Source organism: Notamacropus eugenii, chromosome 1 (genome assembly GCF_028372415.1).
Source record: "Notamacropus eugenii isolate mMacEug1 chromosome 1, mMacEug1.pri_v2, whole genome shotgun sequence".
NCBI classification, from domain to species: Eukaryota; Metazoa; Chordata; class Mammalia; order Diprotodontia; family Macropodidae; genus Notamacropus; species Notamacropus eugenii.
In genome coordinates, this window is record NC_092872.1 from 329,382,151 (window position 1) to 329,526,329 (window position 144,179).

The 144,179-nt window shown below is 36.1% G+C and overlaps 1 protein-coding gene across 2 annotated transcripts; it reads right to left on the bottom strand.

Moving 5' to 3' along the window:
• Window positions 1–35,334: 35,334 nt before the first annotated feature.
• On the bottom strand, window positions 35,335–101,479 carry NKX2-1 (NK2 homeobox 1). 2 transcript variants are annotated; one of them, XM_072629743.1, is made up of 5 exons: window positions 101,314–101,479; window positions 100,835–101,214; window positions 94,125–99,626; window positions 88,160–88,221; window positions 35,335–37,689 (listed from the first exon to the last, which is right to left on the bottom strand). In XM_072629743.1, the coding sequence occupies exons 2-3, from the start codon at window positions 101,199–101,201 to the stop codon at window positions 98,944–98,946; spliced, it is 1,050 nt and encodes a 349-aa protein (XP_072485844.1). In that variant the 5' UTR covers window positions 101,202–101,214; window positions 101,314–101,479; the 3' UTR covers window positions 35,335–37,689; window positions 88,160–88,221; window positions 94,125–98,943. The 2 variants fall into 2 exon arrangements, with proteins under 2 accessions (XP_072485844.1, XP_072485843.1); XM_072629742.1 differs by lacking the exon at window positions 88,160–88,221 and having other exon boundaries at window positions 100,835–101,403.
• Window positions 101,480–144,179: the final 42,700 nt, after the last annotated feature.

A 144,179-nucleotide genomic window follows, 5' to 3' on the forward strand; every position in this document is an offset into this window, starting at 1 on the left:
TTCCTTTGACTTCTGGAATATCCTATTCCATGCCCTTCGATCCCTTAATGTAGAAGCTACTAGATCTTGTGTTATCCTGATTGTATTTCCACAATACTTGAATTGTTTCTTTCTAGCTGCTTGCAATATTTTCTCTTTCACCTGGGAGTTCTGGAATTTGGCCACAATGTTCCTAGGAGTTTCTCTTTTTGGATCTCTTTCATGCGGTGTTCTGTGGATTCCTTGAATATTTATTTTGCCCTCTGGTTCTAGAATCTCAGGGCAGTTTTCACTGATAATTTCATGAAAGATGATGTCTAGGCTCTTCTTTTGATCATGGCTTTCAGGTAGTCCCATAATTTTTAAATTGTCTCTCCTGGATCTATTTTCCAGGTCAGTTGTTTTTCCAATGAGATATTTCACATTATCTTCCGTTTTTCTATTCTTCTCTCTTTGTTCTGTGATTTCTTGGTTTTGCATAAAGTCATTAGCCTCCATCTGTGCCATTCTAATTTTGAAAGAACTATTTTCTTCAGTGAGCTTTTGAACCTCCTTTTCCATTTGGCTAATTCTGCTTTTGAAAGCATTCTTCTCCTCATTGGCTTTTTGAACCTCTTTTGCCAATTGAGTTAGGCTAGTTTTCAAGGTGTTATTTTCTTCAACATTTTTTTGGGTCTCCTTTAGCAGGGAGCTGATTTGCTGTTCATGCTTTGACTTCATGTCTCTCATTTCTCTTCTCAGCTTTTCCTCCACCTCTCTAACTTGATTTTCAAAATTCTTTTTGAGCTCTTCCATGTCCTGAGCCCATTGAGTGGGCTGAGACACAGAAGCCTTGATTTCTGTGTCTTTGCCTGATGGTAAGCATTGTTCTTCCTCATCAGAAAGAAAGGTAGGAAATGCCTGTTCACCAAGAAAGTAACCTTCTATAGTCTTATTTCTTTTCCCTTTTCTGGGCATTTTCCCAGCCAGTGACTTGACCTCTGAATATTTTCCTCACACCCACCTCACCTCCTGATCCTCCCAGCCAGTGTTTGGGGTCTGAGATTCAAATGCTGCTTCCAGCCTCAGGGCTTTGGGCGGGGGCAGGGCTGCTATTCAGTGTGAGATTAAATTCAGATGCTCAGGTGAGGGCAGGGCTGCCTCTCAGGCTCAGTTCCCTCAGGGAGTTTATGCACAGACCTTCAACAATGGATCCAGGCTCCTGCCTGCTTGGGGAGCCCTGGTCTGCCGCTGCCCCTCAGCTTCTGTCTCCCGAGGGGGCCCAAGCCATGGGGGCACCCCACTCCCTCCTCGACCCGCCAAAGGGACTCTCTCACCGACCCCCGTCACCTGTGGGTGGAGGTACTTGTGTGGCCGCTGGAGATCCCATCCCTGAAGCCCGCTCTGATCTGTTCCTCTCGGTGCCGCGGCCACGGCAGGGCTGTACTCAGCTCCCAGTCCCGGCGCCCAGTCCGCAGCCCGAAGGACCTTTTATGAGAGGTTTGCAGGTCTCTCTGGAACAGAAATCTCCCTCGCTCCAATGTTCTGTGGCCTCTGGGTGCAGAATTCGCCGTGAGTTACTTCTTTGTAGTTGTTCTATGGGTTGTGGGTTCGGAGCTATGTGTATGTGCGTCTTTCTACTACGCCATCTTGGCTCCCCCCTCCTCCCTTTGAAACTGTGTCCAGAGGACTGCTATAGTTGTGCTTCTCTTATTTGAGGTATTCACAAATCATATTCTACATTCACCTCTAGTTTCTTTATCAGGAATTATTCAAATGTGTCTCTTTTGTTAAAGGTCCTTTTGTTTTAATGTTATTGCCTCTTGCCTCTCTCCCTCCAGATTGTCATCTATTTCTATATATTTGCCTTATTAATCTGTTTATTGTTCTTTCTTTAGTTTATTTGGCAAGTTTTGACACTGTGAACTCATGTTGTCTATAACACTGATTTGTTCAATTGGTTAGGCCATAAATATTGCTTTCACAATTTTTATTTCTTTCTTAAACCTTTCAAGAACATCCTGCTATGGTTCCATACTCTCTTGAAGAATGCATAAGGTTTGTCTCTGCTTCCTCAGATCTTAGTTCATTTTCCTTTGAAATGGAGGTTTGGACTCCTTTGGCTGAACTAGAGACTATCTTCTTTTCTGTTAATAATATCTTTTCTGTTGGTTTATCTGCTCAAGGTTTTTACCTGAGTTTCTTTCCTCCCAAGATTTTTGATGATTTCAGTCTTTTTGCCTTATATTCCCATATTGTTCATTTACTGTCTTCTTCCCCCTTAAAAGCACTTTCCCTGAGGGCATTGACTTCAAAACTATCTTAGCCTCCTCCTACATTGGACAAATCATTTTTCACCAGCTTCAATCTCAACTCCGAGTGACTTTTGTGGAGGGGTGGAGGGGTGGGAAAGAGCTACACCTAGCTGGATAATGGTCCCCTTTGCTTTAAGCCTTGGGGAATTCATGTATATCCATCCTACATCAGTTCCCTCCATTCCTTAGCTGTCTAGTTGAGTAGTGTTGCAGCACAGAGGATTGCCTTGCTGTAATCCCAGTCAGAGAAAATTTGTCTTCTAGTTTTCTGAGACATGGAAAGAGGGGTGGGGATAGATTTAAGTTCTATTGCAAGCCTAGGGAGAAGGGTGCTAAGTGAGAAAATTAAAAATTAAGAATTAGCTTTCTCTGTGATTAGATCATTAGGTTTCTTAATGTATCATAATGGGGAGACAGCTAAAATAACTTTATGCCATCTGGGTAATAAGAATTATATTTTGCAAAGGTTTGAGAGGTATGAGGATGACAGAAAGAGTCTATTCCTCCATCATGTTGGTCATTTAAACAAGTTGAAGGTCCATATGTTTTCAATGATTATGAGATATTAGTATGCAGAATGGATTACTTCCTGATTTCTTGATTGTTTTTAGAATATCGCACTTCAATCACCACTCTCACGATTCAGAGAAATCCTGGACTGATTAAATTGACTTTCTTTCATTTCTATGGCATTCCTTCTGAATGCAACAAAATTTTTTGGTTGGCAGAAATGCTGAAATTTAACCACTGCATGTTTTGAAAGTTTATGATTGGGACTTTTTTATAACACTAATCTGTATAAATCAATATATTTTGCCATCTATTTTCAAAACTTCTTGAAAACTTCTTGTTATTTCCTTCCACATGATAGCCTGTTAAATTTATGAAGTTTTTCATAGAAGCCTATGATTATGGCATTTCTGTATATATCCAGGATTCAAGGTAAATGTGATTCATATTGAATTAATGTCACTTAATTTAATTTTGCTTCTCAGGTGTCTAATTTTTTCTATTTCTATTTCTTTAGCTGTAAATCGATTTTGTTTCAGAGACTTCACTACTTCAGAGAGCTGCCTAATTTGTTATCTGACTTCTTACCTAATTTCCATGAAAATAGCTTATTTAAAATGTTTCATTTTTCTTTTGATTCATTCTTGATATTTTTTCTCATTTTATGATCTCTTGGGAATCCCTGGACTTTATTGTCATGCTACATCTTTCACTGGGATTTTTTTAGTTTGCTTTACTTAGAGGTATAATATTTATCCATTGTGTTGTGACCTTTTTTGGAATTCTTATTCATTTCTCCTTTGATCTTTATGAATCTTTTTTATCTGTTTGGTAACTAGGGCTGTAACCAGTCTATTGGTTATTGTCTTTTCATAATTTTTGTTTTATTTCCACTGGTTTAAATCAAGCTTTTCTCCCTACTTTTTGCCATGCCTCTCCACTCCCCTGCAAATTTTTCTGCTACGGTGAATATATATATATGTATGTATGTATGTATGTAGGTATGTATTTTCTTTATAGATCCTTACAACTCTCTTCTTATCCCTTCTTATGTTGATTGGGTTCCCAACCTATATATGACTGAAAGCTACCTTTCTAGGTCCCTTTCTCTCAGTCATGGAAGTAGTTTTCCCTGTATATAGTTGTTTATTGTGACATCTTCACAATTCTTTCTTGTAGTTCCACCCCCTTTCTGTCATGTGACTGGAAAAGAACAGTATTTTCTGCCTTTTATGGAATACAGGGGTGAGACTGAACTTGAACTATATCATTGCAATGAGGGGACTGAGTAGAGATCACCTTAGGCAGAATTTGAAATATAAATCTTTTAGGTTACTAGTGAAGGCTGGACATAGTACAAGGAGAGTATTATGAAGTGTTAGGGTAAATGGGAGTTTGGGGTAGTTTGGTTTTCTGCTCTTATTTCAGGAAGGAAATCAAGTGAACGTGTTTGATTTCTCTTCTTATTGATACATACAGTAGATACAGTAAATTTCTTCTTCTATCTATTCCTCTATTTAGAGAGGAAAGGAGCAATACTGAAAACAAATTTAATTGTCTTATGAATCCCATGATCTGACATTTATCTCTGCTTTCTGAACTTGGGCAAATCGCGTCTTTTTACATCATTTTTCTCATCTGTAAAATGTGGAGTTCAAACAATAAATTCAAATGAAAATTGTTTTCAACAATAATGTTTTATGGATCTATAAAACTGAATGATCATTTCATGTTTATGACTTACTACTCCTTTTATGAAGAACTACTCCTGGTATATTAAATATTGGGTATTGATTTTTACTTTTTTTGACCTGAAGCAGTTTGTAAATGTAACTTTTCAGTAAGTTCAGGGATTTTAAAAAATAATTTCTTATACTATAGCATGTTCTTGTCAAGATTTATGATTATTTAGTTACTTATTAGTGAATTAATGAGTTATAAAGATTAGTTAGTTAATTATCCACAAATGACATTACAACTTGTAAGGATTACTCATGGGATCTCAGAATGGGAAAGGACCTCAAAGTTCATTTAATGTTACTTGCACCTGAACATGAATCCCCTTCATGACATCCCTGTCAAGTAGTCATCCAGCCTTTGCTTGAAGAACTCTTGTGAGAGGAGATCACTCTACTCACAGTGCAATCTCTTTAACTTTCCCACTATTTGTAGGATGGGATGGGGCGTGGAGTTGTTCAGCTTGAACTAAAACATTGCTAGAGCTTGAAAAACAATTCTCTTGACCTATTAGTAATGACTGGGTCTACTCCAGGAGTGGATTGCTGCTTTAAGGAGTTAGTTTAGCTCTAATTATTTTTTAAACACATCTAGTTTTATTTTCATTATGTTTTGTTAATGCTGTTTTTCCTTTTCATCATAGTTATTTCCCATCATCCCCACATTGTGATCTCCATTGTTACAAAGAATAAAAATTAAGCAAAGATAGCTGATACAAATTCTCTATCTGAATATGCATACAATATTCATTCCTAGTATACCCTCAAACATATTTCTTCATCTCTTTTCCAGAATCTTCACTGGCTTTTTTTCCCCATTGTACAGAATTCATCTTCCTCCTTCTGATATTTTCTTTTTTTGTAAATTTAACTAATTTGTTTTCACTTTTCTACAATCACTTCCAAAAGTTTTAAGTTTTCTCCCTCTCCCTCTCCCTTCCTTCTCCAAGATGGCATGCAGTCTTATGAGTTCTACACTTACATGCTTATTAAACTCATTTTCATATTAGTCATGTTTCATAGAAGAATTAAAAAGAATGGGAGAAACCATGAGAAAAAACAAAACAAAAGAAATCATAACACAACAGAAAACAGTCTGCTTCATTCTGTGATCTGCTTCCATAGTTCCTTCTCTGGATGTGGATGGCATTTTGCCTCTAGTCCTTTGGGAATGTTTTAGATTCTTGCATTGCCATGAAAAGTTAAGTCTATAAAAGACAGTTCTCACACACTGTGCATGTTACTGTGTATAATGTTATCCTGATTCTGCTCATTTCACTCTGCATCAGTTCATGTAAGTTTTTACAGGTTTTCTGAAGTCCAACTATTCATAATTTCATATACCACAATATTATTCCATTACATTCATATACAAAAACTTGTTCAACCATTCCCAAATTGACATTTCCTCAATTTCCAATTCTTGGCCACCACAAAAAAAATCTGCTATAAATATTTTTGTACATATGGAACATTTTCCCATTTTTACAACCTCTTTGGATACAGCCATAGAAGCAATATTGCTGGGTCAATGGGTATACATATTTTTGTAGCCCTTTTAGCATAATTCACAATTGCTCTCCAGAATAGTGGGATGAGCACACAGCTCCACCAACAATGAATTAGTGTTCCAACTCCTCCACATCTTCTCCAACATTTATCATCTTCCTGTTTTGTCATGTTGGCCAATCTCATAGGTGTTACGTGGTACCTGAGGGTTGTTTTGACTTGCATCTCTCTAATCAATAGCAATTTAGAGCATTTTTACACATTTCTATGGATAGCTTTAATTTCTTCCTCTGAAAACTGCCTATTCATATCCTTTGACCAATTATCATTTGGAGAATGACTCGTATTCTTGTAAATTTGATTCAGTCCTTTATATAATTTAGAAATGAGGCCTTTATCATGGACAGTAGTTGCCAAAATTCTTCTTCAGTTTTCTGCTTCCCTCCTAATGTTGGTTGCATTGGGATTGTTTCCGCAAAAATTTTTCAGTTTAATGTAAACAAAATTATCCATTTTGCACTTTGTAATGTTCTCTCTCTCTCTTGTTTGATCAGAAATTTCTCCATTCTCCATAAATCTGACAAATACACTATTCCTTGCTCCCCAAATTTGTTTATAGTATCAGTCTTTTTACCTAGATTATGTACCCATTTGGACTTTATCCTTGTGTACAGTGTCAGGCATTGGTCTATGCCCTGTTTCTATCACACTGTTAATCAGCAGTTTTTGTCAGACAGTTAGTTCTTATCCCAGAAGCTGAGGTCCTTGGGTTTATCAAACAGTAGACTGCTATATTCATCAACTACTTTGTCTTGAGTACCTAACATACTCCACTAGTCTACCTCTCTATTTTTTAACCAGTATCAAGTGGTTTTGATGATTGCTGCTTTATAACTATTTGAGATCTGGTAGGGCTAGGCCATATTCCCTAGCATTTTTTCATTAATTCCCTTGATATTCTGGACCTTTTGTTCTTCCAGATGAATTTTAATATTATTTTTTCCAGCTCTAGAAAATAATTTTCTGGTAGTTTGATGGCATGGCCCTGAATAAGTAAATTAATTTACATAGAATTTTCATTTTTATTATATTAGTTTAGCTTATCCCCCAAGCAAATGATGTTTTTTTCCAGTTACTTAGATCTAACCTTATTTGTGCAAAAAGTACTTTGTTATTGTGCTCATTTGGTCCCTGGGTTTGTTTTCGCAGGTAGACTCCCACATAATTTGTATTGTCTACCATAACTTTAAATGGGATTTCTCTTTCTATCTCTTGCTGTTGGGCTTTGTTAGTAATATACAGGAATTTTGATGATTTATGTGGGTTTATTCTGTAACCTGCAATTTTGTCAGTTGTTTATTATTTCAAGTAACTTTTTCCTTGATTTTCTAGGACTCTCTAAGTATATCATAATATCAGCTGTAAACAGGGACAACTTGGTTTCTTCTTTGCCTATTTTAATTGCTTCAATTTCCTTTTCTTCTATTGCTAAAGCTAATATTTCTAGTGCCATATTGAATAAGAGTGATGATAATGGACCCCTGATCTTCCTTGAAATGCATTTAGCTTGTCCCCATTACATAAAATGCTTGCTAAAGGTTTTAGGCAGATGCTACTTATATTTTATTTATTCCTGTAGTCTCCAGTATTTTCAGTAAGAATGGGTGTTGTGTTTTGTCAAAAGCTTTTTCTGCATCTATTGAGATAATCATATGGCTGCTGTTAGTTTTGTTGTTGATAGGATCAATTACATTTATAGTTTTCCTAATATTGAACCAGCCCTGCATTCATGGTATAAATTCTACCTGATCATAATGTATTATTCCTGTGAACAATTGCTGTAATATTTTTGCTGGTATCTTATTTAAAGTTTTTGCATCAATACTCATAAGGGAAATTGGTCTATTATTTTCCTTCTCTGTTTTGGCTCTTCCTGGTTTAGTTATCAGAACCGTATTTGTATCATAAAAAGAATTTATTAGGATTCCACCGATTTCCCAAATAATCTGTACAGTATCTGAATTATTTTTTAAAAAAATATTTGATAGAACTCATCTGTAAATCCATCTGACCCTGGAGATTTTTTCCTAGGGAGTTCGTTGATGGCTTATTCAATTTCTTTTCCTGAGACAGGGTTATTTAAGTATTTTACTTCCTCTTTTCTTAATCTGGGCTATTTATATTATTTTAAATATTCCTCCATCTCACTTAGCTTGCCAAATTTATGGGCATACAGTTGGGCAAAGTAATTTCTAATATTGTTTGATTTCCTCCTTCTTGGAAGTGAGTTCACCCATTTCATTTTTGATATTAGTAATTTGGTTTTCTTCTTTCATTTTTTTAAACGAGTTGACCAAAGGTTTATCAATTTTGTTGTGTTTTTTTTTTTTACATAAAACCAACTCTGGGTATTATTTATTAGTTCAATAGTTTTCTTAATTTAAATTTTATTAACCTCTGCTTTGGTTTTCAGTATTTCTAATTTGGTATTTACTTAGGGATTTTCAATTTGATCTATTTCTAGCTTTTCAGCTGCATGTCCAATACATTGATCTTCTCTTTCTCTATTTCATTCATGCAGGCATTCAATGATATATAACTTCCCCTAAGAACATTGCAGCATCCCGTGTGTTTTGGTGGGTTGTCTCATTATTGTCATTCTCTTGAATGAAGTCATTATTTGTTTCTATGATTTGTTGCTTAACCCACTCATTCTTTAGGATTAGATTATTTAGTTTTCAGTTCATTTTTTGTCTATCTTTCCATGGCCTTCTATTACATATAATATTTATTGCATTATGACTTGAGAAGGATAGTTTGACTATCTCTGTCTTTCTGCACTAGATTGTGAGGTTTTTATGTCTTTGTACATGGTCAATTTTTGTATATGTGCCATGTACTGTTGAGAAAAAAAAAATGTATTCCTTTCTATTCCTATGCAGTTTTCTCCAAAGATCTATCGTGTCTACCTTATCCAGAGTTCTGTTCACCTCCTTAACTTCTCTCTTGTTTATTTTCAGGTTAGATTTATCAAGTTCAGACAGGGAGAGTTTGATGTTCCCCACTAGTATAGTTTTACTGTCTATTTCTTCCTGTAACTCCTTTAACTTCTCTTCCAAGAATTTAGATGCTATACCACTTGGTGCATGTATGATTAGTAGTGATATTCCTTCATTGTCTATGGTGCCTTTTAGCATTATCTCTTTTTGTTAGATCTATTGCTCCTTTTCTTTGAGATTAGGATTGCTACCTCTGCTTTTTTTTTTTTTAATATATCATCTGAAGCATAATGCATTCTACTCCAACCTTTTTAACTTTATCTTGTGTGTATCCCCCTGTTTCAAATGTGTTTCTTGTAAACAACATATTGTTGAATTATGATTTTTAATCCATTCTGCTACCCACCTCCATGTTATGGGAGAGTTCATCCCATTCATATTCACAGTTATGATTACTATCTGCGTCTTTTCTTCCATCCTGTTTCTCCCCATTTATGCTTTGACTTCTTCCTTCTCCCTTCCCCTTCACAACAGAGTATTGATTTTTGACCACTGCTTCCCTCAGTCTTCCCTCCTTTCTAACAGCCCCCCTCCCTTTATTTCCCTTTCGACTTCTTCCCTCCTTTTTAGCCTCTCCTTCCTTTTCTCAACCCTTTCTCCTCCTACTGCCTATAGGGCAAGTTAGATTTCTATACTTAAATGAGTTTGTTGTTCCATCCTTGAATCAAATCAGAAGAGAGAAAATCTCAGATAGTGCTCATTTCCTTCCTCTTTTCCTCTACTGTAATATGTTTTTGTGCCTCTTCCTGTGATGTAATTGACCTTTTTCTAACTCCTCCTTTTCACATCCCCTAATACAATCCCTTCACACCCTTAAATCACATTTTTTATCATCACATCAGTTAATTTATACCCACTCCTTCTATCCATCCATCTATCTATCTATTTGCCTATCTATTTATCTCTCTCTATCCCTCTATCTACGCATCCTTTTTAAATAGCATAACAAATACACAATTCTCAAGATTAACAAGCATCATCTTCCCTTATAGGGATGTAAATAGTTTGCCCATATTGAATAACAAGTTGTTTTTTCTCCTCTTTACCTTTTTATGCCTCTCTTGAGTCTTGAATTTGAAGGTCAAATTTTCTACTGAGCTCTGGCCTTTTCATCAGGAAGGTCTGGAAATCCTTTATTTCACTGAATGCTTGTCTCCTTGCCTGAAATTTTATGCTCAATTTTGCTGGGTAATTTGATCCTTGATTGTAGTCCAAGTTCCTTTGACTTACAGAATATCATATTCTAATTCTTATACTCCTTTAATGTAGAAGCTGCAAGGTCCTGTGTGATCATGACTGTAGCTCCTCGATACTTGAATTGTTTCTTTCTGGCTTTTGCAGTATTTTCTCCATAACTTGATAGTTCTGGAATTTGGCAACAATATTCCTTGGGGTTTTCAATTTGAGATCTACAACCTCAGGGCAGTTTTCTTTGATGATTTCTTGGAAATTATTGTCCAGGCTCTTTTTTTCGTTACGGCTTTCAGACAGACCAATAATTCTTAGATTTTCTGTCCTGGATCTATTTTCCAAGTCAGTTGTTTTTCCAACAAAATATTTTGCATTTTCTTCTATTATTTAATTCTTTATATCTTGTTTGACTGATTCTTGACTCTCATATAGTCATTAACTTCTACTTGCCCAATTCCAATTTTTAATAAATTGTTTTCCTCACCTAACATTTGTACCTCCTTTTCCATTTGTCCAATTGTTCGCTTTAAGGAGTTGTTCCCTTCAGTGAATTCTTTATTTTATTTTGTTAATTGTGTTTTTAAATCATTGCTCAATTTTTCTTCTACATCTCTAATTTGGCTTTAAAAATTCTTCTTGAGCTCTTCCAAAAATGCTTTTTGGGCTTGAGACCAATTCATCTTCTCTTTTGAGGTTTCAGATGTGAGTACAGTGTCAATGTTGACCTCTTCCGTATTAGTATTTTGGTCTTCTTTGTCTCCACAGTAAAATTCTATGGTCTTTGCTTTTGTGTTTTGCTTTTTGCTCGTAGCAATTGCCTTTTCCCCTGTGTTTTTAAGTAGATCTCTCCTTTTGGGACACAGGGGACTCTCTCCCATGGTTCTTGTGCTGCGAACTTGAGGCTTTGTGTGTTGTGGCCTCTGGTTCTTTCAGCTGGAAGCTATATAATGCTGCATCTTACCTGGTGCTGAATTGGGCTGGTATGAGCCAAGGTGGAGACCATGTGAAGTCTTCATGAGTTTCCCCAGGGTTACACTGAAGCTCCTGGAGTGAGGTATGGAAGAGGAGTGGTCTCTCTGCAGGAGGTCTCCTCCTCCCCTGAGCTAGATTACATTCAGGCTCAGTGGCTGGTGAACCCCTGTCTGTTCTGGCATCTGCCCAGTTCCCCTGGCTGTGCTAAGGTATGCCTGGGGTCTTGGTGTTGGCACTTACAGGCTTCACACCTCTGTGGCTCAGATTCTCTTCCTGGTTCAAAGAGGTGGGGCTATCTGGGCCAGCTCCAGTCCTGCTTTGGTCCCCTTCAACCACAGCAAGAAAGACTCTTCTTCCCAATCTCCCTAGCCTCCCAAACTAAGAGACTGTTTACAACCCCTTTGGCTAATACCACTGTTCCAGAATTTTTCCTGGGGCAGTGTTCTCTGGGTTTTTCAAGATCAACAAGGGGATAGTGAGAGCACTTACAGTTTACCCCACCATCTTGGCTCCCTGGAAGTTCAAGTAGGTGACTTTCAAACATTCAGTCTGTGAGCTGATAATCTCAGGAGTGACTGTTGCTATTACCAGGGGTCATGCACTTCTCTCTCCCAGTTCTGCTAGACTTTCTTCCTGTGCTGATATGTTTGAAAATCCACACTGCTGCTTCTGATTCAGTCTGCCCAGTGGTTCCTGCTCTGCTCTGCTACTGGGCAGTCTGTGATAGTGCAGCCTGTACACTCTGCATTCTACCAGCCCCATGTAAGAGATTCTTCCTATCCACTTTCTGGGCTGTCCTGGGCTAGAGATCTGCCACACTCTGCCTCCTAGTGGATTCTGCCACTATAAAATTTGTTCAGTTTCTCTTTTTAGAGGTATCTGAAAGAATTTGTGGTAGGGCTAAGTTGAGTCCATGCTCTCACTCGGCCATCTTGGCTCCGCCCCTTGTTTGGCTCTAATTATTAAGAAGCTGCTTCCTACATTGAAGCTAATGAACTCTTACTCTATGAAATCCATTTCTCTTGATTCTGTGTTCTGTGGCAAAGTAATCTCCTCCCGTCCACTGCACAGGAAGGTTTTGTCTTAGCATAGAAATAATGACTTCATGTGTTTCTTGAAAATATGTAAACGTTGCATGCATTTGCCTGAACATGCTTCATATCCTTCCATTGTCAAATGTCTTTTGAATTATCCACACTTGCTCCTCCTCATTAACATGAATTTAGATATATGTATGTATTATTCATACTCACTCATATGCGTGTGAACGTATATGTATTTATGTGTGTATACAAATGCACATGCATACCAATTTTCTCTCCCTCATTCTCTTTTTATACACATAAGTGCATATATGTACATACGCATGTGTATATATTCTACATAAACAAAAATATATTCACAACACTCAGAATATTGTTTTCACTCCCTTAGCTAATTAATCTTCATTCAGCTATCCTCCAAATATTTTCCTAAACTCATATGTATTATTAGAATGTATCCTTTACTGAGCTTTGGTATCTGTATTTTAGTTTGTAGCAACCACCAAAGGATAGAATTGGTTTCATTTTACCTCCAGAATTCTCAAAACGTGCACATGCATACACACACACACACACACACACACACATACACACACAGAAAACCAATAACAAAAAAAGGATGATGACTAAAGCTGGTAATGACTATTTTCAATTCCCCCCCCCCCCAACCCAGTAATTGACCATTAATTATAATATCAATAGACTGTGGGTAGAGGAGGCAGACACATGTTAGGACTATATTTCATTTGTCGCTGTTTGGATATATCATAAATCTCTAATATTGGGCAATTGTCACCCATGATGAATTATTGTGAGCGTGTCAGCACATAGTGGAAGTCAAGTACATTCAAATACTACTCAGTCAGAATTGAATTTGGCATGATAGTCTCATAAAAAGGGGCTCAATTGAGAGTTTCCACTTGCCTGCTCTAAACTTGTCACTTGTAGGTGCTAAAGAGCTTGTTGTGTTGGTTTAATTAGTCAACAAATCGGTCCTTACTTGATTGCGTGGTCGTATCACATATGTTAACACTTCAGTGTTTGATGGAGATATTAACAAGTGACAAGAGTCTCTTGGTCTATGGACTTTAAAGAAGGGAAGCTCTTCTATATTATTTCATTTGGCCCTGCCAATATTTGTTAGATCATGCAGGCTGCCAGTTTAAACACACACACACACACACACACACACACACACACATACACACATACACACGCAACACAAACATTTTTCAGGGTTATGCTCATCTGTATCCCAAAGAAGGGCCACTAAACAATCGATAGTAGGAGAACATAAGTAAGATAAGTGCTTTCTTCCACCGCTTACAAATTCATTATTTGATACAGTTTGCCGCAGACCTCCTTTGAGCTTTTTTCACTTAAAGATAATTTATGACAAGAACAGAGAGGTTCTTGAAAATGCTATAGCAACTGGAGCTGAATGATACCACTCTGGGGCTAGACGCATAGTCACCAGAGGCCAGTAAATAGGAAGTTTGCATTTGTATGAAGAACTGTATTAGTTAAGCATTCATCAGTGGTAGATAAAAATACTCATATTAATTGTCAATACAAGATTAAAGGGGGAAAAATCCTTTATTAATCAAAATGTCTTATTCCCAGGAGTGGGGGTAGGGGGAAAAGTTGGTCCTCTGAAAGTTTGCAAAAGGACTTGTCTATTCACTTTTTGTATAGAAGAACAAACAAAAGAGTAGTGCTTTCTCTGTGGGCCCCATTTGTTCCTCCACTATTCTGTTATGGCTTTTATCTGTGCATTACCAGTAATCAAGTCTCTGAGCCATGAGCAATAATGAGGTGAAGTAGATAGCACAGAGCAATCAGACTCTGTCATTTTTATTTGTGAGACATTCCCATGTCAAACATTTAAATATCTATAAATTATCCATGATTATGACCATAATAGCTCATTTACATGGTGCATTATAGTTACATATAAAGCAACATATTCTAATATAGAGAGAATGTATTGTCTAATTTAATCTTCAGTGCAATATTTCCAGGTAAGTACAGCAAATACTATTATTCCCATTTTACAGATGAGGAAAGGAAGATTCAGCAGTTTGCCCAAGGTTTATGTGTGGCAGAACTAAAATTCAACTCCAGTCTTCTGACTAGTATCTAGTACTCTCTCACTCATTATTTTAATCAAACCTGTAATTAATTGGCATAACCAAATATTGACAAATTCCAAACCAGCATTTGTTCTTCTTTTATACTCTTAGGAGTGTTATCTGAGAGGATAGAAAGTTTAAGTCATTTACACATCCAGTATGTGTCAGAGGCAAGACTTGAACTCAGGTTTTACAGGTTTCAAAGTCAATGTCTTTATCTGACACACTTGCATGTTGACTCTCTGTCTCTCCTATTAATCTGTATTACAGAGTTACCATGACAGGATTGGACTTTATAGTTTCATTTAATGCTGTCCCACAACAGGAGCTATTTAAACAGATTATTTTTCTGGTCCTTATCCAAATAACTGCCTAAAAATTAAGAGGCTAATAATATCTTTTCCAACCTACTGTGAAGGACTAAACTTGATATTTCTCACTTGAGAAAATATCCTACTGATTTATTTAATACTTGCTTATATATTGCCTCATATTGTTGACTGTTGATATGTGCGTTCAACTTTTTTCTTTAACCAGATAGTAAATTCTTTCAGGGCTGAAACCCTTTACCACATTTATGCCTCCTATATCCCAACAACATGGAACACATTACTTAGCAAATGATAGATACATTGGGTAAATGATTAAGACAGTGTGGTGGAGAGTGCCCTGTACTTGCAACCAGATGACCTGGATTGAAATTATGATTCTGCTACTTAATTACTTTTTGACCTTGGGCAAGTCACTTAATCTTATTTTTTTCCAGTTTTTCCACTTACAGAGAAATCATTCATTAATGTACCATGCTTTCTTACCTTAATTTGAAGACCCGAAAGAATCTTTCAAGAAATCTAGTCTGATGTCTTCATTTTACAAATGGAAAAATTGAGGATCATCATATCTATAGATTTGCCTGAAGTCACACATGTTATAAGTAGCAGAATCAAAATCTGGATGCACACTCTCTGACTTTAAATCTAGTGCTCTCCCACTTACACCAGGGCTGCCTCTCTGTATTGATTTGTTGTGAAGACGAAATGAGATAATGTATGTAAAGTATTCTGCAACTGTAGATCACTATATAAATGTGAGTTATTATTATCATCATAATTATGGATCCCCACAGGGTTGTCATGAGGACCAAATGAGATAATGCATTTGAAAGTACTTTGTAAAATACAAAGGCCTATTTCAGCACAAGCTATTATTATTTTACTATTATTGTTGATAGAGAACAGTAGTGATAAAGGTAATCTGTTAGCCTTGTGCAAAAATCTCAAAGCACCTGCAAGAAAACTCAGAATTGAGAAAATCTGAAAAAGCACATTTGCGAGGAGAAAAAATTTTTCATGCCAACCTTGTTTGTGGGCAAAACTATACAGCCACATGTTTGGAAAGGAACAAATAGACTTAGTTCAGAAAAAGACTAACACCCAAGGTTAACAGTGAAATAATTTCTCCAGATGGATGTTCTGAAGTCATCATTTCTTTTCCTAACCAAAGGTCAGTCTAAGTCTACTAATCACAGTAGATTTAAGTAGTACTGGGGCTAGGACTAATGATTTTATCTAGACTACAACCAGGGAAGGGTGGAAGGTGAAAATACGCCCAGAGATGACCCAAGAGGCCACATATAAATAGTGCCCTTGCCCTAAACCTAGCTCAGGTGTGTCCGAGTTCTTCAAAAAACCTCAGGCAATATGTATCCAAGCATTCAGCAAGATGTATTCTCTTCCATCACTTAAATTTTTGCCTGAGCTTCAAACTAAATCAAGTTTTGGAATATTGTGACACCTTCCTCAAAGTGTCACCTCTTCACCTTTTCATTCCCCCACAGTTCCTACATACATATATCCCACACACCTAACAATTAAATGGATCTTTAAAGCTGGAAAATATGTCCTACTTTGACTTTTTCATTTTTACAGATGGAGAAGCTGAAGCCTCAAGAGATGAGGTGACTTGCTCAAGATCACAGAAACACTAATTAGAGGAGTTTGGACTGTAACTCAGGTCTTTTAATTTTGTGTTTGGTAGCCTTTCTAGCCTTTCTTTTCCTCAGCCTTGATGACTGGGATTCATTACCATTCATTCACAGAACCAACCAATCAGACTTTACAAAAGAGTAGGAACTCAGTAGGTATTTATTATTAATTGATTAAATAAAGAGAAATTATAAATGAGTTAGGACAATCAGAATTGACTACAGGCATCATAGGATAACAGATCTAGGGACAGAAGGGACCTTAGAAGTCGTCTAGTTCAACTCTCTCAATTTGTAGTTGAAGATACTGAAATCCAGAGAGATCTAGTGACTTTTCAATGTCATATAGCTGGTAAGTGCCAATATGGGGATTGAAATTCTGTTTCCCTGACTTCAAATTCAGCACTCTTTCCACAAAATCATACAAGTTTAGTGACTCTTAATTGTGAAAAGTTTAAAAGGATGTGATGATGTTTATTTTTGTCTGGGCATGTTAAAAATAAGGAAGTTATAAATTTTTAGAGAGAAGTATGTATTGAGGTGAGATGAGTGGTGAGTAAAGTAGACTTGAAAAAATCAGGAACATCCTCACTGCAGGGCAAGAAGGGGTTTTGCTAAATTAAAGCTAAGAGGAAAGGCAAGAGACTCACAGGGAATGAGATGCCATTGATGTGAGGCAGAGAAAGAAGGATTGGGGGAGGGGAAGAGGAGAGAGAATTGTCTGCTATGGGGGAAGTAAAGAGAGAAAGAAAGAAAGTGTGACTAGACCGAAGACAATTTCTCAAAGCTATGAATATACCTATAAGAGAGGAAATGGACTGAAGTCAAACAACATTGGTGGGGATCCATTAGCAACTTGTACCCTTTAAGATTTGACTTAAATTTCTGATATTTTCTTCAGCTTCCAGAAAACAACCTCCTTCTGCATTGTAATCTATAGGAAATAGTTATTTACCTATCTCACCAAGGATACTAACAACTTCTCCCAAGCTAATATTTCATCCATGTTATTTCATCCACGCTATTTCTATTAGGCAGGCAGTCTGGATTAAATAACACAAAAGGGAAAAAAAAAAAAAACCCTGACTAGTAAACTGTTCTTTTGTTATTGTTATTTACAAGGATATATTCTTTGAGGTGAACTTTGCACACCTAAAGTATTATTAAATGAACTATGTGAGTTATCCTGTAATAACTCAGGTATTTTCAATAATTATAAAAAGCACTCTACTGGATTTTCTTAAGGGGTTAAAAGGATTGCTAACCTTAAATTATACTCTCAACATTTTGCTTATGATTATTGAGAACTAGGAGTCTTCTTTTGTTTTAATCATAGTACTTTTATTGAATAATTCACATTGTAATTCTTGTCTGTTTTAATCTCCCCAAATGCCTTTATTCCTTTATTGATACTTTGTGTAAAGGAAATTTTGCTCCCATTCATTAAAAGTTTTTTCTCCTATAAAGGAATTCAGTTTTGGTGGGTTTTTAAAAAAGTGCTAGACTCATAGACAGACAGAAATAAGCTGCCATTCTTCCATTTGATAGCCAGACGCTGCCAGTTGTTGCTAGGGCAGTCATGCTGTTAAATTAGGTCTAATGAAGGAGTAATTGCTTTAGATATAGTGAACCATTTCAAAGAAAACAAGGATTCTAATTGATTTGCAATTTGTTTGGCACATTGCATTGTCTGGGGCTATTGATTAGTCTTCTGGATTTCACACTGCATGTGTTTCTCTTTATTAAGGGAATAACAGGTTACTGATTACTTTCCTTCTGGGTTTAATGTAGCGGTTAATGTCTACTTTGTTCTTATGTCATGTCACAGGCAAGGAAGGAATAATAGGCAAGTGGGTGGCCCTTTGCTAAGAAACTTCCCTGCTGCTTTAAGCTGTGTAGTCTTAAGAATCCCTGAAAAGCAGATCAAGAGAAAGGGTTAGAATAGCAGGACTCACAAGTTATGGCCTGAGTCAGGCTAGACCTGGGCTCAAAACTTGGCTTTCCCCGCACAGTCAAAGCATAGCATGGGATGAAGCAGTTGGTGGTAGATTTGTTCTTGTATCATTTGATTATTTGTAGTCACAATATGAATTTATGTCTATTGTTTTGTTTAATAGGTATACATAATAAACGGATGAAGAAGAAAGAATATTGGATGTTGAGGTCTTCTGGCTCATTTAACCCTTTAGAAAGAGATATTTTGTTGGAGTCTAGGAAACACTTGCCACAGTATCGATATGATCATCAGAATGGCTCTTATGTTTATACCAGCTGCAGGGGAGGGAAAAAAAGTTCTCAGGATTGCATTCGTTTCATTGCCCTTAAAGCACAGCAGGAATTATTAGCTTATCCTCTTGTGCCCTTTTGTTCTCCTAGGACTTTGCTCCCCCAGCAGATACTCATTTAAGATACATGCCCTGCTTTCTGTAATGTGGTTTGCAGTGGTGCACAGAACAGGTACTCTTTGAGCAGATCTAATCCTTTCACAGCTCTGCTTGTTAATGTATCAAACTGCTACAAATGGAATATGGATTCTTTAACGAGCCATTCCCTTTACAACTTGTAAATGACTGCATCATTGTTTTCTTCTTCCAGTAAAACCTCCAGGTGTTCTTTCAGATCTTCCTTGAGACCTGGAACTTGCACACAGGCAGCAGGTGTCAGTACATAGTACACACACGTGTGCCCATGCACTCTCAACCTAGTAAGTGATCACTTTTCCACCCTTCGTTTTTTTTTTTTTTTCCCATGAAGCCATACTAGAAACTCTCAATGATGACTACTTGGATATTATAATCTTCCATGTCTTTATGTTAGTGAATTCTTCCTCACTGGAAGCCAGGACTCTAATGATACTGGGGTATTACAATGGACCATTATCCCATTTAGGAATGTCTAGGGTCATATTCTAGAAATTCTCTCCCACAGTTAGATTTGCATCTCCCTAACTCTTTTTATCATGGACTTCCTGATTCTAGCTCTAGTGAAAGCTTCCATGTCTCTAGTCTCAAAGTCATGCATCATGGAGTAAGAAGTTTTAAGATATTTTATGCACATTCTTGGGTTACAGTATTCACATTAACAGATGATAAGATATTGCCTCTATTCTATTCTGAAAAATTTTTGTTGAACTTTTGACATAGCAAATAATTGATATACTATGTCATACTATATTTAACAATGATAAATACTTGAATTATTATATCCAGTATATTCTAAGTTATTGGTAGTGATAGCATTGGAAATGTGAAGATGTAGCTATATTCAGAAGGGAAATTAAGGATCAACTGGGAGCGCAATTGAGATCTGTAGAACCCCAAAGACAAAACTTTTTCAGTGTATTTGACTCCACTAAGACATATATACACAAATAGATGACTTATACTGTGTGTAGTTTCCACATATTTGCTCCCTTAAAATATATCTATCCCATCTTCAAGTTGCATAGTTTCATACCTCTTAGATGAATATGGAGGTACAAACAGAAAAGTTACCTTTTTAGAGTAAATACTTTGTACTTTTTTTTTCATTTTGAAGTGATAAGCAGCAAAGAGATATGCCTAAATATTTTAAAAAATCACAAGTGGAGACATTATCAACAAAAGGGGCCTGGCCTAATGACAACTAAGGAGAATTTAAAATACATGTAATGCGTATGCAAATACATACACACACATATAAATAACGTGTGTATAAGGAAGAAAATCCAGAAAAGGCCTATAGCTGAATTATAAATATAAATATTTATAAACAGAATAAATTAAATAATTTGTCTTACTGCTCAAATCATACAAACTAGAGCTAGAGGATATCTAGCAGCAACCAATTTAAATCAGTGCCTTTAAAATCAAGTCATATTTAAGGAGAGTACTAAAAAACAAAGAGTAATAGAATAAAGTAACAGGAAAGGCAGAGAGTGACAAAAACTCCAAATTTAGTGTCCAAAGATCTGGATTTGAATCCTAGTTTGTGCAAGTCATTTAGCTCATGACTACAAAAGTTTGCCTGAAGTTCCTAAACAACCTAGCTTCATGTTTTTGTGATGTTTTCTACAATGTCTTCATCTCTCTCTCCAGACTTTGAGCCTGGGTGCACTTGAATTCTCAACCTGTCTCCAAAGCTTTCTGGTAGTGTGGCTGTGGGAGACGTTAGTTAGCCCTAACCAGTCTGTTTCTTCATCAGCAAAATGGGGATGTGATACCTACCTCCTGGGATTCACAAGTACACAAAGTACAAGGGAAATATTGTCATCATCACTATTACCAGTATCATCACTGAGTCTGACATTTTTCTAACTTATTTCAGTCACTGCTCTGAAATATCCCTCTCTTTGTTCCCTTTTTTTGCCTCCCTCAGTTTTCCTTTATAGAGATTTGAAAATATCTTTGGTGTCAGTTGGCAGGTCTTGGTTACATGTCAAAAACTACAGGAATTCTTCTCTCAGCAGTCTAGAGGAGAGCAATCAAATAAATCAGCTAGAAACCTTCCTTCCCTGGGAATGAATAGACAAATTCAGTCTATTCCCTGAAATGTCTTGATAGGGCAAGCTGGCTCTGTTGTTAAGAAAGCAAACATCCAAGCCAGCCATTTGCAGACAGTAGTCTCTTCCTCCCTGCATTACAGCTTTGCTTTTGTGTAGATGCTGGCTGGCACTTGAACTTGGATCCAGGAGTTTGGAGACTGCAGTATTGTAGGTTCTGATCCCATAGCTTCCTATGTGACCTTAGGCCAGTTATGTAATCTATCTATGCTGAGATCTCTGATCTATATAATGTTTGCTCTGTACCTCATAGGGATGTCTGGAGTACTACATTCTAAAGGCCCCTTAGATGAAGAGCCCTTTATATAAAATGAAAGTGTTGCTATTTTATTAGTTCTCTCCATGCCACAGATCAACAACAAATTCAAACTTCCACGTTCTCTTTAGTAGCCCAGGCTTCCCATATGGAATTCGAAATGATGATACCAAGTCAGCCCAGCCACAGTTTACCTCAAGCAATGTTCTCATTAAACTCAGCTCCTTAGCAGAAGTTTTATCCAAGTGAAGTCTGAATTATCGAGTCTCCTGCAAATCCTCCTAAGCACAGCTGATAACTCAGAATTATTTCCTCCGTAAAGGTATTTTCACTTGGTTTATAGCAAGTGGCATCAGTAGGTTATTTATGTTTTGAACTCTACTGAAAAGAGGATTACAGCAAGGTATTTAATTTCAGTTAAGAAAATAGAGAAATTACTCTTACATATGAAAAGCTTTGCTTTTAACTGATAGAAGCTGGATCACTGCTCATATCACAGCAGTAGCACTGACAAGTACTTCTAAATTGCTCTACTTTGCTATTGTCTGAGATCTTTTATAAGCATTCCATATTTTATGCTTTAGCTATTTCTCCTCATTAAGATCATTAGTCAGCATATATACATTTCAATAATGGTTCGTAAATTCAGATTATAACTTTATGTGTCACAAATGATTCTCTCTCAGCTAATGTAGGAGTGGAGAAGCATTCACAAGATTTTAAATTAGATGCATATGATACTGTTATAACATCTTAATAAAACACTCCATTTGCCTAATGTTTTAAAGAAGTCATGTAAGAAAAAGGAATTTGATGTAAATCTGATTCTCCTCAGCTTGAAAAATGACATGTTCAGGACCATAAGTAGAAATTCTTGTGTGAGGTAAACTCAATTGAGTGGAAGGAGAAGGATGGACTTGGAGCAGGAGCAAGGAACAATAGAGTATAATCCATCCATGGTGTAGTAGCACCAATTGAAAGGGCAACTTTTCCTGTAGGGGGTTCAGTTTCATACCCTTAAGACATGGACAATGTCCACAAGCTCTGAAATACCAGAAAAAGGTAAAAGGGATACCACTAGAAGAAGAAGAAGATGAAGACGAAGATGAAGAAAGAAGAAGAAGAAGAAGAAGAAGAAGAAGAAGGAGGAGGAGGAGGAGGAGGAGGAGGAGGAGGAGGAGGAGGAGGAGGAGGAGGAGGAGGAGGAGGAGGAGGAGGAGAAGGAGAAGGAGAAGGAGGAGAAGGAGAAGGAGGAGAAGGAGAAGGAGAAGGAGGAGAAGAAGAAGAAGAAGAAGAAGAAGAAGAAGAAGAAGAAGAAGAAGAAGAAGAAGAAGAAGAAAAGGAGAAGGAAGAAGGGGAGGAAGAGGAGGAGGAAGAGGAGGAGGAGGAGGAGGATGGCAAGGACAAGGAGAATGAGGACAAGGAAGAAAAATGCTATAGAGGTGGTAGAAGTTACTTCTGAGACCCTAGAGTGGTGGTGCAGGGTCACATAATGGAGTGGGGACAGTCTTGTTAAAGTAGCCCAGTAGACAATTATAATTTACAAGGACAGTGGGCTAGATGACCAATGAGAAGAAATAGTGTGTTCTCCTCTACTCCCATGTTATCACTCTAGGAAGAACTGACAGTTGCTTTACCATAAATACAGTTCTGCTCAGGGCTTGAATACTTTTCACTGAGCACCACTTGAGAAAGACAGTAGAGGTTCCATGACATAAAGATTAACACTTGGAATCACAAAGATATGAGTGTACATACACATACACAAACACATACACGCTTGAAAAATCAACAAGTACTTGTGTATTTTTTTAAATGAGAGACATCATGGTAGTGGATAAAAGGTTGAACTTAGATTCAGGAAAACCTAGGTTTGAATTCTAGATATGTGATCCTGAGCAAATCACTTAACCTCTCTGAGCCTCAGTTTCTTCATCTTAACTTCACTGGTCCTCAGTTTCCCTATATAAAAATGATTAGATTGACTAACTTCCATAACTTCAAAGGTTCTTTTCTACTCTAAATCTATGATCCTATAAGTGCCTTCTATGTGCCAAGTATTATGTTAGATCCTGGGGATTCAAAGGCAAAAATAAATAGTCCCTGCCTTCAAGTAACTTATATTCTATTGGGAGAAAACAAAATGTTCACAAAAAAAAACAAAAACCAAAAAATCTAAACACAAATACACTAAAGAAAAACAAGTCCATTTTGGATGAGGGGGAGGCACTGATAGCTAGGGAGATCAATAAAAGCTTTGTGACACTGGATTTGAATACTGGAGAAAAGAAGAAATTCTAAAAGTGAAAACTGAATGAGTACATCTTAGACATGGTAGACAATCTATGTAAAACATGATGAGGAGGAAAATATCCTATGTAAGGGTGGTCAGACCATATAATGTTCAAAGGAGAGGAATTTATAATAAATCTGAAAAGATCATCTGGAGTTAGAATATGAAGGGGAAGGGAGGAGAAAAATATTTATTATTCCCCTTCTATTAAGTACATTCATGCCAGGTACAATTCTAAGTGCTTTGCAATTATTATTTCATTAGATTCTCATAACAACCTTGTGAGATAGGTACTATCATTCTCCCCTTTTTACAGTTGAGTAAATTGAGGCAAATAGAAGTTAAGAAGTGATTTGCCCAGCATCACACATCTAGTAAGTGTCTAAGGCTGAATTTGAATTCAGAGCTCTATCCTCTGTGCCACTTAGAAGTCACCTGAAGGATTTTAAATGTCAATTACATGAATATGTCTTCTATTCTAGGGACAGCAGAGTGTCATTGAAACTTTTTGACATGGTCAGACTTGTGCTTTAGGAATATCACTTAAGCAATCGTGTAGTAGATATATTAGAGTGGGAAGAATTTTGAAAAAGTTTAGTCTGAGTGAGGTGGTGGTGGTTACGTGAGTAAATAGAAACTAAGGATATATTGAGTTTTTGCCTTCAAAAATAAGTTTCTAAAGTTCAAATCTTGTTCACGCTACCTAGTGTAAGTAATATATCCTATTTACACTGGAAACAAGTTATGCACTTCTGACCTCCTCAGAGTCCTCATTTGTATAGCCAATGTGATCCTGGTATACTTTGTGACCAATATTATTTATAAATTTGTGTCACAGAATAAGTCAATCATTTTTTACTGAAAAGATAGGGACTCGATGACTCTAAATGTCATATCCAGGATGGTATTAGGGACACAAAGGCTCTCATGGACTATTGGTTGGAACCAAAGGTCTTGTTGCAGTAGATGCTATCTTTATAGTAAGCATAGAATGAAGGAATATTAAATCTATTTCAGGCCCTGGAGATGTCAACAAAAATTTCTGAGTGAGTTAAACTATCTTCTTTGCTTCCCCTCTTGTGGATTCCAGTTTTCTGAAAAGGCAACTGCCATGGAAATGGGGATAATGTAGCAAGAATAAATGGTCACTTAGCTGATGCAGAAACTGAAAAGAATCTTCTGAATAGGGACCTGACCCAGCCTTAGATGAAAGGTCAACAGGTTCCTGAAATGTTCTGTGATAATGACCTCAAATAAAAGGGAATTTCTGGAGAACCTAGAGGCTTTAGAGACATCTTATCATATGAGAAACAACATGATACAATCAATGGGAAGAGTCCTAGATTTGAATCCAGAAGACTTAGATTATAGTTTTTAAGTTGGTGGCCATAGGCAAGTGTCTTAACCTCTACAAATTTCACTTCTTTCATTCGCAAGTTAATTAATTAATTAGAATTTTAAAAGGAAATGATAATAATTGTACTAATTCCCTGAGTTGTTATAAGGAATGAACTTTATAAATGTGAGTTATTATTATTAGGGTATAGGTTAGAGTACGAGGTTAATGCTGCAGAGAAAATGTCAGGTTGATTTCCATTTTCTTTGTAGAAGTGCTTTTAATATTTCCCCTCACCCTGTGACTCTGCACCTCTTCTTCATAACTGCTTCCTGATTGACCACGTAAACTGTTCTAATTACTGTTCATCTGGAGTTAGATCCATCTATGGTGCTGTCTTTCAGAAATCTTAAACATATGCATGTCATACCTTCTGAATATATTTAGAGTAGAAATCCTACTAAGTGCATAAGGTTAATAATTACAACTTAGAACATGGGATAATGTGACTCTAGAGTTGAGAATAGGGGCAGAACAAGAATTGGTTTTCTGGCTTGGGTGTTCACCAGCATATTATTTTAAGTTCTCTACAAAACTCTTTCAGCTTATGGACTTAAAATGAAACATCTACTTCACACTTAGTTTCATGTTCAAGCTAGGCATGTTGAGTGCTTCTACTGGAATAAGCATATTTCTATTTCAATATACCTGTCTTCAAAAATAGGGGTCTACCTTACGTCTATCTTCCCTTGGTTAGCCCCTTTACTACCACACATTTTCTTTTCTAACTCACTTTTTGTTGTTCACCTTTCCTCAACTCACACCATCTCAACAAAGTAGCATTCTGTTGGTGCTTTATGAACCTTTGAGTCTGAGAGCCCACATTCTAGAATCTTCCATCATGTGTCTGTGCCCTGAGTTCTCAAATATCACAGGAACCGGTGTGGTGTTCTGCTACGTAGAATCCCAAATACTAGTCCTTGTTACTCCAGGGTAAGGAATGAGATGACTCAGAGTGCCAAGCATCAGGGTTAAGGATTTAAATGCCAGTTTTACCAGAGCTGAATCTATGGCCCCAAAGCAAAGAACTGTTTGTTCACTCAGTCAATTTTTTAGATTCTTTATCTATAAAACAGGGACAATAATGATTAGTGACCTGGCACATTGGGTAGGAGCACTTTTTTTTTTTTATTCCACAATGCTTGAAGAATGAAGATTGTTTATGTAAATGTTAAAATAATGACAGAGAAAAAATGAAAAACCTGTTTTGTTTTTTCCGAAAGATTGAAATCCTATGGAGAATTTTCTCCAAAGTGGGACATGTTCCTTCAGATTTTTTTTAACTTGCTATACCCAAATCTGTGCCGTTATCTGTTGCCCAAATTAAAACCATTACCTTAAATTTCTTAGAGACTATGGCCATCTGTGTGAAATTAGGTGACCCCTTTGGGGTCCCAAACTGCTCCTTTCCTCTGTGCATCTATCCAACTTCCTGAGCTTTAAAGTCCAAATTTTTCGGTTTTAAATTCCCCAAAGTTCTCTCAGTCTAACTTTTTTCAAATGGACTAAAACTTTGCTGTGTGTCTCCTACAGAAAATATGTTCTTGAAAAACTATATTTAAATAAAGTTTTGGTAAATTTAATCATATTTTAAATGTATTTGTTAGTCCACCACTTAAGGCACTATCTTTTGTCCAACAAATTATTCTTTCAATATAATGTTACCTCAGCATTGAACTTTTTTACTTTGAATTTTGTAAATAATAATAAGAAACACAATTGTCTGATTCTACTTTCACCTGCTAGTAAATAATTTATTCTCAGCCCCTTGTCTTCATGATCACCCACCAAATAATACTTCAATTCAAAGTCTGCATGACCCCAAATTCTGGAATTTTAGTTTTTTAAATGTTTTTTCTTGTCTATCTAGCATACTCTACTTTATTCTTTCTTGGCTTCTAGATAAAAGAACTAGAGTATGCCATGATCGTCTGTTACCTCTCCTGTGTGAACCCCAACCTTACCTGATTCTCCTTAAGAAGTAGGCCCTGTATAGTTTTAAACGGCTATCACCAATTTCCAGAGCCCAGGTTTTCCAGGATCTTCTTACCAGTTTCAGTGGTGTTTCTGTGAAGCCAGTCTTAACCTTGTGAGCACACACAATGTCATAGCCACACCAAAAGAAATGGAAAGAAACTATGCCTCTCTTCAGGAATGCAGAGCTTTTCACTTTAGTGCTTGCTGCATTTAAGAATTAAAAGCTTTAATGGTTAATGTTTCTTGGAGGTGGTTTGAGGTTTTAGTGGACAGCAATCCCCATGACTCATTCAAACGTTAAACACAGTATGATATAACCCAACATTATAATAAACCAGGTACACCTGATAATAGCTTTTATGGAGGACAAACCCAGCACTCTCATAGGTACCACAGAGAAAAAAATTGCCTCTCAAACCAGGAGACTAAGAAAGACAAAGCCTAGTCCACGCAGGTTCTATGTCAGTTAAAGTCCCTAGCACTGGAAGGCCATAGCAATCTATTTTACATAGAAACCAGGAAATTTACCTTCCTGCCTCTTAATGATCCATTTTCCTGAATCTAAATGTAATAATTTCCCAACTAGGGAAAGGCATAATTCCCTCAGTCTAATGAAATATGTATTTTTGTTGGTTTTGTCATAGTGCTTTGGTAATTTTATTGTCATAATTTGCTTCAATTGGCTTCTTGGAGTGTTTTCTGTACATTCACTTTTTACCAAGAAACAAATTGTTTCTTGTTTTCTTCTCCCTACCTCCCTACCTTCAGAAGAAACACAATAGTCATAACCAAAAACCAAAACAAAACAGTATTACCCATGTGTAAACGCACACACATACACAAACAGATGCATGTACAAACATTACACACATAGACACACATACACACTGGTCCATGAAAAATATAATCCATACAGGAGGCTAAATTCTTTTAATTAGTACTGGGGGGAGAAAATGTAAATGTTTTCAAGTGAAAAGGAACTATCCAAGCATTGTTGAAAGTAGCATATGCTCTTAAGGGTAGAAAATATGGAAGAAAAAACGGGTGCTTTCCTCAAATAGACTGTGATTCTTCATGGAGATAACATGGAGAATATCCACCAGGATGGTTCTCAGAACATTCAGGGCCTCAGTTGTTGCTAGGTTGGCAGGAAATGTTTCAGAATGCTTTCATGTGCACTTACAGACATGGAGAAAAGATGCTGACTTAGAAGACAATGACAGTTCTCAGGCTATGAAGGAATCATATCATCCTGAACAATGAAAAGTTGAGAAATCAAACTAAATGTGCAGCTCAGAAAAATGCCTAGTCAAGCAGTTGTTTTACTCATGCCTGTTGAACATTTGGGTAGCCCAATTCAAATGTTAAAGCTGTGTTCAAACCAGAAAAAATAAAAATAATAAGCTGTCAGAATAATTACTAAGAACATGTAAGGATTATACAAAGTAAACTGCAGCCTGCAAAAAGAGAATTGCATGTTAGCTAATTGTTAATTTTAGCAATCGCAATGGCTAATTACCATGGCACACATTGACTATTAGCACGATGCCCCAGCACCTGCTTTCTCCAATGAACAGATTTCTTCATTGCTAGCACAGGAGCAAAATGTATAATTATTGGCCATCATTGGGGCGATTTTTCAGTGATTCTTTTGTGCCATGTGAATAAAGCATAATGACATATTTTATTAGAGGGCAAATAGCTGTTTGTTAATGGAAACGATTTGAAATCTAAGAAACTAGGAGCTAGTAGCATGTTTTCAGTATCAGCATGAATTCAAATGTATTTTCTTTTAACTTTTCATAAAAGGAGTAAAGAAATCAAATCTAAACTGAGTATAATATATTTAATGATATGTACAAACACAGTATTGATTAATTATCTCAAATGTTTTCAATGGTACACCATTTAGTTTATTTCAATCATGTGTTAAATTTTGGTGTTTCATATTTAAATTTTTATTCCTTGGTCCGAGAGTCTTGGTAAGATTAGCTTGTATCATGCCTTGATTCCTAGAGAAATTTTACAGTCATTATTATTATTTAAGTGACACTTGCTGGGAACATTGTGAAGCCCACACTCAGTTTCGTTTCAGTGCTACACCTCACGTTAACATTAGCCCAAAGAGATAAGCATCAATACTTCAGTGTCCGTCACTGGATAGATTGTGGATAGTTTATGTAAATGTGAAATACTCTGAGAATAAGAATGTTGAAGGCTCATTCTTTTTTACCATGCATGACAAAATGGATGACCTGTTGTGAATTTATCAGGGAATGAAAAGGTGTTCTGATTCATTGAAGAGACATATATATGAACATTTAACCCAATTAATAGTATTTGGGGGATATGTTTCTATCAATTAATTTTAAATAAAAAGCCCTATTTACTAGGATTTATCAATTCCATTGGCAGAGACATCCCTAGAGGGTAAGCTCTTTTCTTTCAACTGATCTACTATAACCTTCAACAAGCTCACTTAAACATGAGATCCTCAGAGATTTTCAGAATAATTTAAAAGGAACACATTCCTCTGTTATTGTCAAGCAATAACTCAAACAAAAAGCTAATTTGGAAACTGATTAATTCAACTACCTATTGATAGATAGTTTTATTTCCAGGACTCAACACTCTACAACACACTATCCCTTCCCATCCCCCTGCCCCCCAAACCTGACATAAGAAAAGAGATTCATTCTCAACAGGAAAGATGAAATAAATGACTTGCCTGAATTCTGTTTGCTAAGATTTCATCAGTTGTATCCAGTTATGAAAAGTTTGCAGATCACTTCTATTTCCTAACTGTGTAAAACTTTCTCCTTATTGCCTATGTATTATTATTTTTGCCCTTATTTACAAACATCGAGAAACTCTCTTGAATGGGCACTTCCCTTTATTACCACAGGCCTTCTCACTTCCCTACTATTTCAAGATGTAGATAAGTTCAGTATTCAGGTTCACTGTTTGACCCATTAAACTGGTATTGAGGTATAATTTGTGTGTTTTCCCAGTACGGTTGTACATAGAATGGGGTTCATTTCCACAAGTTTGAATAAATTTATCCAGTTCAGTGAACCTGTTGTTAAGCTTAGCAAAACTCAGTAGGTGGCTTTAAAGTCCTGTAATTAGCCCATTACATAAAATCTGTACTTTAGATTTTTGCACATTGGTTAATAAGCATAACATGCTTCATATATAAATAACATTACATTAAATGATGCAATATAAAGGAATTAAAGGCCAAAGTAGTCAAATAAAATACTTGAAAAAGACCTCAAATTAGCATGTTTAATTCCAAATCACTGAACAGGAAAAGCCTCTTACTTGTACTGTACCCTTTCCATAGGAACTTGCATTAAGATGTGGTATGTAAGAGGTATGGAAGCTTTTTGCCTCATTCACTGTACTTTGCTGTTTATTGGCTCTTTGAGGATGGATTTTGTCATTATTTCACTTTATTATGATAATTAGGGCAGGATGGGGGAAGTTGGGGAGTAAGTGTAGCTATGATTCCCTAGAATGATACCAGACTGCATATTTTCTTCATAATGTATAGAGGAAAAAATGAATTTAGGAATGGTTTTCAATAGCAGCTTTTTCCAGTCTTATCTGTTTTCACAGCAACTTTCAGAGATGTCACATCCTGTTATACTCATTCTATATGCAATTACATACTTCTAAATTTTAATATTAAAAAATAATAATTCACACTTGTATGTTGCCTTGTCATTAACAAAGTATTGTACCAATCATACAAAGTAGGAACTGCAAGTATTATCACCCCCATTTTATAGTGATAAAATTGAGTCTCAGAGAGGTTGTGACTTGCTCAAGTTTACATGGCCAGTAAGTGATAGAACCAGGGCTCACTTTCTGCTCTTCTGACCCTGTGGAGGATCTATATTCAAATCCCAACTCCTATACTTACTGTGTTCAAAACAATGTGTTGGGTGGCAAATCAATTTACCTTCCTGTATCTTACTTTCCTCTTCTGTAAAATGACTGATCTAGATCATATCTAAGGTCATTTGCAGTTCTAAATTCTATTATTTCATAATTGCAAACCTTATGTTTCTACTTCAGTAGGCTATCTCTCTATAAAGAATTCCTTTTTAAAAAGTCCAACATTTGAATAATATTGCTTCTAGAAAGAGCCCAAAACCATGTTAGTACACCTACTTCACTTTTCTGTTAAGTAGAAACATTTCCATTAAAATGCTTCCCAAATTTTACTGATGCACTTTCCTATCCTACAAGGCATGAATCAGGAAATGTATGTACAGCTTTATATGTAAGCAAATAGAAGAAAAAAATTCAAGTCAATGATAAGTTCATATTACTGGGGAATTTTTGAAGACTATATGAGACTGCAATAAACCTCCTTCTACAGTTGACATAGAATAAGAAGGTCTTCTATATTCTCTATATGCTCTGTGCTTAGCCACAGATCAAGTTATAAACTTCTTTCTGGATAGTTTGGGAAGTTGTAGGCTTAGCAATAGGTACTCCTGACTCAACAGTTTCTTATAAGTAGGTATAAAAATTATAGAAACAAATTGAGTAGAGGTGAAATAATAGGAGGATGTTAGCAACATATATTTGTAGCAGTTCACACATTTATTTTTTTCAAAAATCAGATTATTTCATTTTATACAGGACCTGATCAAGGCTTTCCTAATAAAATTTTTATTTGAAAGAGATAATCATAAAGGAATATGAACGGTCTTTTAGTCTAGTTTCCCTAAGTTTTGATCCCATATTAAGTTAGAGCATGCAAAAGTACCTGGATACTGTGGTATGAGATGCTTTTGTAGGGATTTTATTCAAAAATTTTCCTTTTAAGCATCATTGTTATCTTTCAGAATTGTAGTCTTATAGATTGTCGACTAGGTTACCCAAGATACCTATAGGATAAATTATTCCTTATATTTAGTTTCAGGAAAAAGTTGACTTTTGAAAGCAAATGTATATGCTGTGGGGGTTAGAGGGGATGAGGAAAGGAGGGAAGGAAGAGTAAGATAAAGGCAGGAGAGCAAATAGGAAAGAAGGGAGGGAGGGAGGGGAGGGAATAGAAGAAAGGAAATTAAAGTTATGATTACTTCATTTTCATCGCTTATTACCCGGTGCATTGTTTTACACACAGTAAACACTCAATAAAAGTTTCTTAAATTGACTTGAACTTTATATAGACCCAAATGTGTTTATGAATGATGATGAAGAAGAACTTTGTACCCTGACCACTAGTGGTGGAAATACTTGCTAGATATCTATGACAAGACTATTAGTTAAGGACCAAGAAGCAGTATTCTAAAGTGTTGCCTAGGGTATTTCTACCCAGAGACATTTCTGCCTATGGTATCATCATAACTGTTTGTACTTTTATAGCACTTTGAGGTTTACAAAATGCTTTCTCTATGTTATCCTATTTGATCCTCACAACAATCCTGTGAGACATGTGCTATTATTATTCACATTTTACTGATGAGGAAACTGAAGTTGAGTGTGGTTAAGGGGCTTACCCAGAGTCACAACAGCTAGCAAGGGTCTAAGTAGTACTTCCTGACCACAAGTTCAGCATCCTACCCTCTGTGCCACCTACCTGCCTATCCTAACACATGAGATATGTTAAACATATGTTTTATCTATATAATCAACAATGCCAATTTTCTGTTATATTTTTTTTTTTCAAAAATAGGGTGGGCTTGAGGGGAGTGTACAGTAGAAAAGAGAAGGATTTGGGTAGGTGAGAATAGCTCTTACCATGAGTTAGCTTGGTCATAGTAGGGTTTTGCTGATTTAAAAGCAGCAAGAGTTATTTGATGGAAAAGACATTCTGCTTGTCAATGGGACCTCTTTATTCACAATAAGCATAACAAATAATGAATCATGTAATAATGGTAAAAATTGACTTGGGGAAAGATTATTTATTTTTAAGTACTTTCAGATGTCAAGGAAAATTAGGAATAGTATGGATCACATTGCTCAGTTACTAAAATAAAAGAAAATCACCCATCATTTCAAAGATGAGTTTTTCTTGAACCAAGCAATTTCCTAAAGAAAGGAAAAAGGAAAACAAAAAAAATTCTGAAAAATTTCTAATAAGAATTAATAAACACAAATAGTTTGATTTAAAAAAAAAAAAAAGATGACCTAGAAATGTTTGGCCAAATTAAGAGAAGCATTTGTTCTGTGGAGATTGTTTTATTTTTGTCACATGATGCAGAAAGAAAAATCTTAAGTTTCTCCAAACCAGAGCAATATTTCTCTTAATGCATGTATAGGTATTTTTCTCCCTGTACTGTGACTTACAAAAATAAAATAAGCATTTCACAGCAAATACTTCCCTTTCTTTGACCAAAATGTTATCTTCTTTCTTAATAAAAAATGTTTGTGTTTCTTAATTCACTCTGCTAGGTTTTATTTCCAACACTGAATTGCTCCCTAAATTCTCAGTGACTAAGCATGTCCATTGCATGTTCTAAACCTGAAACTCACTCCATAGATTTCATAATTTCAGTTTCACCCAACTCATTCACTTTATAATTATTTGCAAAGATACTGATGTTGTCAAATGAAATATTTGAGGAGAACTAATCTACTTCAGACTAATAATATAAACTAGGAAAAAATGAAGGTGCATTCTGAAATGACTTAAAAACTTTAGATAAAAACCTAGTTTTCCAGTTGTATTTGCCTAAAAAAGAATATTGATAACCCCATGAAGATTGTGAAATTGTAATGATTTTGAAGCCCAAACTCTAAACACTGTAGTAGTCTCCAGAGGAAACCTGATTACATGGCACATTCATAAAAAACAGAGTGCCCTAATTGGAAGTCTCCCATCATCTGCACACTTGCTTCCCGGCATACATGAAATGATCAATGGAAAAGCAGGGTCAATCTAGGCAGACTGTGAGTGAAATTAAAATAATAAAATGTCTAAACATTTAACTGCAAATAGGAAATCTTTATACCCACCCACACCCTATTCTGTATGATAAAGTGAAGGCACAATTATTCATATACCTCAAGTAATTTGCAGGCTCCATACAAAATCTCATTTAAAATAAGAAATTGCTATTTCTGCACATTTATTCTACCAAATGCCAGCTAATTGCTGCAATGGCCATTATAAAGAATAATTTTCGCTTAGTAGAAAAAAAAGGAATGAAGAGAACATTTTCTGGTTTTGTTCCACTGCGAAGGCTCTATTCAGTCAATACTGAATGCACAGCATTTCCCTGCTACATTTATTATGCTGAGAGGTCAAGTATTACACAGCATCTTGTATTACGCTTTGCATGCTAAGTATTTCACTTCACAAATTGACCCTTCGGTGTACTTACTACATAATGCTTTAAAAACCCAGCTAAAATGCAGGACAATTAGCAATACTTTCACTACCAGTTAACAATGGGAACACCAATGTAGGTGATTGCATTTACAGTGTTGCTTTCTTCACAAAACATTTTTGACACATTAAGGTACTTTGGAATTGTGCAATACCAGTCCTCTCTTATGAATGGCTTTCCAGCATTTGCAGAGAGAAACAGTTACTGTATTTTAGAGCTTAATTGAAAAGAATTCAGCCACGGCCTATGAAGCACCAATTAGGATGATATTATATCATAAAATGCTGTAATATCCATTTTCAGACTTGTGCATCCGCCAATACAAAGTAGGGCACAATTAAAAAGGTATACAGTTTAAACTCTTGAAGCTGTTAAATTTAATTAGAAGTTCCGTATGAGAAAAAAAAAAGTAGAGAAGGGAAAAAAGCAGAGAAAGAGGAAGTTCTCTGTGAGGCTGGAAGACACACAGGCACTAGCTGCCTATTATGACCACATAAGCTGGTCCATCCACTTTAAAGCACCTTTTCGTTAGTTGTAACTGGGGATTGTTTGCTTTGTCCCCAGTGACAAGTTTCTAGGGTCAGATGAATATTCATGTAAAGCATGAAGTGCTGCTTTTCAGTAACTCTGATGTCTGCTGACATCTGTGAGGGATAGATTGAAAAACCTTGCATTTGGTGAGGAAAGAGAGAGTGTGGTATTGATGTTCTATAGCTCACACAGTTCAAACACAATTAAAAGGGAGTTAACTGCTTTGCTTCTCACTGAGGTAAGAAATAGATAATTGTGAAATAAAACAGACATAGCTAGATTGCTAGCAAGAATCCTTGTAGGTGTGGCTTCTATCATAATATTTAAATAATGGAACCTGCATGAACTTTTATACCAAGGTTCCTGTTTATAGGTAATTATTGGTGGTAATACAGTAGCAAGAACTAAGGCTTAGTGCAGAGCAGGTTGGACTGGTGGAGTGTTTCTTTTTATAAATCCTGCTGATATTGGTTTCAATTCACTTTAATATGTTCATAAGGTAGGACTTATTTTGAAGTCCACTGGGTAAATGAGGATAGCACACATTTAATTTGCATAGTACGTAGATTGTTCATATGTGTGGATATTTTTTTTTTTGTGGGGAGAAGGTACAGAACAAAAGACTAGCAACATCTTGGACCTAGAAACTTCTTTGACCAACTAAAAAGAGTAGAAAGATCTCTGATTAAAATAAGGATGGTATGTGTAGAAATGATCTCTGGCAAGTCAAGTTCCAATTCTAAAAGGATGAAATGAGAAAGTAAATGAAAATAGACATGAAAACCTTCCCTGTTTCTGGTTTGAAATGTAGCTGCCCTGAAGTCTCATGGCCAGACTTGTCTGGTTTCATTGTCCCATAGATTGATCTGAGGAAGAACTGGATGGCTACATGAGTCATCAGATATATGCAATATTTCAGTAATCCTGAACAAAGTATCATCTTTCTCTCTCTTCCAATCCAATGAGGGTACATTTCTCAAGTCTCTCTTCATGCCTCTAAAAGAGGAAATACATTGTATAAGATTCCAGAAAGTTCTCCAAACAACTTCTACATCCAGTTCAAGTCCTAAATAATTCAGAATAAATGTTAGCTGGGCTTAGTAATTGATGTACTAGCTTTGATTGGATCACAGATCATAGAACCATGGGCTCATAGATCCAAAGCTTAGAGGTATTCTAATCCAGCCTTATCTTATTCACCCCTCTTCTAATAGAAAAGACATTAGAGATGTTCTAATTCAACCCCTCCATTTTATGCAGAAAGATTCATCTTTGTGAGTCAAAATCTGGCCTCAGGCATGTACTAGCTGTGTGAATCTGGGCAAATCATTTAACCCTGTTTGCTTTCATTTCTTCATCTGTAAAATGAGTTGGAAGAAACAGCAAAACCACTCCAATATCTATGACAAATGGGATCACAAAAAGTCAAACAACACTGAAACGACTCAACGAGGACAACACCATATACATGAAGAAATTAGGGCTAAGAGTGCCACTATTATTAAGATGCACATCTGGGATTCAAAGTTTTCTATTCTACGTTCAGCATTCTATGATTTAATTTGTGAGTATTCTGTTTCCTCATCTGCAAAATGGGAATAATAGTAACACCTACCTCAAAGTATTGAGAGGGTCAAATGAGAAAATACATGAAAAATAATCTGCAAACTTTCAAGTGCTATAACAGTATTAGCAGTGCTGTTGAGGTTGTCTCTCACCACAACAATACATATCTCAACCTCCTCTATGCTTTGGTCTTTATGAGTTGTCATAACCAAAAAATAAACATGTTGTAGATTATACAGGATACCAGCATTATTTCATTGATTCAATTTATGGCATAAAACATATTTGCAACTACAAAACTTTGAATAGGTATATTGGTCATGATACCATCCCAGATAATGAGGACCCAAAAACATTTTCTCTTTTAGGAAATATGGAGCTGAATGATATCCCAACATTAGATAGTCTTTCCAGCTACTAGTTCCTCTCCCCAAATTTGTTTTTAATTTTTCTGTATATAGTGTATGAACATGTTATTTGCCACAACTGAAGGTAAAGTCTTTGAGAGGAGTTGTTTCATTTTTGTCTTCATATCTCTAGCATTCAGAACAGTGCCTGACGATGTTTATTGATTGATTTGATTGATCAATAAAAAGAATGGGTTTATAAAAATGTCAGTATTGCCCAAGGAAGAGTATGGAGGCTACACACTAAAATGTCTAGCCATTTCTCTCAATTTCTGTTTTTGATTTAGTTCTTCCTTTATAATTAAATAATGTAGCATCGGCTCATTCTCTTAAACTGCATTAGACTAGCAGATTATTTCCAGAGGAACAGTTGTCTCCCCTCAAAATTCTAGTGATAACAATGAATTTGGCATTTCTAATACTATTACAAGCCCCTGTCTGGTATGTCAATCCTCCAATTAACTTCAATTCACTTTTACAAGGGAATATTTACTGAGAAAATATAACAGGGGTCAAAGTTATGAAAATATTACCCCAAAATTGTCAGGTGGGGGAGCTCTCTATTTACTCCTTAGGGGAGCGGGTTCAAATCTATAGGACAAAGGTTATCAGGCATATTAAGAACACATTGGGCTTGAAGTATACATATAATGACTCTTGACTCTAGGGGTCCTTTTCTCTCTTTAAGCGGTCTCTTCCCAAGTCCAATCCAGGAGACTACATTGAAGAATGAAAAGTTGTTCGTTTGCTCAGTGGGGCTGGATTCTTTCTAGGAGAGGTATCTTGGCAGGCAGGTCAGTCCACTGCAAGGATGGGTCAAGCAAATCACTAAGCCGTTGTGCTGGCTCCTCATCAGACTTGGATACTGCTACCACCAAATCTAGTTGCAAGCTGGACCTTTGACGACTTTGCCGGATCTCCTCCTCTCACCTGTGGCCTGGGCACTCCCCTCTCAAAATATTCTAAGATCAAGAAAAATAAACACAAAAGAAACAAAATCTTATGAGTTCATAGTCGCATGGAAGGTGGGGAAGTGGGTAGGATTACTACTTTCCCTCCTCCTATCTGGTGACTTAGCAGCAGTTCTTTTCTCTCTTACTGCTAGAAAAGAAAAGATAAAAGGGCCAAAAGAGTGAAATTCAACCCTTTTGAATTCAAACTTAGTTCTGTCTCTGGGCCTCCTGAATCATCAGTCCTAGTCCCATTAGCCATCTAGAAGACTTTGTTATTATGTGGCATTAACCTCTTAATCAGTCATGACCAGAATTAGACTCATCAAGCCTTTATGGATTGTATTAGGAGTCAGAAAATATTGTGCATACTCATTATCTGGAAGGCCAAATTTGAGCATACTCCAAGGACTGGGCCTTCACTGGCCAGTGTCCCAATTATAATAGAAAAAAACAAGCTATTGTGAGGAAGGAGTCTAAAGAGAGAGAAGATTATTGTTCATTGTTCCTGTTTAAAATAACAATTCAGGAGTCTAATGGGTTAATTTTAAAAAGAGGTGTAATATAATTAATTAATAAGTTTGGTCTTGGAGGAAGGTAGGTGGTGGATATCTATCAGTGGATAGAGCTTGAAATCAGGAAGATTCGTCTTCATGAATTCAAATCCTGTCTCAGACACTGAGTGATGGTGGGACCCTGGGCAAGTCACTTAATTCTGCTTCCCTCAGTTCCTTGTCTATAAAATGATCTGGAGAGGGAAATGGCAAACCACTATGGTATATTTAGCAAGAAAATATACCAAAATGTGGTTACAAAGAGTTAGATGCAAGTGAAACAACTAAACAATGGCAACAAAAATTGTTCTTAAATTGCTTTGCTAATGATAAGTACTAAAATAAAGGAGTGACTCTTCCTCACTTGATGAGAATGCTTATTTTCAAGAGCATACAAACTAGCTCAAGAAAGCATGGAAATTTCAAAATAGAAAAAGTTTGTATGTGTATGTCTCATCTTTCCAAACTAGAACCTTTTATATCTGTGGTAATACTCTCCCTTTACTAGCCGCTATCCTTAGGTTCCCAGTAGTTTCTTATTCTGGTAACATGGACCAATAGAATTTTGCATTTAGAATAGACCTAAAAAAGGGAGCTTGATATTTTAAAGTACAAGAAACAATCCCACAAAAGGCAAGAAGTTTGTTCAATATCATACAATTAGTGATAAAGCCCAACTAGAATCCAGGTGGAATCCTGGGTTCCCAGATTCCATGAACCTTACACTCTTGATCTTCTTTCTACTAAATGATACAAATGGATTTTTTTAAATTAAAAAATGTATTCCCAATAAAAACATAAATCATCATCTTTAAACCTTTATTGAACTATGTAATATAGGATATGGGTTTAAATATTTCCTACATGCTATGCTCCACTTTCCACACACACACACACTGTTGCTTTGGATTTAATATCATAGCAGACTTTCGAGTGTGGTGGTGGGGGAATCTTCTCCACCCCAATTAATAACAGAAGATCTAGACATCTTGATGTCAATTAAATTAAATAAAAAAGAAATCGATCAAAAATAAACGAAGTCTAAAACATAAATTTTAGGGGCAGCTGGGTAGCACAGTGGATAGAGCACCAGCCCTGCAGTCAGGAGGACCTGAATTCATATCTGACCTGACACTTACCAGCTGTACAGCCCTGGGCAAGTCAAAACTCCTATTACATCAAAAAAAAGAAACCTGGTATATAAAATTAAAGGAAAAACAGGTAACTATAAAAATATTTATAGAAAATTTCTCTGAGAAAGGTCTCATATCCAAGATATACAAGGAACTGTTTCAGATATATAAGAATGACAGCCATTTTTGATAGAGGCAATTTTCAAAGGAAGAAATCCTTGGATTTCTAATACCTTGGTATTAGAAGCAATGTGAAAAAATGTTCTAAGTCAGTAATAGAGAAACGTAAATTAAAGGAACTCTGAGGTTCGACTTCATACTCATTACCTTGGCAGATGTCAAAAAAGGAAAATAACAGTTGTTGGAGAAGTTGTAGGAAAACACGCACATTCATACACTTGGTAAAAATTGTTCCATCCATTCCGGAAAGCAATTTAAAACTATGTCTAAAAGATCATTAAACTAGGCTTACCCCTTGACCCAATTAGGCCTTCACCCAAAGAGATCCAATAAAGAGTAAAAGATACATATGTAAAATACATATTTTCGGTAGCTTTTTTGTAGAAGCAAAGAACTGGAAACTAGTGGGGTATCCATCAATTGAAGAATGGCCAAACAAATCATTGTATATGAATATAACAAAATTGTACTATATGAAATGACAAAAGAAATGGTTTCAGAGAAACCTTGGAAGACTTGTGTGAACTGATTCAGAGTGAAATTGAGCAGAATCATATGAAAATTTATAGAATAACAGTAAAATTGTAAAGGCAAATAACTTTTGAATACCTAAGAATTTTGATCAACACAATGATCAACCACAATTCCAGGGATGATGCAAGCTACCCCTGCTGACAGTGGTGATAGACTAAAGATGCCTTCTGAGAAATACATTTTGGGCAAGGTCAATATGGGATTTTTTTTTTTTACTTAACTAAGCATATTTGTTTATTTTTATTTTTTCAAGGTGTTGTTGTTGCTTTTTTCACCATTGGAGAAAAGGCAAATGAGAGAAAATGTGTTGTTGCTTAGCCTTTTCAGACATGTCCAACTCTTTGTGACCCCCTTGGGTTTTTCCTGATAAAGATACTGCAATGATTTGCCATTTCCTTCTCCAGTTCATTTTACAAGAGAGGAAACGGAGGCAAAAATGGTTAAAGGACTTGCCCAGGGTTCCACAGCTACTAAGTATCTGAGGCCAGATTTGAACTCAGGTCTTCCTGACTCCGAGCCTGACATTGTTAGTTGAAAAAATCTGCAATAAAATAAAAATTACATGCTTTTAAAAAAATGCACAGAAGTGGGGAAAGGAACACACATTTATTAAGTGCCTACAAAATACCAGGCACTGTGTTAAGCATTTTACAATTATCTCACTTGATAGGAAGGAGAACAGAAGAAAGGTACAAAAATAATCACAGTGGAGAAGAATAACTTTGAAAATTAGATGTTGAATTTATTACATATTTTAAAAGAAAAGAAAGCTATATATATAATAGAGAATTGTAGTTTAATGGAAACAGTTGCTTTATTTGGTGTTTAAGTTCAAAGTAAAAAAAAAGAAGAAAAAAATTAAAGACAACTATCTTTCCTTACCATCTGCCTTCATACTAAGAGATTTGAACACACATATTGATATTTCCTCAAATATCCTAACCTCCTCAAACTACTCATACCACCTGACCTATTCCTTTCTCCCCCCTCCTTGATCACACACAAAGGTAACCATGTTCTTGATCTTCCCATCACCCACAAATGCACCACTTCTATGTATATGAACTTCTATGTATATGAATTCCCTTATCTGTTCTTAATCTATTCCCATATCAGATCTCCCTTAGATTTGCAACTTCAGATTCAGTTCTTCATCCTCACTGTAACCTCCAGTCCTGAAATTCTTTCCCAGGTCATTACACCTGTATTAGCTATACTTTCTTCCTTTCTCCATCTTGACTCTTTAGTAAGTCGGCTTAATTCTACATTGTCCTCTTTTCTTGAATTTCTTGGCCCCTTCTTATATCACTTATCTTGCCCTACCCAAACCTCAGCCTTGGATTATTCCCACTATCCATTAACTTTACTCCTACACAAATGAAGCTGAATAAAACTCAGAAAAATCATAAAATCTGATAATACTACAAATTTATGCAACATAACATCAACTGGACTCTCACTATGACAAGGGAATCTTTCCAAACCTCCTTAATTAATTCACTATACTTAGCATAAAGATTCTTCCAAATCTTTGCACACATTTTCAAATACCCTGTTTCCCCTGACCCTTCTCTGCTGAGAAACCTAACTCTATTCATTTCAAAAATTGAGGCCTCTCCTTACTTCTTCCTCATTTCATATCATCCATATTCCTTCTGTCACTATATCCTCCTTCACCCCAGTCTCATGTGAAGAGATGACCCTTCCCTTACTAAGCAAACTTCTCTACATATGTGCGTAACTTGCTCCATTCTTCTCCAACAGACTGCCCATTCCATAATCCCTGACTTCTCCCTTATCTCCGGTCTCTCCCTGTCTTTTGGCCACTTCCCTACTGCCTAAAAACATGCACATCTCTTTTCTATGTACACACACACACACACATACACATACACACACACACAAATTCACTTAATCCATTTGCGCTAGCTAACATCTTTCAACTCAGTAAAAATGTTGTGCTTTGTCAACAAGCTTCAAGTGACATCTTTGGCTCCATATAAAATTAGCAAGCTAGTTTAAAGTTGGTAGGAAAAGAAGCCAGAGGTTAAAAGACCTTGAGGAATTATAGACTTCACCAGAGCAGCAGATAAAATTTGAACAAAGATTCAGAATTCTATAAGGCCATTGAGCCTCAGTGCTCCATAGGGACCAACGCTTGTAGGGAACTGCTTGAGGATTCCATGACGGGAGAATATTTCCAGTAACCAGGAGTTGGGAGTTACCCCGTATCACACACAATCTCTACATATGTGCTGTATTTTAGTATAATTTCAAATCCACTCTCCCCTTGTGTGTAGAAGGGGAGAGTAGTCTTTGGTTTGGGAAAACTGGTTGTGTAACAATTATCTGTTATACCTGCTTAGTAAATAATCTTCCCAAGTGTTAATTTAGTCTGGATGTCAAATCCAGTTAAACATTTTAACTGTGGACTTCTAGAAAGGATAGCTGCCTGTACTGGAGGCAGAACACTCACTGCCAAATACCTACTCCACCAAAACTCAGAAGTTTGCACCAGGTCAAACAGTGATCAATAAATCTAATGAGAAATTGGAGTTAGTGAATTCTTCTACTCCAAAAGTTCACAGGAGATTCCCCCAGAAACCTGAGTGCAATAGGAAAGGAAACAAACCAGCAAAGCCAGAGATAGTATAAGTCTCCTTAAGGGCCCAGAGACAGCCCAGAGACCATATGAATCCTGTAAGCTTTCATGTCTGAAAGGCAGAAAGAGTGGAGGGATTCCTTGAGAAAGACACAAGATAGTCAGTTGATCAGGAAACACACTGAAGCACCAGAAAGCTACAGCTGCAATAGGCAACAGTCAGTGTGGTACCACAACACTGACAGTTGGGTGGCACAGGCCTAGGGGCTCAGAAGCCCCTGAGGCCCTGCCTTGAGATAGCAGAGAGGGCCTGAAGATTCCTCAGAGTTCTATGGGATTCTAGCCCTGGTAGGTAGAGGATAGTATAGAAACTTAGGAGACCCCCAGGAAAGTGCAGAAAGGGTAACAACTCCACCCAAAAAGAAGGCATGGATCCTGACCCTGGCACAAGTACCACAACAACTGTAAGCTGAGATGCAAAGAAAAAATATTGCTTTTCTGTAAAGACTACATGAATACCTAGAAGAAAGGAAACAAAAGATTTTAGAAAAAGAAATAAAATTTATGAAGGAAGGAATGGCTAAGAGAATAAGTAGCTTAGAAAAGAAAATGGTAAGCATCACTCAAGAAGTGAACTAGAAATGAAAACTATAATTGCCTAAATAGAAATCAAGGACTCTACAAGAGAAAAAGAAATATTAGAACAAAATCAAAAGATCCAAAAAATAGAAGAAAATTTAAGATCTCTAAATCAAAAACAACTGACCTGGAAAACATCAAGGAGGAATAACTTAATAATTATTTGGTCCCTCGAAAACCATGATAAAAAAAAAGCCTAGACACTAAATTTCAATAAATCATAAATGACAAGTGCCTAGATGCATTAGAAGCAGTCAAAGCAAAGATAGAAATAATCTACCCATCACCCCCAAAAGGAGCCCCATAAGCAAAAATACTAGGAATATCAAAGCCAAATTACAGAGCACCTAGATCAAAGGAAAAATAAAATACTACAAACTGCCAAAAAGTAGTTTAAGTACCAAGGAATGACCTACCAGTAAAATGGGATGAGATAAAGTAGATATTGGGGCAGCAAGGTGGCGGATTGGATAAAGTTCCAGGCTGAGAATGAACAAGACTCATGTTCTTGAGTTTAAATCTCGCCTCAGACTTATTAGCTATGCGACCCTGGGCAAGTCACTCTTGTTTGCCTCGATTTTCTCATTTGTAAAAAGAAAGTGAAGAAAGAAATGGCAAACCATTTCAGTATCTTTACCAAAAAAATTCCAAATAGAGTTATGTAGACATGACTGAAAAATGACTTAACAACAAATACAAAGGAAATATTGGAATGCAATATTCCAAAAAGCTAACATCCTGAAAAGCTGAGTATAATTTCACAGAAGAAAAAATGTAGCTTGAACAGAGTAGAAGACTGTCACACATTTCTGATGAAAATAATCTATGTAGTAACTTTTAAGTATCAACACAAGAGTCCATAAAAACCCAGGGAGATAAATTTTTTGGAAGATTTGGAAAGAACTGTATGATAATACAGTACTAGTAATTTAATGGGGGAGAAGAAAAACATTTTGAACCTGTCAGAACCTTAATATTTTCAAAGGGTATTCAAAGAGTTAAAAAAAAGAAACAAGTGATACATTGATACTGTTCTAAGAATTTAAAAAGAGGAAAGAGAAGGAAAATCTATTTAGGGATCAGGCTTTTGAGTGATCTTTGCACTTCAAGCCTGAGTAAAATAGGGTGACTTAGTCTTTTAAAACAAGATAGATAGATAGATAGATAGATAGATAGATAGATAGATAGATAGATAGATAGATAGATAGACAGATAGATAGATAGACAGATAGATAAAAGATTACACTCAAAGAATGGGTTGGAAGGGGTGGGAATCAGATGAACAAAATTCTTATCTGAAATGGACATGTGATTTTCTTCTCTCCACTTAAGCATTTCATTTATTTCATTATTTTTCAAAAATAGTTGATTTTCATATTCAACTTAATTTTATTAAAAAACACTGCAATTTTCAGGATTTCTATTTTTCTGTTTAGTTGGATTCTTTTGGAGTTTTCTAGATTTTTCAGTTTCATTCATAATTTACTTATCTGCTCTTTTCTCAGTAGAATGTTTATCGACATAAATTTTCTTCTTATGACAATTTTGTCTTTATCCCAAAAGTTTGTCACATTATTGTCATTGCTTTTATGAAATTACTTTTTCCTATAGCTAGTCCATTAATCCAATTCTTTAGGATTAAATTATTTAATTTCTAAAGAAGTTTAAATCCTTTTTCAAAAAAAAGTCTTTTACTACAATTTTTATCACTATGATCAATAAAGATTGTGTCTAATATTTCCACTTTTATACATTTGTTTACAAAGTTTTTTTCTACACAAGCACATAATCCATTCTTAATAAGTGCTTCTTTGTTTTCCCATTGTAGCACCAATGAGATATTCACGGCACCTATGGCAGCCATGAATATGCCAGTGCAATTATGAATTGCGAAATACAACAGACTCTTTGCATGGAAGACTGAACCAAAACATTTATTCAGGAACCAGAAAGCTGAATCCCAACACCACAGCAACAAAGAAATCCATATGCAATAACAACGCAGAAGTCATTACCATCCCCAAGCCTTCCCTCTTTTAGGCTTCCCACAAACCAGCTCCCTTAAACAAAATCACAGACAAACTCTCTCACTTACACTAGCTTCTGCCTTTTCCAGCTCAGATTGCTCTCTGACTGATTCCCTCTCAGCTCCAGCTCTGCCTCTTCCTGTCCCATGCAAATTGACTCGTGACTCAGGCTTCCATGTGACTTAAGCAGGTCACATGGGCCTATTAATAGATAGGAAAGATCTTCCCTTTAAGAAGCAAAATTACATTAACAATAAGCACAAATGCATTAACAATGCATTCAGCCCCAAGACCTTTCTTCTCCATTACATAGGTCAATGGGACAATTGGTGTCAACAGAACTTTAACAGGAATAACAGAAAATAAGCATTTAAAACAATATCTTAGGCAACTAGTGTCAACAGAACTTTAGAACAATATAACAGTGATCACACAAAATAAGCACATAAAACAATATCTTAGGGTGGGACTTGAGCACAAGAATCTCATGATTCCTGCCTTGAATGAATGGGGGCAAAAATCTTGGGGTAATGGTCAAAGGTCTCCTCTTCCACAGCTACTTTTCCTGCTGAGATTGGATGTAGAGCTGTCCCTGCCTCAAGAGGTCCTATTGAGGGGTCAGTTCTTTATTTGACATCCAGAGCTTGGTTGATGCCAGGTCCAGGGATGACACATCACAGTTGTAGACAGGAAGTGACATCAGGCTTAAGCCATCAGGCATCTATACAGGTAGAGCGTACTAAGCCTGCAAAAAACAAATCTGACCAACAAAGTGAATAGAGAAAAAGCCAAAAAAGAAACAAGGAGACAATAACCAGAAGCAGGGTAGATACATAGTCATCCATGCTTCTGCCTGAGAAGCCTCCAAAGCATCCTTCCTTCTGTTACTTTTTTCCTTCTTTTTATAAGCTAAACTAACAAGTTTTTTTCTTCTACCACATGAGATTTTCTAGCTTGCTTTTCTAAAGGAGAGTTTGAACACTGCATAAAAAGCTTCTCATGCAAACCAGTCAACTCCCTTTCCATCTGAGTTTTCTCTTCCAGCAGTTTGTCTCTGTTTTTACACATAAGGCAATAATTTGTTAGCAAGACCCAGCCTCTCCTATATACCCCTGCCAGTTCTTTCCCTAGTTCCATTGGTATTCCTTTCAAATATCTTTCTAGATCTCTGGGTCCTCCCTTCTGTAGCCTCAGTTCCCAGATTTCACAGGGCCCTGTGCTTTTAGCTCGATCTCTTGCTAAAAAATAAGACAAATTCTCCCATTCTGTGATATCTGTTCCTTCCTCTAAATCCTTTCTGCCTCCAAGTAGAAGGTTGATAGTTCATGATCCAATCCCCATTGCCATTTGAAGCATCAATAAGATATTCACAGCACTTAAGGCAGTCATGAATATACCAGTGCAATTCTGAGTTGCAAAATTCAACAGACTCTCCAAGAGGAAGACGGAACCAAAACGTTTATTCAGAAACCAGAAAGCTAAATCCCAACACCAGAAAGCCAAATCAATCACAGCAACAAAGAAATCCAATTCAGAGAGTACTACCATCCCCAAGCCATCCTTCTGTTAGGATTCCCACAAACCAACTCCCTTAAACAAAATTACAAATAAGGTCCCTTAAACCAAATCACAAACAAGCTCTCCCACTCACACTAGTTGCAGCTTTTCCCAGCTCTGATTGCTCTCTGACTAACTTCCTCTCAACTCTCCTCTAGCTCCACCACTTCCTGTTCCACCCTTCCTGTTCCATGTGATTTGATTCATATGACTCAGACTTCCATGTGACTTAAGCAGGTTACAAAGGCCTATTAATGGATGGAAAAGACCTTCCCTTTAAGAAGCATAATTACGTTAACAATAAGCAAAAATGCGTTATCAATACACCAAAGAATTTTCTGCTTTTATTTATATTTTTAGCACTTAGTAGAGTGACTGGATCATAGTAAGTGCTTAATAAATACTGTCAAATGACTAACTGAATCATATATAATTTCTCTAATGTTCTGTTCTGGAGTTTAACTTGTTTTTTGTTTATCCTTTTTTAAGATTCATGAATGGAACACATGGTAGTCCTCAGCAATTTTAGCTTTACTATATGTTTCTCCCTGATGAATTTTTACTTTAAATAAGCTTAGATGATATGCCTTTCAGTTCACTTATGAAAATATTGATTTTGCTTCTTTCTCTATAGCACTCTAAGCATAATGTAATTTTCCTCTATCAATTTCAACTGTCTATTTTCATTGTCAGCTTCACTGAGGCCCTGCTTTTATTTTTAGTTTACTTGAAGCACAATAAATGCTGCTCCAGAACCCTCATTTTAACTTCTTATAACTCCTGCTGTTTCAAATATGTTTCTTATAAAACATAGGACTTATTTCATTAGGTATTATTTTCTAATCTCATTTGCTACCTTCTTCTGCTTCATGGGTGAGTTAATCCCATTCATGTTCATAGGGATTATGTTTTAATTAATTGTATTTTTCCCTATATCATAGCTTTTTATTTTAATGTTAAATTTTATGTTAAATTTATGTTTAAATTATGTTATGTTAAATTTAATGTTAAATTTTAATGTTTTAATTAATTGTATTTTTCCCTATATCATAGCTTCTTTTTAGCCCCATCTCACCTTTCCACAAAGAAGAAGATAGGACAATGGACAAAGTGTGATCAAAACAGATAATCTATAATTAAAGAAAACTGCTTCCCTCTCCCTCTTTGCCTTACCTAGATCTCAGTCTACACTTCCTTTTTTCTCCTTTCAACTTACCTTTATGATATGCTCCCCAGTTTAGGTTTGTTTTGCTTAAGAATATGCCTTCCCTGATTCTGCCCTCCTTTTTAAATCTTATTTTTCTTGTTCTTTGTCTTTGCTGAACTTAATATATTACTACACCAAACACTGTGTGACTACATTCTATACATTTCTTTATCCAGTTTAGATGAGAATGGCATTTATGAAAGGTCTCTATTTTTGCATTCTTCTCAAGCCCCCTATTTATTTTTCTATTTAATATATTTTCCCCAATTAAAGTAATATTTTAATTGTTAAAACAATTTTTAACATTTGTTTTCTTTTAGTTTTGAGTTCCAAATTCTATCACTCCTTCCTTCTTTCTCCTCTCCCCTCCCTGAGAAGGTAGGAAATCAGATATAGGCTAAACATATGCAATCATGCAATACATTTTCATATTAGTCATTTTGTATGAAAAGACTCAAATAAAAGAAAAAGAGTGAAAGATAGAAAAGTGAACAATAGCATGTCTTAGTCTGTATTAAAGCAGTATCAGTTCTTTCTTTGGAGATGGCTATAATGCTTCATCATTAGTCATTCAGGATTGCCTTGTATCATCATATTACTGAGAATAGCTAAGTCTTTCACAGTTCTTCATCAAACAATTTTTCTGTTACCATGTACAGCATTCTCCTCATTCTGCACCAATTCATGTAAGTCTTTCCATGTTTTTCTGAAATCATCCAGCGTGTCGTTTCTTGTAGCAAGATAATATCCCATCACAATTATATGCCACAACTTGTTCAGTTATCTCTCAGTTGATGGGTGTTCCTTCAATTTCCAATTCTTAACCAACATAAAAAGTGCTTCTATAAACATTTTTGTACAAATGAGTACTTTTCCCTTTTTTATGTCTTGGGGATGTAGATTTTGCTAGATCAAAGAATGTGCACAATTGTATAATCCTTTGGGCATAGTTCCATATTAATCTCTAGAATGGTTAGGTCAATCCACCACTCCACCCACAAGGCATTAGTGTGCCAGTGTCCCACATCCCCTCCAACGTTGATCATTTTCCTTTTTTGTCATATTATAACATTGAATAAATGTTAGGTGGTACCTCAGAGTTGTTTTAATGTGCTTATCTCTAATCAAAAGTGATTTAGAGAATTTTTTTCAAATGACCATAGATATCTTGATTTATTTGTCTGAATGCTGCCTGTTTGTATTCTTTGGCCATATATGTTCATTGGGGAATGATGTGTATTCTGATCAATTTGACTCAATTCTCTATGTATTTGAGAAATGAGGCCCTTAACAGAGACACTTGCTGTAAAAATTGCTTCCCAGTTTTCTATTTTCCTTCTAATCTTGATTACATTGATTTTATTTGTGCAAAACTTGTTTTAAATTTTATATAATCAAATTTATCTATTTTACATTTTGTAATGCTCTTTGTATTTTCTTTGATCCTAAAGTCTTTCCTTCTCCATACATCTGACAAATAAACTATACCATGCTCTCCTAATTTTCTTATGGTATCTCTCTTTACGTGCAAATAGTGTACCAATTTTGAACTTATCTTGGTATACGGTGTGAGATGTTTGTCTAAAGCTAGTTTCTGCCATACTTTTTCACCCCAGTTTTCCTGGCAGTTTTTTTCATCAAATAATGAGTTTTTGTTCCAAAAGCTTAGATCCTTGGGCTTATTATATATTAGATAACTATGGTCATTTTTACATAATATGTGACTAATCCATTCCACTGATGCACCAGGCTATTTCTTAGTCACTGCCAGATTATTTTGATAACTACCATCAAATATCCTAATTGTAAGAAATAGGGTTTCCCGCATTTCCTACTTTCTTCTCTAGTAGACTCTTTTTCTTTCTTTATTCTTTCCTTCTTAAAACCATCAAAATGTAACAAAGCCCATTCCAAATCACACTATCTATCTCATTTAATTCCCTACCTGACCTTTGAAGTCATTAAGATTCTGAAGGCACAATTATTTCCTCCCTGCTTATTAAAATGTAGGTCCTTCATTATCATTTATCCCCTTCAGATTTCTCTGACGCATTTACCTTTCTATATTTCTCTTAATTCCTGCATTTGCATTAAAAGTTTCTATTCTGCTTTTGTCTTTTCATTAGGAATGTTTGAAAGTTCTCTATTTCACCCAAGAACGTTCTTTTTCCCTGTAGGATTATAGCCAGCCTTTCAGGACAAGTTGAGTGTAAATTTTTCCATTTTACATTTTTTGTAATTTGATATTCCATAATTTTCTCTCCTTTATGGAAGTAGCTTCCATTGTGTGGTGCTTAGTACAGTACTTGAACTTTTTCCATATTCTTACAGTACTTTTTTTTTAAGTTCTGAATTTTTGTTGTGACACTTTTTGTACTTTTCATTTTTGGGGTTAAGAAGGTGACTCTCATATTCCATCTGTTTTCATTTTGCACCTTGATTCTAATATGGGCTGCTTTAATTCATGGTTTCATGAAATACGATATCTAGGTGTTTTTTTGGCCATGGATTTTAGAGAGTCCAATGATTCTTAAATTATCTCTCCTTAAACAATTTTCTAAGTTAGTTATTTTTGATACCTGACATTGTCTTCTATTTTTTCAGTCTTCTCATATTGTTCTCATATTTTGCTGTGCTGCTGTTGTTGTTATCTGATGGAATCACTGAGTTTTATTTGATCTAATCTCATTTTCAGACATTGATTCCTGGGTAAAGTTTTCTACCTTTTATTCTAATCTATTTCTTTTCATTCCATTTTTTTTCCTTTCAAGCTCTTTATTTGATTTTTATGTTTTGCTTACTCTCTTCCAGGTACTCTTATGGACAAGGTCCCATTTTTGTCTCTCTGAGGTTCTGCTTAGAATCTCATCTAGGTTTTTCTCTTGGATGATTCTTAATGCATACTATTTCTTCATGCTTTATGCATATCTTGCCTCAGTTCCTGATTCTAGACCATGTGTCAGTGTCCTACATCTTGGACAGAGGTGATTTGGCTGTTTGATATTGACTTTTCTTTATGTTTTTCCAACCAATAGCTTCTATTTCCCTTGATTTGTCTAGATTTAGAATTCTGGAAATCTTCAATGATCCGGATCAAAAGTTTGCAACTGGCTATCCTTGATCAGGGCATTGCCATGAACATCCACTCCTTCATCAGGCTTATTTGATCAAGGTATTTGGTGGTCTTCAGTCTCACTGAAGTTTTCTTGGTCAGGCCACAGCAACTTCTGTTCCATCTAAGGTTTCCATTATTGGGCTTTTGTCATTTCTTTCCTTTCTGGAGCTTACCTAGAAAACATTCTGAATGATATTCTGTCCTCTTCTCTAACTCCCAAGAATTTTGAAAATGAAGACACTGGTTGGTCTCCTGTATATATTTGGGTTTCCTTTATTAAAGCAATATCCTTATTTGACCTTGAACATCCCTCCCTCACTCAAATCAGTTTCCTCTCCTATTCTGCCCTTTGGTATTCTGCCCAGGGGAAAGTGAACTCCATGGCCAAAAGCTGCCTTTTTTCCACTGGGTTTACTGGCTACAATTCTTCTTCAAGGATCAAGCTTTTAACCCAATTCACTCTGGAGCTTATAGACTGGACAAAAAGTCTCCACCCACCTAGCATAGAGTGGATGTAATAACTAAATAGCAGTTGTTTCATTTTTACCCAAGAACCCTGAGGGTTTTCCCCTCCTGGTTTGATTTTTTATTTTAATTAAAGGGGCCATCCCTTGAGTAACTTAAAGAATGGGTGTATCTCATTCAAAGTAAGATTGTGCTAAGATCTAAGCCTGAAAGGGCCAGGGTCTGACATTTCCTTCTGGGCCACTTCAGATCATCCTGATGAATATCATGCCACTGGACCCAGATGGCTCAGGAGAAGAAAGTGAGGTTGGTGACTGTGCACAGCCCTCTCTCACTCAAATCAAAGTCAACTGCCAGTCATGTTATCATCTTGATGTCATGGTCCTCTTTGAGAATGAAAGACAAACACAACAATTCTTTCTTGAGCATCCCTAGTTGACCTCATTGTCACTTTATCCTCCACTGGGGCTTCCCCTATCAGGGTACTTTACTGGACAGCAAATGTATTTACCTGCACTTCTGCTGGTGTCTCTGCCAGGAACCTTCTTATAGAGTATAAAATTTCCAAATACCTTTTTGTGTAGCTTTAGGTCTGATGGAACAGTTTATTTCATTTTTCTTCTAATTTTTTGTTAATTGCTCAATCTGATTGCTTTTTCTAGGTCATTGTTGGAGTAATAAAGAAGAGTTAAACTAGTGTGTAACCCTTCACATGGTCATCTTAACCAAAATTTATTTTGACAAAATCTGTATTTTGTCATATAGGACTTCAATTCTTTTAACAATAATGTCTGCACAATGTAAAATGTTAGTTATGAAGCACACCTAGTTGTAGTATGTTTGTGTAATAGCAAGCACCCTGACTTATCCAGGATGGCTTACTAGCACAGGTTCTTAGATCTGTCTTTCTAAAATGAAAGCAACTTTTGAGAGATCAACAATCTTCTTTAATCACATATACCAACAGAGAAAATATAGAGAAATAAAGACCAACGGGGCTTGCAAGTATCTGAACAGAAGCAAGACATACATCGCAGATCAGCGGACAGATCCAACTATCTAACCATTACATACGTGCATAGTTACCAAAGAGAGAAGCACCAACGTCTCAGTTTTCAAAGCTGAAGGGCTCCTTAATGGCTACCCAGAGTTTCATCTTGCACACAAACTTTTTTCCAAACAGTAATCCCCAAAGCAAAACTTCACCTCAGAGTATATGTACAATTTTCAGACCCAGAGGGCATCATGACCCTCTTGACCCAGTACCTCATTAACAATTAACAAAAGATGTGAGTCTTCCTACAAAATAAGCCTGCTCTTACAGGGCTCTACCTGAGGCCTATTAATGGGCAAGGAAGATCTTTAACTCCCATTATTACAGTTGGTTATCATAATTTCAAAAGCTAGGGAAGTGATCGCTCTCAAAGGACATAATCCTTTGTTCATTCCCAATTTATAGTACTATAATGAATAGACTTAATAAGCACTTTTTATGAATTTTAATGAATATCTATTAACTACTATATAGCATTACTTCCATGCCACTAAAAAGGCAACGACAAAATGATATTTATTCAATAAACTACCATAAGGAGGTGGGCCCCAAGTGATGAAGTAGGGTGTTGGAATTTGTCTGCTTCTGTTGTCTCCCAGAGCTGTTATATGCTTGAGTAGCAGGAAGAAGGGAAGTTTTGCAGTTGAGGTACTCAGCAGTAGGGCTTTTTTGACCACAGTGCCTCTTCATTTGAGTATAAATTGAGACTTAGTAGCTCTCGCTGATATAAAGAAAAAGTCTTACTTCTGTGTCTCTTTTGGCAAATTCTTACCTTTGACCTTGAAGGTGTTTACAAGCACTGGTTGATCAGTGTCTGAGTTCATGAATAATCTTTCAGAACCTATGATTTGCTTTGGAGGCAACTTGACCTTTGAGCATATTCAATCTGCTCATCGGTCTTAGCCACAAAGGCAGCTATTTATTATATCAATGGAAGACCTGTCTAATAATTTCAGTGTGATCATGTAATGTCAGCACCTGTCCAGTGGTAATGATTTTCCCTAAGAATAATTTTGGAAGAAGATCCTATTATTTTGTAGCAAACTTCTTGTAAAATTTATAAAGGGTGACATGGTTAAACTAAGAAGTTACTGGTAATTCTTACCTACTTCAAAGAAAAACTACTTACACTGAATACAAAAGTGAAGAGGTTCACAACATATTACACTGAAGACAAATAGTTCTGCTATGGATCTCCCAAAATGGGGGTTGCATTAACACTTTCAGTATAAAATGAAAAATAAATATATACAATCTCACCCAGGGGTTCATCATTTAGACTCATTTCTACAGATAGAAATTCTCAAGTCATCAGGACCCTCAGATAATGGATTGGATCACAGAAGTCATTACTTTGGGTCAATAAAAAGAACACTTATAATGCTAAGGAAACAACTATGTGCCATCCTGTATACTGAGTGTTATATGAAAACCAGAGAAAATAAATTCTTATCCTAAAACAGTTAACGAAACAAAACAAAGGAATGAAGCAATTTGAGAACATTATAAGGCAATATGTTCACAAGTACAATAATACAAAAAAAAAATTGAGTAGACAGGTGCTGAAAGGACCCAGAATTAAATGAATAATGTGGGTAGAAAAGGGACTTGGGACAATTAAGATAGAGTGACAAAAAAAGAAATATAGCCCCCAAATTCTGACCTTCCCCTGTCTATAAGTTAAGCCTTTTATCTCAGATCACCCACATTTCACACCCTTAATACCTATCTTCCAATTTTCTTGTTTTTTCAAACTACCACTTTTGCCAGTTTTTTGGCTTTCTGGACATACTCCAAACCCTTTTCATAGGATCATGAAATGTCAACGCTGAAAGAGCCCTTATGGATTATCTAGTTTTCCTGTTCCAAGTGTTGGTTCCTTATAATGGTTATAACCTAATCATGACCCAGGTACCCACAGCAGCTGTGCAGGCAAATTCTTCCACCCTGACGACTTCAGATTACTCTTCTCCCAAGGTCATCTCATAGCTATGAGAGGCCCCCTGACTAGGCAGGCTCTGATTTTCAGGACAGTGGCCATTGAGTAAGACCTGTCATTTCCCATTTTTGCAGTGAAAAAGAGAGAATAGCACAAGATAAGCAGATATGGATAACACAATAGTATGACAGATCTCCTAACATTAGCTTTTTTCTAAAACTCATCCCTCTTTCAAACTTTCTTATTCCCAGAGATGACACCACAATCTTTAGAGTCTTCAATCTCTTCACTACCTTTGACACCTAACTTCATCTGAAATTACTCTCTTCAAAGTTATTAATAAGGTTTTATTTTCTCAATCGGATGTCTTTATTAATCATCATCCTTCTTTACCTCTGTAGCATTTCATGTTGTTCACTACCATTTCCATCTGTATAATTTGATATTTTCTCTGTGTATGCTAAAAATAATGCCAGCTATAACAATTTTCCTATCTGCACATCTTAAAAAGACTAAGAAGCAGAATTTTCCAATCTATTTCAAAATCATCAGAATAAGAGTTCCAGTGTGTTTTGAATCTATTTGTTAAAAAGAAAAATAACTGTTTAGAATAATTGACATAAGGAAAAATATAAATTAACTAGATAAATTTCAATTTAATTAAAAAATAGATTGAAAAATGAATATCATGACAGTAAGTTTAGTCAACAAAGCATTTTTCCTTTAGGATTTCAACAGCTTTTTGAGATAACTTGCGTTAGATTTGACATCCTTTAAAACCAAGCATCCCCCTCTCCTCCAAAAAAAACCCTGAACTTATAAGTAGGCCTTCAATCATAGTATAAAATATTAAACCAAAGCAATGAAGTATGCAATTATGAATTTTCCATTATTAGCAGCATTTTGTGAGAGCAAAAAGTATTTTTGTACTTTTAATAAATAAAATATTTTATCTTTAGTATTCTTTTAAATTTAATTTATACTTTCATTCACATTTGCGGTATATATTTTAGAACACGCAAATAATTTATAAATAAGTAAACATATACACATTGGGAATACTTGTCCAAAACCCTTTTACTGACAGGTGTTTGCAATTTAAAAATTTGAAGACCATTGTCTTAGGCAGTGCTCTAAGATTTTAAATTGAAGAATAATTGATTGAGGGAATGCACTGACTAAGAGAATGTCTTCACTGAGAGTTCTGTATACTGATGAAATCATAGGTCTAGACCAAAAATTAATATTTTTATAGGTAAATAATAGGCCTGTGACTTCACTAGTCCCAATTTAGTCTCCCAAAAGAAGAGACTTTTTAACAATGTAGTAATTATCTTCTCTGGAACTTACAGTCCTAGATATTTGCCTAGGAAGCAACAGGGTACAGATTCCAGCTTTCCTATCTCTCCCTAAGTTTTGCAAGAGTTGGTATTTCTTAGAAATCTTTAATATCTTTGCTTTAAAAGCAAAGTATCCATGCTCCCAAATGGCACATCTTTCTACTTAAAAATGAGGGTGCTGAGGAAATTTTGGACTAAATGACCTATAAGTTTCCTTCCATCTCTAATGATTTCTGAGTCTACAAAAATAAAATGTTTTCCCCCTATTTAAAGGGATGGGATTAAAATGATGGTAAAGGGGAAAAAAAAACGGACAGAATTAGGATTCAGGCAATAGTAAACAGGAACAAGGAGGAATCTGACTTGCTTTATGGATTATTTGCATATTTACTGATAGGTAATTTCAAAAGCAATTTGAAAATATTAGGTGCAACCTAAATGCAAACATCGTGATTCCGTTTGGAAGAAACGCATTCAAACAATACAATAGGCTATGGGAGAGATGTTGAATAAATAGTTTAGCTTGAAATTCTGAAAAGCAGTGGGTTTGAGATGGTCCAACACTGTGAGGCCTTGAAGTCAGCTGGAGTTTTGTTTGAGGCAGTAAATACTTAGAAAGCACTGGCTTCATCACTGTGTTGCAGGGACAGCATCTTCCTTTACAGAAAAGAAATTTTTATGCAATTATTCTTTAGCACCCCTTATGGCTGATTTGGAAAACTCCTCTGCTGACAAATACAAAGAAAATGCCTTCTTTCTGTAACTACCCAATGCTCCAGGGGGTCTTAGTTGTGCTTATATGAACAAGTTTACATTCATTGCTTTATTACATATATACCTCTCTTTCATGTGTTTCATCATCCACTTGGGCCTTTTGTCTTTGATTGAAAAATCTCTATAAACTATAATGCCACAGCATTAATCATATACCTCCTGAAGTATTTTCATATTGTGTATAATAAATACCCCTAGACTTAGGGTTTATACTAGAAACTACTCACCACAATATTTAGTTTAAAATTCAAAGGGAACCCAAATTAAGCCATGGATTTGTTGTGGTATATATTTATAATTTCCTTTTAATTTCTCTATGTTCTCATATACGTATTTGTATCATTGTTGTGTCAAGACTTTCACTGACAAAGTATTTCAATTATTTGAAAGAGTAACACAATCATGGAGTTGCAACTGATGTACATTTGAACTAAATACCTATAATCAAAGGGTTTTTCCTTTGCTAAGTCCCTCTAAATCAATGAATGTTATGTAACAAAGCATTCCTGATTGCTAGCAATAACTCACATAATGTATTTACATTTATACAATAATCTGAGAAAATAAAATGACTAGTAACTTTTTAAAAGCTAAGGCTCGGTGTGTATTAGAGAAATTATTCAGATATTGTGTCACATGTCTTGAAGGCTAGATCTCATAATAATGTGTCTAGTCCTAGATTAGCCAAGGGGGAACCAAAAATAATTGAACTCAACAACCCAGTGTTCAATGAAACTGAAAATAGAAATTACCTAGGAAAGGACTCCCTATTTTTTAAGAACTGATGAGAAAACCAGAACAGAGTCTGGCAGAAATTCAGCTTAGACCAACATAATACACCATATTCTATAATAAATTTTAAGTGGATTTATGACCTGAATGTTAAAAATTATGCTTTAAAATATAAAGAGAAGCATATTATATATCTATTTTGTAGCCAATGTGATATTATTCTTAACAAAACAAGTGACAAGGAAAATTATAATAGGTAAAATCTATAATTTTGATTACATGAAGTTGAGAAGCTTTTGCGCAAGCAAAATTAATGTATCAAAACAAAGAAACAAAACAATTTGGAAAAATAATTTTGTGCCAAATATTTCTGATAAGGTTTTTATATTAAAGGTAACACAGACAAATATAGAAGTTACAAAAATAGTTCTCCAAAGAATTGATAAACTATTAAAAACTATGTGAAAGAAGGCTACAAACTTTAAGAGAAACTATATTGTAGTTCACAGATTCACAAACAGCAAACTGTCAAAATGACAAAAGGGGGAAATAGTTAATGGAGTTTTGGAAAGATAGACACATAATATTGGGTTGTTGATGGAGCTATAAAATTCTAGAAAACAATTTCTAACGTAAAGAAGTAACATGAATTTCCAGGCCCAGAGATTTCACTTCTAGTCATATACTCCTAGGAGGTCATTGACACAAAAAGAAAGACTGTCTGTGCACCCAAGTATTTATGGCAACATACTTTGTGGTATCAAAGAATTGGAAAGAGAGTAGACTGCTATCCATTAGAAAATGACTATGTGGTATACGAACACAATAGAATTACTATGCTATAAAAAATGAAATATTTTGTGAATAGAGAGAAACATGAAAATATATTAACTAGTGAAAAATGAAGTAAGCAGTCAGGGAAACAATATACAACAATGTAAATAGAAAGTTGGATGTCATGAGATTATAAAGAAGACACTTGCAATGATCCTTTGCCGAAGTTAGGCTCCACAACAGTATGCATTGTATGGAACCTTACATTTTTCAATGTTTTTATTGATTTTTCCTGAATTTTTCCTTGTCTTCCTCTTTAAAAAACAAGCATTTGAGGTAGAAGATGCTTCTCACTAGTTGCAAGGGAGGAGTATAGAAGGAAACTTAGATGGCACCAATGAAATATATTTTAAAAAAGATAATGGAGGAGCTAGGTGGTGTAGTGGACAGAACAATAGCCCTGGAGATAGGAGGTCCTACCTTGAAAAAAAAAAAGATACGTATATACATGTGTATGTATGTATGATAAACCCAATATCTGTTTCCACTCTTCTTCCAGTTATCTCATGAATTAGCATAACCATTTTCTTAGACTATATTCTCTCCAGCTAAGAAGTCCTAGAACAAAAGAAAAAAATGACTATTGCATTGGTCAGTCCATAACATTTAGTAAGTTCCTACTATGTACTAAGCAGTGTGCTAAGTACTGGGGATACAAAGAAAGGCAAAAGGTAGTCCTTGACTTTATAGTCTAATTAGGAGAAAATAACACAAAAAGGAGCTGAAAAGGGAAGAAAGGGGAGGGAAGGAGAGGACCTATGTTTTGAACAGGAAGATTTACAACCAGGTGGAAAATGATGAAATGGCTGTCCTAATGATGAGACTGGCATCCTTTTTAAATGGAGGATCTGGGAAGAGCTTTCCATATCTACCCTCCACCCACTCTTATCAGAGGAAGGGAAGGGCTACTAGGAGAAGAGGTACAGAGAAAATGTGAATTTCAGAGTTGATATGATCTTATAGGAAGTTATTTTTTTGAGACAATGGTGAAATCTAGGAGAGTAGCCAGTGGTTAATGATGCCAATAGAGTGAACAGTAAGTGACCTATCTTAATTCCTCTCTTAATCTGGAATTTAAAATTGGAGTATGTGGTAAGGACATTATTGGGGGCAATGTGCAAGAAAATGACTCCTCTCAATTTTTGTTCATTATTTGCATAAGGACCTTTGCATATGTTTTTATTATTATCCTAGTTAATGATGAACAATATCTTAAATCATCTTAACTCTTCTCCCTCCACTAAAGTCATAGTGATGGGAAATGGAATGTCATGTATGGGAAACATGAAGTAGGTCAGTTTAGCCACAGAATGTAATGCTGGAAATAAAGTATAATTGGTCTGAAAAGTTAGGTGGGAGTAATTTTGTGAAAGTAATTAAATTCTAACCTGAGAAATTACTATCTTATGCTAAAGACAGTTTGAAGACTTTTCAGCAAAGGAACAACATTGTCAGACTAGCACTTTGGGAATATGAATTTTGTAGCTACATAGAGGATGAATTGGATGGGGAAAGTCAACACAGGGAGGCCAATTAGGAAACTCTTTCAAAGCAAAAGGTGATGAGGTTCTGAACATTCGTGGTTGTGGAATGAGCAGAGAGAAAGGAGACAAATGCAAGAAATGCTGTGGTCTACTGGCCTTCTGAACATTCCCCTTCTTTCCTAGCTCATAGTCTTTCTTCCTCAACTACAACCTTCATACTAGGGGATTTCAACATATGTTCACATACAGAAATGATGCCATTCCATCTCGTTTTCTAAAGTATATGGTTTTCACTAGAATCCCTGCTCTCTTATTTATTTGTGATCTCTTCCTGTCTCCTAGCTGCTTCTCTGTCACCTATAAACATGCTCATATCACCTTTGTCTTAGAAAAAACCCTAAGCTGATTCATCTGATCCTGCCAACTATCATCCCATATCTCTATTTGTGACCAAACTATTATTATGACTGTTATCAGCTTCATACCAGGCTATGAAATTCCATGTCATGGTCAAGGATAGAGATGTGTTTAAAAATAAGTTGATGATGTTATATGTTCTTAGACTTTTTATTTTTGCAGTAGTTTTAATTAAGTGGAGCCAATGAGGTATGACTATGAGATCAGACAATCTTAACAAATGATAAAAAAAAAATCTCTATTGGCTTTAGCTTCATTCTGTCAGAGAGAATAATAGGAAAGTATGTGCAGAACCAACTGGGAGGATAGTCTCAGATGAAAGATCAAGTCAGTCTGAGGAAAGCAGTCTTAGAATGAAAGGATTCAAGCATAGGGTAGGGGAATCACTGTTTTCATAGGCCACAAGTCTTGGGATACTCTTCATATAAGTGTAAGAAATATTTTCCTTGTAGCAGGGACTGAAACATCAAAAGAATCTAGCCTACTATCTAGGCCACATGTTGCCCTCTAGGCCCTCAGTTGTGGCCTTCTGACTGAATCCAAACTTCACACAACAAATCCTTTTATTAAGTTATGTACGTATATATGTATGTATATATGCATATGCTACGTTAAGTCACATGCGGCCCTCAAGGTTGTCAGGCATGGCCCTTTAACTGAACCCAAACTTCACAGAACAACTTCTTTTGTTAAGGGGATTGAGGGCATGTGGCCTCAAGGCTACAGGTTTCTCACCCCTGATTCTTGGCCAAATCCCTGATTTTATAGGAGAAATTTTGTCAAAGATCTTCATTGGTTGTATATTGCAACCTCTTCACACTCTCAATTTATATAATAATAGCAACACTTAAAAAATTACTCTGAAAGACTTATGAATTCTGATCATTGCAATGCTGAACCATGACCGTCAAGGGACAATGATGGACCATGATACCCACTGACTGACAAAGAAGTATGGATTCAAGATGCGGAATGACAGATATATTTTTTGACATGGATAATGTAAGAATTTGCTTTGATTGATTATGCACATATTTTCCCCAGATTTTCCCTATTTAAAAAGGAAAGAAGAGAGAAAATAAAAATTTAAATGAAAAAAACACTTGTATGATTATAGATCTCTTTCAGTAAGTTCTCTGGACTTGACCCGCAAAAAAAGGGAGCATCTGAAAGACCATTACATGCATGGAGAACCCCTCCTCAAGCTGGACTCAACTGTGGATCTCAAGTATCACAGCGACAACTACCATTGGCTGGTAGATCTGTACCTGTTTTATATTTTGCTCAATGTTTTCCATAAGAAGTTCATGAATTGGGTTATTTCTCTTGTTATATCTTTCAAGGAATACTAAACAATCTTAATGCATGCCTTGAAGATACTTTGCTGTAAAAAAGTCTGTAAGTCAACATTTTATCCTATCAAATAAAATGCTTTTTCATAGTTAAGAAATAATAAGTACAATAGGATTTTAAATTCTCTACATCTTTCAGTTAACTATGAGATGATTAATACATGGTCTATTGTTAAATATTACTTGTTTTGAAAGCCTACTTTTTACCTTCTAGTGCCCTCACTAAGGATGTCTTCAATTAATATAAGGATGACTCTCCTAATGATATGGGAGTGTAACCAAATAGGTCAGTAGTTATTGATGTTTTCTCAGTCATGTACTTTTAGATATTAATCAAGTCTGAGTTTTTTCCCCATGACTTAATTATCTTTCCTTCGTTCAGTTAGCTTTCACAATTGTATTAACTCCATCAGAGACTGACTCCATATATCCTTGATCTACTATCTTTCTTCTCTTTAGTACTTTGTCTACTTCCTATATAAGAACCTCAGGAACTGAGGTGAGCTAGAGCTAGGTAATTTGTGCTGGTTCAAGAGAGACAGTTGTTAAATTTTCTGTGTGACTATTTACATGTTGGAAATCACCAAATGTTACAAATCATGGCTTGCTTTATGATTCTGCTGATTGTCTAGACTTAAGAAATTGGTGTGAAAATGTTGATAATTCAGATTAAACTGAAAAGTGCATCATGGATAGCTTTTCCGTTGTTGGAGTGTGAAACATTTGCCTGTATAACATTAGGGGGTTCATTTACCTTCATGGAGAAAAGTTTGTTGAAATGGTTTTTGTAGATCTTTTGTGGTTTTCTTCTCTTTGTAGTTCTCTTTCTAAGATTCTTTACAGAATTTCTTTACATTTTTATTTCCTCCAATTGAGGAATTCACAAAAGGTACATTTATATTCTTACTGTTATTTTTCAAATGCTAATTTGAAACATTTTGATGTGAAATGACCTGAATATCATTGAAATTATGTTTCTTGTTGCTCTTGGATGAATGATAAAATTAGTTCTGTCAACTTCTTTACTCTCTTGACTTTCTAAGAAGGACCTGGGTACATATAAGTTCCTTTTATCTTCTGTTTCCACTTATAATAGGTCAAGATTTATATGATTCAGTATTATCTCTGCTCATTAATCATTGGAAAAAGATTTCACTTTGAGGGTATAATATATAAGCTAATTGCAATGACAGTTGATCAGGAGAACTCATGATCACTTTGCTGAGTTCTTACATCAACTTGATGAGATTACAGGTGTGGTTCTTTGTCAGAAGCTCCATAGCTTGACATACATCCTAACCCTTAATGAGAGGATGAAGGAACTCTCCTAATTGATCTCCAGTGGCCATGGCTTCTTGATAATTAGTTGAGGCCCAGCAGGATAGTATCTTTTCTAGCCATTTATAGAAGCAGGGCAATGGTGGAAGATGAACACATATATGAGTCCTAAAGGAGAGTTTCCATTCTTGGCTTCCTTTGCTTTTCTGTTTTCTTTTCAATGCATAAGTGAGAGCTTATTGGCCTTGAGAATGAGTACTTCTAGCTTTGGAGTTACCCTCTGGATAATGTTGAGTTAAAGAGTTGGGCATTAGCCACTCAGCAGGAGAAAAATCCCTTAACAGTTTGCTTCTAGGAAGAAAAAGGTGACTGACAACAGAAGGATCCTGTGGTCCGAGGACTGAGTTCATGCCACAAATGACAAGGAGACCTAGGTGTTTCTATTCCTCCTTAACATTACTGTGAGTTACTTGGACAATGCAAGTTTGAGGCAAATAGGGAATGTTTGTTCAAAGTAAAATGGCTTTAACTTCTGGGGGGAGGGAGAGTCATGAATATAATGAGTGTTTTTATTATTTTATTTGTTTAATATTTGGTTGTGAGTACCTGTAAGTCCTCTGCATGTTATGCATTTTCTGAGGTAGAAGAAATAAAAAAATTTCCTATATTCACATATTATATTGAATACCTTTATAAGAAGTGATTCTGTTATACACGTATGGGAAACAAATTCAAGCCACAATCAAGTTTTTATTTAAGGATGGAGGCAGAATGGGGATTCATAGTACTGAGGGCAAAGAGCAAGTTTGTGTTCCATGTGTTTTTGTTTTCATCAAAAGTTACTTTACACTTATTCGCGTTAAGTATAATCTTATTTGATTCGGCATATAGGACTAACCTGTCAACATCCTTTCAGATTGTGGTTTTATCCTACGGTGTTGTTGATCCCAGTCAAGTATATGTCATTCACAAATTTGAAAAACATATCATCTATGCCTTCTTCTGTGCATTGATAAAGTACAAAACAGGCTTAAGTTAATCACTAGATTCTTATTCCATTGCATTCATATATCATGACTCATTTTTCATTCTCCAAAATGAGAGAATGCCCTTATTTCTTACTTTTGGAGTCCTATTATAAGAATAGCTATATTTTTGTACATAGGTCCTTTCCTCCTTTCTTTGACTTGGGATATAGATCTAATAGTGGTACATTTGAGTCAAAGGATATGCATGCTTTAGCACTTTGGGGGGCATAATTTCAAATTGCCTTCTAGAATGGATCGACCAATTCACTGTGAATGAATTGTGGGTGAAAACTAGTGGATTTTCACACAGCACCTTTAACATTTTCCATTTCCCTCTTCTGTGACCTTTGCCAATTTGAGGTGTATAGACTAGAACCTGAGCATTTCCTTAATTTATATTTCTCTATCTGGAATTTTTTTAAAAAAACTATGGCATTGGTTGCTTGTATTGCTCTATTTAAACACTGCTGTTCATATCCTTTGCTTATCTATTCAAGAATGACTCATCACACTGTCTCATACATAGTAGACACTTAATTTTATTATAAATTATAAAATAATTTATGCTAGTTGACTATAATTATGATTATATCTTGGATATTAGACCTCTTTCAGAGAATGTAGGGCAAGTTTTTTTTGTTCCTTCCCCCATCTATTATTTATTTTGCTTCTAATTTTGACTGCATTAGATCTGTTAGTGAAAAAAATAAATTTTATAACCAAAATTATCCTTTTTCCCTTCTATGACACTTTCAGTCATTTGTGTAGTCATAGAACACTTCTCCATCCATAGAGTAAAAGATATTTCTTCCTGGTTCCTCCAATTCACTTAAAATATGATCACTTATGTTTAAGTTACATATCCATTTGGAGTTTATCTTCATTTTTACTCTAATTTCTATGAAATTTCTTTCCAGTATTCCAGCATTTTCATCAAATAATATTTCCCATAGTAACAGGATCTTTGGATTTATTAGACACTATTCTATTGTGTTCATTTATTTTTATATGTTGTATAATTTGTTCCACTAATCAATCTCTCTTTTTAACCAGTACCATATCATTTTGATGACTATTGTTTTGTAACATAGCTTGAGATCTAACACTGATAGACTGATTTCTTTCCCCTAACCCCCCCGCCCCAAAAAAATTACCCTTGAGATTGATGACCTTTTGAATGTCCACATGAATTCTGTTACTATTTTTCTAGTTCTATAATAAATACTTTGGTAGTTTGGTCATAGCACCTACAGGATATCACACATGTATATCTAGAAATTTCCAAAGATATTAACCATATTGTGAAAAGTTTGAAGTAAGAAAATACAAGTAAGAAAGAAGCTTGTAAGAAAGTATAAGGTTATAATGATTCTCTCCACCGGAGATGTCTTTCCTGTCTTGTGTCTTCAAAAGCATCAACTTAACGCAAAAATAAGTCAAATCTCACAGTGTCAAGCTGGACTTTTAAATGTAGTCATTCAGTTTCTTTCAGTTTAAAAGTTTGTGCCTGATTACCTTAATTGCTTTTAGAAGAAAGAGAATCTCAAGCAGAAATGAGGTGAAAAAAAATCTTATAAATGAAACTAGGGGGAAAAAGAACACTTGTCACAATTGGCGGTAGACTCAATGTCAGCCATATTTCATCTTCCAGAAAAGCTATAATCAAGATGATCTGTGGTTGTAGCAAAATGTCATTTGGGCAATGAAATGTTAGGCTACCTACACTTTCTAAGGCTCCAAATTGCTGAGAGTAGGCTCTCAGAGAAAATAAAATTGTACCTGTGTAAGGAAGGTAGCAAGGTGATATACTATATGGAAATTGGAGGGTATCGTCAGGTACCCATATATCCACACTACCAAGATTTGAAGATAGACAAATTTTCCACATATTACAAACAAGACTTGGTGGCTACCAAACTAAAAGAAGCAGATTGGCTAGTGGAAAAACCTGAACCTCTTGCTTTTGTAACAACCTTCTCCCCTCTTTATTATTACTCCCCTCAGGGAACTAGAAATAATCCTGAGAGGCTGGGATTACAAATCCTATGCTTCCTGAGTTCTCATCCATTGTGCTCCCCTGTTGGCAATGAATTATTAGAACACTGTTAGCTTTTAGAAAAGGGATTTACTGAAAAGGTATAACAAGAACAATAGTTACAAAACAATCACCTCAAGCACACAAACTATGTCCACATTTAAGATTTAATGGTAGAAAAAGATGTGTAGAGAATGGGCGTGACTAAGCAGTACCTCCAAACTCCTGGCTCTGGAAGTCCTTTTCTCCCTTTGTACAGCATTATGAAGTTCCCTTTAGGTGTAGCTCTGGATTGCACTGTGAGGATTAGTCTTTTTCTAGCATTCATAATCAGCATTTATCATTGATGTGGGATTTTGTTCCCCAAAGGTCCCCCTGTCCTCAAGGACTCTCCTTTTCTGTGGTCACACTACTGCTCTGGTAGACTCTGCTACCAAATGTACTTGCTGGTGGGCCCTCTCATGGCACTAATGGATCACCTAGTCATGTGGGCATCTGTGCTCTCCTCTTTGAATAGTCTTACTTATAAGATTGGGAAATAATAAATACAAAGAACCACAAGCACCTTGTGTTTATAGATACATTGCATCCAGCTAAGAGATAAGGCAGCCATTCTCCCTACCACCTAGCAGTTCACAGAATTTCTACCTTACTCATTGCCAGGAAGAAAAGGAAATGAAAGGACTGATTTAAAGGTGAATCACTCCTTTCCAGCTCAAGATCTAAAGATTCATTAGTCTTTCCAGCTACTTTCCCAACCAGAAGACTTCATCACCACACAATATCAAATATGAGCCTCTTTCCCTTACTCATGGCTGGAAGTAGGCGCATCAATCCTCTGCATGTGAAAACAAGCAGAGAATATCCTTATATGATCTCTGAACTGAAACCAGGGAGGGCATATCTGAGATGGCCACTAGTTCCTCATTGACCAATCCCCCATTACACTTTCTTTCTACAAAACTGAAGGAAACAAAAAAGAGTGTAGGAATCTGAAATGAGAAAGTGTTTAAATGCGCCCATGAGGCAAAAGGGATCAGTACATTTCCTCTTTTTCTCCAGGCAATTTACTACAGTTTATTCATAGGAAAAAAGGCCTTAATGATGAAGAGATGATGAAGGGAACTTTGAAGTTTAGTCACAAGTATCAGAAGAATGAAATGATTTATTTCATTGTGGTTATGAACAAACTTGAGCAGCAAATGATCTCAGTTCAAAATCTGTAAGTAACCTCAAAATATCATTTCTAAAACTTAATTTCCACTTCACAATTAAATGCTGCTAAACAATAAAGTAAAGGGATAAAAGAAAACCTATTGAGGTGAACAAATGAAAATTAAATTAAATAAATAAAAAATTAAAAGAAATCATTCACTCCGATTGAAAAATGTGTAAATGTGTAAATGAAAAATAGTTATGGTCATGCTTACCTAATTTATATTCATTATTCTATAGTAATGCTCAGCAAAGTTATAATAGAAGAAAACACTGAATTATATATAAAAAAAATATCTAGAAAATTATGTTCATGCAGACTAAAGAGGCTCAAAGAATGTTATCAAATGCATGTGCTCATGTGCTATGTGATTTTTTTCTTATTTAAATTTTAAGCCACAGTTTTGAGACTTGAGTCTGCACATGCAAATTGGACAGATAATTGAAACACAAATAAAATGTACTTTGACCCAGATTATCTGGATAGTTATTCTAACATGCATTTTGACTGTCTTTTATTTAGATAATTTGCATGTAAAGACATTGACAATATGCAGTTTACAGTGAGGGATGGATTTCTATCAAGGCATTTTAAACAGCTAGTCAACTTTGTTCTAAACTTGTATTATAGCATCTTTTTAATCAGAATATTGGCTATGTTCCTCGTTCTATTTGTTCCCTTCATTATCCAGGTTTTACATTGTGGTTTTTTGTTGTTGTTCTTGTTTTTTTTTTTTTTTTTTTTTGGATGTGAGGTACAGCAGGTAAAGAGGTCAATGCTGTGTGCACCCTGGAGTGAAGCCAATACTTGTCTGACTAAAGGGTATATTTACACATCTTCCCCAAACATCTCTCCCATTCAGAGAAGCCAGAGTTTATGGCTAAAATGAAGGCAGAATACAGAATACAGCTCAGCATTGCTGCAGGAGCAGCAGGTGCTCATGCACTCAGCTGCATTCACTCTTACAGTGGAGAAAGTGAACCAATGATTTAAGTGTTCATACAAGGCAAAGAAATGTTACTACAATTATTTAGGAAACTGATATCTAGAAAGCTAAAATGTCCATCTGTAAGCTTTCTCTGAATTTAGAAAGAGTTCCTCTCCCCAAAAGACACTTCAAATGTTGTAAAACTCCTCTGGTAGACATAGAATAAAGTAATCACAGGCTCCCTCTCTCCTTGCTTCCTGTTTTGTTGCTTTTGTGTTGTAATTCTAAAATAAATATCAATAAATCATTGTGGTTAGATACGCTAATATAGACAGAAATGTACTTGACTCCCTACAGTCTTTACAATTGGAGGGGACTCTGATTAGGATGCTTTACTTAATTAAGTGATATCTAAAGAGAGTTCTTCCCTCCATTTCCAGTTTAACTGCTTTATAAAACACCAACAGAGGAAACTCATTCTGTTGTTTTCTTTTCCTATTATACTCATTCGTATTTTACAGAGTATAATCTAATTGGACATAGAACCTTTTCACATTCAGACCAATTTAGAAAAGATTTTGCTTACATCTTTCTCCAGTGTCAGAAATGTTGATTAATGTATAGTTACATATAAATATATATAGGCATATATGTACATATATGTCCTTGCATATATTTAGAGTTACATATTTCCTACAGACATTATAATTTGTGGATATAAGTGACCCAAAAGACAAAATAGGTCTGAATCAAAATAGCTACTCTCTCTAAGCTCAGCTTTTTGAATTTGCTTGCTTTTCAAAATCATTCACTTAGCTCACATGTATGATTAATTAGATACCTTGGAAATCTATTTCTTTAAGAGGAAAACATCAAAGAACAAACAATGCTTCTTTATCAGATGTTACTCATGAGGCACTTTGATTTTACTGAAAGAAGTCATTAAATTTGGATTGCCAATAAAAGTATGATTATATATGTTTTCTAAATAAAATGTTATTATGTTGTAACTGAACTCATCCATTTATTGTTTGTTTACCTAATGCTCAAATACATGTTTTATTCATAGATGCCTGGGAGAAAAAAAAATTTACTTGATAATCACATCCAGCATATTTAACAAAGGGGATTATCTTTTTATAAGTAAGCAAGTTTAAGGAGAATGATTCCATTTTTTTTCCCATTTAGTTAATTCAAACTTGTAGGAACCTCAGCACACAGCTTTTGTTTCTAGCCCTGTTCTCTTTTATGCTTTTAATGTATGCATGCCTATCCAGTGATGGATAAATATCATTTTCTACAACACTTCATTTTTCTTTCCTGAACATTCCTTCGTTCAGTTTATTTTGGTTTCTGATGTGGGTTGTTTCTTTGCTAATTTTGCCTAATTGTATAATATGTTAGAAAGAAAATTTGAAGGGAAGTGAAGAGAAATTTCATTAGTCTATTGTACTTTATAAAGCATCTTTTTTGGTTACATTTGTTTTATACACCTTCATATAAACATTTACATATCCTTGAAGAGATAAAACTAGTATGAAAGTGCATATACGGCTCAAAATGTGGTTGTTTAGCTTGTTTCTTAAGAACATTGATGGAGAGATAAACAAAACTTTGCTGACATTGTGAAATATTCTTTTTATTTGGAAAGCAAAACATTTGAACAACATTTTGATAGTAAATCAGAAAACAAGTACCTAATTGATTTTTAAAGTTTTATTTCAACCTATCAAAAAGCAACCTCAGACTTTAAGTATTCTCTTAAATTAACTCAACAAGCTTAGATTCAATCAAATTTTTTGTAATTTTACCCTAAAATGCAGTAATGTTCTTTAAAAACTTTGACTTTGAATACACATATCATCAAATCTAAAAAATGTTTTCAACCTAATACAACACATACAAAGTACTTTAAATGAATTGTAAGCTAATAAGTGGCACTTTCTATTAGCTTGTGCCTAATCCAAGATTGCTGATATCCAAATTTTCTAAATTCCTAGCTTCTATGATTTGGTCATTTAGTAAGCAAAAAGGAAACTCTTAATTGGTAGATTGAGTTAACATTCTTAGGATCTAAAAATTTTAACTACGTTCTACTGGCTTCAAACAAAATACATATTAATCACCATTCTGAAGCTACACAATTTTGGGGGTATAATTTCCAAATGCTTCCACAAAGCAACATTTAAAAGCCATTAGAATTGTAAATATATATGTAAACTAAAATGAAATTTTAAAACACTGATAATTTCAGGTTTTTTCATTACATGTTTTTTTTTTTACTGAATACAATCCTCCTGATGATTCTGAAATTTTAATAGCTTCATTAATTTTCTAATTTTTGACTTTTCTAAAATCCAGATTTTTTTTACAATTTAAATTACACTTTACCCATGTTTGTTTTGAACAAAATTTTTAACAGATTTTTGAAAGTTCTTTTTTTAAAGATGTCTTTGTTCTGAAACCAAACATTCTCCTAAGACCAAAGCAAAAATAGCAAGTGAAAAATAACACGCCAATTTTGATAAAGTTTTATGTTTGTCTTTTATGCCGGTTTGTTTCCCTGAAATTAATGTGGTGATGGTGGGGGTCCCCTTAATGTATGTGTGTGTTTTTTTCTTCTTCAGAGTTTAAGATGAATGAGAATTACATCTAATGGAGTGCCACTGAACTTAGAACTACAACTGAATAATTATCTGAGAAAAGAATGTGAGTCCTATTTCACACAAACCAATTACTTTTTATCACATTACTTTTCTCTCTAAGTTATTTACTTTAAGAAAGAGTTATTCTAGTGAAAAATGTGCATAGTAATTGTAATCTGCATTTGTCACACCATTGTTATTTTGTATCCTAAAAATAAACCAGATGCAAACAAAACAATAGCAACTATAATTTACTTAAAATGTATTTTATAAGAGAACTGAGCATTTATAAATAATGTCTCCATGCTGATAAGGGGCGAATTTTAAAATTTGGTTTAAATTCAGATGCAAATATCACCTTGATATCATGCTCCTTAGTAAGGAAATATAATTTATATTTTTAGCCTAAACCTTTTATGCAGCTAGAAAATGTAGTCTTAAGACAAATATTTTGAAGCATTGAGTTTCATAGTTTGGTTAGTGAAAAACTATAGAAATACTTTATTTCTAAAGGAGAACTTAGCTAACTTACCAAAGCTTTCTAAGAAAGAGGGGAAAAAATAAGCCAGAGAACAGCCATATACTTTGAATTAATTAATACATTGCTTAGAAACAAAGATTGAAAGTTTAAGTAAGGAAATAATTAGCAATCAGCCTTTTAAGAAAATAATTCCCTACATTTTGTTAAGAGTGTTAAAAAAAAAAAAAGGCAACACATAACTCAGCTTGCATTTATTCTGAAGTGTTTCATTCCCAACCCTGCCCTGCCCCCCCCCCAACAGAATTGTTGGATAGGTTTACTCCCCATGTTTAAGCAAGTCCTAGCATTTTATAAATAAACCTGTTATACCCTTGTGATTTGAAGGGTACTTCTAACATTAAATAGATAAATCATTGTATTAAAATTTTTACAAATATTCCTGCCTGTTTAAAAAAAAATCACCCAATTTTCTGGATGCTTTCAAATAATCCTTCAGGTGGTTAAATACAAGTTTCTATTAAGATTTATATTTTTCCCACTTTGAGTCAAATATATTTTTAAGCAATCAGTACTCTCATAGACATTTTTAAAGTACCTCTGGATCCCCACGTTGAGTTGAAATGATGAGTGAAGCTAGATGTAAGAAGCAATGTAACAAAGAACTTGTTCCAAAAAAAGAATATGATATAGGAAGAGATCAATCAAATAAGCTTATACATAAAAAACTAATCATAACCTTCAGAGAAAGACAACTTAGATATGTATAACAATTTTTTAACCTCTAGAATAAATAAAAACTAAATCGAATGCAAGGATATTTCCTCTAAAGCAAGATGTGGATAGAACTGTAGATATTTCAAAGTCTTAAATACTACTTATTCTTTAAAAGCATTTAGTGGGGCATGAAGGCTAAAAGTGATGAACTCAGTTCAGATTTCTGTTAATATGAAAATAATTATTATAATGCAGCACTTCATTATTTATAATGCATTAAATTGAGCATTTTATAATATAATGATTTGGCAGTCCAGAAAGACCGTTATCTCCCACACTATACAATAATGATACATAAATATTATAATTAACTAAATTAAATATAAAATCAATTTTTAAAAATCAATAAAATTGTTTTTTCTTGTTACAAAATGCATATAAAATATCAAAGTAACCATATAATGGCAATGAGATTATCCTTTAAAAATCACATAACAATATTCAGACTTTTTAAAAATCCTATTTTCATATCAATTAATCAAAAATGGTTATTGGAAGAGGAATTAAAATGTCACATTTTCAATGGCTCAAATATTTATTTCCAGTTATTTCTGCATGAACACTGTGGGAAATGTGTATTATGAAGATCAGATGGTGCATTGATGTTAGAAATGTGGCAAAGCATCCTGTGTTGATTGATACTAATTAACTGCAATGCTCTTGTGTTCTCAGTTTTAGCAGGCACACACTATACAATGGCTTTTATTTTGCTTTGAAAAGAATTTTACTTAGAAAACAGCTGATCTCAATATCTACATAATTTTGGATTTTAAAAAATTCTGTAATATTTTCTTTGCCATGTTTTTAAAAAAGATAAATTTGAAAATATCTTTAAAGCATAAAGTGTAATCAGTTAAATCAGTAGCACTCTTCTGGCCTTTCACATGTATTTTGCATGTTCTATAGTTCATGATTGCATTTTCAAACTACATTTAAACCCCTCTTTAAAAGTTATACATCAGAGAGAAGATTTAAGTAGGGAATTCTGAAAAGCAATTGAGAGCATGCAGTTAATTTTTAATTCCTCTCTTTTTTACAAGAAGAGTGTGAAACAAAAATGTACATTCTTGCTCTGTCTGGGTTGAGATGTGGGACTAGAAATGAGAGAGGTGGAAATATTCCAGAATTAAGAGTATTAAATAAATTTCAATGCACTCACTTTTTTTTTCTGATGGCTTAAACTCAAGAAGCACTGACAGAGAGAAATCATGAATGTTCATCAATTACATATCTTATATATTTTAGGATATATATTTTGATTTGAACAGGCACCACTGTGCTGGGAAGTAGATTGTGGTGTTAGGTAAGTGTGCACTGAACACTCAGAATCATATATATATATATATATATATATATATATATATATATATATATATATATATATATATATATATGTGTGTGTGTGTGTGTGTGTGTGTGTGTGTGTGTGTATGTATATGTATATATATATATATATATATATATAGACACACACTATTGTAAACAAGGCCATTAAATGGCATTAAATAATGTGAATTTTCTAAAGTTAATGCAAAATTTTAAGCAGGAGAAAGGTTGTAATTCCTAGTAAACCTGCTATAACTTCAAGGGCTACATTTTTTATCCAGTCTGCCTTCTGAGAGCATGATTTTTGAAATTCCAGTGGTATTCCCCAAAACTGAAAAATTGAGAATGCAACTAAAGTTGTAAAAATGAAAGGCAAATAATTTTCTCCAAACCATCATGCAAAACTAATTCATTTTGGTCTCTTCAATCCCTCTCCCTTGGAGGCAAAAAAAAAGCCAACATCATGGAAAATAGCATGATTTCAAAATTTTTCTGTCTATATTTTCAGACTTAACTTAAGAACTAAACAAATTAAGGGATGACTTTACTATATTTCTTTTCATTTTTCTAATAATCTCCTTTTATGTAGACATTTCAAAATGAGATGGATAATGTATGTACAATAATAATGTTCAGAAGGAAGAGGAAGAACAGGTGAATGTATATCCTCCAACTTCAGAGCAGAAAGAACCTTAAAGATCATTTAGCCCAACTCCCTCATTTTACTGATGAGGACATTATCCCATAGTAAATAGCTAGATATCTGAGGAGACAAGACTAGGTCACAAGCTTCTAATGTCCTCTATTCCATAGGATCTCAAGCAGGCTTCAGTAAGAGAGCATTAAAAATAAGTAAACAAAAAAATCCCTATCTATAGGAATGATGTGCAAGGAAATAGGGAGAGGGGAGAGAGGGGTGAAAGAAATGAAATCAGCAATCTTTATAAAGCATGAATAATCAATATTCCTAGGTCAGTGGTAAGTCATCTTGGGTCTCTAACTCCTCCTGGTGTTTCTTGGCATAGTTCTTTTTTGAAGATATTTTGTTTTGACCCAACAGATAGAGCTGTCTAACAAACTCAATGCTAGATTTATTATAAGAAAGCCTGAGCTGTTAATTTTGTTGACACTTACTAGTTGTGTGATCATTGGCAACACATTTAGCACTTCTGAGCCTCAGTTTCCTCATCCACAAAAAGTAATGCTACAAGTAATAATGCTTGTAGTACCTACCATACAAGATCGTTGAAAGGCTTAAAATGAGATAATGTAGGTAATATCGGACAGCTAGGTGGTGCAGTGAATAAAGCACTGGGCCTAGAGTCAGGAAGAGCTAAGTTCCAATCCAGTCTCATATACTTAATAGCTGTATGACCATGGGTAAGTCACTTAACCTTGTAAACACTATTTAATGTCAGTTATTACTATAGTTTCAAATAACAACCTAAACAAATTGTATTTCCTGAAAAATAAATTTCCCCTCTCAAAAAGAAGTTTACCAATTGCTAAAAGAAAGGACTGGGAGGGGGACAAGGATTCTTTGACTTTGATAGTCTAGTACTAACTTTGACCATCATATTTTGTATCTTAGTGGAGTTTTACCTAGTTATGACTGCTGAGGAAGACATGATCCTAGTGAAAAAGATAATAAAGATTCATATGTCTACTTAAAGAACCATCCTGGTACTTTATTGTTAAATAATTTTAGCACTGTCTACAAAATCTGTCTACAAAATCAAGTTTTATTGGATGCTTATGGAGAGTAAGTAATTTGGACAGACATGAGTTTTTTCATTATTATCATTATTTCCAAAGCTCCTTTTCTCTGAGTTTAACTTCCAAAACTCTCTGTAATGATATACAAGTTGATCTAGAAAAGAGTTAGGAAGCAAAATCACAATTAAATTTTAATGAAGTGGCCCTCAGATTGAAGATACATGACAATTTCAGATGTTAGTAAAGAGGTCTCCCTCACCTTTCCATAGGATCCTACTACTTGCAGAGACTAAAATAAAGGAAACCCTCCAACACACCAAGGGCACAAATCTATACTTGGAGGTAAATAGAAACTGATGTCAATATTTTTTCCCTTTAAGGTACCTAGTTTATTTTTAAAACTACATGTTTTTAGTTTAAAGGAAATGGAATATAGATATAATGTTGCTTGAAATTTAACAGCCTAAGAAAAAAATCCTTTGCCAGAATCATGGCATATACTGTACTGGACATAGTATCTCTAGTACTCCATAGTCAGTTTTAGCTAGTGATGGCCTTCTTAGTCAAGCTCACATTTTCCATTTGAAAGACAGTCTACCTTAAGACTCTATAAAATAAAACATTTAACTTCAAGAGCTGAAACCAAGAATTTGTTTGGGGCTTTCAAGATCTTTTGTCCTGTTGTATAAAGATACTAAGCTGTAGAAGGTAAAAATGAGGACAGGTACCAAATACAGTGGCATAACTATTGTGAAGTAGTTGTTCTGTGCATGATATATATTATTCCATAAATCAGGTCCAGATAACCTCCCTGATGTACACTTACTGCTCTATCAGGTCCAATAATCAAACCTCTTTGCTGTGCCCCACCATTCTCAAAACCTGATTCAGGTCCGAGGGGAAAAGTCTTTCTTGGAGGTAAGGTCTGGTGACAGGAAGGGAATAAAAGTCATCGAAGTGGCTCAGTGGATAGCACACTGATCCTGGAGTCAGGAAAAATTGAGTTCAAATCTCACCTCAGATACTTACTAGTTGTGTCACCCTGGGCAAGTCACTAGAGAAGGAAATAGCAAACCACTCCATTATATTTACCAAAAAACCCTGTGGACAGTAATGGATGCTATGACTGATGGGCTCATGAAGAATGGGATGTGACTAACCAACAAAGAAATGAAAATAAAAGATAAATATAATTCCTACAACTGACTTAACTATCAAAATTCTTAGGTATACTTTTTAATCTGAGGTCATGGGAATGCTGATGTAAGAGGTCCCCTGACACCTCTCACTTGAGATGTTTGAGAAATCTTATAGCAGTGACATCATTGAAAGCCAAATAGAAGCTTTAGTTTTCAAACTAATTTCAGATAAATTCTTTCCTCACTTGCAAACCTACCTTATGCTAAGATTGAATACCTGTTTCAAAGAACTAAACATACTTCCATATGTTATCATGCTCTTTTAACCATAGAGTCGAAAGAGAAAATTTCGTTGCTCTAGTATATCATTTAGGGGCAGCTAGGTAGAGCAGTGAGTAGAACACTGGACCTGGAGTCAGGAAGACCTAACTTTAAATTTGGCCTCAGAAACTTTTTAGCTATGTAACCCTGGGCAAGTCACTTCACCCTGCTTGTCTCAGTTTCCTCATCTGTAAAATGACCTTGAAAATAAAATAAAAAAAAAACGTTCCATTATTTTTGACAAGAAAACTTCACATAGTGTCACAAAGAGTCAGACAAGACTGAACAAGAGTATACCACCTAATATTCTTTTTGATGATTGAATCTCCTATAAGGCAAATATAATCTTTGAAAAATCAGTGGATCAAATTATGTGATACATCAGCAACAGAAATGAAACATGTTCTCTATTTCTCCTGTGAAAAGTGAGGATGCTGGTTTGGTGAAGTAAATTCAGTACTATCATTTGGAAAAGAAAAAAAAATTCTTGAGCATTTACTTGGGAATGGTCAGGTTGTTATAAAGCCTGCGACTGAGATCACACAGTGACTTTCAGTCTCAAAAATAGCATGGTTTTGGGTTTGGTTTTTTTTTTTTTTTTGAATAGTGATATGTCACAATTTGAATGACTTTTTAGGAAGAATGAAACTTGGACATATTCACCAGAAGAGGTAGACATCAAGCAAAAGGGATAAGGCATTTACACTGGGGAAAGAGCCAAAGACAAGTTTAGTAGAAGATGTGTGAATCTGGGTATGTGGAAGTATTACAAACTGGCAAATCAATCCCCAGGAGAAGAGAGGTCTTAAGTGATTTCTATTGGATAAGATTTGTGATTTCCTTCCCATTTCAGACTTCCTTCCTGTAGTACAGCAGGTGTTGAAATAACTTTTGTAGGAATTTCAAGTCTAAAATGTAAAAAAAAAACCAAACCTCTAAGTATTCTACAAAATAGTAAATCCTTGAGCATATTTTGCATGGAAATTTAGCTCCAATATATGTATGTACACACATACATTTATTTATACATGTAGGCATTATGGTATCATCTCACTCTTTATCTGTGTGCTTTGGTAGGAAGGTTTAGAGAGAAAGGACAGAAATTATGGTCCTACCATCTTCCACTTTCTCATCATCTAAGCCTTGACTATCATCATTCCGATCCATCTAGAATTTGGGGATTTTGTTCCCTTCTCCTTCCCCCACCCCCAATAAAACCAGGAGGGAAAATGTGCTGACAATCTTAATCTACCTTTAGTTGGAAAATACTACAACTTTAGGATTTTATGAACAAATGAAAAAACTAGAAACTCTATGAGGTGTTATATGGATTTTTGCTGTGTCTTTGTACACTTAGACCAGACCCACCTTTTGATTTTCTTAAAGGATTAACAATCTACTCCTGCTGAATTCACTGTGCTGACTCTTGGTAAAAACTTCAATTAATGATTTGAGTTATAGGGGAATAAAATGAGTTCTTTTTGCATATTTGTAACATAAGATCTTTTCCATTATGTGTTGTGAATATCCTCTCCCCTTACTACTTAAAAGAATTTAGAAGATTACTCACCATTTAAAGTTGTTTAAACTATAAGGGACAAATTGATCATCTAATTTTTAAATGCTTTTCCTCCTTTTATAATTTAGATGACTAATGTCTGTCTACACTCTTTACAAGTATGTTAATGTAATGATAGTATAATTTTGAAATTTTTTTAATTATGGGTTTTTTTAAATCTCACGTCTAGACACATTCTAGAAGAATAAAAAAGAAAGTATACCATCAATCTAAAATTTTGTATTGCTAGCCTTCTTCAATTGTAAACTATGATCTTTCCTCTTCTTTTTAGAAACTGCTAAAAATAAACCCTCCTCATATGAATAGAAACCAATGCAGATATCTTTATCAGTAGTTAGTCTACTTTTAATAATATCTACAAGAAAAATTTATGGATTTAATTTAATTGATGACATCTAATTATAGACTTAAAAACTAACTGCTATGTATGAATGATTATATGATAAAGAGAAAATCCCTGAATACAGAAAAAAAACAACAACTAAGTGATCTAAACATTTCCAAGCTAACATTTTATTGATAAAAGGAGATTGATGAGGTAATTATTTGTAACCAATCATAACCCAAGTATTCTTTGACTTTTCACTATCACTTTGCTAGTAACTTATCACTAGTGTAAAGTTTGGACTCCAACACCTCCAAGTTCATATATGTCAAAAACCTTTTTTTCTCCTTGTGGTGGGGTAGGATAGGAAACATTTATACTCTGATGTTTTATTTTCTTATGTATATAAAAGTCAGATAGTCAATAGGACCTGTCCTATTGATTTTTAGAGAAGTAGATGTTTAGTTATCTCAAAAGTAAAAAAAAAATAAAAAACAAAAAAACTAAGCTGTTTAAATCTCTATTATACTCAGTTCCCTAATAGTGGATATGCTCCAAAGTTGCCTTTAAACTTCTTGCTTTTCTGTTAATATTCATCTTGGAAACCAATTACTATTTACTCTTCCTTGAACTTTTTCTCCAGTTAGCAGTATGAATCTTATTTCCTCAACGTCCATTTGAAGAATAAGTATGTCCAATAGTTAATTCTGAAGAGAAATCACTTAAAATTTCCTTTAACTGAATAATTTCTTATCAGTTCTTTGCCTGCTTCTAAATCATGAGGAATAAACCCTCTGGTTCTATTCTATATGGAGCAGCTCAAGGACCAGAAATTGCTCAGTGAGTGTAGTTGAATGGCTGCTGTTACTTTTAAAAAAATAATCTAATTTTTTTTTAAGATGCCATTCATGGAATGACCAAATCACAAAATTTTTATTTGGGATATACCTTAGTAGACATCTATCTAGTCCAACCTGTAACTGAAAATTCATCTACCTAGTGAATGTTCACCTGTCCTCTGCTTAAAGGAACCCATTTCTCCCAAAAGTAGCCCATTTCACTTTTGGATAGATCTGATTGTTAGGAAAGTTTTTCTAATATGTGACAAGCCTAACAAGACTTGCTCCAACTTCCACCTATTTCTCCTGTCTCTACTCTCTTGGGTCACATAGAAGAAAACTAATCCCTCTTCCACATGGTCCTTCAAATTGCTAGAGTACTGCTATCATAGCCCCCAGTTTTTCCTTCTCCAGGCTAAACATGGCTAGTTCCTTTGAATGATATGTGCTGTGTAATCAAGTCCCTTCACTATTTCACTAACCCTCCTCTGTACACTTTTCAGTTTATCATCTCCTTCCTAAAATATAACATTAGAAGTGGGCACAATTCTCCAGATGTGATCTGACCATGGCAGAATACACTGGTATCATCACATTCTTATTTCTAGAAGCTCTACTTCTCAATGCCAATTTTCATTAATTCTCCAATAATGCCTATTACTCCTTCCAACAAAACATGTGCTCTGAAAAGTAGCCAAAGGAATGACTAAATTGTTCGCAGTAGGTTAGAGGTGCCAGCTCTGATTGTCACTCACAGTGACACATGATTGTCACTGCTTATTACAGAGAGACTTACTAAAAGGAAAATAAAAACATTCTATACATTTTAAGCTTCTGTACATTAGAAGAATATACATTATACATAAATTCTATACATTTTAACCTCTACAATTTCTAAAATGGTTGACAACTTTAAAAGGATATATACTCCATTACTTGTAAATCTGACATACAAATTATCTGCATTAAAGTGAATATTTCATGTTACTCAGTGGCTGTGAAGAAATCATACGGTTTTTAAATGTTTCTATTACCAAAAAAAATGTCTTCTTAGGTAATAAAATTTACTGTTGCCACCACTATATTGAAACTATTATAATTTCTACTCAAATGCAGCACTCTTACAAATTTAGGATTGATTTAGACTAGTGATTCTCAGTCAGGAAATCCTGATATACTGATAAATTTCAAAAACAGGTCATTCATTATTTATTCATTCAATGGGCAAACATTTGTTAAGTAGATATCAGGTGCTTAGGAAGATACTATGTTTAGATAAGATATAGTTTCTGTCCTCATGGAAACTACCTAGATAAGGGATTACAATATTACTAAAATAAGACTCTTCTTTTATCATTGCACACCTTCTTTCCAAGTTTTCCCAAGATTCTAAGTTTGGAAGGGGGTGATCTCTGTAACAGTACTCCTTCTTCTCACTGTATCACCCCTCCCCCCAAAATACACACATACATTCCTATATATATACATGTATATATATATATATATAAGCTATATATATAACTTAGTACAGTTGCTGACTTAGAAATATCAGTGACACATCATGCTCTGTTCAGCTACTCAGTGCTGCTCAGGATTTGTACAGGACTTAATATTTGCAAAGTTCTTTCTCATTCAATAATAATTATTATTTGCTAGTAAAGGCATATTCAATTTTCATTACAATAGTTGCAAGCTGTAATATAATAATAATGTCTACTATACTAGACAAGTTGAAAAGGGAAGTCTAATTTAAAAACAAGCAATTAATTAGTTTATGATATAATGTACAGAAAACCAGGCTCCAGTAGGAAACACCTCTGTCCACTTTGCTCTTCTGGTATATGCTGGATGTGTGAATGTTGGCAAGTTAACCTTTCCCTGCCATAATTCTATTTGAATAACTGTTGCCCATCTGAATTGATAGAATGAATTTCCTTACTAGTTGCTCCCTACAGCAATGAAATCACAAGTCCATGTCAAACAAACCGAAAATGTAAAGCAGTAATACACAGCCACCTCCCTAAACAAAAGAATCCAACCCAAATAGATTTTGGAGCTTCTAGTAACAAAGCATTGCTTTTATTTATATTATTTGCTGTATTATTAACTGAGAAAAGTAACTCAAGTAGTTCAAAAATCTAGATAAACAACAACTAGGAACAAATATGTTTATCAATGGAAAGAAGGAAACTAGATTCTTACCTTGCCTCCTCAATAAAAGGGAGGTCTGATGAGAAAAAATTTAATGAATTAAGCAACCTATAAAGAAGTATGTTTAAGGAAAAGTCTATTAAACAATCTAACTTTTTGGCACTCACCCAAACTTTGAAGCCTGAGAAAACAAGAGGCAAACTTCAGACCTTTATAAAAGTCTGACTACTCCCCTTCTTTTCCATTCCCCCCTCGCCCATCTCCAGAAGTCTGGAAGAGAGCACTTTGCTGACTAATGGTGGAACTTAGCACTCTATGGATCAGTGGGCAGTATCTCCTATCCAAACAAAACACTGACCTGGGGCCTGTAGCCACCTGAGAGGTAAAAGAGAGAATAGAGAAGGAACAAGACAGAGCACTGAAACATGAATATGGGGCTGTTGGAGCATGAGAGAGCAAGGGAGGGCCCTTGGACCTGCAAACCCTTGCAGGCAAGGTGAGTGAGGAGTAGGAACAAGTAGGCAGACAGGATGCGGCTAAGCATTACAAAAGGCTTGTGCGGTAGCAGGAAGGGGGTCTTGAAGGCTGTTGAGTATGGACTGAGGGGCCCCCAGTGAATGTCGGTGCGAAATGCAGTTGGGATAGGGGCACAGCTTTTCTCTGGCCGGCTTTGAGAATTCCGAAGGCCTAAACAGGTCTGGTGTCAAAACAGCATCACTGTCATAAGTAAAATGCGAAAATTCCCCAAAATAAACAACTGAGTGTGACCACCATTTCTTTCCCGCCCCACCTTTGTGGTGATTTATATTAAAGAGTGTGGGAAAACTAAATTTTCCAAGTAGCTGCATCTGGCCTGGCCAAGAATTTTGAGGGATGAATACACAGACTCGGCTACCATCTCTGTAATTCATACTCTTTATGTTAAAAATTAGTTATTTAAAATCTCTAAATGGTAGGTTAGAAGAGTTAAGTACACAAATAGTTTCTGATTTGAAGTCCCCCCCATCTTTCAAGATCCTCCCGCTCCCACCCCATATACGCATTCTTATTCCCTCTCCCCTCTACCCAAGCTTCAAAAAAAAAAAAGAAAAAAAAAGTAATCGAAAGTATGAAGAAGGGCAGGCGGTGGGTTCTCTTTCTGACAGCTCTGGGAGCTCGCGGGCAGACGTGGAAGCTTAGAACTAGGGCTGGAGAAGCAGGCGGGCTGCGATCAGGAAAGAGGAAAGCTGTTGCCTAAGTTGCAGGCTCAGAGGGCAGAGAGGCGAGGACTTACAGTCAACCGGGCTACGAACTGCTACTTTTAAAAACAAAACAAAACACACACACACACACACACACACACACACAATCGCACTACATAGATTATTTTGGAACTAGCATTGAGTAACCTAAATCCAGCGGAGAGAAAAAGCCACACGCTTCGGTACTTTAAGGAAAGTGCCAATCGTTTGGGAAGAAGAGAAAAAAAACAATGCTGAAAAACAGATAGTTGAGTTGTGGTACTGACTGGCGGCGTGAGCTTCTCTGAGGGATGATATGGGAAGAGGGTAGGTATAGACAGACGTGGCGCCGGAGGAAAAGAAGTGAGATTGAGAAGAAGCCGTAAAAGCGTGCTCCATCCCAACCCGGACTCCAGATCTATTTGGGACCATTATGATGTAGTTTTCTCCCAGTGACTCGAATTAAGTTCCCTACGATTTATATCCAGTAAAAGTGGAGGATAGCGGAAGAAAAGGGAGTTATTTAAAGGGGTCGCGAGGAGGAAAGAACCACACAAGAGAGATTTTAAAATGCCATCACCAAAGTTTCATTCCTGTAGGTCTGACTTTAAAGTTTTTTTTTTTAATAGGGGGAAGGGGAGGAGGAGGTCTATATTCCTCTACTTTTAATTGAAGTAAACACAGTGTAACAAATCCTAACTCAAATATGATTGCGGTGAGATTAGGGTCTAATTGCTTAGGGTTCAGGTGGAATCTGCGGACTAAATCCTACAGGGCCAATCTGAATTTCACAATCATTCTGTCAAAAGGAGAACGATGAGAGCCCACACGCTTCCTAACAAGTCATTTTTAACAGTTACAAGCTTCTCACAAAGACCACACAGGGAGTCTAAGAGATGCAAATCTAATCTCTGGTCATTCTACAGGGCTTCCACAAAGATGTGCTAAACCCTAATAGAAAAGAAATCAGTTCTCTGTCACTAGCCTCTGGTAAAATCTATTAGGGATGTACAGGGCTGCTATCTACAGCAGTTGCTATAAAGGTTAAGGACAAGTACAAATAAAAAGGACCCCATTTCTTTTTGGTGTGAAATACATGGAGAAGCTAACCCCAAATGAGTTCAATGCACAGCTCCACATTCAATTTTGTGATGGAGATGGGAAAAAGAAAAAAAAGAAAACGAACAGAGAATTTATGGATTTCAGGAGATAAACAGTTTTTCCCTAAAACTGAGAAATATTTATTTTTTTTAAAAATCACGAAAAAACAAAAAGATGTAAGGACATGAAAGGACTGGTGGTGGTAAAGATTACACATTTCCCTAAATGGTCGGAAGCATATCCTTAGTAAGTTACTGTAACTCCCACAGGCAGAAGAAAACCAGTCTCTAGACTGAATTTTAGATGTTCGAATCACTCTAGCAGGCACGATCTTCTTTTCCAATCAAACCAGTTTCTGAAGGTAAACTACCTACCTAGTGTCCTCATCTAAGACGATAGAAGTAAAAAGGTCGCCTCCCTACAGGGCAAATACCACCCCCTTGACACTTTGACACACTGTTTTTTTTTTTCTTTTTTTTTTTAAATTTCCCAGCCATATGTCACTCAAGCTAAAGAATTGCACTCCCTTCAGAATGAGCTGAAAAGATGGTTGAGAGAGTCTAGCTGGCTTCCTCTCTCTCTGTTCCCCACAGCCTCTTCATAGTAAGCCTAGGCAGTGCAGATAGGGACAGAAAACTATGTTAGCTTTCCCGAGTGCGCGGGTAGGGGGTAGGGGAATTGGAAGTTGGTGGGGGGAAGGGTATAAGTGTCTCAGATTTCGGCAGAGATTCAAGGCTACTCAATCTTTGCTTTCTCTGAAGTATCACTTCTGAAGTAACTTGTGGGGGGCGCCGGGGGGAGGGGGGAGTACGAGGGTGCTAAATTTTAGAAAACATTGCTTCATCTGTCTGTATAGTTATTAAAAAATGTATTGAAGTAAAACTTCTGAATTAGATTGACTCGGTTTACATTTTATGACTCAATGCAGAACCAGATAGAAACCTTTAAATAATTCTATACATAGTCCCTGGAAAAAAAAAGAAGTGTATTTTGGTTGTTATTTACTCAGATTCAGTTATTATCGGCAGACCAAATCAAAGCGTTCAGTGGCAATATTTTTAAAACACTTAGCAAAAATACTTGAGTAAATCTATTATGAAGGAAGGAAAGCTCTGGATTTAGGATGGTTTTTTTTTTTCCCTTGACCAAAGCCAGTGTCCTTTCTTTAGTTTACCACTCACCCATCTTCCTTCAATATTGGTCATTCAGTTTCCAATTCTGTTCAATTCAATATACATTTGTTTAGAGCTTAGATTATAACACAATTAGCTACAAAAAGGGTACTAGTCTAGGTTGGTAGAGGGAGTTTCTGGAAATCACAAGTTCAGTGTCTCTAAAGTTTACTGTATGTAAAAAGTCCCCACTTAACCAGCAGGCCTAAGGCCTAAAGATTGATTCTCCTGGGAGAAATAAATGTATTTCTCTGAAAAATGCTTTTGTTTCTGGAAGTGATTTCAATAAATTAGAATTCAGATGCAAACTACTTTGAGGACTCTAAAAACTAAGGGATGAAAAAACCACTTCTACCCAAAATCAGGAAAGTATCTCTTTCAGATCCCATCCCTTGAATTTTTTCTTTCTTTTTAAACATTTTAAAATCATAATCAATGAGGAGTTAAAATTCAAAAATTTCCCTAATAAATTCCCTTCAGGCATTAAACTTCTCTCATACCCAACACTTCCAAAGCAAAATTACACAAATGAAAGATTGAGATGCATCAATTTTGAGGGGTTGGGATGATGCCATTTCTTTCTCTCCAAGCCCTCTCAATACTGAGAAACCAAAGATGTCCTCTCCTAGTTAGGGTAAAAAAAAAGTTAGCCTTCTCTTTGCCCAATACAGAACACTGAGTTCTCAGCATAAGAAGATAGTTTCATTGAAGTTTCTGAAAGATATTCAAATTAGCTTCTTTCTCATTTCCTACCTTCACTTCCTCAAGTATCAAACATTTTCCTCTTCAACCTGGTGGGAGGAGATGTGAGTTAATAAGTTCAGCTAGGGCTAGAAAGATCAGGACTGGGTTTTCTGGAAATCACAAGGACCAGTACAGAGGATACATTTGAAATTGTTGGATCCCTAAGAAGATAGAGGAGGGTCTGAATCACTAGTCATGAAACCCTTCATGGTCAATACATGGAAACAATAAAAGCATACCAAGGAATTTTATATTTCTTTCTCATTTCCTTCATTGACCAAATGACTTACTTCTTGCCATCAGTTGTCATTAATTTACTTCTTCCAATTCTTTCTCTCTTTTTCCATTTATATTAGCTTTACCCTTCTTCTATCCCTGCTAACAATTTAACTAAGTTCTTGTGTTTGTCTCAGGGGCTATTCCATTTTAACTGATCAGTACATGAAACCTTAGTTGTCTGTCTAAATATTTACAGATCAAAATAAAATTTACATGATGGCGCTTCAAGAAGAGATAGCTGGCTAATGAAGGATAAGTGTAAAACTAAAGTTCTTCATCCCTGAAATAAGAGAATGGAAATAAATCAGAAAAGACAGATAAAAGGAAGAATTGAAATATAGAAAATGAAGCTGAACTGATATTATTTATTACATATGCAAGAAAGTCCCTAGGTAAAACAACTGGCACTTAATATATGGTCACAACTACTTAATGTATTTCTACTGGAATAATATTCTCATAGAAGTATAGAGAGAACTTTCCTCACAATTGCACTGTAAGATTAGTGCAAGTAATTCTATCCTTAAAAGTACAGATGAGGAAACTGAGACTCAAAGAGGTTAAATGATGAGGCCTCATAACTCCAATAAGTATTGAGCGCACGCAGGTATTTCTGACTCAAGTTCAGTCATCCTTCCACTACATTACAGAATATATGTATTTTGTGCTTTTTATTACCTAGTGTATATTACATACACCCCAAAATGTAAATGCGCTATATACTACTCATGTATGTGTAGGAGTATGATATGTGGTCATTTGGTTCAGTGTATTAGAACTTAGAGTTGAAATGGAGGATAAGAAATCATAAACTTCCTCTGACACAAGGCTAAAAATGTACTGAGTTGATTTGAAAATTTATGACTGGAAGGCAATTATTATAGCATAAATACGTGGATTCAGAAAAGTGGCTTGTCTCAGCTCAACTGCTTCACTGTAGTTTGATTTTAGGAAAGTCATTCAACCTTTCTAAGCTAAAGATTTCTTATCTGTAAAATGGGACTGTCAAACTTGGTCTTATCTAATTGTTGGGAGGATAAAATCAGATAGCATATCCTTTCCAAGTAAAACATGCATTTTTTATAAAGACTAAATGCTGCAAAGTCACCAGCTCCTATCAACACTCTCAACAAGGAGTAGGATCAGTCCAGAGAGTATGAATTTATTTGAGCAAATCCATCACCTTTGCCCAACAAACAACCCTAAGCTTATCCTCCCCAGAGAGAGAGTCAATACTTTCATTTTTATCATACATGGAACAGTTCTTCTCCATATGTGAATGTAAACACAACAAAAATATTTTAAATTATCTACATGCAACCAAGGATGCTGGAGCCTCGCCTCAGAGACAAGTGGATTTTGGGGTGCAGTCACTCTGAATTCTGAGAATCTAAATCTGCTAGACGGTGGCTGTGGATATAATTTACTACTTCCAACCACTCTCCAACAGATCAGAGTCTTCAGACAAACCCTCTAACCCTAGCCCTCTAACCATTACTATCCTCACCAGTGCTCGCTGAGAATAGGTAGACATTCTGCCAAGGTAAGTATAAAGGCAATCCAGATTAAAAAAAAATTAAAAACTACTACAGGAAACTCACTGCTGTAGGCAATCTACAGGACCTGTGCATTAAAGAAATTTGTACTCTTGTTCTCTCCAATATCTACGTGCATCTGTGAACCAATGTTCTTTACACACACACACATACACACACACACACATACATACATACATACATACATATATATATACATATATATATATAAAGAGAGAGAGAGAGAGAGAGAGAGAGAGAGAGAGAGAGAGAGAGAGAGAGAGAGAGAGAGCTCCAAGAAAAAAAAAAGATCCATTGAATTGCTGTGAGAAAATATTTTAACACTTTCTGTTTAACTAAGAGATCTAGGGTCAGGTAGGTGGTTGATTGTGGTGATAATAGAATGTTTGGTTCCCAAGCAAGAATATGGTTCCCAAATACCGCCTCTTATTAATAACAGTGGCTTTTAAAACAAGTTTTCTACAGAAGTTAACAAACAGCGGAGTAGGAATTAGGCACAAATTTTTATTTCTTTCTGATTTACACACATTTTCCCCCCTGAACTACAATACCATTATTATCTTGATCATTAAAAAAGGAGGGAAGAAAGAGAGAAAAGAGGGAAGGAAAGAATGAAGGAAAGAAAGAAGAAAAGAAGGAAAGAGAAAAAGAAAGGAAAAATATAGTGACATCTAAGTACTCCTCATTTACCTTGAGGATTCCAGTTCCAGATGTTTGATGAATGACTTCCCTTTTAAATCACAGAAGAGTCACTATTAAACAAGAATACATACTATTAGACTGTGCATCAATTAAGAAGCGAGTTCCTCAACTATGACTCTGAGGAAGTGGAGGGCCAAGTCTATCTCTTCACAAAAACTGGGGAGATTCCCTCTGTAGATGTTTTTTTTTTTTAAAGGATACTATATGCTATTGTATATGCTCGAAAAATAAAATTTCACATCAAGTTTTTAATATTCAGTGTGCCTTGAATCATAGAAACAGTACAATACAATGTTCTATTTAACTCAGAAAAAGCAAAATAAATAGCAAGGGTGCTTTAAAATTAAAAAAAAAATTCTTAATCTTAGTGAAAACTTGTTCATTTTTCATTCTTTGCCTTTTCATTCTCAGAAATTACTGTTTCTATGATTGTATTCTCCACTGATTTGTGTTTAACACTGAGATGAAGTAGCCCAGAAAAACAAGATGCAATTAAATGTGGTCTCAGAATATTATTTCAACTGTTTGCAACTGAATGTCTTTTTAGACTATGAAATTAATTAATATGATGATCAAGGAGAAGATAGAATTCTGTAACATATCTTGGCTAAAGGGTTTGTATTGGTGTTTATATATGCTGGAAGGGTAAAGTGCATAGCCATGTCTAAAGGAGGGTGGGGAGTTCAAACAGGAAAGGATGGAAAACAACTTCTGAATTCCTGTCTCCAAACTTTTGACAACCTCCTGACTCAACATTGGGGTTACTATAATTGACCTCTTTTTCTGTCAACTATATCTCTTGAAAAATCATCACTGGGTTGCTGGAAATCTCTTGAGATAGAAAGGCAAACCCATCACTTTGTCAGACTCTGAATGTTTCTCAAGGGACCTTTTCTTTTCTTTCCTTTCTCTACCCCCCTCCCCATCATCCAATTCCCAGCCCCCAAAGAGGACTCCGAACAGTGTCAGGACTGCCTGTACTCTTTCAGTTTGCATCTGTGTATGGTCCCTGCTATTTTTAGCCCCTGTACAATGTTCTTCAGGCGGCACTTACTTTAAAAACAAGTTAGCATTTTCCACAAAATGATTTACCCAGTGTACTCTTGATTAAATGACTGTTAACCCTAAGAGACGAGAAGGACAATCAACATGCTTTTTTCAATCACCATTCTTTCATTTTTTTTTCCACCAGGGAGTCTCACTGTGGGTCAAAGCTTTGCTTTCTAAAGCAATTAAGTCATATTTTCAAAAAGAATATTAGATTAAAAATACATCGTGATTAAAGCACAATGTAAAGGGTCTGAAACTGGAAGAAAATATTGAGTGCTTGTCTACAGATTCTATCACCTATCATCTGTTCTGAATGCATTCTGAATCTTTCAGTGTGTCCAGCTCTTATGATTGCAAATGGCCCTGTTTTCAAATGGAAATAAGACTCCCAAACTGATTATGTGTATTGAATCGGAATCACTTACTAGATGCTCTTGTTTAAAATGTATTGGGGGGGGGGGGGGGGAATGGGAGATGATGGCTGCAGACCTCTGTATCCAGCTCCTTCTCATCTCAGGGAGGTCGATCTATTTTGCAACTTTTTGCCATCTGACCATGTTTCAGCTAGATAATTACGAAACCTTTGTGTTACTGGCCCAACATTCAGCAATGGATATACATACACAACATTTCTGGTATTCAACTCCCAGTTTTCTCACTAAAATCACCATCCACTCAGAATGCATATACATAAATATAATGTGCTCACACCCTGCCCTAACACATAGCAAAACCCCACAAACAAAACCCTACATATTGTACTGCTCAACTTGCCAGAACTCAATCTTTCTGTCTTCATCTCTCTCTGTGTGTCTCTCTGTTTCTCTCTCTCTTCTCTTTTCTTCTCTTCTCTCTCTCTCTCTGTCACCTTCCTCATCTTTCAATGCTTACATAATTATTTACAGATTTGCATACACTCATAACCACCCGCCGTAGTAGAAGAGCAAAATTAAAATATATAGTAAAATTAACTCCTTAATTAAAAAAAAAACATTAAATCATTTCAAGTATATTTAACAATTAGCTCTGTTTGAATTAATGATATCTGTGTATTCATATTTTCAATTGGCCATATATCAAGAATACATAAGAATCTGCATGTTATAGTTTATCTCAGAAAAATATTTTTCTCCTTAGTCCAACAAAGTTCTATATCTATGTAAACATAATATTACATGAGTGTGTGTTTGAATGAATCACATTTAGACCATTTTGAATTTGAAATGAGTCCAACAGAAAATGTGTGATGTTACAAGCAGATACTGGTGTTTTATCTTAAGTCTGATTTCTGTGTGAACACTAGGGTATGACACATTCCGTATAATGATTACAGGCAGTGCTTATGTGTATACTCATGCAGGCACAATCAATTCTGCACTGAGATTGAAAGAGAAAAGTGATCCAAGCTCCAGCTTTGACCTACTGTTCTTAGTGGTTGTATGTAAAATGTTCAATGAGTATTCTTTCAAAGTGTATACATTATATGTATATATATATGTATGTATGTATACATACACACATATACATATATACATATATATGTGTGCATTTGTTTGCATTTGGTACTTGCATACTATTCATTTTTGAGTTTTTTCAGAAACAGGAAAAAATGTCCTCAACTGAGGACACCCAAATCTATACTATCCCAGCATGATTCATGTAGTAGTATGATATGGGAGATAGGTTAAGTAACAGCTTCTGTAATCTCCTCTGTTTAGTTTATGTTCAACTTGGTCCCTAAAAAGGCTTAAATTTTCTATCTCATGAACTAAATAAAAGCTAGGACTACAAAGAATTATTAACTCACCCAGAGGACACTCATCTATCCATACACACACACACACACACACACACACACACACACACACACACACACACACACACACACATTTCAGAGCTATTATCATTTCTTCTTGTAGTTTGTCTTGTTAGCCTCTAAAGCAATAGTGAGAAGCTACTTCCAGAAGAACAAAAACCTTGGGTATTTTCATGCCATTTAGGTAATCCCAGTGTTTATATTTTTGTGCTCACAAGTACGTATCTACACTGGAGAGGTTAAAATCAGTAACAGGGAAATTAGTAACAGACTCGCTGATAAAATCCTTATATTTCTACAGTTTGGAACACGCTGCCAGAAATGGAATTGATGGGAAGGATGTGGAATTTTAAGGGAGAAATGGGAATGAATCATTTTGGTGATTTTCCTATCAGAAAGATCATTGGGCATAGTTCTTAAAACCTCAGACTAAGTACTGACTTTCCCATTCTATTCCTTTCTTTTAACCTCTGGTTCTTTCTTTCTAGTCTTCTCTCAGTAATCAAGGATAGTGAATAAATATATGCAAAGGGGGAGCATGCTGGGGACAAGCTAAAATACAAACAATATGATAATGAAAATCCACTGAAGTGGGTAAAGTAAGGAATTTCCTGAATCTAGGAATCCAAATGGAGAGACTAGGAGTAAGAAAAGTTTTGACCCTTTCTCATTTATTGGATGATAATAGAACCAGCAATTTTATTTCCCCTTTGGGGGAAGATAATGAGACATGTTGTTTTGTTAATCCAGAAGAAATATTTCTAATTCACTTCTCCTTGATATTTATTATATAATCATTATCCCACTTCAAAATAAACCTGTAAATGTGTGTGTTTTGGCATGTGACATCACAACACCTTTGTCATGTATTGATAGCCTCATCAGTCACTCTACCCACAATGTTTTGTGTGTTTAAGAACATATTTTAATGTTCCAAAAAATGCAAACCAATTTTATGAATGTCCACATTCCACAATACAATCCTGTCCTAATAAAAAGTTTAAAGTAGCCAAAAAATGCACCATAAGCATTTGAAAAATACTTGAAAATAAATTCAATTATATCAATTTCATATATGATTTCAAATATATCTTATTTTATTCAGTCTCTTATCTAAATGTTCTGAAAACTCACAGCCAATCATCTGAAACTGATTTATTGTTTTAAGAGAAAAATGCTTTACATTTGGGAATCTTTCACCTCCTTAAATAAATGCAAATACACACATGTATATACATTAAGTACCCATAGGTGACAGAGAATAAATCTTGAAGCCAAGAAAATTTGGGTTCAAGTCCTTCCTCTGACACTTAATGATGCTGCACAAGTCAAGTCATTTAAACTCTCCATGCTCTAGTTAACTTTCAAATATTGTTAAATATCAGGTGCTGATATGCATTGGTAGAGGAGATCACTAGATCATAGATTCAGAGCTGTAAGGGATTTTTAGAAGCAATCCTCTAGTTAACCAATTAGGGTACTGTTGACCGAAGATATAAGGAGACTTTTCTGAGAATTTAGGTCCTCAGACTCCAAGTATACTACTCTTTCTAATTTACTACTACACTAATTAAATCATAAGACAGAGACTATACGTACATCTTTCCAAAAGGAAAATTACTTACTATAATTATATTTGGTGAAAGGGACCAGACTTATGATTTCCTTTGTATAGGAATTCCCTCCTCCCACTCTGACTCCTGAGGAAACTATCTTTACCAGATCACCACCTTATCCATAAACTCATAGTTTTATCAAGTTGCCCTGGAGAGGTTAAGTGACTTGCCCAGGATTATTCAGCCAGTGTTTGTCAGAGGTAGAATTGAACCCAGGTCTTCCTGACCACAAGGCTGTCTCTATTATGGCAGACTTTTTAAGTGAACTCTAGGTATTTGAGTGATGGGGGGTGGAGGGGTCATGGTGCTAGTGGCTTGTGTGGGGGAAGGAGGGTGTTCACCATATATGTAGATAAAGAAGCAATAAAGTCCTGTCCTGGGATTTACTCTGTTCATTTCAGACACAAGAAAAATTGCAATCATGGAATGAAAAAAAAAATAAATATGTGAAGTGAAATTAAAACACTACATTTATAGAATTTCATTGAAATAAAAAAGTAATAAATACTTTGAAAACAGAGACCAGACGGTGTCTTAAAAAGAGATGAGGGCAGGGAGGAAAACAAATTTGCTTCTGAAGTTGTAGTATTAGGTCACTATCAGACTGAAATGAGCTCAACCACTTCAGCAACAACTCTGATAGAAAACAGAAAATAGCTCCCAAGTTTTGGATTGAGCACATCTTCTGTGTCTTTTAGGATTATGTGGGTCAAGTTCCCAACTATAATATCTATATCATCAGGTGACTATAATTATTATGACTAAAGATTCCAAAATTACCAAAGGAATTTGATAATAGATAATTCCCTCCTCCTAACTTTTTATTTAATTCCTGCAGAAATTTTCTGGTTGCACATTAAAGCAAAGTTTCACTCTGCTTGAATCATGGAAATCATGAAAAACCAAAAGGAAAAGAAAAACACATCATCTAAGAAAGTTTGCCAGTACTTCAAACAGAAAAGTAAACAAAGAAACTCTATCTTTGAATCCACAAAGGAATCCAAGCCACAGGAAAATAACTTTTCAGTGGGTAACACAAACTTATAGCAGGCCAGGGTCCTAATCAGGCAATTCTTCAGTATATCCTAAATGTGATCTTTGCATAAAGGTACAAAAATAAGTCTATAATCTGCCACTTTGATTACAGAGTAGATATTGTTTATTATTAAGACCTTAACATAAGCAAAATATCAACCCAAATTCAGATTTCTATTAAATGTTTTAAAAATCACTATAAATAAACATTACTTTAGAAATGATTGAAGGTAGAGAGTGGATGGGATAAATGCAATTCAGGCTGGATTCTCAAAAGTTTCATTTTGTTAAAGAAGTAGATTCTTATCTTATCTGTTCTGTAATGCAAGGAAAAGTATATTCTTTATCAGAATTCTTCTTTTGTATCCTAGACTTTTTTCTCTTAAATTGACCATCTTTGAAGATAAAGATATAAAATAGAAAATAGTGACCTTACCTGATACCTAATGTGGTGGAAGCCAGAAAAACCCGATTTCATTTCTTCTTAACGCCTTAGAAGATACTCTTGCTATTTTTTCATATATGTTGTCAAAATTAAGACTGTCTTTTTGCTTTCCTCCCTTCAGGACCCTCACCCTGTAATGTATAATACACATCCCTGTGGATGTGTGTGTGTGTGTGTGTGTTTGTGTAGTTGTGATTTCTCTTAATCAATCTCTTCAATTATAAAACATTTGGCTATAATTTTTGTATCAGAGATCTAGCTTTCAATACATAGACAATATTACCAGGACCACCTCCCCAAATCTTTCCATAAAAGAATCAAGAATCCTTTGGGAACCTGTAGGTGTTTATGTTCAAGTCCCCCCTTTTTGAAGAGGTCACAGTCCTTCCTAGTTAGAAAAAGAATTGCCTTTCTTTGAGGCCCAGAGGAATAGATGGAGAACTACTGATCACCTCCTGCTATAAATTATGTCCTGGATCGATTTATCTCAGTATTAGCATGGTGTTTTCTCTGATTACACTACTTGGACCAGTTAGGCACTTCATCCAAAGTCAGCCCATCTTTCTGAGCTTGAGCTGTCTCCTAACCTCTTGGAAGTTCTTCAAAGAACAGTTACACTGAACATTAAAAATTATGTGTTTGACTCTCTGACTCCTCTCTCTCTCTCTCTCTCTCTCTCTCTCTCTCTCTCTCTCTCTTTCTCTCTCTCTCTCTCCCCCTCCTTCTTCTCTCATCTTCTTCCTACTCCTCTTTCTGCCTTGTCTCTCTGCTTGTCTTTCTGTCTCTGCATGCCTGCCTGTCTTCTCACACCATTCCCCCCACCTCCTTCCCATAGAACACTGCATAACTGGCTTCCTTGGAGGAAAGCAGAGAGACAGCTTTGGTTCTTCCTTCTTTCCATTTTCATTTCTCTTTTTCTCTTCCCCACTTCCATTCCTCATCCAACACCAGTTCAGTAAGGGCTTCCTTGCCTTTAGATTCTCAAGCTTCTCTTATTTTCTGCGGCTCAGGCAAAGGCCCGGGGGGCGGGGTGGAGTGGGGGGCGGGTAGCAAAGCAAAATGCTTTTTGATACTAAACATCAAACATGGTGAATTCCCTGGTTTCAGCCCCCAATGCCACTACAACTGCACTCCAGGGCTCTTGAGAATAGTCTCATGTTTACATCAGAGAGGGAGGGAGAAAAATTCCCTCTGCATCCCACCCCCCCCTTTAAGTAGTCAGTCAGGGCCTGGGAGTAGAGATAGAGGTGAAGAAAGGTCTCGGGGTTCAGGCACAGAACCCTTTCCATCGAAGAGGGAGGACCCTAAGACGGAAAAAGACAGATGTTACCCAAACATCTGTGGAATCTACAGGATTATTTTACTGCTTGCTTCAGGTGCCACCTTGAGAAGGGCAAAAAGACATCTTTTATGCCTAAATCAAAAATGAACCAAAGATGGGAGACTATCTTGTGCGCTAATGAAGAGAACAGAGAAGACATTCTAGCGGTATAGGGGTTCCATGGGGGAAAATGTGGTCAGAGTAGGAATACAAGCAGGAAATACATTTCTGCTGAGAATAATTCAAAAGCCGCACACTTAGTTCTTCACTCACTCCTCAATTATTTTTCCACAAAGAAGTTTCTAATATTTTTAAGTGTCCTAGAAACTATGTTTGTTCAAGAAAAAAAAATTCCTCCGCCGCCCCCCTCCCATAAATTTGTTAAAGCGTTTGTTTGCATTTCTCGTGATTGATATGTAAATGTAGCCGGAATCCTGTTTACTCAGAATTTTGTGCTACAGAAAGAAATGAATTCACCTTTCCTTGGAACAAGTCAACAGACTAAGCCGAGAGCAGACTATGGTGTAAAAGAGTTTATTTAATGGAAAACTAAATCTACTTTAAGAAAGACAAATCCGTGTACAGAATTAGCCAGTTGAGTATTTATTACCCAGAACCAGCTACTAGTGTGGAGTTGAGATGCCCTCTCTACCTCGGTAGGTCTATGTCCCCTCCCACTACAATCCAATTTCTCCCCGTACCTGCTCGTTCCTCTTTGGGCCCCTAATCCCAAACCCCAGGCCCCTCTTTGGCTGGACCCATAGCACAGTTGGAAGGGATCGCCCACGATGTTTAAAAGTTTAGTGTAGATTTCTTTTGGTTTGAAAGCATAAATTCTTTCATATTTCCTAATTTCCCTTCAGTAATAGACATGTTTTCCTGCATCAACCTTTCCGAAACCCACTCCTCCTATTTTTATCCTAAGTAGGACAATCGGACATTACTATAAGTGGAACAACAACACACTCCTTTGACAGAGAGCAAAAACAAAAAAACTTTCAGGAAGCTAACAAAGAGGGCTTGCTACCTTGAAGTTTTGCAGTGTTTTTTCACCAACTCTGATGTCTCTAGAGAGTCCAAGGACCTACTTGAATCTTTTAATTTCTTCCACTGAAAAGAAAAGGAAGAGAGGAGTAGAAAATAAAGAGGGGGAAAAAAAGGTGCAAGTGAGGAAACTTGCCATTTTTTTCCTCAAAATTTTTGCAAATAATTAAATCTATACAGTTTTCTAGGTGAGGTGAGGGGGCGGGGAGAGAATGATGTTCTGGAGATTTCCCACTCCAATTTTTTCTTTCAGACATTTTCCATTGCCCATTTGGGGGGAGAGTGGAATTGAGGGGGAGGGAAAGCAGTTAGGTTTAACACTCCTATTTTTTAATTCCTTGAAAGTTCTTTAACTCAACCTACCCTTGAATCTGTTTTCCTTCACTTCCTAGAGAAGAGAAAAGGTGGAGAAAATGAAAGAAAATTGGGAGAAAAGAGGAATCAGGAAGGAAAGGATGCAGAGTGGTGCTAAAGATTCTTTGCATAAAGGATTTAGGATTCTAGAGTTGGATTCAAGTCGAATAAAGCCCTAACCATTAGTCAACCTATAGCCTCCATTCTGAGGGCTCTTCCGGGCTTGTCCCCACAACCTTGCAATCCTTATCTCACATGACTCTTGTCTCCTCATCCTAGTGATCCAGCTAAAAATCGCCTGCAAAGAAAACAATCCACAGAGAAACCCTTATGATAGAGCCAGTGAACCTGCAGTCAGTAAGTCTCTTTCAGCTGTTTAAGGGCACAAATTTTGTCTCTTCTCACCTCCCCACTACCAATTTAAAGAGATATACATCTACATCCATATCTAATTCAAACTACATTGCAGGAAAACTATGAAGAATTCAAACATAAAGGATTTAGGTTAAGTTTTGAGCACAACCAATTCGTTGAAAAATGACATTTTTCAGCATTATTAAAATTATATCTGCAGTGGAGGAATTAAGAATTTTCTTAATATTTTATAGAACAAGTGACAGGTTTTGTTTCTAAAATAAGAGGGATTAAAAAAAAAACTTTTGTTCTTCACTTTCTCTCTCTTGTTGTATCTCCTACAAATAATTTTCCTTTCTAATCCTCAAGATATCTGCCTCCCAGGAGTGGCCACACATTTATTTTCAGTAGGCTGAGCAAAAACTTCGGTTTCCATCTGAATAGATTTGGATCTTCTTCACCCCAGCAGCTCTGAAAGATTCAATCCTTTCTCCAGTCAGAGCCTAAAACAAGTCGAATTTCCCTGAAGGAGTGGTGATAATGCCCCTCCCTCAATCCCAACAAACTCCCACAATCACTAATACTAACAGGGGTATTAATAGAAGAAAAAAAGAATCTTTTTAATTTGTATAATTTATTAGAAGCTTCTTAGGAACTATATTTAAGCCAAATATCTACATAAGTTACAACAGAAAAAAGACTGACTTCGCAAATACCAAACTGCCAAATAATATACACGGATCTGTCAATGTCCATAAAAAATGTGAAGGGGTGAGTAGGTAGGGGGAAGTTGCAGAATTTCCTTTTTACAACAAAATATACAGATACTAAAAACTAGATGTTTAGTCCAACTTTTGACAGCATTATACAGCTACAGGTTCACATCAAAGGTAAGAAAAAAATGTTATGCCAAGGCCAGTGAAAACGTTTCCTCTGCCTTAAGCAGCCAGATTTGGGGCCAGGAGGAGAATGAGAGATTGAAGCCTGGGATGCCTTGTGCCTCCTTTGTTTCTGTGACGAGTGGGTTTGATAAAAGCGCCTTTCCTCTTTCCCCAGATTCCCCACTTCCGAAATCCTTGTATTTACATTCGAGTATACTTGGCTAGTAATGTGTATGGGTGAATGTTGTTTCCTACTATATGTGTATATGTATATGTGTGTATATATGTATGTATAAGTATGTTTGTATGCATGTGTACATAAAGTATTTATACCCATATACACATGCGTTTATACGTTTGCGTATATATACATGAATATGTATATGATATACCTGTGCATATATATACATACATATGTATGTGTACACACACACACACACACACACACACACACACACACACACACACACACTACACCCGCACACTTTTAAAGCCACGATGGCTCTCTCGGAAAAGCCCCATTCAGGCGTTCTAAACCCATTTTCATCACCTAAGAGAAACCCCCAAAGTATTTCTTTTTCTGTCCATCTCTTTCTGTTTAAAGATTCCTTAAAGAAACCTTAAATTCATTTTTTTTTTGCTTCTATTGAAACACACAAAATTAAAAAGTACAGAAAAGAAAGACGTCCAGCAGTTTGGTTTTTGTTTTGTTTCTTTTGTTTAAACGGGGAAAGACTATTAAGAAAAGTTGAAACATAACGTGGGAGCAGCTGATTTGATTCTTATCTGTGTGTGGTGTGGTGGAGAAATGTGGCGAGTGGAGGGAGGGCTCATTTGTTTTTGGTATGAAATCCTTTCACCAGGTCCTACCGTATAGCAAGGTAGAACAGGACATGGCAGCGCCATAGTCCGAGCTCGAAGAGTTCAGGTGGGACAAGCTGGACACTTGGCTTTGGAGGGACGAAGGACTGGCGGAATGCTGGGCCAGATCCGGGGATTGACCAGCGCTGCTGGACTGGTGGTTCGGGTGCTGGCTCAGGCTGGTGCCGTTGCTGGACACAGTGATGGCCGCAGCCGCCGACCCCTGCTGCTGATGGCCTTGGAGGCCAGCAGCGCTGGGCCCATTGGAGCCAGCCTGGCATGGCTTGCCATCCTTGACCAAGACCGGCACTGCCACCCTCCGCGGGGACTGCTGCTGTTGTTGGCAGGAGCCGCTGTCCTGCTGCATCTGCTGCTGGGCGGCCTTATCCTTGGCCTGCCGCTTCATCTTGTAGCGGTGGTTTTGGAACCAGATTTTGACTTGGGTTGGCGTAAGGTGGATCATGCTGGCCAGGTGTTCTCTCTCAGGAGCTGACAGGTACTTTTGCTGCTTGAAACGCCGCTCCAGTTCGTACACCTGCGCCTGGGAGAAGAGGACCCGGCGCTTTCGCCTCGGCGCGCTCTGCAGCGGGGCTATGTTCTTGCTCACGTCCCCCAGAGGGCCCAGGCCTCCCATGCCGCTCATGTTCATGCCGCTCGTGGGGCCCATGAAGCGGGAGACTGTAAGGTGACAACAGTACATGGGTCGGGCTGGGGACCTTGGCGACATTTCCGCCTCAGGTCCCCCTGACTACTGCCTCATACCCCACCCCTCTTGGCCCTGACCGCCCCGTCCAGAAATACTATTCACCAGCTCAGGGAGTTCCCTGGGCAGAAGAAAGGGAGGCAGGGGATTTTCATTACTTAATTTTTTTTAAGCGGAAAAAAGTACTTTCTCTTTTGGTCTAGGAGACTCAGTGAGAGCGTAGTCCTCGAGGGACTTCTGCGGGAATTCTAGAACGCAGTCCTAACTGCAGTCCACAGACTGGAAATTCACATTTCCCGCTTTCTGTGCAATATATTATATATACATCCCCATTTACTCGCTTCTGCAGAGAAAAGTCTCAATTCCCGTGGAAAAGTGTGGATTAACTCCCAACCGAACTCATAAGGATGGAGAGAGGAGGCTGAGGGCCTTAAGGAAAGAAGGGCTTCATATTTGAGAGAAAAATCAGAGATCTGGAATTGTGGAGCTGGGAAAAGCCTTAGGTTAAAACAGCTCTAATCCCCCCGCCCCCCATGTTCCGCAGATCTCCTCACCCAGTCAAGCCCTCAGCAGTTGATGGAAGGGGAAACCGCCTACTTCTCTGTTTAGAGAAGTCTCTTGCCCTCTAGAGTAAAGGACTTGGTTAATTTCTTTCATCTCAACATTTCCTTCCTTCGTTTTCTAGTAACTTCGTCGGTGACTGGAGTAAGAGTACTCTGTGCTTTGTACCCTAGACTACCCCCTTCTTGCTTTTTCCAAAATCTCAGGCCAGGCCGCGACTGTAGCTACCTGATACCACTCGCGGCCCCCCCTCCCCACCATCAACTTGCTTCATTCCCACAGGACACATTTCCCCATGGTAAGGACACAGTCTCTACCCATATTATTCTGTCTCATCTTTCTTTCTCTTAGACCTCGCCAAAGAGGTAAAGAGGGTATGGAGAAGAGGGAGACAAATACAGGGAGATTTTCCATTGAGTGGTGTTTGGACACCCAGGACCTTGTTACCCTTCTTCTCGCTGCTTTCCCTTGACAGATAGATAGAAGAGGGAGGACCCCCCAACTTCCCTGCACTCCTACTCCTTTGCGCCGCTGCTTGGACGTCCCCTCAGTGAACCAAGCTTCCCCTCCCCCTCACTCACCCATTCCCTTCGTTCTTGCCCACTCGTGGGGTAACACTTACTGGAGGGGAAGCGTGGATCCGCGTTGGCCCCATACCAGCCTGTGGCCGAGGCGCTGTTCCTCATGGTCTCCTGGTAAGGAGGCAGCTCACTCATGTTGCTGAGGTTGCCGTTGCAGTAGCCCCCCATAGCGGTGTGCGAGAGCTGGGGGACCCCAGCAGCAGTCATATGGTAGGCGGCAGTCACGGTCCCGTTGTGACCCATCGGATGCTGCTGCATAGCCGGCTGGGCTACCTGGCTCTGTCTGTATGCCGCTAGCGGAGCCCCGAGGTTACTCCCCTCCATGCCCACTTTCTTGTAGCTTTCCTCCAGGGGACTCAAGATGTCAGACACAGAGAAAGGAGTCGTGTGCTTTGGACTCATCGACATGATTCGGCGGCGGCTAGAGGAGGAAGGAAGAGGAGGAAAAAAAAAAGGAGAGGGGGGAAGGCAAAGCCTCGCTGCTTTTTCCCCCTCCCTTTGCCAAATATTCTGGTGTTACCTTAACGCCGATCTTGTTGGATGTACACGTAACGGAGTGGACCAAGTCCGCCTTAATTGGATTGAGTGGAGGCTCAGGGGCTGCCTTCCGTTTGTTTTAGCCAGGCGCCAGGTTTTAGGCAGCCACCAGAGGCGGGGCGTAGGCACTAAAGCTACAAGACAATAGAAGCCTACATCTTGCCCGAGATAATTAGCTTACATGCTGATGACAAGGTAAACACCTTTAAGTTTCACTTGTCAGGATTTTTAAGTCTTAAAAGAAGAGAGAGGGAGAGACGGGACCCGAGACATTTTTCTCTCCCTTCCCTCCCCCCAACTCACCCCCCTGATTTCTTGTGGGGTGTCGGTGGGGTGGGTGGGGGAGAGGAAGAGGAGGGAATGAAAGCAGGGAGGGATCGTGGGGGGGAGCAAAAGAGGAGGAGTGAGAGAGAAGGTAAATGCTGCTTTTCAATCAACTTGCAGAATGAAGTGAAATTACTTTCTCCTGTGGTTACAAGGCTAGCAGGACAGGGGTATTTGGTGATGGCATGGAGTTTGGATTATCACCTGAGCCCGCCAGAACTGCTCCCCACTGCCCTCCCAGAGCCGTGCCCTTCAGTTAGCTCCTGGCCACATCGGACTTTCCTCAGCAGGAGCAAATAGTGAACAAACTAGAGAACTCCAGACTAGAGTTGTTCCCAAAGACCATTCAGTTGGTCTGTCTTTCCGAACGCTGTCAGACACAGCGCTTTGCTCCTCAGCCCCTTCTTTCCTACCAGAGAAGAATCGTGTTGAGCTGAGTCGTAGCGTAGGAAGGGAACGGAACGCGAGCCCCTGGGGAGGCTGCTTCACCTCGATCAGGCCCTCAACTACCGAGCATCACTATACACTTCAACTTACACGCACATACATACACATACACACATTCACATCTGCCCTGGTTCTGGCAGAGGATGTGTGTACCAGCAAAGATGCCAGGGTAAAAAATCAATCGGGTGGACACATGGCTGAAAAGACTTGGATGTGTGTTAGGGAGTGGAAGTGGGGGATTAGTTCGTTAATTAGATGGGAGTGGATCGATACAGATGGCACCACCCCAACCACCACCCTCAGGAGGATCTTTCCATTCCAGGGGACGCACAGGCACACGGTTTCGAGGCGTAAGTGAACACAATTTCAGACAGAAACTGAGGTCTTGAAGAAATCTATTTTCACTTCTTGAGGAAAATAAGGAAGCAGACATATTGCCCTCTTCATTGCTTTCGACAAAACCAAACTCTGGAATCAAAGTCTCTTTTCTGGACAGCTGAAATAGAGTCAAAGAGATCCCATTCCACACACATTGGCAGGAGGAAAAAGGACAGCCTACGTGCCCAGAGGCCAGTGACTCCCAGTTCTAGAGAACCCCGGGAAATTTTATTTTGATCAATGTTCTCAGGACTCTGTCCCCACGCTTAAAAAAAATGCAAAAGTGCATTTTGGAAATAATCAAATATATTTTAGGCGGTGCTGTAAATGGTCACCGTGTGATTGCATTGGATATTCATGCAAAAGGATAATTTTGTTTCGTTTGTGCGTCTTTTGCTCAGTAAGCAAGAAACCGTGGAGGGTAAAGTAGTTTTCTATTATGAGGTTCCATCCTTCAAATGTAAGCTTTTTACCTTGAGTTTGGTGCAGGCTGAGAGAGTCCTTTCCTATGCCAATAGCACTTCAGGGATGCTTATTACCACCAGTTTCCTTGCTGTCCTCACACTTTCGGTCTCTATTACTCCTCCCTTTCTGAGCTGAGGTGTCCTTAATAGAGGATATAAATTATTATGGAACCGGACTCAGTTTCAGACTGGAAAATCATTTACTTTTTGGTCATTTTGTGCTGATTTTGTTTTTGTCTTTGAATTTATTAGTTTGTTTTCTTCCTTGGGAGCAAGTCTGGACCCCAGGAAGGGTGAAGATATGAGGCATTCTTCTTATGAAGTATTGGCCTCAAGGTCAATTGTAGTAGCAGGTCAAGGAGTCATTTATTTTTTCTCTCCCCATCTTTTCAGTGATTTGCAATTTCAACATGTTGCACCGTTTGACACTTTAATTCAGGCTTTTTAAAGGCACAGGCTCCCTTTCCTCAATAGAAACATGTTTTTGCAAGTTTCTTTTCCTGTTTGCTTGTTTGGGATTTTAAGAACATGTAAAAATAAATATTTATTTTCCTCTCACACCAGAAAGGAGTGGGAAGAATCGCAGTACCCAGCCATCTCCCTTAGCACTGAAATTTTTCATTCAGTTTTAATGACCGCCACAATTCTTTACTGGAAACAGGGAAACAATACTGTTGAAGAAGGGTAGCACTCAAGAACAAGATACAGACCAGATGAGCTTCCTTATTTAATATTTCTTTCTAAAGGAATTCTCCTGCACTATTTTCCTAATATAATTTCCTCATTTCAAGCCTAGGGAGAGAGGAAGACAACTGAACACTTCTGAATCTTTTTATATACATCACCCAAATTCTCTTAGGGGGAATCTGATTGTGTGGCCCCAAAGCTTAGTCGGGGATAGAATGGCAATGGGAAATGCGGATATTCTCTTTACATCATGAAGTACATGTCCCTTCAATGATTTCTTTATTTAAAGGAACAAGTAGTTAACTGTATGTTTTGCATGTATGTGTAAATACATATGCACACACACATCAATACATACTAGTTTAAGCACTTTTTCACCTATGAACTCAAAGGATTAGCCAAGAGAAAGACTTTCTTTTTCTATGGTGTTTCATGTTTTCCAAATATTTTAAAGCTAAGTCTATACCACACACAACATGAAACAATATGCACAACTACAGCTCAATTTCAATAGGATATTTACATAGAATACTCTCCATACACAGCTATTTTCTTCAAGGAAAGTTCGTATTGTTCTTAAAAAAATTTTGTAGAATGCAAACTCCTTGGTGATGCTTGTTCCATGGTTTCCTCCAAGAGCTTCCAGAAAGAAAAAAAGTCTAAAGGGAAAGTCTTTCCTTTCCATTTTATTTTGCATTAGATCTGCCTTCTTTAGCAGTAAGTAGTACCTGCTACTGCCTGATTCTTAAGACTAATTTATACCCCTAAGGTTCCCGGTTCCTTTTTTCCCACTCCCTCAAATCTTTCTGTTATGTATTCTTCACCATACAGAACACAAAAAATAAGCTCAAGGAGGGAGAAGACAAAGTGAAAGAAGGCAACAATTTTGTTCTTTGTTTTGATTCCCGTTGGAGTTTATTTAAAAAGATTATTCCAAATTATCCCCTCTTTTTTATAGAAAGTTTCATTCCCTCTCCCGAGTCTACAAGAACCTGTCTGTAATAGCTTTGAGTCCAGTTAAACCTTATTATTGCCTTGAGGGAAATGTGGCTACGTAAGAGGCGCTGTCAATCACACAGGACCTGCGATTAGGGTAAACCGGCTACTCCAATCTCCCAGGCTAGCTCTTTTCTCCTCTGGCAACTGTGTCTTTTTAGACAGTGAAGAAGCTTGGTCTTACCACAAATTAGAAAGAACCCCTGAGCAGTCTAGAGAAGCTCTCAAAACCTTCTAGGAGGAAGCTTCAGAGACTGGGAAGTGAGGTGAGATCTACAAAACTCTGCATAACACCTCTCCCTTGACCCTTAAATAATCGTTCAAATGATAGCATTGGTTTCTTTTTCTCCTCTTCAGACTTTCTCCCTTCCGCCACTGCGAAGTTGAGAAGATGAGGTGGGAAAAAAGGCATTGGTCTTCCACGGTACTTCGCTTTAGGAAGAACTTTAACGCGATCAAGATTTTATTATTGTACTGTTGCCAAAAAAACAAAACAAACAAACAAACATTAAAAGTAAACCAGCCCAAACACCCAATTTTCTACATGTGTGCGTGCGTGCATGTGCGTATGCGTGTGCGTGTGTGTGTGTGTGTGTGTGTTAGCAGGGGACTGAGCAGAAGATTTGGTTCTGTTTCTTTCAGAGTATTTTTAAATGGCCATTTTTATTTTTCTCTCATCCTCTAACCCCTTTAGAGATTACTTTTCTCTGTGTTTCCTATCCAGGCAAGTTGTGTGTGTGTGTGTATGCCTCCTCGACTCGCAGTTCCAATTTTATGTAATTCTAACTCCACGTTCTGCAGACTAAAATCTAAAACTGTGAACCACGCTTCCCGCTTACGCCGTTCCCCTCCCTCTGCCTCCCCTCCCCCCCTTTCATTTCACCCTTTCTGTGTAGTAACACCAGTCTTCTACCGCAGGACAGGCCAACCCCTGCCTCTTCACTCTATATATTCCCAGAGTTGAGAGGCTCCGCGTACTCTAGAAAAGGTTGCAGGTCCACATTTCCCCCCCACACTCCTCCACTCGTTTTTCTAGGCTTCATAGCATCGGTAGGGCTGATCACAGGATTTGAGTGCGCAGAAGCACTATTTACTTGTTGGGTATGGGATGTAATTCAGCTGTGAAAACTGAGCTTTGACGCCCTCTCTGGAGCTATCTGTCCTTGTAACCTCGGCGCCTGAGAGTCCCCGAAACTGTCCTCTGCATCGAGGGGTTAAACAACCGAAAAAAAAAAAGACTTGACCCTTTCAAAAACAGGCTACCAAGTTCTCCTCAATCATTAAGAAACTTGTTTCTCAGAGTTCGTCATGTGCCGGCGGGAACAGAGCAGGCAGCACAGGCCGGAACACTTAAGCAGACTCAAAAGTGGAGACACTGACATACTGAGCTGGAGAAGTTCCCTTTCCCTGCATCGACTTACTCCGCCCCCCCGTCCCATGTTTTGGAGGGGATGCTGGAGTACATTGTCAACAGCTCCTTTCGAAACCCAACTTCCTCTCCCTTCAATCCTCCACACCGCACCACATCACGCAGACACACACACGCACATACCGCTCAATTGTCTGACTGATCAAAGACACCTTTTTTTTGGAGTAGGGGGCTGTACTCTTGCACACGATCTTTTATCTAGGGCCCCCGGTTCTACTAGGACGGAAAGAGGGGCATAGAGTAAGTCTTACTCTTTAATTTACTGAATTAGCAGCTATTTATTTTAGGAATTTATTTGTAAGCCCTGAACGAGGGAAAGGCACTTTGATTTGAGAGTAAACCTGACATAGATTGAATACTTCATCCATGAAAAGCCTGGGACTTTACCTTAGATAAATTTTGCCTTGGATTTTCTCCCGACCCCTAGTTTGTCTCTATTTCCACTATTTTCCCAACTATTCCAACCCTAGGCCATATCTCCTGGACCCATCAGAGAAGACTGCATCTAAAGTCTCCAGGGAACTCCAACCCAGGCTTCTCAGAAATGGTCTGTGCCCAAGACATCTGTTCCCATCGGAAAAAGTCAGCAATTAACTAAGAGGAACAGGGGTGGGTGAAAAAAAATTGGGAACCTGGAACATTAATAAAGAACAGCAACCTCAGCAAGAGTGAAGGAACTTTTCCTGTGTTTTCATTGATGTAGGAAACCCCCAAGTGACAGAAGTACCTTTACTGAGGCATTTCAACACCTGCTCTTAGATATTTGCCTCGTACCAGAGGCACGGAGAGTTTAAGTGACTTGCTCAGAGTCGCTTAGCCCATACGTTTCCTAGACCAGACTTGAAGCCAGGGCTTCCTGCTTCTGAGATCTACTCTTTAGCTATTATTCCATACCTCCAGCGAGACTCTTAAAGGTTCAGAGAAAGTGGAGCCCTCAGGGGAGAAAAGAGAGACAAGAACTAAAGGTGATACTCAGAGATAGACACATCCCGCAATTGTCAGAGTGCGACACATGTACACAAGAGAAGAGAAACTCAGTGATCTCCTGGTCGGAAATTGAAGCTGTATGTATTGCTTTTATTCCGTTCTTCATTGCTATACACCTAGCGTTTGCGTGTAGGAAGAGACAGGCGCTGGAGAGCTCCCAGATAGCTCTATATCTAAACAACTAGATGGCCAAGAAAGATTTTCATTTCAGTTCCTCCCTCTCTTCCTTCCTTTCTTCCTCCCTCCCTTCTTTCCTCCCTTCCTTCCTTTTTTCCTTTTCTATAAAGTACTGCTATTTGAGCTGCGCAGCAAAACTTTCCGTGCTCTGCAGCCGTTCCTTCAGAACAGAAGTAAGACCACAGAAACAAGCAGGTTCTAGATATCTTTACAGGTCCTTCTTTTCAGTATAGTTCTAATCTTTATTTCCTGGGTGCTTGGCGTTTTCAGCGTTCTCGGTGTTGTTGTTGTTGTTGTTTTTTAACTAATTCTTCATTTGTTGAATCCTGTTCTCTTATCCACCTGCCCGCTCTCTTTCACAAGCTCTGCCTGAATCCTCTGGTTTGCTAGGGGAGTTGCAGGGGAGTCTTGCGATTCGTAGCAGAGAAATCTCTCATTGTTTGTGATACCCCTTTCTTCTCCGACCCGACCTTCAAATACTTCCACTTCTCCCCCGTAAGAGTCATCCCATTCCTGACGTTTCTAGTCCTCGAGACAAGGTTTCACATTCAAGTCGAGATAGTTGGAATTCAAGGGCCTCACCCTGGGATGCGGTACCACCTGGGATCCACAGTTCAAATCAGGAGGCACAGAATCCACAGCACCCTCTATTGGCCTCCATGGGACATGCAACTCCAGGGTGAGAAGGATAGATTTCCTAAGACCGCATTCATTCAGACTTCTAATTTTCATTCATCCATCCATTTGCCCTTTTGAAATATTGAACTGTTAATGTCTCTTATTAAGCATAAAAATATCCTCGACTTAATGCTCTGAGTGGTGTGGAGATCCATTCTTACATAGCTGGGGTAGAGGTTCTTCAAGGTAAATAAGATTGTTTTAATGTATTTTTCATGGAATTCTTCTCTTGGTACTAAAGTAGAGAGAAATTGGGCTGTTACCCAGGGATCATTGTTAGTGGGAGATAACACATAGTTTCCTCACCATTCAGAAACAATGGTGAGGGAGTAGCAGACTCCAGTCAATCCAGGAAATGGGACATCAAACACAAACACAAAGCACTTTAAATTCTAGACATTCCTTGCTTGGTGCTTAATAAGAAGACTTTCACTCTGTTGAAGTCTTGACGCTGAAAACATTAAGGTTCCTCAAAACACTGGAGAAAAAGCATGATGCTTTCCATATTTATACCCCTAGATATATGTGCCAAATGGAAATATCATGGTCCTCCATAATGTGACCTCACACTATCCAGCTAGCTCCCCCCTAAATATCCATTATTTCTCAAACAAATACTTTTTTGTGTAGTTTGATTTTCTTATTGTCTCTTGTTTTGGTAAATTTATTGACCTCACTTCTCCCCTCACCCTCTCTTCCCAAATGCCTTCCCAGATGCCTTCTGCCTTTCCAGATTCTATCCTATCCATCTTCCAAAGTCTAACTAAGTCTCACCTCTTCATGAAGCCTTCTATGACTACTCTAACCCACACTAGTTGATCTTCCTCTCTTTTGGAGTAATAGTTCTTACCTCATAGTTTAACAGGTAATTATTTTGTAATTGTTCTCTTGATAACATATTTCTAACTAAATTGCAAGACCCTTAAGGATAGGTGCTGTACACCATATTTTACCCTTGATGTTGATAAGTCACTTTCTCTCTCTTTTGTTTTGATTGACCAACTTGTAGGGAAGACAAAAGACCAACAAGTCTTTGTTGGATATTTACAATGTACTCAGTACTAAGTCAAGTACTATGGAGGATAGATAACTGTATGACCCTGTCTTGAGAAGCTTTAAAGTCTAGGTGAGGAGACAAGATTGACAGATATCATTAAGTTGGAGAAAGGGATTTAAACTTCAAACCAATGCAACATGGGTGCTAGTTTTGTCTCTGACACAAATCTAACACTTTGGACAAATTGCTAAACATCTACAAGCCTTGTTTTTATATTTTTCATCTAATATGAAGTAATTGAGCCAAAGGAACTATAAAGTCTCTTCCAATTCTAAGATTCAATGCCTCCATAAACTTACATTGTAGGTCTTTGATTAATACTTGCTTATTAGAAAATTTGAGTAATTGACATTGGTAAGCACCAAAATACCCCAACCATGCCTGAGTATTGTCCTGAAGCCATATGAAAAAAGGAATAAGAAAGCCAGAATTAGTGAAATCATCTCAGAGATATGGATACCAGTTTAGAATATGATTTCTAATTGAATTTCTAAATGCAAACATTATCCCTAAATTAATGATTGCAGCAAAGTCTGACATGTGATTCTTTTTTTAAAAAATTCTGAATTTAACAGAAAAATTCCCAACCAAACCATGAACATGTCCAAATGCAAAGTAGAACATGAAAAGAAAATTGTGATGTGAAACCATCAATCTTTATTCCACATGTCTTGCTGTAAAAAGTTCATTATTTTAATTTTTCAAGTAACCGTATTTTTATTCATCTGTTCTCCTACTAAACTCTCCTCATCTGAGCAAAAAACAAAACAAAAGAAATGAACATCCTCAAAACATTTTTTTCAGCAAATGGTTACATAATCCAACAAAACATATTCTACCTTTAGCGATATCAGAAATGGTACTACTGTTTCTACATTTTAATTTAATTATTTCTGTTTCAGGTTGTGTGGAGTATTTAATTTTCATGCTTTTGAACTCATATCATTGTGCTGATCAGAGTTCTAAAGTCCTTCAAAGTTATTTTCCCCTATAATATTCTTTATAAGGTTTAAAAATTTTCTCTAAAATGTTGCTTCTTTTATGAGAACTGTTGCCCTACTTTTGCTCACTTTACATCAGTTTCTAATGGTCTTCCTAGCTTCCTCTAAATTTGTCATTTCATCATTTCTTATGGCACATTAATATTCAGTTACTTTCATATACTATAATTTCTTTAGCGATTCCTCAGTAGAAGTATACTCCCTTACTTTCCAATTTTTGGCTACTATAGAAAGAATTGCTGTAAATAGTTTTGTACATATGTCTTATTTCCCTTGATTTCTTTGGTTAATAGGCTTACTATTGATATAGTTGGGTAGTTAGTTGGCAGCTTGGGAGGTATAGTTTCCTTTTTAAAAATATTATTTGTTTTGGACATCCTTTTTCAAAAATATGAACTTCAAATTATCTCCCTCCTTTCAGCCCCTCCCTTAACCAGTGAGAAAGTAAGCAACATAATATCAATTATACATGTGAAATTATGCAAAATTTATTTTCATATTAGCTATTTAACTAAAAAAGCAAGAAAAATAAAGTAAAAAATATGATTCAATCTGCACTCAGAGTTCATTAGTTGTCTTTCTGGAGGTGGATAGCCTTTTTCATCATAAATCTTTTGGGTCTGTCTTGCATAATTGTATTGATCAGAGTAGCTGAGTTTTTCATACTTGATCATCATTATATTATTGCTATTAATGTGTACAATGATCTGGTACTGCTCACTTCACACTGCATCAATTCATACAAGTCTTCCCAGGTTTTTTTCTAAAACCATTCCTCTCATCATGTTTAATGACACAATAATAACCCGTCAATAATATACCATACCTTGTTCAGTCATTACCCAATGGATGGGTATCCCCTCAGTTTCCAATTCTTTGTGGGGAATGGCTTCAAATTGCTTTCCAGTATGGCAAGACTGATGCACACATAGTTTGTTTTAAACAAAAGTATGCAATAATTTAGATTCATTATTTCAAACCTGTCCTGCTCATCTCAGATCCCATCTGAACTAATTTCTTTAGTCCTCTGATTTTTTAAAAGTGTTTCTGTGGCTTTCCTTCCTCTTTTTTCTTTTCTTTCTTTTTGACATTAAATTTCTGGTCCAAACTCTTGTTGAATTAAAAAAAAATGAAAACAAACGGAAAGAGACAAAAATACTGGAAACAACTAAGCATAATCAAGAAGAACAAATATGCTCAGAGGCCATGTACCAAAATGTTTTTAGTTCTGTACCTTGAGTCTATAACCTCTGTGCTAGGATATAGATAATATGATTCATCATATGGAGATGTGGTTGGTCGTTGCCTTGAACTCTTACGTCTGTTAAAGTTGTTTTGCTTTAAAATGTTGCCATTGTGTAAGTTGTTCTCCTGGTTATATTCACTTCACGCTGCATCAGTTCCTATTTCCCAAGATACTTTCAATTTCTCTCAAAAATTTTAATCAATTTTCAATTTAAATAAAAAAAAGAAACCAAAGAACATTTTCAGGGATGCAACACAACATGAAACAGTATTCAATATAAAATCATGAATTTTCATTTCACACTCTTACCTTTTTGAAAAACTATGTAGTAAATATTACACATCAGTTTCAAAGTTACCCTGCTTTTCTATACTTCCATCTAAGTTTTCTTTTGTTCTCTGCAATGCATTTTTGATTTCCCTCCCTCTTTTTCTCCCTCCCTTCCCATTTTCTCAGAGAGAAGGCTACCATTAGACATATGTGTTTAATATATAATATATGTATGTACATATGTATACATATACATGTATGTGTATACACACATATATGCAAAAACATAGTATACATATTTCCATTCATCAGTTCTTTCTCTGGATGTGGATAGCATCTTCATCCATTTGTTTTTTTGGGTTTTTTTTGCTGGTATAAATCTCACTTGGTCACAATATATAATTTTTGTAATACATTGTTGTAGTCTCCCAGCTAGTATTTTATTTAGGATTTTTGTGTCCATATTCATTAATGAGATTGGTCTATAATTTTCTTTTTCTGTTTTTGCTCTTCCTGGTCTAGGTATCAGTACCATATTTGTTTCATAAAAGGAGTCTGCCTCTGCCTATTATTTTAAATAATTTATTTAATATTGGAATAACTGATCTTTAAATGTTTGATAGAAATCACTTGTAAATCCATCTGGCTCTCATGTTTTTTCTTAGGAAACTCATCTATTGCTCATTCAATTTATTTTTCTAAAACAGTTTTATTGAAATATTCTATTTCCTTTTTTGATAATCTAGGCATTTTATATTTTTGTGACTATTCTTCCATGTCATTTAAATTATTACTTTTTTTGGCATACAATCTGGCAAAATAATTCCTTATAATTGCCTCAATTTTATCTTCATTAGTAATATTTTCACTTTTTCATTTTTAATATTAATAATTTGTTTTTCTTCTCTTTTTAAAAATTATAATGAATGGTTTATCTATTTTATTTTTTATTAATATACTGATTTTTTATGCTCAATTTTATTAATCTCACCTTTAATTTTTAAGATTTCCAATTTGATGTTTAATCAAGAATTTTTAATTTGTTCTTTTTCTATTTTTAAATTGTATGTCCAATTCATTGGTCTGTTCTTTCTCTATTTTATTGACAGAAGGATGTAGAGATATAAATTTTCTTGTAATTACTACTTTTGCTTCATCTCATAGCTTTTAATATTGTTTCTCATTATTTTCATTCTCTTTAATTAAATTTTTTCTATGATTACTTCTTTTTTAAAATGATATATTATTTTCCCCCAATTTCATGTTAAAGCAATTTTTAACATTTATTTTTAAGCTTGAATTTCAAATTCTATCACTCCCTCCATCCTTTCCCCAATCCTTGAGACAGTAAGCAATCTGGTATAGGTCACAGATGTGTGATGATGTAAAACAAGACTCAAACAAAAAAAGAAAGAAAGAAAATAAAAATAGTATTCTTCAGTTTGTATTCAGACAACATCAGGTCTTTCTCTGGAGGCAGATAGCATGTTTCATCATGTGTACTTTGGGATTGTGTTGGATCATTGTATTCCTGAGAATAGTTAAGTTATTCACAGTTGTTCATTGTACAGAATTGCTGTTAATGTTTTTCTGGTTCTGCTCACTTCACTGTGCATCAGTTTTTATGTCTTTCCAGGTTGGTCTGAAATTATCCTACTTATCATTTCTTATAGCATAATAGTATTCCATTACAATCAGATTCCTACTTCATGGCCATCTCTTACATTTAAAAATCTTGGCCATCAAAAAAAGTGACTTATCATAAATATTTTGTATGTATAGATCCTTTCCCCCTTTTAAAAAAAATCTCTTTGAGATAAAGGCCTAGCAGTGGTATTACTGTGTCAAAGGGCATTTGGAATTTTATAGCCCTTAGGGCATAGTTCCAAATTGCTCTCCAGAATGGTTGGATCAGTTCACAACTCCAACAGTGCATTATTATCTCAGTTTTCCCACATCACCTCCAACATCCAACATTCTACTTTTTTTGTCATATTAGCCAATTTGATAGGTGTGAAGTGATATCTCAGAGTTGTTTAATTTGCATTTCTCTAGCCAATAGTGATTTGGGGCATTTTTTATAGGAGTATAAATAGCTTTGATGTCTTTGAAAACTGCCTTTTCATATCCTTTGACCAATTATCAATTGGGGAATTACTTGTATTCTTATAAATTTTACCCACTTTTCTATATATTTGAGAAATGAAACCTTTATCAGAGATATTTGTTGCAAATATATTTTTTTCCCTTTTCTGCTTTCCCTTAATTTTGGTTGCACTGGTTTTGTTTGTACAATTTTTAAAAATTATATAATCAGAATTATCTATTTCATATTTCACAATGATTTCTATCTTTGTTTGGTCACTAATTCTCCCCTTTTCTATAGATCTGACAAGTAAACTATTCCTTACTTTTCTACTTTGCTTATGGTATCACTTTTTTGTTGCAAATTTCTGTTTATTTTTAAAACAATTAAATTTTGTGAAGTGTACAAATGAATTAAAAAACACATTCCCTTCAATGTGATATTATACATATCCTACAAATCTGTTAAACACTGATGAAAGAAAATCTATTAACATATTCCAAATTTCTCTAGGTACTATAGTTTAATCATATTTTATTATATGGTAATTATTGTTCCTTTTGATCCCAAATGTCCAGCTTTATTTCATTGCTCATGCTTGTGTACAGTTGAAGTTTCAGGTGATGTTGAAAACAAAATAGTTTATCTCAAATTGATAAAATAAAAGAGTCTGCATGATATAAAATAGTAAAATGTTGTTCTTCAGCTGTAATAAATCTTAAATTTGAGTGAGACAATGGAAGTCAAAGGACAAATAAATTTACTTTTCTTTGAAACAAAGTCCTTAAGTACAGAGTGTCCCAAAATTTTTAACAACTTAAAATTGTATTAACATTTTTGGGACACTCTGTATAAAGATCAAGAGATTTATCAGCTCCTAAAGAATAATGACACAAGTAACTTCCCCTTATTCCCTCATTGTAAAGTATAACTGTATAAAATTCACATTACAAAGTCCCATGGCAAGAGATACGTTTATTTTAATAGACAGACAAAATATTAAAAGATGGAAGTTCTAGTTTGATAATTATAATTAATTTAATCAAATATTCTTGCTTCAAAATTATTGACTGATCTTTATTACCTTTTAAAATTAGAACATATGTGAACATTAAATAAACTGAAGAAACAATGATGGTCTCCACTATAGTACAATACTACTCTTTAATAACATATCAACTGATACACATACATAATTTTTAAGTCAGTGTCAATCACCATTGTCCTTTAGTAAAGTATGAGTCTCAATGAGATTTTTTCCAGAGGTTTTTTGGTATCTTCCAACTTTGATAAAACTGGTGATTATTTCCACTAGTTTTTTTAGTTATTTCTCTAGTATTTGCTAAGTATAACATTATGTCATCTGCTTGTTGCTAGGTTGCTATAGAAGCAGAGGTTCTCTGTTATCTGGTCTTGAAGTAAATTTTATTTTTCTTGAGTAGGTAAAGCCAATCAATTTATAAAATGACAATTTTGCCCATCTAATCTATTTATTCAATATCATCCTAATTAAATTACTAAAAATTTACTTAAATTAGTTATACATGAGGTTATTTGTATAAAAAGTGTTCCATACTTATGTTTGCCTTTTCAGACATTATATTCTGCATTCTCTTCTTATTTATATTCAAAGCTGCCAGATCTTCTGTGATCTTGATTGAGATTTCTTGATGTCGAACTATTTCTTTCCAACAACTTGTAGTATTCTTTTTTGTTTATATGAGAGTTATGGATTTTGACTGTACCATTCCTCAAAGTTTTCCTTTTCACCTTTATTTTTTCTATTTTCACATTATACTCTGGTTTTAATAAATCTAGGAAGTTTTCCTTTATGATTTCTTGCAATATACTATCCATACTTTTAAAAATATCTTGATTTTCAGGGAATCTGATACTTTTTAAGAAACTATCTCTCCTTGATTTTTTTTTTACTTTGAGTCAGTTCTTTATGATAGCAAATGCCTTATATTTTCTATTCAACCTTTTAATTTTGTTCTAATATCACTTGCTGTCTTATGTTACAGAATTATTGATTTCTCTTTGTCTACTCCAACCTTCAAGGGATCCATTAATTTATTAAAGCTTTTCATTTTCTATTATAGGCTATTTATCCTTCCAATTCTTCCCTCCAGATACTTTTATTTAATTTTTTTTAACATATTCCTGAATTTCTTGTGTGCATTCATGTAGTCCTTACCAAAATTTTTTTGTTTTCCATTTGAATTTCTACTTACACTTGTCATAGAACTCTCTCCCAGGTTGGGATTTTGCACATGATTGGATTAATTTTATATGGATAGTAAGCTATCTCCTGTTTGCCCATTTTCCAGCCTTTGTTCCTGAATTGGGGCTACTCACCAAGGTCAGGCTCTGTCTTCTGCTGTAATTTTCGTCTGGAATGCTTGGCCCCATTTGGTCTCACCTGGATTACTTGTTTTCTGTGCTGACCTCCACCTTCAGTGATTAGGTCCCCTGAATTCCTGAAATTCAAGTTACTGGATATTCAGGACCCTTCATGACAACTGAGGAGACAGTACTAGTCCATGGCTTGAGCTATATGCCTATACTATTATGCCATACCCTAATGGGTCACAGCAACTTCTGGTGGTTTTCAAGGTCCTTGCTGTGGTTTTCTGACCACATGGGCCTTTCTGTCATGAAGTCCTGCCAGATTCCCACAGACAATATTACATCTATATAATCCAAAACAAAATTGTTCCTCTTAGAAAGATTGTAAAACTGAAATTGAGATCCATTCTTGGGTTTATTGCCCTAAAGTTTCCTTATTTATCTCACTCAGATCTCTTAATTACTACCAAGAACTTTAGAATTAAAGAGGATCTAGATTCAAGTCCCACTACACATACTTAGTAGATGTGGGACACTCGAAAAATGTTTTCCAGTCTCAGTTTTACAATTTGAAAAATGGCGATAATATTGGCATTGACACATCTAATTGCATCCTGTTTCTGATTTATCCTGTTACGTGTCCATGGACAAGTTGCTTAATGTTCCAATGATCTAAGTAACTGTCTTAAGAGTATACATTGCAAAGAAGGTGGAGAATTGCTTTGCAAGAAGGATTTCCCTCATATGGTAATTCCCCATCCCATTGAAATCACAGGTTTAGCCTCTGTCTCTATCATTAACATTCTTCACTTAACAAGGTGGTTGTAAAGATTTAAAAAAAAACTAAAATATTACAAATCAATTTGGCCCCAGATGAATTTGGCAGTCCTCTGATGGACAATCCTCTACTGCCTTGTACATATAGGAAAGTATTTCTACTAAGCATTAGAAAGAGTTCTGAGAGAGAAATCAAGAAGGAGAGAGATAAATCAAGAAGGGGAGTGGCATGGAATTGAATAGTAAATAGGAGGACTTCTGGGAGGCACAGCCAAAATGACATAGTAATACAGGAACTCAATTGAGGTTTCCCAATTCCCCTCAAAACAACTTTAAAATAACAACTAAAATCAAATTGTGGAGTGGCAGAACCAACCACAGGTTGAGGTGAAAAAATTTTCCAGATGAGAGCAATTTAAGAGATTGGCTCCAGAGCAAAATGTAGGTCATGCTCTGGCAATACCTGTAGTAGGCCTTGAAGGCAATTGTTGCTGAAGCAGCAGCAGCACCTTTAGAAATCCTCAACTCATACACAATAATGAGATAGAACAACTGGTAAAAAAGAGACTATAAGTGACCCTTTGCTGGCACTGGGTTCAGGACCCTTTTGCATTCCTTATATGAATTTCTGAGTGTCAGTCTCAGATCAAAGAAGAACACTAGCACTTGTGGCCATAGGAGAATAGGGGCCCTGGTTATGTTTCTAAGACAAACAGGAGTAAAAGCACTTGTGGATACAGGGGAACAAGGTCCCCTCCTGGGTAAAGACTAGAGCACAGGCCAGGAGAGCAAAGATTACATATTTCCTTAGGTCATACTACCTTGAAAAGTACCAGAAGTTTACAGACCTCTAGAACTAGCTCTGAAAACAGCAGCATGAAAAATCTTAAGCTTTAGACAGTGCTCCCTCCACATCAAGAACAGGGCCCAACTTTAACATAAAGTTTAAAATTTAGAAATAGTCTGGGAAATAAGAAAACAGAAACAGCAAGAAAGAACACGACTAGGTTATGGTGATAGGAAAGATCAAAACAAAAAGTAAGAAGAGGACAACAATGTTAAAATAGCTATAATTAAAGCCTCAAAGAAACTATGAAGTGGACCCAAGTTTCACAAGAATTCCTAGAAGAGGTCAACAGAAAGTTTAAAAATAAAATAAGAGAAGGAAAGAAAAAATGGGAAAAGAAATGAAAGCAATGCTAAAAAATTATGAAAAGACAGTAAACAGTTTGGTAAAAGAGGCCCAAAAATATTGAAGAAAATAATACCTTTAAAAAAATTGTTCAAATTTTAAAGAAAGACACAAAAACCCACTGTAGAGAGTTCCTTAAAAGCAAAATTGTCCAAATGGAAAAAAGGATTTGAGAATCACTGAAGAAAAGAAATCCTTTAAAATGAGAGGTAGCCAAATGGAAAAAAGAGGCAAAAAGTTCAATGAAAAAAATAATTCCTTAAACATTAGCATTGGGTAAGAGGAAGCCAATGATGTCATGAGACAACAAGAAATGATCAAAAGCATGGAAAAAGAAGAAAGAGTGAAGTATCTCATCAGAAAAACAACTCACCCGGAAAACAGATGGAAGAGAGATGATTCCAGAATTATTGAACTACCTGAAGGTGATGGTAAAAGAAAAAAAATCCTAGGCATAATCTTTCAAGAAATTATCAGGGAAAACTGCTATTATCCTGGGACCAGAGGGTAAAATAGAAATTGAAAGAATCCACCAGTCACCTACTGAAAGAGATCCCAAAATGAAAACTCTCAAGAATATTAGAGTCAATTTTTAGAGCTCCCAAGGGTCAAGGAGAAAATATTATAAGTTGCCAGAAAGAAGCAATTTAAATATTGTGGACCCACATTTAGAATGACAAAAAGTTTAGCAGCTTCCAGAAGAGCAGATTAAAGGGTTTGGAATATGATAGTCTGAAATGCAGAGGAACTAGGATTGCAACCAAGTATAACCTACTCAGCAAAGCTGAGTACAATCTTTCAGGGGAAAAAATGGATTTTTAACAAAATGTAGGACTTTGAAGAGTTCCTAATGAAAAGACCAGAACTGAATAGACAAATTTGACTTTCAAAAACCAGACTTAAGAGAAGCAAAAAAAAAGTAAACATGAAAGAGAAATCATAAGGGATTCAATAAGGTAAAACTGTTTGCAATCCTATATGAGAAGATGATACCTGTAACTACCAAGAACTTTATCATTATTAGGGTGGTCAGGAGTGTATGCAAATAGAGACTATGAGTATGAGTTGACTATAAGATGATTTCAAAGAAGTTAAGAAGTGAGAAAGAGGGATATAATGCAAGCAGGATGAAGGCAGAGGAAGAATGGAAAAAGGTTTCACATAAAAGAGGCATGAAAGGAAGAGCTTTTATATTGAAGGGAAAGATAGGTAGGGTGGTGAGCAATGCTTTGAACTGTCTTCTCATTGGAATTGGCTCAAAGACGGAATAACATATAGAATATAGAAATCTACCTTACCCAACAGGAAATTAGAAAGGGAAAAGGATAGAAAAGAAAGTGATTGAAGGGAGAGCAGATTAAAAGAGGCAGTATACAAAATAGACTTTTGAGTAGGGGAAGCGTAAAAAAGAGAAAGAGAGAAAGATAAACCAAGAAAAAATAGGATGGAGAAGAATACACAGTTGGTAATCATACCTCTTGAATGTGAATGAGATAATATCTCCGATAAAATAGAAGTGAATATCAGAGTAAATTAAAAAGCAAAATCTAACGATAGATTGTTTGCTTGTTTGTTTTTATGTAAAAGCACACTTGAAACAGAAAGACAGAGAATAAAAATAAAATACTGCAGCAGAATTTATTACGTTTCAGCTGAAGTAAAAAACAAACCAAACACTGGTCATGATTGTGATCTCAGACAAAGCAAAAGCAAAAGTAGACCTAATTAAAAGAGATAAGTACTTTTTATAGATGACATGATGGTATACATGGAAAGTTCTAGCATTTCTACTAAAATTAGCTGAAACAATTAGTTGAAAAGTTTAGCAAAACAGCAAGATAAAATAAGAAACCCACAAAATCATTAGCATATCTGTATATCACCACCAATGTCCTGCAAAATGGGATAGTTTATTTAAAATAGTCAAGGACAGAATAAAATGCCTGGAAGCATACCAGTCAACACAAATCCAGGAAATATATGAACGTAATTACAAAACACTTTTTATATAAGTAAAGTCAGATTTAAATATTTGGAGAAATACTAAGAGTTCATGAATGTCTGAGCCAATATGATAAAAGTGATGATTCTTCTTAAACTAATCTACTCATTTAGTGCCATTGCAATTAAACTACTAAAATATTTTTCAGACAGAAAAAATAATAATAAAATACATTTGGGAGAAATAAAGGTCAAGAGGGTGGAGGAGCCAAGATGGCAGAATAGAAAGACACACATATGCTAGCTCTGAACTCATAGCCCATAAAATATCTATAAAGAAGAACTCTCAACAAATTCTGGAGCAGCAGAAGCCACAGAACAACAGAGCGGGGGAGATTTCTGTTCCAGAGAGACCTGAAAACCTGATGCCAAAGGTCTGTCGTGTGCCAGACCCAGAGCAGAGCCCAGCCCTGCCTTGGCCACAAGGCACCGAGAGGAGCAGATCTGAGTGGACTTCAGGGACAGAATCTCCAGCAGCCAAGCAGGTCCCTCCACTCACAGGTGACAAGGGTTGGTGAGAGGGTCTCTTTGGCTGGTTGAGAGGGGAGTGTGGTGTCTCCATAACTCAGGCCCCCTCGGGAGGCAGCAGCAGGGGCGGTGGCAGACAGGGGCTCCCAAAGCAGGCAGGAGTTTGGATCCATTGTTGAAGGTCTCCACATAAAACCCCTGAAGGAACTGAGCCCTGTGTGGTGACCCTGCCCCCAGATGAGCACCTAAACTTAATCTCACACTGAATAGCAGCCCTGCCCCCACAAAAAAGCCCTGAGGCTGGGAAGCAGCATTTGAACCTCAGACCCCAAGTGCTGGCTGGGCCGATCTGGACGCAAGGTGGGTGTGAAAAGGAAGCTCAGAAGTCAAGTCACTGGCTGGGAAAATGTCCAGAAAAGGGAAAAAAAATAAGACTACAGAAGGTTACTTTCTTGGTGAACAGATAATTCCTCCCTTCCTTTCAGATGAGGAAGATCAATGCTTACCAGCAGGGAAAGACACAGAAGTCAAGGCTTCTGTATCCCACATATCCAAAATAAATATACCATGGGCTCAGGCCATGGAAGAGCTCAAAAAGGATTTTGAAAATCAAGTAAGAGAGGTGGAGGAAAAATTGGGAAGAGAAATGAGAGAGATGAAAGAAAAACAGGGAAAGCAAGTCAACACCTTGCTAAAGGAGACCCCAAAAAATGCTGAAGAAAAGAACACCTTGAAAAATAGGCTAACTCAATTGGCAAAAGAGGTTCAAAAAGCCAATGAGGAGAAGAATGCTTTCAAAAGCAGAATTAGCCAAATGGAAAAGGAGGTTCAAAAGCTCACTGAAGAAAATAATTCTTTCAATATTAGAATGGAATAGATGGAGGCTAATGACTTTATGAGAAACCAAGAAATCACAAAACAAAACCAAAAGAATGAAAAGATGGAAGATAATGTGAAATATCTCATTGGAAAAACAACTGACCTGGAAAATAGATCCAGGAGAGACAATTTAAAAATTATGGGACTACCTGAAAGCCATGACCAAAAAAAGAGCCTAGACAGCATCTTTCATGAAATTATCAAGGAAAACTGCCCTGAGATTCTAGAACTGGAGGGCAAAATAAGTATTCAAGGAATCCACTGATCACTGCCTGAAAGAGATTCAAAAAGAGAAACTCCTAGGAAAATTGTGGCCAAATTCCATGTTTCCCTGGTCAAGGAGAAAATATTGCAAGCAGCTGGAAAAAAACAATTCAAGTATTGTGGAAATACAATCAGAATAACACAAGGTCTAGCAGCTTCTACATTAAGGGATCAAAGGGCATGGAATAGGATATTCCAGAAGTCAAAGGAACTAGGACTAAAACCAAGAATCACCTACCCAGCAAAACTGAGTATAATACTTCAGGGGAAAAAATGGTCTTTCAATGAAATCAAGGACTTTCAAGCATTCTTGATGAAAAGACCAGAGCTGAAAAGAAAATTTGACTTTCAAACACAAGAATGAAGGGAAGCATGAAAAGGTAAACAGCAAAGAGAAGTCATAAGGGACTTACTAAAGTTGAACAGTTTACATTCCTACATGGAAAGACAATATTTGTAACTCTTGAAACTTTTCAGTATCTGGGTAGTGGGTGGGATTACACACACACACACATGCACACACACACAGAGACAGAGAGCACAGAGTGAATTGAATAGGATGGGATCATATCTTAAAGAAATGAAATTAAGGGGTGAGAGAGAAATAAGGGAGAAATGGAATGGGGCAAATTATCTCTCATAAAAGAGGGAAGCAAAAGACTTTTTAGTGGAGGGAAAAAAAGGAGAAGTGAGAGAAAAACATGAAGTTTACTCTCATCACATTCCACTAAAGGAAGGAATAAAATGCACACTCACTTTGGTATGAAAACCTATCTTACAATACAGGAAAGTGGGGGAAAAGGGGATAAGCAGGGTGGGGGGGATGATGGAAAGGAGGGCAATGGGAGGAGGCAGCAATTCGAAGTCAACACTCTTGGGGAGGTTCAGGATCAAAAGAGAGAATAGAAGCAATGGGGAGCAGGATAGGATGGAGGAAAATATAGTTAGTCTTACACAACATGACTATTATGGAAGTCATTTGCAAAACTACACAGATATGGCCTATATTGAATTGTTTGCCTTCGAAAGGGAATGGGTGGGGAGGGAGGGATGAAGAGAAGTTGGAACCCAAAGTTTTAGGCACAACTGTTGAGTACTGTTCTTGCTACTAGGAAATAAGAAATACAGGTAAAGGGGTGTAGAAATTTGTCTGGCCCTACAGGACAAAAGAGAAGATGGGGACAAGGGAAGGGAGGGATGATAGAAGAGATGGCAGATTGGTGATAGGGGCAATTAGAATGCTCGGTGTTTTGGGGTGGGGGAGGGGACAAATGGGGAGAAAATTTGGAACCCAAAATTTTGTGAAAATGAATGTCAAAAGTTGAATAAATTAATTTAAAAAAAAGAAATAAAGGTTAAGAACATAAAAGGAATTAATGAAAAATCTGTAAAAGAAAGAGGTCTAGCAGTGTCAAATAGATGGTAACTAATAAAACTATATGTTACCAGCTAAGAAACTAAATGGTGGATATATCATACACAAGAGTAAATGATTATAAGACCCTTGTGTTTTATAAGAACAAGGATCTAAGCTTTCAGAATAAGAACGCATTATTTGGTTGAAAAAATGCTGTGAAAACTTGGTATAGACTAACACCTTATTCCACTCACCAAGGTAGGTTCAAAATGAATACATGACTTAGACATGAAGGGAAGTATAGGTAAATTAAAAGAGCATGGAACATACTACCTATCAGATTTATGGATAGAAGAATTTATCAATAAATAAGAGATAGAGAGTATTGTGGGATGCAAAATTAATAATTTTGATTATATTAAATTCAAAAATTCTTGTATAAATAAAACCAATGTGGAAAAGATTAGAAGGAAAATGCAAAATTGGGGGAAATTTTAGACATTTTCTAAGAAAGACCTCATATCTCAAATATATAGAAAACTGAATCAAATTCATAAGAATAAAAGTATGTCCTTTCCCAGTTGATAAATGGTCAAAGGAAATAAACAGGCTGTTTTTAGAAGAAAAAACAATATAATTATATGAAAAAAAATTTTCCAAATCATTGATAGAGAAAGGAAAATTAAACCAATTTTAGGTAGTATCTCATATCTCTCAGATAGCCTAAAATAATAGAAAGAGAAGGACAAATGTTGTTGGAGAAGTGGAAAAACAAAAACACTAGAAGGCAGAGTCAAGATGGCAGAGTAGAAGCAGGGACTTACCTGGGCTCTCCCCTGAAATCCCTCAAAATACCTCTAAAAATGACTCTGAACAAATTCTAGAGCAGCAGAAGTCACAAAATGACAGAGTGAAACACATTTCCAGTCCAAGATAATCTGAAAGGCTGACAGGAAGAGTTTATTGCACTGGGCTTAGAGTGGAGTATAGCCCAGCACAGCATTGACGGAACTGGAGGAGGCCTCATGGCATTTAATCACTCACAGTTGTGGTGGTTTCTAGACTTCTCAAGCCACAAACAACAAAGACAACTTCAAAGGTCCGTGGGAAAGCTATCTTACCTGAGTGAGAAAGGTACATGATCTGTTCCCAGTCCAAGTTTCAGCCCCAGAGCAGTGGCAGCCACTGCTGCAGTGGTGGCTACTCATGGAGTTCTTCACTTACAGACCATGGGGGAATCAAGTGGCTGATCTGGGTCACAGTCCTGGGTGGTGTTCCTGGGGTGAGTAGGTGCACTGGCATGGCAAAGTTGGTGGCAGCCGTAGAGAGGGAACCTACTTGCAGTTCCAGGGCAGAAAAAGTGCTTGTTGCTCACCGACCAGAGTGCAGGCCAGGAGAAGAGTAAACACACTCCTTTGTTCATACCACTTTGGAGGAACTGAGAATTTACAGGTCCCAGGAAATATCTTGGAAAGCTGTAAAACTCATGAAACTTCCATCAGTGCACCCATCACTTAACATGGAGCTCAGAGGTCATGTAATTGGTGGGAAAATGACCAAAAGAGGAAAAATTAGACTAAAGAGGGTTACTTTCTTGATGAAAAAGTGTTTTATGACAAGAAAGATCAAAGCGTACAAACAGAAGAAGACAGCAATGTCAAGGCTCCTGCATCCAAAGCCTCCAAGAAAAATGTAACATGGTCTCAGGCCATGAAAGAGCTCAGAAAGGATTTTGAACATGAATCAATAAAAGCAGAGAAAAAATTGAGAAGAAAAATGAGAACAATATAAGAAAATCATGAAAAATGAGTTAACAGCTTACTAAAGGAGACCTAAAAAATGATGAAGAAAATACACCTTTAAAAATATGCTAACCTAAATGGCAAAAGAGGTCCAAAAAGCTAATGAGGACAACTGGACAAATGAAAAAGGAGGTCCAAAACTTCACTGGAGAAAATAATTCCTTCAAAATTAGAATGGAAGCTAATGACTTTATGGGAAATCAAGAAATTATAAAAACAAAACCAAAAGAATGGAAAAAATAGAAAACAATGTGAAATATCTCACTGGAAAAAACAACTGACCTGGAAAATAGATTCAGGAGAGATAATTTTAAAATTGCTGGACTACCTGAAAACCATGATCAAAAAAAGAGCCTAGACTTGATCTTTCAAGAAATTATCAAGGGAAACTGCTCTGATATTCTAGAACCAGAAGGTAAAATAGATTTTGAAATAATCCCTTGATCACCTCCTTTTAAAGAATTCTTCTCCTCATTGGCTTTTTGAACCTCTTTTGCCAATTGAGTTAGCCTATTTTTCAAGGTGTTCTTTTCTTCAGCATTTTTTTGGGTCTCCTTTAGCAAGGTGCTGACCTGCTTTTCATGCTTTTCTTGCATCTCTCTCATTTCTCTTCTCAGTTTTTCCTCCACCTTTCTACCTTGATTTTCAAAATCCTTTTTGAGCTCTTCCATGGCCTGAGCCCATGGTATATTTAAATTGGATGTGTGGGATACAGAAGCCTTGACTTCTGTGTCTTTCCCTGATGGTAATCATTGTTCTTCCTCATCAGAAAGGAAGGGAGGAATTATCTGTTCACCAAGAAAGTAACCTTCTATGGTCTTATTTTTTCCCCTTTTCTGGGCATTTTCCCAGCCAGTGACTTGACTTCTGAGCTTCCTTTTCACACCCACTTTGCCTCCAGATCCTCCCAGCCAGTGCTTGGGGTCTGAGATTCAAATGCTGCTTCCCAGCCTCAGGGCTTTGGGTGGGGGCAGGGCTGCTATTCAGTGTGAGATTAAGTTCAGGTGCTGAGCTTGGGGCAGGGCCACCTCACGGGGCTCAGTTCCCTCAGGGGGTTTATGTGGAGACCTTCAACAATGGATCCAAGCTTCTGCCTGCTTTGGGAGCTCCTGTCTGCCACTGCCACCACTGTTACCTCCCAAGGGGGCCCAAGCCACGGGGACACCCCACTCCCCTCTAAGCCACCCAAAAGACTCTCTCACCAACCCTTGTCACCTGTGGGTGGAGGGACCTGCGTGGCTGCTGGAGATTCTGTCCCTGAAGCCTGCTCAGATCCTCTCCTCTTGGTGCCTTGTAGCCAAGGCAGGGCTGGGCTCCGCTCTGCGTCTTGTGTGCGACAGACCCTTTGGGTCAGTTTTTCAGGGCTCTCTGGAACAGAAATCTCCTCCATTCCTTTGTTCTGTGGCTTCTGCTGCTCCAGAATTTGTTGAGAGTTCTTCTTTACAGGTAATTTATGGGCTGTGGGTTTGGAGCTAGCATATGTGTGTCTTTCTACTCCACCATCTTGGCTCCCCATTGATCACCTTCTGAAAGAGATCCAAAAAGGAAAACTCCTAGGAATATTGTGGCCAAATCCCAGAGTTCTCAGGGCAAGGAGAAAATATGACAAACAGCCAGAAAGAAACAATTCACATGTTGTGAAAACATAGTCAGGATAACACAGGATTTAGTAGTCTCTACACTAAGGGATGAAAGGGTTTGGAATATAATATTGCAGAGGTCAAAGGAATTAACGTTAAAATTAAGAATTACCTACCCATAATGCTTCAAGAAAAAAGTGGAATTTCAATGAAATAGAGTACTTCCAAGTGTTCTTGTTGAAAAGACCACAGCTGAATATAAAATTTGACTGTCAAATACAAGAATCAAGAGAAACATGAAAAGGTAAACAAGAAAAAAAAATCATAAGGGACTCACGAAAGTCCAACTGTTTACATTCCTATACGGAAAGATGATGTTTGTAACTCATGAGATCTTTCTCCATATTAAGATAGTCAGAGGGAATACACACACACACGCATATTTATATATGGGTATATATATATATATATATATATATACCCATTATGTTATATATAATACATACATATATACATATACATATATACACATTATGTGTGTGTGTGTGTGTGTGTGTGTGTGTGTAGGTATATGTGTTATTGTTATGTTTGTCCTTCTTTATTGAACAGGACCATGACATCAAGGTGATGATATGACTTGCAGTTGACTTTGATTTGAGTGAGGGACGGCTGTGCAAGGTCATAAACCTCATTTTCTCCTCCAGAATCATCTGGGTCCAGTGGCTTGATATTTGTTAGGACCACTGGAGATGGCCCAGGATGCAATGTGGGACCTTGGTCATTTGTACATGTGTATGTAGGTATATTTATATGTATGAATGTATATATATGTGTGTATATATCTCTCTATATACATATACATACATACATATGTAAATACATATGTGTATGTATAGAGAGACAGAGAGAAAGAAAGAAGGCACAGAGTGACCTAATACGAAGGGAGGATAACTAAAAAATAAAATTAAATGTTGAAAATAATGTACTGGGAAAAAGAGGAAGGGAGAGATAGAATGTAGTAAATCATCTACATAAAAGGTAGGAAAGAGCTTTCACAATGGAGGTGAAGAAAGGGGAGGTGAGAAGGAATAATTGTGTCTTACTCTCGTCTTACTCTCATTAGATTTGACTTAAGGAGAGAATAACACACACTCAATTGGATATGGATATCTATCTTACCCTACCAGAAGGATAGGAAAGGGAAGATAATAGAAGAGACTACAGATTGGGGGAAGGAGTAATCAGAAGCAAACACTATTGTGGGAGTATAGGTCAAGAGAGAGAATGGAATAAATGTAGGGCAGGACAGAATAGAGGGAAATGTGATTAGTCTTTCAAAACATAACTGCTATGGAAGTGTTTTGCATGGCTTCAAAAGTATGACCTATATTGAATTGCTAGCTTTCTCAATGAGGGTGGGTGGGGTGAGAGGAAAGGAGAGAATGTGAAACTCAAAACTTTAAAAATGAATGTTAAAGATTGTTTTTGCATGCAACTAGGAAATAAGTTGCATAGGCAATGGAGTATAGAAATGTATCTTGCCCTACAGGAAAATAGAGGGGATTGGGATTGGAGAAGAGGTGATGAGAGAAGGGAGGAAAGATTGCGGAAAAGGGTGGTTGGAGTACATGATGTCCTGGGGTAGGGGTAGGGGAGAGATGGAGAGAAAACTTGGAATTCAAAATCTTGTGGAATGAATTTTGAAAACGGAAAATAAGTTATATTTTAAAAAGTACTAGAGCACCAATACATTGTTGATGGAATTGTGAACTGATCCAACCATTTTAGAAAGCAACCTGGCATTATGCTCAAAAAGTTACAAAATAGTGTATATTCTTTGACCCAGCAATATCACTATTAGGTCTGTTTCAGAAGCTTATCAAGGAGAAAGGAAAATAATTTGCATGTTCTAAAACATTTATGGCAATTCCCATTGTGGTGATAAATAACTGGAAGTGGATGGGATGTTCATTAATTGGGGAACAATTAAATAAGTTGTACTATGTGATTGTGATGGAATATTACTGTGCTGTAAGAAATGATGAGCAGGTTGATTTCAGAATAACCATAGAAAGATTTGCAGGAAATGATGAGTGAAATGAGCAGAATTAAAAGAATGTTGTATACAGTAACAGCAATATTGTTCAAAGAACTATGAATGAGTAAGATATAACTGAGTAATGTAAACATTCAAATTAACTATGAAATTCTCATGAAGGAAAATGCTATTCACCTCCAGAGAAAGAAATCATATATGGAAACTTGTATCGTATGATTCTACACATATTTCTATATTGAAGGTTGGCTTTCTCTAACACAGATTTCTGTGGGAGGGAGGGAGACAACTAGCTAAAAAACTAAAAATGTATATTTTAAAAGTTGATTAACATAAAAAGAGAACAGCAAAGAAACATCATTTTGCTAAAAGATACCATAGAGAATGAAGCAGTAACAATAATAAACATATATGCACCAAGTAGCATGGTATCCAAATAGTTCAAGGAAAAAGTTAAGTGAATTTATAAGAAAAATTGTCAGTAAAACTCTACCAGTAGAGGAATTTCAACTTTCCTCTATCAGAGCTAGATAAATTAATCATCAAATAAATAAGAAAGTTGAGGAGATTTTAGAATTTAGAAAAGTTAGATGTAATAGGCCTCTGGAAAAAATTAAATGGGGGATAGAAAGGCTCATGGCAACTATGTGATGCAAGACTAATCTTCCTGAATTCAAATCTGGCTTTAGACACTTACTAACTATGTGACCCTGTGCAACTGGCTTAACCCTGTTTGCTTTAGTTCCTTATCTGTAAAATGAGTTGGAGAAGAAAATAATAAACCACTCTAATATCTTTGCCAAGAAAAACACCCAGTGGGGTCATTGATGATCAAATCTTACTGAAAGAAGTAAACATCAATAACAACAGAAAACAAGTATCATTTCTTCTCGGTTAACATGGCATCTTCAGAAAAATTGACCAAGTTTTAGGGCATAAAGATGTCATAACCAAGTGCAGAAAAGCAGAAATATTAAATTCATCCTTTTCAGACTACAATGCAATAAAATTATATTAAATAAAAGGCAATGGAAACAAATGAACTCCTAAAGAATGAGTTGATTAAAGAATGAATCATAGAAACAATCAATAATTTCATTAAAGGGAATGACAACAGTGAGACAACAAACAAAAATTTGTGGGATTCAGTCAAAACAGTAGTTAACAGAATATTTCTATCTTTAAATGCTTACATCAATAAAATAGAGACAGAACAGTGAAATGGACATGTAACTAAAAGAACACCAGGAAAAGAATAAATTTAAAATCTCCAATTAAATAACAAATTGGGAACTGTGAAAAAATCAAAGTGAGATGAATAAAGTGGAATTAATAACACTATTGACCTAATAAATAAAGCTAGAAGCTGGTTTTATGAAAAAATAATAAAATAGATAAGCCATTGGTTAGTTTCATTTAAAAAAAGAAAGAAAACCTAAATTACCTATATTAAAAATGAAAAGTGTCAATTCACCACAAATATACAAAAGTATAAATTGTTCAGATTAATAGCAGAGGAAATTAAATACTTAAATAACCCTAACTTAGAAAAAGAAATTGAAGAAGTCATCAATGATCTCCCAAAGAAAAAATTCCCAGTACCAGATGGATTCAAAAGTGAATTCTACCAAACATTGAAACAATTAATTTCAACACTGTATCAACTAGTTGGAAAAAGAGGAAAAGAAGTCTTATCAAATTCCTTTTATGACACAAATACAGCATTAATACCTAAATTCAGGAAGAGCCAAAAGAGAGAAAGAAAATATAAAAATACTGAAAATTCCCCCTACTGAATATTTTAAATACATTTTAACAAGGAGATTATTGTGATATGTCACAAAGATCATATATTGTAACTAGGTAGGATTTTTCCAGAAATGTTGAGCTGGTTCAATATTAGGAAAACTGTCAGAATATTTGACCATATCAATAGTAAAACCAATAAAAATCATATGGTTATCTCAATAGATGCAAAAAAAGCTTTTGACAAAATATCGTATGTAATTCTATGCTTTTGTAATTTAAAAAAAATTTACACATAAATACAAAAGGAGAAAAGAAAAACATTGCATATACATAGCAGACAAGAAGAGAGGATTCAATATAAAGCCATAAATTTCCATTTGAAGAAAACTATATAATAAATATTACACTTGCTTTTAAAGCTGCTCATCTTTTCTGTACTTCCTTGTTGGTTTTCTTTTGTGTTCTGCTGTGTACTTTTTACTTTACTTTTACCCTCCCTCCCCACCTTCACCCTAAAGAAGACTGCAGTAAGGCGTGTGTGTGTATGTGTGTGTGTGTGTGTGTGTGTGTGTGTGTGTCTAAGCATACACACACACATCTAGATATCTATAAATATACACATATATGTAAGATCGTATTATGCTTATTTGTTTTTATCACCTGTTTCTCCAGAGATGAATAGCATTTTCCTTCATAAGTTCAAGTCTTTCCAGTTTTTCTAAATCAACCACCCCATTATTTCCTACACCACAACAATATTCCTCTCTGTATTCAATATGATCTTTGAGGTTAATTTGGGTATTTATAATAGAATGACTTGGTTGCTTGAAGTTGTTATTAAAACATTGTTTCTGTTACTATGTGCAATACTCCCTTGGTTCTTCTCATTTCACTCATTATTTCTCTCCATGCTTTTGTAAACTCATTGGCTTCATCATGTCTCATAGCAGAGTAATATTCCATCATGAACATATATACAATTTGTTTTGCCATTCCCCAGTTGATGGTTATCGCCACAATTTCCAGTTATTTGTCACCACAAAGAGAATTTCTACAAATATTTTAAATCATATAGATTCTTTCAAATTTTCCCAAATCATCTTGGGAAGCAGACCAGTATTATTGCTGGGTCAAAGGCTATATGTAGTTTAATAGCTCTTTGGGCATGATTCCAAATCTCTCTCTGAAATGGTTAGAACAACTCACAGATCCACCAAAAGTGAATTAAGGTCCAAATTTTTGCACATCCCCTCCAACATTGGTAACTTCCCCCTTCTATCATTTTAACCAATCTGATAGGTGTAAAAGGGTGCCTCAATGTTGTTTTGATTTATAATTCTCCTTCTTTTTTTTTAAAATCAAATTAACCAAATGTTTATCTATTTTATTGTTTTTCTTCCGTAAAATCCACTATTAGTTTTAATTTTTAGTTCAATAGTTTTCTTAATTTCAATTTTATGAATCTCTCATTTGGTTTTCAGAATTTCTAATTTGGCATTTAATAGGGGATTTTTAATTTGTTCTTTTTCTAGCTTTTTAGCTGTATGCCTAATTCACTGGTCTCTTCTTTCAATATTTTATTCATGCCAGCATTGAGAGATAAAACCTGCCCTAAGAACCACTTTTGTTGCATCTTACAAGTTTTGGTATGTTTTCTCATTATTGTAATCTTCTTGGATGAAATTATTGATTGTTTCTACAATTGGTTGTGTGACCCACTCATTCTTTAGGATTAGATTATTTAGTTTCCCATTGATTTTTAGTCTATCTTTCCATGGTCCTTTATTAAACATAATTTTTATTGCATCATGATCTGAAAAGGATGCATTTAATATTTGCGCCTTTCTGCATTGAATTGTCAGGTTTTTATTCCCTAGTACATGGTCAGTTTTTGTGTGGGTGCCATGTACTGCTTAGAGAAAAGTGTATTCCTTTCTATTCCCATTCAGTTTTTTCCAGAGCTCTACCATATCTAACTTTTCTAAAATTCTATTCACCACCTTTACTTCTTTCGTGATTATTTTGTGGTTAGATTTATCCAGTTCAGAGAGGGGGAGGTTGAGGTCCCCCACTAGCATAGTTTTGCTGACGATTTCTTCTTGTAACTCCTTTAACTTCTCCTCTAAGAACTTGGATGATATACCACTTGGTGTATACATGTTTAATAATGGTGTTACTTCATTGTCTATGGAGCCTTTTTTAGTAGTTTCCTTGCTTATTTCTTTTAATGAGATCAAATTTTGCTTTTGTTTTATCCGAGATCAGGATTGCTACCCCTCCTTTTTTTTCCTCCAGCTGAAGCATAATATATTCTGCTCCAGTCTTTGACTCTTATTCTTTGTGTAACCTTGTGTTTCAAACGTGTTTCTTGTAAGCAACATACTGTGGAATCATGTTTTTATAATCCATTCTGCTACCTGCTTTCATTTTATGAACAAGTTCATCTTATTCACAAGTATGACTGCTATCTGTGTCTTTCTCTCCATCCTATTCCCCACCACTTGTTTATGCTTTTCTCCTTTTTTCCTTTCCCTCCTCACTAGATTTTTGCTGTTGAATAACACCTCCCTCAATCTTCCTCCCTTTCTACCAGGCCCCTCTCTTTTCTTTCCTTTTTTCTTTAGTACTTCTTCCCTCCTTTCTATTCCCTCTCCCTTTTATTTTCCCTTTCCTTTCCTACTGCCTATAGGACAAGTCAGATTTCTATACCTGGGTACAAGACTCCCTCCTTGAGCCAATTCCAATAATATTAACATTCCAACAATGATCACCTCCCTCTCTTCCTTCCCTCTATTGTAACATGTCTTTGCGACTCTTCATGAGATGTAATTTATCCTTTGACTTCTTCCTTTCCTCTTCTCACCATCCTTTGCACGCCTTAATTAGGTTTTCTATTAGCACATCAAAGTCAACTTATATCCAAGCTCACTGACTATGTATTTCCCTTCTTAATGACATATTAAAGATACTGTTCTCACTAGTTGTAAATATAATCTCCCCATGTGGGAATGTAAATAGTTTGCCTGGCTGAATTTTTTTTACTGTTTAGTTTTTAATGCCTCTCTTGAGTCTTATATTTGAAGATCAAATTTTCTCTTGAACTCTCATCTCTTCATCAGGAAATTCTGGAAGTCCCATATTTCATTGAATATTCATCTCCTCCCCTAAAAGTTTATGCTCAGTTTTGCTGTGTAGTTCATCTTTGGTTTTAGTCTAAGCTCCTTTGCCTTATGCAATATGATATTCCAAGCCCTCCAATCTTATTAAATTAATTTGTTTTCAATTTCCTACATTCACTTCCACAAAACTTAGATTTTCTCCCTCTGCTTTCCTCCCCCTACCTCACCCAGAAGTCATGTAATTTTATATAGGTTACATACATACATTCATACTGAACACATTTTGACATTAGTCATGCTGCATAGAAGACTTAAAATGAATAGGAGAAACCATGAGAAAATCCCAAACAAAACAAAACATAATACAAGAGAAAATATTCTGCTTCATTCTGCATTCCCATTCCATAGTTCTTTCTCTAGATGTGGATGGCATTTTGCCTCAAGAGTCCTTTGGAAAGGATTTAGGTCCTTGAATTTCTGTGATGGGCTAAGTCTACCAGAAAAATTCCTTGCACACTGTGCTTGTTACTGTGTATGATGATCTCCTGGTTCTACTCTGTTCACTCAGCATCATTTTATACAAGTCCTTCCAGATCTCTCTGAAGTCTTCCTTCATTTCCTATAGCAGAAAAATACTCCATTACATTATATACCACAACTTGTTCAGCCATTCTCCAATTGATGTGCATCCTCTCAATTTCCAGTTTGGGCCACCACAAAGAGAGTTGGTATAAATATTTTGGTACACATTGGACCCTTTCAATTTTTATTATTTCTTTGTGATACAGACTGAGAAGTGATATTCCAGGGTCAAAGGGTATGCACACTTTTGTAGTCCTTTGGGCATAGTTCAAAATTGCTCTCCAGAACAGCTGGATTAACTTACAGCTCCATAAAGATGAATTAGTGTTCCAACTCTCCCACATCTTCTCCAACATTTGTCATCTTCCTGTTTTGTCATGTTAGTCAATCTGATAGGTGTGATGTGATACCTCAGAGTTGTTTTGATTTGCATCTCTCTAATCAATAGTGATTTAGAGAATTTTTTCATATGATTAGAGATAGCTTTAATTTCTTCCTCTAAAAACTGTCTGTTCATATCCTTTGACCATTTATCAGTTGGGAAATGACTTGTATTCTTGTACATTTGACTCAATTCTCTATATATTTTAGAAATGAGGTTTTAATCACAGACACTAGTTGCAAAAATTCTTTCCCAGTTTTCAATTTCCCTAACTTTGCTTGCGTTGGGTTTGTTTGTGCAAAACCTTTTCAATTTAATGTAATCAAAATTATCCATTTTGCACTTCATAATGTTCTCTACCTCTTGTTTCATCTTCATTCTCCATAAATCTGACAAACACACTATTCCTTGCTCCCCTAATTTGTTTATGATATTAGTCTTTATACCTAGATCATGTATCCATTTGGACTTTATTCTTGTATACAGAGTCAAGCATTGGTGTATGCCCAGTTTCCACCACATTGTTATCCAGTTTTTCCAGAAATTTTTGTCAAACAGTGAGTTCTTATCCCAGAAACTGAGGCCCTTGGGTGTATCAAACAGTAGACTCCTATATTCTTTGACTGCTGTGTCTTGAGTATCTAATCTATTTCACTGGTCTACCCCTCTGTTTCTTAGCCAGTTTCAAGTGGTTTTGATGATTGCTGCCTTACAATAAAATTTGAGATTTAGTAAGGCTAGGTCACCTTCCCTAGCAAGTCTTTTCATTAATTCCCTTGATATTCTGGAGGTTTTGTTCTTCCAGATGAATTTTGATATTGTTTTTTGTAGCTCTGGAAAATATTTTTCTGGTAGTTTGATTGCTTGTGAGATAATTGTTTTCCCTGGGTTTGTTTTGGCAGGTAGAATCCCAGATATTTTATACTATCTCCCATAGTTTTAAATGGGATTTCTCTTACATATATATGTATATATACATGTACATATATATGTATGTATATAAATATATATATATATGTACAGATGATTTATGTGAGTTTATTTGTAATGTGCAAGTTTGCCAAAGTTGTTTATTATTTCAAGTATTTTTTTACTTGATTTTCTGGGATTCTCTAAGGATATTATCATATCATCTGCAAAGAGTGATAACTTAGTTTCTTTTTTGCCTGTTCTCATTCCTTCAATTGATTTTTCTTCTCTTATTGTTATAGATAGCATTGCTAGGACCATATTGAATAAGAGTTGTGATAACTGACATCTTTATTTCATCCCTGATCTTATTGGAAATGAATCTAGTTTATCCCCATTGCATATAATGCTTGTTGATGGTTTTAGGTAGATACCGCTTATTATTTTATGGAAAGCTCCATTTATTCCTTTGCTCTCTAGGGTTTTCAATAGGAAAGGGTGTTGTATTTTGCCAAAAGCTTTTTCTGGATCTATTGAGCTAATCATATCGTTTCTGTTAATTTTGTTGTTTGTATGATCAATAATGCTGATAGTTTTTCTGTATTTCTGGTAGAAATTCTACCTGATCATAATTATTCCTGTGATAAGTTGCTATGTTCTTTTTGCTAAAATCCTATTCAAAATTATTGCATTTGTATTCGTTAGAGAAATTGGTGTATGATTTTTTTTCTCTGTTTTGGCTCTTCCCAGTTTAGTTATCAGAATCATGTTTGTATCATAAAAAGAATTTGGTAGGACTCCTTCTTCACCAATTTCCCCAAATAGTCTATATAGTATTGGAGTTAGTTTTTATTTTTCTTTAAATATTTTAAAGAATTCACTTGTAAATCCATCTGGCCCTGGAGATTTTTTTGTGGGGAGTTCATTGATGGCTTGTTCAATTTCTTTTTTTGAGATGGGGTTGTTTAAGTATTCAACTTCCTCTTCTGTTAATCTGGGCAATTTATATTTTTTAAAATATTTGTCCATCTCACTTAGATTGTCAAATTTATGGGCATACAATTGAGTAAAGTAAAATCTAATTATTCTTTTAATTTCCTCCTTGTTGGAGGTGAGTTCACCCTTTTCATTTTCTATATTGGCAATTTGGTTTTCTTCTTTCCTTTTTTAATCAAATTGACCAAAGATTTATCAATTTTGTTGGTTTTTTCATAAAACCAACTCTTAGTTTTATTAGTTCAATAGTTTTCTTAATTTCAATTTTATTAATCTCTCCTTTGGTTTTCAGTATTTCTAATTTACTATTTACTTGGACATTTTCAATCTGTTCCTTTTCTAGTTTTTTCAGTTGCATGCCCAATTCATTGATCTCTTTCTCTATTTTATATGTAGGTGTTCAATGACATAACACTTCCCCCTAAGAACTGCCTTTGTCACTATCCCATAAGTTTTGGTAACTTGCCTCATTATTGTCATTCTCCTGAATGAAGTTATTATTTGTTTCTCTGATTTGGTGTTTAACCCACTCAATTTTTAGGATTAGATTATTTTGTTTTTAATTAATTTTTGGTCTATCTTTACATGGCCTTTTAATACATCTAATTTTTATTTAATGATAATCTGAGAAGGATGCATTGATTGTCTCTGACCTTCTGCACTGGATTGTAAGTTTTTTATACTGTCTTGTAAGGTTTTTATGCCCTCCAACATGGTCAATTTTTGTATATGTGCCATGTACTGCTGAGAAAACAGTATATTCCTTTCTATCCCCATTCAGTTTTCTCTAGAGGATCTATCATACCTACCTTATCAGAGTTCCATTTACCTCTTTAACTTCTTTCTTGCTTATTTTGAAGTTAGATTTATCAAGTTCAGAGAGGGTGAGGTTGAAGTCTCCCACTAGTGTAGTTTTGCTCTCTGCTTCTTCCTATAACTCCCTTAACTTCTCTTCTGAGAATTTAGATGCTATGCCACTTGGTGCACATATGTTTAGTAATGGTATTGCTTCATTGTCTATGGCACCTTTTAGCGCGATATAGTTTCCTTTCTTATCTCTTCTGATTCGATCTATTTCTGCTTTAACTTTGTCTGAGGTTAGGATTGCTACCCCTGCTTTTTCTTACGTCAGCTGAAGCATAATATATTCTGCTCCAACCTTTTACCTTTACCCTACGTATATCTCCCTGTTTGAAATGTGTTTCTTGTAAACAACATATTGTTGGATTATGGTTTTTAACCCATTGTACCATCCACCTCCCTTTTATGGGAGAGTTCATCCCATTCACATACACAGTTATGATTACTCTCTGTGTCTTTCTCTCCATCCTATTTCCCCCATTTATGCTTTAGTTCTTCCTTCTCCCTTCCCCTTCAAAATAGAGTTTTAGTTTTTGACCACAGCCTCCCTCAGTCTTCCCTGCCTTCTAACAGCACCATCCCTTTATTTCCCCTTTTCCTATACTATTTCTTCCCTCCCTTTTAGCCTCCCCTCCCTTTTCTTTCCCATCTTCAGTCCTGCTGCCTATAGGGCAAATTAGATTTCTATATTTAAGTGAGTTTGTTGTTCCCTCCTTGAACCAAATCAGATGAGAGTAAATTTCAAACAGTGCTCATCTCCCCCCTCATTCCCTCTACTGTAATATACTTTTGTACCTGTTCCTGTGAAGTAATTTACCTCTTTCTACTTCCTCCTTTTCACACCTCCTGTTACAATCCCTTCACACCCTTAAATTATTTTTTTTATCATCACCTCAGTTAATTTATACCCACTCCCTCTATCTATGTATATCCCTTTTAAATGGCATAATAAATATACAATTCTCAAGATTAACAAGTATCATCTTCCCTTATAAGGTTGTAAGCAGTTTGCCTGTATTGAATAACAAGTTTTTTCTCCCTTGTTTACCTTTTATTCTTCTCTTGAGACTGGTATTTGAAGATCAAATTTTCTATTGGACTCTGGCCTTTTCATTTGGAAGGTCTGGACATTCGTTATTTCTTTGAAGGTCCATCTCCTTGCCTGAAATATTATGCTCAGTTTTGCTTTGGATGTAGTCCAAGCTCCTTTGCCTTATGAAATATTATTTTCCAGTCCTTCAATCTTTTAATGTTGAAACTGCAAAATCCTATGTGATCCTGACTGCAGTTCCTTGACATTTGAATTTTTTTTCTCACTGCTTGCATTATTTTTACCTTGCATTATCTCATAATTCTGGAATTTGACTACAGCATTCCTTGGCATTTCATCTTGGAATTTCTTTCAGGAGGTAGTTGGCAGATTTTTTTGAGGACTATTTTATCCTCTGGTTCTAGGACCTCAGGGAAGATTTCCTTGATGATTTCTTGAAAATGCTGTCCAGGTTCTTTTTTTCATCACAGTTCTCAGGTTGACCAATAATTCTTAAGTTATCTCTCCTGGATCTACTTTGCAGGAGAGTTGTTTTTCCAGGTAGATATTTTACATTTACTTCTCTTCTTTCATTCTTTTGATTCTGTTTGACTGCTCCTTTGTATCTCATGAAGTCATTATCTTTGACTTGCCCAATTCAAATTCTTAAGGACATTACTTTCTTTAGTGAGTTTTTGTACCTCATTTTCCATTTGACGAATTCTATTTTTCAAAGAGTTGTTTTATTTTTTGTAGTGTACAATTTTGTCAATTGTATTTTTAAAGGAATTGTTCAATTTCTCTTATTTGACTTTTCAATTCCCTCTTGATCTCTTCCAAGAATGCTTTTTGGTCTTGAGACTAGTTCATATTCCCCTTTATGGTTTTGGATGTGAGTATATTGAGAATATTGTTCTCTCCTGAATTTCTGTTTTGATCCTCCCTATCATCATAATATGTCTATGCTCACTGTTTTTCTTTATTGTCTTTTTTCTCATGGTGTTTTCCTTTTTCTGGCCTTTAAAATTGATCTCTGTTTTTAGGGCACAGGGTTTTGTGTTCTGGGGCCTCAGGTGCTGGCAGCTGGAGACTGTAGGAGTCTGGTAGCTTATTTGGTGCTGAGGTTGAGGCGGTAGTGTTCAGTGTGTGATTGGTGTTGATGCTTGCCTGTTCTAGGTTCTTCCACTGGTTTGATGAGGTTGGGCTTGGGTTCCTGGGATACCTCCCATCCTGTACTGGTCCCCTTCAGCCACATGAAGAGGGACTTTTCTTGTTAATCACCCTAGCCTCCCAAGCTAAAAGACTGTTACACTCAGTCTTTCTGATGTTTCCTCCGTTTCAGGGTTTTTCCTAGGGCTGTATTCTCCAGGTTTATCAAAGTTAATAAGAGAGGTAATTGGTCTATTCCCAACTTCTGCCAGATGGCTTTCCAGGTTTCTCAACAATTTATATCAAATAATGAATTCTTGCACCAACACTATATATAAAATTCTATAATTTTGGTAAAATTGTCATTTTAGTTATATTGTCCCTGTCTACTCATGAACAATTAATAACTCCCCATTTATTTCAATCTGATTTTATTTGTATACAAAGTTTTTTTTTACAGTTTTGTTCATATAGATCCTGGGCTTGTTTTGGTACTTGTATCCCCAGATATTTTATACTATCTAGCATTATTTTCATTGGGATTTTTCTAGCTGTATCTTCCTGCAGGATCCCTAATATATACGGGTATGCTGATGATTTATGTGTGTTTACTTTATATCCTGCCACTTTGCTGAAATTATTAATTATTTCCATTTTTTAGTTAAATCTTTTGGATTTTCCAGGTATGTCATATCATCTGCAAAAAGAGATATTTTTATTATCTCATTCCCTATTCTGATTCCTTTTACTTTTTTTTCCTATTGCTACTGCTAGGATTTCAAACACAAAATGAATACTATTGGTGGCAGTGGGTATCCTTTTATCACACTTGCTCTTACTGGGAAGGCTTCTAGCTCATCTCCATTACAAATAATGCTTGCAAATGGCTTTAGGTAAAATTATCTTATCAATTACATGAAAAGTCCATTTATGCTATACTTTCAAGAGTTTTTAATAGAAACAAGCACTGTAATTTATCTAATGCTTTTTCAGCATCTATTGATATTATCATAAAATTTTTGTTACTTTTGCTATTGATATAATCAATTATTTGAATAGTTTTCTTTATGTTGAATCATCCCTGGATTGCTTATATGAATCCTACTTGATCATAATGTACAATCTTTGTAATATTTTGTCATAATATATTAGCTAGTATTTTATTTATGATTTTGCATCAATATTCATTAATCAAATTGGTCTATAAATTCGCTTCTATGTGTATATTTTTCCTGACAAATCTGATGAAAGTAAAGTTCAATCATTCCCTCTTACCTCTCCTCTTCCCCTCCATTTAAAGAGCTCTTTCTTGCCTCTTTTATATGAGATAATTTACCCCATTCTATCTCTCCCTTTCCCTTCTCCCAATATATATAAATCTCTCACTCCTCAAGTATATTTTTAACATGTCATATTCAACTCACTCTATGCCCTATTTCAATAAATACATACACATGCATGTATAATATATGTATAAACACATGTTTATGTATATGTACATACACATATAAGTAGATGTATACACATATATGTGTGTATTTACTTATACACACATATATATGGGAATACATATATATGTATGTATATATATGGGAATACATATATATGTGTATATATGGGAATACATACATATATGTGTGTGTGTGTGTGTGTGTGTATGTATTCCCTTCAACTACCCTAATACTGAAGTCTCATAAGTTACAAATATCATCTTTCCATATAGGAATGTAAACAGTTCAACTTTATTAAGTCTCTTGTGATTTCTCTTTCTGATTTACCTTCTCATGCTTCTCTTGATTCTGATATCTGAAACTCAAATTTTCTATTAAGCTCTGGTCTTCTCATCAAAATTTCTTGGAATTCCATTTTATTGAATGCCTATTTTTTCCCCTGAAGTATGATAGTTGTGCTGGGTAGGTGATTCTTGGTTTTAATCCTAGCTCCTTTGACCTCTGGAATATCATATTCCAAGCCCTCTGGTCTCTTAATGTAGAAGTTGCTAGATCTTGTGTTATCCTGATTGTGTTTCCACAGTACTACAACTGTTTCTTTCTGCCTACTTGCAATATTTTCTCCTTGACAATATTCCCAGGAATTTTCCTGTTGGGATCTCTTTCAAGAGGTTATTGGTGGATTCTTTCAATTTGTATTTTACCCTCTGGTTCCAGAATATTAGGACAATATTTCTTGATAATTTCTTGAAAAATGGTGTCTAGGCTCTTTTTTATATAGTGGTTTTTGGGTAGTCTAATAATTTTTAAGTTATCTCTCCTGGGTCTATTTTCCAGTTCCATCGTTTTTCAATAAAATATTTCACATTTTCTTTCTTTCTTTTTTTTTTGGCATTCTTCTGGTTCTGTTTTATAGTTTCTTGATTTCGATTATAGTCTTTTCTATTAAAGCTTCCTTTTGCTCTATTCTACTTTTTAAGAAACTTTTTTCTTCATTGAGTTTTTGACCCTCCTTTTCCATTTGTCCAATTTTGCTTTTTAAGGCATTTTCCTCATTGACTTTTAGAACCTCTTTTGCCATTTGAGTTAGTCTATTTTCCTCAGTATTTTTTGGATCTCCTTTTAGCAAGCTGTTGAGTTGTTTTTCATGATTTTCTTGCATCACTCCCATTTCTCTTTCCAATTTTTCCTTTACTTCTCTTAATTGATTTTCACAATCCTTTTCAAGCTCTTCTATGGTGTACAACCATTTCATGTTTTTTTGGAGGTTTTAGATGTAGGACTTTTGACCTTGCTGTCTCCTTCTGGTTGTACGTTTTGATTTTCTTTGTCATCATGTTATGATTCTATAGTCTGTGTATTTTATGCTGTTTGCTCATTATCCCAGCCAAATACTTGACTTTCTAAGTTTTTGTGAGGGTGGGACTTTGCTTCCAGCGGGGAAAGGATGGTGCACTGTCCCAAACTTCAGGGGTTTTGTGCAACTATTTTTCAGAAATGCTTCTAGGGGTCTGTAAATTTTCATTTTTTCCAAGGTGATATGATCAAAGGAGAGGTGTTTATTCCTTTTCTGGCCTGTGCTCTGTCTGTGAGTGACCACAATAACTCCTTTCTGCCTTGTAACTGTGAAGAGTGTTGCCTCTCCATTGCTACCACAAGTTCTACCACAGTAGTACTCCTCCTTACCCCAGGTCTGCCAACCAGGACTGTGACCCAGATCTAAGCAGGGCAAGCAAGAGAATCCTACCTCGGTGAGAGCAAAGAGATTTCTGCAATTGCCCTCTGATCAGCTGCTGAATCCCCACACCTTCTGTGGGATGGGAGTTTTGGAAGTACCTGCTGCTGCTGCTGTTGCCACTGCCACTACTACCTTCACTGCCCCAGGACTAGCCCCTGACCATACTCCTCTCTCATCCACATCTGACAGAGTTTCCCACTGACCTTCTATACTATCTTTGGCATTTGTTGGCCAAAAAACCCCACCACATTACAGCTAGTAATTCAGCCCACTAAGGCTTACTCTGGCTCCATCTATACTGGCATGATCCACTCTAGACTGTGCTCCATTTCCAGGCCCTTAGATCCTTCCTGTCAACCTTCCAGGATGTCTTGGGCTGAAAATTTATTTCACTCTATCATTTTTGTGGGTTCTACAACTCCAGAATTTGTTTAGAGTCATTTTTTACAGGTATTTGGAGAGTTTTGGGGGAGATCTCAAGAAACCACTGCTTTTACTCTGCCATTTTGGCTCTGTCCCACTTCTTTCTTTTTAAAAATCATATTTATCATTGGTTTACCTATTTTATTGATTTTTTCATAACATCAGCACTTATTTTTTTTTATTAATTCAATGGTTTTCTTACACTCTATTAACCTCACATTCAATTTGTAGGATTTCCAATTTAATGTTCTTTAAATTGTATGCACAGTACATTGATCTCCTTTTTCTCTTTTTTATTGATACAAGCACTGAAAGATATAAATTTTCTTCAGACTGCTTTTACTGTATCTCATAGGTTTCATTCCCGTCATTTTCTTTAATGAAATTTCTGATTGTTTCTATTATTTGTCCTTTAATCCATACATTCTTTAAGATTAAGTTCTTTGGACTCCAATTAACTTTTTCTGTCTTTCCATGGTTCCTTATTATATATAATTATTATTGCATTGTAGTCTATAGAAGAAGTGTTTAATATTTCTGTTTTCCTTCTTTTAGCTATAAAAATTTTGGGCCCTAATGTAGGGTCAACCTCTTAAAGGGATCACTGAGAAAAAAGATGTATCCTTTATATTTTCATTCAATTCTCTCCAGATAACTCTCATACCTATCTAAAATTTTACTCACTTCCTTAATTTTTCTTATTTATTTTTTATTGACATTTGTCTAGTTCTGAAAGGGGAAGATTAAAGTCCTCCACTATTATAGTAATGCTATCTATTTCTACTAGTGATTCGTTTAGCTTTTCCTTTAAAAATGCATATTCAAAGACACTGGGTGTATATAAGTTTAGTATTAATATTGCTTCCTTATCTATGGTAGCTTTTATCATAATAGAGTTTCCCAGTTTATCTCTTTTAATTAAATATAGTTTAACTTTCATTTTGTCTGATATCATGATTGCTACTCATGCTTTTTATGCATTGGCTGAGGCTTAAAATGCTCTACTTCATCCTTTTATTTTAACTCTGTATGTATCTTTAATTTTAAAATGTTTCTTGTATTGTTGAATTAGGATTTTTAATACGTTTTGTCATCCATTTCCATTTTATAGGTGAATTCATCCCATTCACATTTAAAGCTGTAATTACTATTTTTATATTTCCTTCCATTCTATTTTCCTTACTCTTTCCCTTCTCAGCCTCTCTTTTAACCCTTTCCCTCCTCTGGTTTGTTACTAACCACTTCCTCCCTTTTCCATACCCTTTCAAAAATTCTCTCCCTTAACTTCTCCTCTTACCCTCTTTTTCCTTCTTCTACCCACTCCTCTAAGAGTTCCTCCCTTCTCTTCTTCCTCATTCTCCTAAATCATAATCTCACCTTCTTTCACATACACCCTCCTCCCTTTTCCTGTTCCCTCTCCCTATTATTTCTTTATAAATATAGAAGACATATACCCTTCTAAATGTATATGTTGTTACCTCTCTAGCCAAGATCTGATAAAAACAGGG

What these genes read in the sequence shown, in the direction of transcription:
- NKX2-1 (XM_072629743.1), bottom strand. Translation starts at nt 101,201, where the DNA reads ATGTCGATGAGTCCAAAGCACACGACTCCTTTCTCTGTGTCTGACATC. An exon ending in GGATCCACGCTTCCCCTCCA is followed by an intron (nt 99,627 to 100,834) that starts GTAAGTGTTACC and finishes GTCACCTTACAG; the next exon opens with TCTCCCGCTTCATGGGCCCC.